The following is a 144,179-nucleotide window of genomic DNA, read 5'->3' as shown; positions in this document are numbered from 1 at the left end:
CAAAAAAGAATTCTATACATATCCTCAACTATACATCTTTCTGAAGCTTCACAGTGAACACTTGCATAAACATCACAGAACATACATATGGATGCCTGGTGTTGATATTTGTCCTCCAATGACATGTGTGTACATCCTCACACATATATACACACAAAGTTATTCATATACATGTTAGTTTGGTATAATAATGAAAGCCTATAATCCAAGCATTAAATATGTGGAGACAAGAGGCTTTGGAGTTCAAGGACTTCCTTGTCTACATAGTGAGTACCAGGGCATCCTGGGCTACATGAGACCATAGCTCAACAACAATAGCAGGAAACCATCTAACCAATATGTCTAACATCCATGAGAAAAGTGTTGACATTTTAGAGTTTATTAAATATTTGTGACAACTGAACCACCAGAATCTGAGTTTGTCATTTTCTGTCACCCAGTTGCACATCAGATCCTATTACACGGAATGATCATTATAATAGATGCCAAAAATTTAAGAAATGGCTTTTATGGTATGTGATTTTCAAGAAAAACACCATTTGTCCTTTTTCATGGCATCACTGTAAGCAGAAAGGCACTGCATTATTATATTATAAATATATTTTTCTTCTTTCATAACTCCTAACCTACATATGGTAGATTCATGGACTCGGTGTCCTGACAGAAGTTGTCTTTGGCTTCATAAAAATTATTTTTATCACCCAAATGTGAAGTCACTGACAGCTAAAGTTGTCTTTTACAGTGCTATGACATTTAATTTGTCTTATTAAAATATTAGCCTGATAACAAAGTGCAAGAGATGTGAACAAGCTCCCTCATGTCCCAGAACATACCGTCCTTGAAGATACAGTAATTAATCAGTAAAGATAATCTTAGATGACCTTTCATGATTAAACTATTTTATTCAGTCTTTACAGAAGAGCAATGTATTGAAAAATCGAAATATGTTACATGCTGACTTTAAATCCTTTCTGCTTTTATTTATTGATTCACATATTTTATTTTATTATTCTGACTTAGAATACATTGTTCATACCTGAATACACTCAAAATGTAACATTGCTATTGAAAAATGTGTCACGATTCTCAAAAATGTCTAATTAATGCAGCATTTATGTTCTAACACAATAAGGAGTGTGTCTATATGTATTTGTGTTTGTACATTTCTGTATGTACTTTTCTGCGTGTACTTTTCTGTGCATATGTTAATGTTTGGAGGGGATGTCTGTGTATATGTAGATATGAGCATGTCCATCTGTGTGTATACATGTACTAATATATGTATGTTTGCATGGTTGTAATTAGTTGAAGATGGGACTAGTGAGACAAAAGAAACATCATCAAATGACTACAGTACTATGGGGCCTGAATACCCTGGTTGTTTTACACTGTGTAATTCAATAATCTGTTCACTTTCATGCCACATTAAAGCGATGACTTCAGTGGTAGAAATGAACTGCTCTGGTGTATAGGAAGTAATTGATTTATGATCCCAATGTCTTCTGCTCCTAATAAAAGGTACAATTCAGCTCTTTTTATGGCTGCCTGACATTTGCTTGGTAAGTTGAAAGTAATTTAAACTACTAAGAAGTATTCATTTCTCTATATATCTTTGAGCACAATAAGAAAAAAAATTGTGTGTTAGAATCATTATGTTTTGTTGTTAATGCACAATATAAGAAGTAGATTACAAAAATACACAGAAAGATTTCAATTCACTGTCTCTCAAAATTGCGATTTCTTTATGGAATCATCCTTTCCTCTCATGAAAGATCCTAAATCTCCTTTCAGGTGCTTCACTGTGAACTGAACTTCCTGAACTCTGCACATTCCTCAGAGCCATACTTTTTTCATTCAGTGCTACAGACTGACCTTGGAACTCTTCACTGCTCAGTAAAAGCTCCACCCCTGAGGTACACACCCTAAGCCTCCATGGCTATTCTGCCTCAATTTTGAGAGATGATGTTGTGAACTCTCTATTTCTTGAGCTGAGAAACCAGCTGATAGTTGCTGCTGAAGGTTGTAAAGACCTGCTTACTATACATACTTCTGAGAACATTATTTCTGGATGGTATTAAACATAAAAAGAAAAAGGGCTAACATTTTATTAGTGAAAATATTAGTATTAGTGTATTATAAATTTCACATACCTTGCTCTCTTCTATGTGAATAGCAACTTTACCTTTCAATTACAGGATATGAGATTTTTATGTCAGACATGACATAGGCAGGGCTTTCAAAGCGAGGAAGCAAAAAGGATGTTAGAAATGACAGTTCATCATTTTCAACTAATGTCTCAAGACACAGGGTCTCAGTCTACTGAGGGCATGACCTTGTCAGGACTGAACTCCATTGGGATCAAAGGTGATCTCCTCTCCTTATAGCAGAAAACCCCAACCAGGCCTAAGAACCACAGGAGAGCCTGGCCTATGTGCACGGACAGGGGAATTACTGCCATCTCATATCCCCTTGACTGTCCACTGACAAAAACATAATAAATCACTGTATTAGAATGTCACACAATCAGCCCTGAGAAGATATATATTACAAAAACAAGAAATAAAATCATGTACAGGTATCTTATACTGTTTTAATTAAGAAATTCATACAATTAAATTATATTTGAGAGGGTTCATTGGTTTAGTTCAAAACACATATTTCTGCATAATATATGAAGAACATATTGGGTATAAAATTGAAAACTACTTTCACGAATAGGAACTAGTAACAATAAGATGAACAGAGACTTCTGCTTGGTGACTTTTGGTTTGTATGACAAAGTTCTAAGTGCCAATTGAACAGCTCTGTATTTCCTTGCCTTTATGTAGACTCATTTAGGAAACCTCCAGTGTTAGATGGCATTTCTTCTATTTGATAAGATGTTTTATTTGCTTTTAGGATTTTTTTGCTAGAGTTTTCTAGGCGGATGGTTTTTGTAGACATAACAAGAAAATACTGCCATAAACATTTGTGGACTAAATTATTAATCTTTGCTTTGCCTTATTTCCTTGTTTTATCATGGGATTAAGTTTTGCAAGTACAGGCTTCTTTTGTAAATTTGTTATTGATTTTTCAGGGAAATAAGTCTACCTTACTTAAAATTTATTCATATAAATATTGAACATATATATACATATATATATGTACAAATATATACACACAATCTTTTCATGTCTTTGGGTGTTCGAGTGTATTCTGCGGTGCTTATGCATGGCACAGCATCATGCAGCAGTCAGAGGACAACTTGAATGAGTGTGTTTTCTTCTTCTATCATGCAGTTTATGGGGTTTGTTGTAAGACTTGGCATCAAATGCCTCTGCCCACTGAGAAATCTTTCACATTCATTCCAAAGCTATATTTATTATTGATATTTATCAAGGGAAATTTATTTCAATTTTTTAAAAATGCCACACACGTATAGTGTCTCTTGGTCACATATGCCCCCAACTTCTTACCTCCAACTACCTCAGATCCCTAAACAATGATATCTCCTAACTTCCTTACAACTTCATGTCTTTAAAAAGAACACAAATGATTAAATCCAACACTGTATCTCATTTTATGCATGTATATAGTGTTATCCACTGGGCCATAGGCAACTTACCTAAAATGACCACAGAACACACAAAAAAGTGATTCTTCTTCCTCCAGCAAACGTTATCTCCCATTTTCTCTTCATCGGTAGATCAGATATTGGGAGTCCCTATACCCCCCATGCTAGAACTTTTAGTTCTATTGACCTTGTGCTGGTCTTATATGGAAATCATAGCTGCTATAAGTTCCTGAATGTAACATCTACGGCACATCCAGAAGCTAATTTTTTACAGAAGTCTTCCCCAGCCTTCAACTCTGAAACACATTCTGGCACCTCTTCCTTTACGTTCCTTGAGCCTCAGGAGAGTTAATATAATTGATCTATCTATGGCTCTTCTCTCACTTGGTTATTCACAGCACTTATAACAGTTGTAGACGTCCGCATTAACCACTAACCTATGAAATGAGGAACATTTTGATCAAGGTTGAGAGGAGTAGAGATCTATGGACAATGAACATAAATGTTTATAAGCAGTTTGGTAACATGACCAATTTAGAAAACCAATATCAATTATGTCTTCACCTATACACTATGACTTCCTTTACCATGGGTTTTGTCAATATTTACAGTACCAAATATGCATTCCTCTTTTGGAGCAGGCCTCAGATCCTGCTATCTATTTTTATCATACTTATAAGACCCAAATAGTGATAATTTCTTCATTTTTGTGTATGATTCACACATTTTTAGTATCTTGTCAACCAAAATATATAATTCCTTTTGTGTGCTAAATTGTTATCTAATATGTCATTGATAATATTCCTTTGAGTATTTTATTGCTCCACAAGCAGTTTTGCTACTACTGCATCAATGAGTACATCTCCCCCAGCAGGTCAGTATTGTAGCAACCAGGGTCAGACCCTGGGAGATATCACTTACGTATTTATTCTTCAGGAAGCCCTCTTAGCCATTTCATAGCCCTCTAGAACTGTGAAAGCTAGCCAGCTGTGAGTGTTTCCTAGTTAGTTCAGGACTGGTTTCTCTATGCCCTACAGCATAAACATGTAGTGTCTTAAGCAACAGAGTCTTACCATTTAATTATAATGAGCAAACAACAGCAATGGCAATCATTTGGGTTGTTTTGAGTGGCTCGGGGCCTCCCTGTCCAATAACTAACAGGGTGGTAATCTGTGCCTGGCACTGAGATTTTTCTTAACACACACCTTTTGGTGAATCATTGTTTGCCCACATGGAACACCTCTTTTTAAGCTCATTAGTTTTTAAATTATGCTTTAATTACTGACAGACTTGTGTGGTTTCATATATCCTTAGTTTTATGAGAATACATTATATGTCTATAGCTATCCCTTTATATATGTCCATAGGCCTTTCATATTACCTGAATCTAATCATTAACTTCATAGTTAGTGGCTAAAATGAAATTAGTTTTAACAAGGAAATATTAGACAACTGCTTTTCACTAAAGAATAACCAAGTATCTTTGGTTGGCAAGATATTCAAAATGTGAGATTAGTACATAAATGAGTGAAGTAGTTATTGGCCTTATAACTGTGACACAAATAAGGCACAGAGGGAACTGTACAGAGATGGACAATTTGTGGGCAGGAGTACAAGACTTGGTGCCCCACAGCATCTAAGAATACCAGACATGGTGTATACATACTATCTCAGCACAAACAAGCTGGACAAGTTGGTAAAGATGTATAAATTGGTCATAAATTGTAGATAAAAGATATGTTCTCAGCACTAAAGAGTAAATTCTTGGAGTGGAGGACAGGATGATAGTACACCTCAGACTGGGTGTCTTATTATATACACATTGATACCTCAGCTCTGGAAGCTGAGACAGGAGGATCAGCCTGCCAGTAGACAGTAGACACCAGATCTGGCCATGGGTGCTGACTACAACCCATTAGTCTGCTTTACCACCACACCCTTAGGTGAAGAAGAAGGAAGGAAAGATTATCTTCCTTATACCCTATATTAAAAAAATCATCAAATAAGGACAGAGCCTTAATCACTTCCCAAAGGCCTCACTTGTAGCTAGAGTTTTCCTGCCTGGCCCACAGTCAGGACAAATCTCTTTCACCTGCCAGTCCCACAGCTGTTCAGACCCGACCAAGTAAACACAGAGACTTATATTGGTTACAAACTGTATGGCCGTGGCAGGCTTCTTGCTAACTGTTCTTACAGCTTAAATTAATCCATTTCCATTAATCTATACCTTGCCACATGGCTCGTGGCTTACCGGTATCTTCCCATGCTGTTTGTCATCGTAGCGGCTGGCAGTGTCTCTCTGACTCAGCCTTCCACTTCCCAGCTTTATTCTCCTCCTTGCCCCGCCTACACTTCCTGCCTAGCCAAGGGCCAATCAGTGTTTTATTGATTAATCAGCAACACATTTGCCATACATCCCACAGCACTCACTTCTAACAAATATCCCATCTGCACTTAAGTTTCAGGATTTGAACTTTGGAGGACACAATCAGGTCACCAATCTCACCATCTTAAAATCAAAGATTTTTTCTGAATTACTTTCCTGCAGTCTTAATAATACACGATATGAAACATTTTTTCTAAGAGTCAAAGCTGAATGAAATAATACCTCATTAAGATATAAGCATTTCGATTTGGATTTATTTTCTGAAGGATTAATCTATATTTTAGCCAGGGAAGCTGTGGTGCACGCCTTTAATCTCAGCACTTGGGAGGCAGAGCTAGGAGGATCTCTGTGAGGTCAAGGCCAGCCTGGTGTACAGAGCAAGATCCAGGACAGGCACCAAAACTGCATGGAGAAACCCTGTCTCGAAAAACCCAATATATATAAATGATCAAGAATACAGACTTGAAGTACTCAAGCCAGTAGTAGTTTAAAGGAGCAGACTCCAAGAGGGAGGAAACATTCTTGATTGTGTGGACTTCACCAAAATGACGCTTTTGGTGTGTGTGTGTGTGTGTGTGTGTGTGTGTATAATGTTATGATGACATAAACAATAAAATTACTAAAATCAGATGTTAATGCATACAACATGTTATCTCCCAAAAGATTTACCCAACTAAATCTAAGTTTGCAGTAGACTGTGTCTATAAGGGAGAGGCATAACATATTCTGACTTCCAGTTCTGTGAGCAAGGAAATTTGACTCCTCTCAGTAGTCTGTGTTAAATCAGCCATAAACAATTATCCCATTTTCAAGGCCTGGAAAATAAATTCTCTTCATTTAGTTGTGGCCTTCTCCGAATACCTCCAGCAACCACCTGTATGTTAATAAATCACATATGCAGATCTGCTATGGTAAAATATATTCTGGCAAAGGAATTTCCAGGACTGAATTTTAATGGGGCTTCTGGTCCTTGCTTCACCAACTCATGAATGAACAACAAATAAAAGACTAAGAAATTATGCTACCCAGTGGCAAAAGAATAAAAAGAGAGAGAGAGAAAGAAGGGTATTTAGCCAAAAAAAAAAATCTACAAAAAGCATTACACAGTACAATGGTTCAGAGTAATCCAGTGTGTATTTCAATCTCTTAAGTTGGTGTTAGAAGAAAAAATATAATCAGCAAAAGAAACTTAGAATGTTTATATTAAAAAATAAAAAAATGAGCACAAAGCATGCCATTGTTATAAAATTTGAAATCTCATTATCAGAATGCTTTAAAGGAATGGAGAAAACCACAACATTTCATGTGATAAAATGTGATGTTCTCCATGTAGCATACATGTACATATCCTTCTTTTCTAAGTCCATTTCCTTTTTTTTTTTTATCATGGATGTGTGTGTGCTGCACAAATTTGTGTGGGTATGTGTGGGTACACATACACAGGTGTGAGTCCACATGTGTGTGCTTACATATGTGCAGGTGAATGTGTGTGTGTGTGTGTGTGTGTAGGCATGGTGTTGATGTCAAGAGTTTTCTCCACTGTACTCTACATCCAGATAGACTCTTAAACGAACTCAGAACTTGCTGAGAATGATGCAGGGATTTCAGGCAGCCAGCTTGGTAGGGAAATCTCCATCCTCTTCCTTCTCTGGCCTACACACACTGCAGGGAAACCTTAACCACTGCATCATCTCCGGAGTCTAACATCACTTTTAATCGCCTCAATCTACCATGGGGCCATGCAGTACAAAGAGAAGTTTTACTTAGTTACATTCTCCCTTCATTAATATCCTGTTGGGTTTAAGTGGAAGAAGATACGTGGCACAGAATCTAATTCTAACTGTTACAGGTGTCACAACAAAGAGTCATATATCTGGGACAAATGAAGTAGATGGTATTAATCTTCAAAACTGTGCCTCCCCCCACAGAATCTAATTCTAAATGTTACAGGTGTCACAACAAAGAGTCATATATCTGGGACAAATGAAGTAGATGGTATTAATCTTCAAAACTGTGCCTCCCCCCGCGGCGGGGGGGGGGGGGCGGGAGGGGGGAGAACAAGGGAATCCATGGCTGATATGTAAAATTAAATTAAATTATAAAATAAATTTAAAAAATATGAAAACATTAAATGTAGGCAATAAGAAAAAAACGGTGCCTCAAATAATCACAAGCACCTGAGATATGATATATATTAATTATTACACATATATCTTCAGTACTTTTTCTTTTTTATTGGTTCTTTGATAATTCTGTATGCTGTACTTTGATAACATTCACCCTTTGCTCAACTCCTTCAGGATCCACATCCCTTTCCCTATCTGCCCAACTTTGTGTTCTCTTTTTTAAAAAAACATAAATTATAGTTAATGCTGCCCATATACACTTAGATGTGGAGAGTGGTCAGCCTACCAGGAGCTATATTCTTAAATAAAACTGACTGTTCCTCTGCCAGAAGCTGTCACCTACTAAGAGATCCTTGTCACTGCCTGGTTTTTGTCTGGTGTGACTTTGCTTATTGCTTCTAACTGCACAAGAAGTTGTCAAAGAATTCAACAAATACTATTCAAAGGAGAATTAGCATTTGACACAAACTGCAAAGGTGAAAAACAAACCCTCAATAACTGGATGCTCTTAAGCTTCTCAAAATACACACACACACACACACACACACACACAAGTATATATACATTGTTATCCTTCTTTATGCTATACAACAATGAAGTATTTGTCTATAGTATTGACAAGTCACAAAAGTAGATTATATATCACAATTAGTGGTAACCATCTCAGTGTTTGTACCTGGTAGCTCCAAATCACTTCCCAGTGCCAAACCTGCATCACTCCCTAGTAATATAAAAACTAAATAAATGAAAGTGATCATGTGCACTGTCTAATCATCTGCCTCTACTCTAGTCCACTAAAGCTTTATGAATACTGGCAAAACCAGCAAGAATGACTGCCCAGCAAATCAGTTAGAAGCAGTCAAGCCATACTTTCTGTAGTCAGCCTTAACCAACAGAAATGGTCCATGTTCTTCACGAGAATGCCTGGCTTTCTATCATACAACCAATGCTTCAGAATTTGATCAAATTTGGCCAAGGAACTTGCCTCAGTCTCTACATTCACCTGACCCTCACCCACAGACTACCACTTAAAGCATCTTGACTATTTACTTATTTATTTGCAGAGAAAGAATTTTCAAAGCTAGAGAATACAGAAAAATGCTTTGCAAATGTTCATGAAATCCAGAAACAGGAATTATTGTGCTATTCAAATAAATTATCTATTTCATTGACAGAGATGTGTTGATTGCAACAGTTTCTAACTTCATTGATAAATAGCTATAATGGTTTAGTAATATATTTTTATACAGTGATTTCAAAATCACTAGCCGAAGTACAGTTCCTTTCATTTCAACCTAACACAAATGATAAAAAAAAAATGTCTCTCAGAATAGAGCTAAGAATGTGGCTCCATGGGCAAGAATATCTGGGCTACAAGCATGAGGACCTGAGTTCAGATCCCAACAGATGAATTAAAAGCCAGATATGACCACTCACATCAATAACTCCCAAATTATGGGGTGTCAGAAGAGCAGAGACAGCAGTATTGCTGTTGCTTCTTAGCTCTTGGCCTAGTTCTAGACTTAGAACCAAGGCCTGTCTTAAAGAAACAAGGTAGAGATTGATGGAAGTCTTCGGCATTCTCCTCTATACTCAGTAATTGTAGAATATAAGTGCACACATACTTGAGCACATTCATGTGCACGTGTGCATATACTCACACACACAAACATACATGCACACATATGCAAATGCATGCACATGCCCCCCACACACACAAACACACACACCATAAAGAAAAATTTCAGAATAAAACAGATAAACATTTATGACTTTAAATTTACATTTAACCATGAGATCACGCTATAAATGAATAACTTGGGCAAAACGTAATAGTGATTTCCTTTTTAAAAACCTACATTTCTAAGGTTACAAGGTGGGTTTGTATGTGAATCTTTTCCCTCAACACTTCTCTTATAATACGCAATAAATCTTCATCTGCCCTTAACCAATCCAGCAAAGGCTCCTGTGTCACTTTCTTCTCGTCCCTTTTTTTCTGCCGCCACTCAAGTGGGAAAGCAGGTTCCTGGAACTTGGAATATCCATGTCTGACCTTTCTCTTCTGTGAGCAGAAGCCAAAGCAAAGCAAGCCCTCCGTAAATGTTAAGGTATTTTTTTAACCTGAAAAAATCCTGTATTTGTATGACTTGATTTTAGCCTATTGACCAACTTTGCATTTCTCATTTCAACACAGTGAGAAAACTAAGTCTTTCTAAACATTTATTCTCTTTGCTCTTCCATGTTCTTCTGTATGCAGACAAAAACTCTCCTCTCTGAAAACTGCCTTGTGGAAGGCAGATGCCTCATATCTGATCCTCCTTCTAGACAATGACTAATGGTCAGAATTACAGAGAATTCAACACCCCACATCCTCCTTTCTTGTGCTGTATGATGATTCCTTTTGTAATAGCATGTCAGGAAACGTGACATTTGCCACTTTCCTAAACTCTAGACATACATAAATAACTATGCTTTCTTGCCATTCCCTTTCCCATTTAATTTAGATCAGTGTATTCAGGGAATCCAGGATTCACCAGCCCTGTTTCTGTTATAACCTAGTCTATTTGTACATGTCAGCAGTTTTAGCCATCTCTTGAGTAACTAATTTCTCTTATGTTCATCTCTGCAACTACAGTTACTCTGCCACAGTTAATGTTGGAAATGTTTGTACAGTGTAATCATTTCTTTTCTGTCATGTCTTCCCATAATACCCCAGCCACTGGTGCTCTCTGGTCAAGTTTGTGTCTCCTGTGCCCCTCAACTCTGGATGGCACAGGGATAGAATGGGTGCTCTTTTTAAAAAGAGCTTCACTTATTTATTGTGACACTTTGAGGGTTTAGCCATGTTGTAGTAAATACCATTCTTTTCATCACTCCTTTCTATGGGCCAACAATAACCCATTCAATCGATGGAGCAGATTTCATTGACTCATTTGTCATGTGATGTATAGTTGAGATGTTTTCACATTTGGCTTGTATTTTAAAAAAAAGCACTGTGGTAAGTTTTTAGGAATAATTTTTACAAAACAAATATTCAATTACCACCTATGGTGTACAGAACTTGATGTGTAAAAGAGGATTGCATGAAAATTCCATTTGCACATGTTTGAATAACTGAATAGTTCATTGTTAGCACCATTGCACATTACCAATACTGTAGAAAAAGGATTTCAGTTCTCAGTTTTGTTGATAATTAGACATGCAATTCTGGTGACACAGTATCCCATTGTGTTTTGGATTTGTTAATTCTTCTAAGATGCCAAATATTCTTAGATGTTCTTTTAGACACTCTGGTGGCTTCCTTGGAAAGATGTCTATTCAAATACCATGTATACTCTTCACTTTTAATAGGAATTGTAGCAGTTCTTTTATCTTTCCCTTTGTTCTTCTCTTATGAAATACATCCCAACCAGTCTCCCTCTTTCTTCTCTTCCCACCCCCACCATGTTTCTTCTTCTCCAGATCCACTGCTCTTTTGTTTCCCTTCAGAAAAGAGCAGTGCTCCTAGTGACATCAACTGAACATGGAATAACAAGATGCAATAAGACTAGACACAAACACATCAAGGCTGTGTGAGGCAAGCCAATAAAAGGAAAAAGGTCCCATGAGCAGACAAAAGAGTCAGAGATACCTCTACTCCTGTTATTAGAATTCCAACAAAAACCGCAAGCTAAATAACCATAGCATGTACAGAGGAACTAGTGCAGACTCATGCAGGCTCCGTGGTTGCCTCTTCAGTCTCTGTGAACTCATATGAGCCCTGCTTAGTTGACTCTGTGAACTGTGTCCTCCTGGTATCCTCAACCCTTCTGACTCCTACAATACTCCTTCTCCCTCTTCTATGGGGGTTCCTTCAGCTTCACCTAATGCTTGACTGTGGGTCTCTGTATCTGCTCCCATAATCTGCTGGAGGAAGCCTCTCTAATGACAATTGGTTTAGGCATGTATCTATGCAACAGTTTGTTGTTTGTTTGTTTGTTTTTTGTTTTTTTGGTTTTTGGTTTTTCGAGACACAGGTTTCTCTCTATGTTGCTTTGTGTCTTTCCTGGATCTCACTCTGTAGACTAGGCTGGCCTTGGACTCACAAAGATCTGCCTGCCTCTGCCTCCCGAGTGCTGGGATTAAAGGCATGCACCACCACCGCCCAGCCTGTTCTTAATTTTTAAAGATTCATTTTATTTATTATTATTTTGTGTGTGTGTGTGTGTGTGTGTGTGTGTGTGTGTTTGTGTGTATGCCTGTGTGTGTAAGAGTATATGCACATGTAAGTGCAGGTGCACGTGCAGGCCAAAAAGAGTATGGGTCCCGGGGAACAGGAGTTCCAGGCAGTTGCTAGCCACATGACTTGGGTGTTATGAATCAAACATGGGTCTTCTGCAAGAGCACTGCATGCTCTTAACTACTGAGCCATCTCTTCAGCCTCCTGAAAGTTCTTTATGGAGTCTAGGTATAAGCCCTTCATTGGATACATACCCAGTTTTTCTTTGATTCCATGGTTTGTCCATTTACTCCTTTGTCTTGATTTTAATTTTAGTTAAGTGTAGTTTTGTATTTTTATTTTTTTACTTTTGTTTAACTTCTTTGTTCTGGTGATTTCTAAAAGGTTTTAAAATTTCATTGCAATAGTTTTGTATTTTTAGTGTTCGCATGTATATCTTTGATACATTTTGAGTTAAGGTTGCTAGAAGGTCTGATATAAAAGTCTAGGCAGTTACCCTATATATTTAAAAATATCACTTTTCCCTGCTGTACGGTAATGATGCCGTTTTCAAAAAATAAAATAACATTAAATATTTTTGCTTATTATTAGCCTTCAGTTATCTCATTCTTCCATGTGTCCATTTTGCTAATATTCACTTAATTTACTAACATTTCTTTCAGTAATCTCTCATACTGTCAGCTGTATTCTCTATAAATATTGATATTGATTTTTATATACAGAAATGGAAATTTGTAAAATAGCCAACATTAAAACTCTTAAAAATAACAAAGCTACATCATGCAGTTATACCACTCCTAGGCATGAAGCCAAAGGACTCTATATCCTATGACAGAGATACTTGTTCATCACTAGCCAATTCACAATAATCAAGACATTAAAACATCCTAGATGTCCATCAGCTGATAAAAGGATAATAAAATGTGATATCATACACAATGGAATATCATTCAGCCATAAACAAAAATGAAAATTTGAAATTTCAGGGAAATGGATGGAAATCTGAAATATTGTTCCCCAATCAAGAAAAACAAACATTACATATTGTCATTCACAAATACACCACAGTGTGGAACGTTTAGATTTGTTAAGTGCTTTTATCATGAAAAGGTACTCACTTCTGTCAGCATTCAGCGACAGTAAGTTTTGTGTGAGATAATAAAGTGAATGTGTTCATTTTAAAAGAAATAAATTTAATATGTTGAATCAATTGTGTGTCCATGGAATGTAGCTTACTCACCCAAAGCATAAGTTGTGATTAAATATTTCTGGATTTGAGTTACTACATTTTTGTTGGTGATACTTACATTCAAAACTGTAAGAAACATTCTTCCCTTTTCCATTCATTCACTTATTGTATATTTGAGTATGTACATGCCAGTATGTCCTTGTAGAGGTCAGAGGACAGTTTTTAGGAATTGGCTTTCTCCTATCATGCAGGCCCCTCAGGTGGAACTCGTATTGTCAAGCTTGGAGGTGCTTTTTCTAGCTGAGGCACTTACTTGGTGCTAAGAAATAGTCATATGTAATTGACTAACATTTGTTTCCTTCTTTTACAATGTTTCATTTTCTTTGCTGAATGTTTTCTTCCATGGCTTGGAATTTCTTCCAATTTTAGCCTCTCTAGAGACTATCTTGTTAAGGTCTTGAATAGATAAATTAGTTTACATATCTGCTTACTTGACTATTCTATATGATCCTTATTTTTTTTTTACTTTACCTTACTTGTTCTGTTTTGTTTTGTTTATTTTTTGTTTTTACATTCCAATCAAAGTTTCCCCTCTCTCTTCTTCTCCCAGTTCCTCCCCTCAACCCCCACCTCATTGATTGCTCCTCCTATGTTTCAGTTCAGATAGAGGCAGGCCTCCCATGAATATCAGCCAGCATGATATATCAAGTTGCAAGGATACTAAGCACCTCCTCTTCTATTAAGACTGGATGAGACAATCCAGTGGGAAAAATGGGTCCCAAGAACAGGCAACAGAGTCAGAGACAGCTCATGCGCTCACTATTAAGAGTCCCACAAGAAGACCAAGCTACACAACTGTAACATATATGCAGAGGGGTTAGGTCAGTTCCCTGAAGATTTTTTCCTTCTTATTTTCAGAAAACTTCAAGCATCCAAACAATTATGTTTCAGTGCACTGAAATTTCTAATTAGAGAAAGTTAGACAATTTTAATCTTTAACACAGATTTTCCAAATTTAAGTGATGGTTTAGAGGGAGGAAAGGGAGGGGGAAATATTGTAATTAAAATACAATTTCAAAATTAAATACAAATTAAAAAAAATACATATTTTCTCATTTGCTTCTTCAAAACACACATGACTGCACTGACCTGTTATGGTCTAATCCAATTAAACAGGATCATAATAAAACTGTTTAATGCAAAAGTTTAACAGATGTCATTAATATTCAAATAGAACATAAACACCAGCTTACAATTTCACACTGTGCTCCCTTCCTCAATAGTGCCCAACATTATTATCTGCAGTGCATTTAACTTATATCCAAACCTGAACCACTGTCTGGACAACACTCTAATTTTAACAGTAGTTTTAATCAACGTTTAATAATGTTATCACTGACATTAAAATAACCAATGATTTAAAATATGTACTTTTTATGTAACTATCTTACAGTAAAATAATTTTATTTTTGGTGCTCATTATTTACCACTGAAAATCAGGCCAGTAGTCTAATCAGTTGGTTCTAAGACTTTTAAAACAAAAAAATACCATGGCTTAAACTATTTCAATACTCATTTATTCTATAAATGTCATTCATATTGACTGGAACTGGATTTATTTTAAATTTGTAATGGAACTCACAAGAAAAATGTGAATGCATTATCTATCGTGTGCCAGTTTGTAGTCAAGAGAAAAAGTCAAAGATCATTTTAACCTCATTCATATATCAGCCAGCACTGAATCTGAGAACATAGTCGATTAACAAAGGTCACACAGATAAGACTTTAACCAAGGTCATCAGACCTCATATATATTTTATATAATTTTGTCAAGAACCCAAACAACTTTAAAAATGGCAGAATAAGGTAAACACTATGAACATTATCAGCAATATTATTGTTGTTCATAAAATAATGAGAACTACAATTCTGTTCATTTAATTGGAGTCAGCCCCCCCAATAAATACTTTTAGAGCTATATTTACCTAGCACCTAGCAGTAAAGATCACATATGAATGGTGGTATTTCTACAATATTATTACCACACAAAATGATCACATTAGGAGGATTTTGTATTGCAGCAATTGCCTGAACTGCTCTTTGGAGAAATGAAAGATTCATTCTAATGTCTTCTCCAAAGTGACTGGAATTCTAATGTGGCAACTTTCAAAACTTAATATTAAGTGTTAAATTAATTATTTGCAGGAATGAAAACTCAAGGAGGATGTGAAATTGTGGAGTAGATGAAAATTAAAAGATAATTTGGGCTCTTGTATAAAATTAGAAACTATCTCTCTGCCACATCTTGAGGTACATTAATATGTACAGGAAATCTCACCTCTTTAGTGGTTCGTGAATGCATCTCTTATATATCATTCTCTGCACTTGTTGTTTGAACGTGAAATGTCTCCCATAGGCTCATGGATTGAAGCAGTCACTGTGCAGCTGATGCTGTTGCTTAAGAAACCTATGGACATTTTGAGAAGTGGGAATTTGCTGGGGGAGGTGAATCACTGTGTGGGTGGGGCTTTAGGTTTTCTATTGGGCATAAGTTGGTGTTCTTACTCTGATTTCCTGGTCTTGGGTACAATGTGACCAGCCAATCTCCTGCTCCTGCTGCCAGGCCTTCCCCATCATGATGGAGCATATCCCTTTGAATTGTCATCCAGCAGAATTCTCCTACCATAAGCTTCCTCCTACCAGGTATTTAATTGTAGCAGTTGAAAAAGTAACTAATTCGGCACCCAAATTAAATCCACATTTAGATGGTTTTGGAACTGCAGAAGTCCCTTTAGAAACGTCTTTGTTCTTAAGTAATTAGAAAAGGATTGTAAAATATTGCCAAAAACTCTGTGGCATAAAACTCCTTTGACTTCTAAGTATATCATAGAATTTTTAAGCTTCATAGACTTACTCAGATTCATGAATATGATCAGCAGAGTAATAGCTTATAAATTATCTATGTGGGGTGTTTATTGTTACAGTTCAGCCTTCTATATCTGTTTCCTACTGAGAATATACAATTTCATTGTATATAAATGTTGCCCTGATACCACTGAAGAGCCTATGCACTGTGGATGCAGCTGTCTATCAACCAATAAAGCACAATATGCTAAAGGATTTTTTTAGGCTCTATTTTCTATTAACTATTCCTTTTGAATGAAACAAATTATCAAGTGTCAGGACACCTGGGGAAAACGTGTGCTCATTCCAGGATGCTCTTGATATCTTTTCCTCTAATGAATTCTCCCAAGCCCACAATAGTTCTGTATTGCTTCCACCAATTCTGTACCAAACTATAGTATCTGTCTTGGTCACTATCCTAGTGCTGTGAAGAGACACCGTAACCAAGACAACTCTTATAAAAGAAAGTGGCTTGCTTACCATTTCAGGGGATTACTACATTATCATCATGGCAAGAGTACAGTGCTGGAACAGAGGATGAGAGCTACATTCTGACCCACAGTCAGACAGGCCTAGAGTCAAAGATGCTTGGCCTAGCCTGGCTTTTGAAACCTCAAAGCCCACTCCCGGGGACATACTTCTGCCACCAAGGCAACATCTACTCTAACAAAATTGTGCTTCCTTATCCTTCTAATCATTTCAAATAGTGCTACTCCTTGGTGACTAAGCATTCAAATAGATGAGCCTATGGAGGCCATTCTCATTCAAACCATCACAGTGTACAAACTAAATCCTTACTAACAGTGATGGACATATAAGCAAAAGTATTCATATGGACACACATTTAAAAGTAATTTACTTGAGAAAGGAGATTTAGTATAAATCTACCCTCTTCATGTGGTAGTGTGAGATATTCAGTGAGTCATAGTTCTCAGAGTTCCCATGAGTTCATTCCATTTTAGTCGGGCCTCAGCTGAAGCAAGATGCCCACTAACAATAAACTTCTGACTTCTGCTTCAAATCCACTCTTCACACTATTCTGTGACTCGTCAATTTTAAAACTTTACTATAAAAATGTTTCATAAAAGGAAATAGTGTATGATTTTCTATTTTACTTAGTTTCTTCAGAGATCATCTATAGTATTATTCATAATAGTTAGAATACTCATCAACTGATAAATGGATTAAAAATGTGGCATATTTATATCATGAAATGTTAATTCAGCAGTAGCGAAGAATGTTAACCTAAACTTATGTACTGCCAGAAGCCAGTCATAAAAGATTACGTACTATACAATACTTCATTTATATGAAATGTCATGGATGTAGAGAGCTGATAATGGGTTGATTATATCAGGGCAGATTTCAAGAATATGGTTAAGAATACAGTACTTCTTTTGAGGATGATGAAAATATTTGACAATTATATGATGATAAGCGCTACTAAAAATATTGAATTATGTACTTTCAAGAGAACTTTATGATAGAAAATTACATTTCAATACTGCTGCTTTTAAACACTTAGTTTTGGCAATAGTATTGAAACCACCCCATTTCCATTAACTGCATCTGCAGCCAAAACGATTGTCTTTCTACTGTGCCTGCACGGAAAGTACACTATTGGTGAGATAGCATAAATGTAAAGGTTTTTTATTTTTGGTTTTTTCAAGACAGGGTTTCTCTGTGTAGCTTTGCACCTTTACTGGAACTCGCTTGGTAGCCCAGGCTGGCCTCGAACTCACAGAGATCCGCCTGCCTCTGCCTCCCGAGTGCTGGGATTAAAGGCGTGCGCCACCACCGCCTGGCAATGTGAAGGCTCTTATACCTGTCCGGTCCCCTCATCTGTGATGAGCCCTGAGCCTTGAAGGGAGGTGGTTTTACACCAACAGTCAATTTAGTTCTAAGCACTGTAGGGTCTTATTTTCTGAATTAATTGTCACAAACTGCACAAAAGAAGCTTTAGGGGTGCCATCTTTGATAGACTGTTGCCGGTGCCACAACAGATGGCTTGTGCACACACTGGTAACACCATGTGGACTTAGTGTGCTTAAAAAGAGCACATACACTTGAAAAGGAAAAGATCTTCATGAGGAAAAAGGGAGGTGTAGGAAGAGAAGGGATGGTGTGAGTTCAGTCAATACACTCACATATGTATGAAAGGCTCCAACAATAAATTTTATATTTGTATTTTTCACTAAATTTTTATCCAATATCTTTTGATAATACAATAAAGTTTTAAAAGCAGGAAAATAATCAAATATCTTAAAAGATAAGTTATTGCCATGAATATTTACAGGTGCTTGGCCAAATACACCTGTCAAATATGAGGTTAAATTAGTAGACTCTAAAGCTAAATTTAGCATTTTAATTGTTATGTTTTTATTTGTATGCATTTTTTTCTTAAGGGATAGAGTAGATCTCTTGAGAAAAGGTAGGTAGATGTGTGAGCAAAAACTAGAATCGCCAGGTACCTTTCATGGATGTTTGTTACCAAGGATACTTTCTATTATCCTGTCCTAAGTCAGGCATTCAAAAAATCAAACAACAAACAGACAAACAAACAAAAAGCCACCTCTGGAGAGTAAAGCTAGGACATTGTGCCTTCTGGATGAGAGGAAATCACTTTACCACTGAAAACATAATATAGCCCTCCATAATTTTGCTTTCTGTTTTGAGGCTGTTTCTCACTGAGTTGCCCAAGCTGGCCTTGAGCCCAGTTGGTAACCTGCTCCAGCCTTGAAATTATAATCATTCCACTTCAGTCTCCTGAGTAACTGAGATTACAGGACGGTGTTGTGAGGCATGCTTAAGCGTTCCTTTTTTGATAAAATACCTTTTGGCAAAAAATCCCTTCATTTTATGACCTTACTCTTTCAGTGATGACTTTGTTCCCTAGGAGACTTCCCCAAGCATTGTCACCTTGATTTCCTTCTGCAAACTGACACTTCATTTTCTATTCACAGACCTAGAAGATTCACTGCAGAATTCATTTTCATTGGAACAAAATACTTTCTATTTTACAAGCTGAATGTGTGACATTCCAGCTGCGTAGTTCTGTGTAGGCAGTAGATATCCACAAGCATTTGTTGATTAAATCTTAGTGTAAATCCATATCAAAAAACTTTACTTTGCACATAGAATGTGATTTTAATTTCTTTAATCCGCACTGTCACTTCAGTTACTCTATAGTAGCTTATTTATAGTGGGAAATTGCCATACTGACTCATTATCACTAAAACCTAAGAAAAGAAAGCATTATTTTCAGTTAAAAGGAGACAAATCTTCCTACCTTTAATTTTTAATCAGAAAGGAAATCCCTTGGGAGCAATAAAAGCACTTCTCTGGTTATGTTCGGCATCATAGTTTCTGAAAGTGAGCACAAGAGCCGAGCTGGATTCATTTTCAAAATGCAAGGAAAAAGAATATATTTTGGCTCAAAGCAAGAAGAGCAATTCAAAACATAATTAGCTGACTGTAATGGGAAGATACATGTCTCGAGAAAACAATGAGCTAAAAGTGAAACCACTACAAATCATTCCATTATAAACACTTGGCAACTGTCTATCTTCTTGTTAGATGACTGAAAACACACTGCTGTTCTCTGGCAGTTCTGAGGAAGAATTTGATAATAATTGGGTTCCTGACCCATGACCATATCCTTCACAGTGAACAGGTGTGTGTGTTACAAATCATGGGGACCTAATGATCAAACCTGGGAGCTTCCTGGTTAGAAAGAGGGAAACATTGAGATCATGGCATTGAGAATTCAGACACATTATCAAAACTGAACATGACCTTTTTGGCAAAAGTAAATGAACAACATACCTAATTAGTATGCCATACTCTGAAGCCTAAGCATGTCCAAATCAATGTAACTTATGGAATATTTTTCTTTCTGGTTGTGTTGCTTTGTTTGAGACAGGGTCCCCCTTCATAGCTCTCCCTGTCCTGGAATTTGCTATGTAGAACAATGTCTTTTTTAAATTCATTTTTAGGAAATCTATGTTGATCATATTTTTCCCATTTCACAACTCCTCTTCCCATTTCACAACTCCTCCTAGATTCTACCCACCCAACTTAATGTTAGAATCTTTTCAAAAGAAAAAAAACAACAACCTCAAACAAATTGAAAAATAACCAATATAACAATCATGTATTTTATAATGAGATTTATAACTTACAAATGGAAAGAAATTTGGTTAATAGTTATTGTCCAATAGGCAAATGGAAAAAGTATAACTGTCTGATTCTTTTCTACTGAGAATAATCTGTAAGTGAACATATAATTTCTTGGGGTCTACAGGCGAAATGGTAAGGAGTAACATACACGAAGATAGGTTAGCACTTAATACATCAACAGTCCTTGCAAAAGTCCAGGATGCACAAAACAATCACATGCACCCCACCTTTATTGCAATGATTTAGGTGATTTGAATGAATGGTTATACCATTGAAGTTGTCTGAGAGATATCTGTCAGAGGGATTTATTTTTCTGCCACCAAGATGGCTCAGCAGATGAAGGTACTGGCCACTAAGCCATATGGCCAGAATGCAATCTCAGAGATCCACAGAGTGAAAAGAGAGAACCAAGCCAACTCCTACACGCTGTCTCTTGACCTTGACAAGAGCATCTTCGGAATGCCTATGTCCCCCATTAAATAAATAAAAATGTAATAAATTGTTTAATGTTATTTATTTTATTCCTCATCAGCTAAGATGCTGTAAGGAGAATTAATAAATACTGCTTGACTCTTTCTTATAACTACATAGAGTTGATGAGTAGGTTTGGCTACTCCAGTGTGATGATGGTGAAATTATCCAGTGTTGAACAAACTTACACAAGTGTAACATAATAATTGGAAAATTTAACTGAATATGATTCATTCCTTTCATGCACACTAGATTTTTGCATGTAGAGATATATGTAATTCACAAAAATGTGTATATATTTAAAGTGTACATGCTTTGACATGTGTATACTTTGGAAGTGATCAGCACATACAATCAAGCTAATTAACATTTCTATCACCTGAAATAGGTACCATTTAAACTTTTATGTGTATAAGCAAATATTATGCTGCCTTATAATTTGCATTTTAATTGAGCTTTAATTAGATGGTTTTGACTCTGAGATACGCTAGCTATAGAAATTTTAGGTTAAGAAAATTATTGGTTTGTTGATGCTATGGTATCCATTTGTTTGTTTGAGAATTTGGCTAAACCTTCCTGCAAATGCTGTCTCATTATAAATCAGATGGAGATTCACTGTGTTCAGTGACACTAGATGGTGAAATCTAAGAAAATGGGAAAATTCACAAAACATCCTTCTGACACTAATTTTTAATTTACAATGAAATAAAACTCTTTAATTAAATGTGTTAAGGTAGGCTCTTATGAGTGTGCTATGCACAGACTTCAGTTTTGTCCTTTTTCTTTTATATTCCATGTGGATATAAATTAAGTCATGAGGATCTGACTTTGTGGAGCTTTACTTTTGTTTTGATGAAGTATCCAGAAAACTACAAAATGTTACATCCAGTTCTCATAGTTTTATTCTTTATTATGAAACTACTTTGGTCATTTTTTGTCTAATTATCCTTTTTATTTCTTTAACTGAAAATATTTTTTATGCAATATATTCTAATCATTGTCTTTCCTCATCTGCCTCCTCCCAGAACATCCTCACTTCCTCACCCACACAACTCCAAGTCTTCTGTCTTCTTTCTCTCTCTATTTAAAAAACAAATGGGTAAAGGATAAGAAACTGTTAGATAGAATGATAGGCCTAGCTGAGAAGAAGAAAAACAGAAACACAGGATAGCTTCAGGAGGCCCTGGGTCAAAATCCAATGACTTCTTCTGCATCTTCAAAAGGGCTTTTTATAACAATGCCAAGGAGCAGGGCAAAGACCTCCCCTTTGCTAGATCAAATCATACTGCACAGCCAAGTGTAGACCCTTCCAAACACTTGGTAACCCTGCCCGTGGTCAAATCATCCCCTTATGCAGCCCTGCTGGGCAAAGCAAGCTCAGTAATTTGGGCTTCTACAAATTCCCCTCCTTAATAATGTAAATCTCAAGTGAGGGTACAGAGCTTAACTCCATGCAGATCTGAATCAGCTTTTCTACTAAGAGCTTGCAAGTAGCTAGAATAATTATATCGGTACACTTGTTCCTTAGGGCTACAACACATCCCAGTAAAGAAGTAGAGGATGACCAAGATAGAATGTCATTTTTGAATGGGTCTAAGATGTCTATAGCAGCCTCAGCTTCACCAAGCCCTTTTTTTTAATTAATAAACTCTTGATGCAACTACATCAAATAAATTAGTAAATTCTTGATGCAACTGCATCAAACCTAAAGACTTCCTTAGCTTCACAAAACCAGCAGCTTACCAATATCAACAAGTTAACATGATTCTAACATATACAATTATAACTTTTACAAACTTACATCCAAAAGCATAAACTTTAATGAACATCCAAAAGCAACTTCTTAATACAACACATAGGGTACATTAACATAAGTTCACATTAATCCACTCAAGGGACAAGAAAATATTTTTTTAAATTAAAGAGATTGAGGAATATTTACTCTCCCCTTTCTTTATAGTTTCTTTTAAGCTTCATCTTGAGCCTAGTTAGAAAAATCTCACACTTCTTCATTTTTACCCAAAACTAGTTCCATCCATTCCTATATAACAGTTCCATAAAGAGTTCCATTTTTCACCCAAACATTTCATGAATCACCACAGTTAATAAAGCATATATGTATACACAAAACAATTTATAAGTAATTACACTTGATAGAGTCTACATGCATGAATAAATTCAAAATTGTCCCACTGTAATTGAACCACTCCTGTTCATCCAATTTCTTAAGTCAAAAAGACAGTTCCATCACCAGTCTTAAAGTTCCACTGAAAGCTTTCTGACACCAGTCTTAGAGTTCCACTGAAAGCTTTCTGATACCAGTCTTAAAGCTCCTCTGAAGGCAACCCTAGTTCAAATAAGAATTGCGGACACTTCCCTCACAGTTACAGCAGCAATTTATGGCAGTCTTTTCCTAAGAATCTTGCCTCAGAGTTAAGGTGACTGCCATAGTAACTGAGCTGCCAAGAGCTCTCCTAAAAAACTCTCTGCACTTATTAATTGTTGTTCTCAGTGTCTGTGCTAATGGTGTTATATTTAGGAAGTGGTCTCCTGTGCCAACGCGTTCAAGATGATTTCCTACTTTTTCTTCTATCAGGTTCAGTGTAACTGGTTTTATATTGAGGTCTTTGATCCACTTGGACTAGAGTTTTGTGCATGGTGATAGATATGGATCTATTTGCAATCTTCTACATGTTGACATCCAGTTATGCCAGCACCATTTGATGAAGATGTATTCTTTTTTTTCCATTGTACAGTTTTGGCTTCTTTGTCAAAACTCAGTGTTCATAGGTGTGTGGGTTAATGTCAGGGTCTTCAATTCCATTCTATTGGTCCACATGTCAATTTTTATGCCAATACCAAACTGTTTTTATTATTGTAGCTCTATAGTAGTGCTTGATGTCAGGGATAGTGATGCCTCCAGAAGTGGTTTTGTTGTACAAGATTCTTTTACCTATCCTGGGTTTTTTGTTTTTCTAAATGAAGTTGAGTATTGTTCTTTCCAGGTCTGTGAAGAGTTGGGATTTTGAAGGGGATTGCATTGAATCTGTAGATTGCTTTTGGTAAGACTGCCATTTTTACTATGTTAATCCTTCCTATCCATGAGCATGGAAGATCTTTCCATTTTCTGAATGAGACCTCCTGAAACTGAGAAGCTTCTGTAAGGCAAAGGACACAGTAAATAAGACAAAATGACAGTCTACAGAATGGGAAAAGATTTTCACCAACCCCACATCTGCCAGAGGGCTGATCTCCAAACTTTATAAAGAACTCAAGAAACTAGACATCAAAATAACAATCAATCCAATTAAAAAATGGGCTATAAAGCTAAACAGAGAATTCTCAAAGGAAGAATTTCAAATGGCCAAAAGACATTTGAGGAATTGCTTAGCATCCTTAGTCATCAGGGAAATGCAAACAAAAACTACTCTGAGATACCATCTTATACCTGTCAGAATGACAAATATCAAAAATACTGAAGACAGCTTATGTTGGAGAGGATGTGGAGCAAGGGAAACACTCCTCCACTGTTGATGGGAGTGCAAACTGGTACACCCACTTTAGAAATCAGTATGGCAGTTTCTCAGAAAATTGGGAATCAATCTACCTCAAGACCCAGCTATACATATACCCAAAGAATACTCAATAATATCACAAGGGCACATGCCCAGCTATGTTCACAGCAGCATTATTTGTAATAGCCAGAACCTGAAAACAACCTAGATGCCCCTCACCTGAAGAATGGATAAAGAAAAAGTGGTACATATACACAATTGAGTACTAATGTACAGCAGAGAAAAACAATGACATCATGAAATTTGCAGGCAAATGGATGGAACTAGAATATCCTGATTGAGGTAACCCAGACTCAGAAGGACAAACACAGTATGTACCCACACATAAGTGGATACTAGACATAAAGCAAGTGTAATCAGGCAACAACCCACAAATCCAGAGAAGCTAACTAACAGGGAAGACCCAAAGAGGGACGCATGGACTACCTTGGGAAGGGGAAATAGATGAGATCTTCATGAGTAAACTGGGGATGATGAGTGGCTAATGGAGGGTAAGGGATAGGGGGATGAAAGCATAAGGAAATTGGATGGTTGAACTGGAACAGGAAGGGAGGGGGAATGCAAGGAAAGAGATACCATGATAGTGAGAGACATCATGGGGATAGAGAAAAACCTGGTGCTAGGGAAGTTGCCAGGAATCACCAAGTATGACCCCAGCCTGGGCTACTAGCAATAGTGGTGAGGCTTCCTGAACTGAACTGGCTTGCCCCAGAGATCAGACTGGTGAATACCCTAACTGTCATCACAGAACTTTTCTCCAATGACTGATGGAAGCAGATGCAGAGATCCACAACCAATCACTAGACAGAGCTCCAGGAGTCCAGTCAAAGAGAGAGAAGAGGGACTCTATGAGCAAGTGCATCAGGATCATGATGGGGAAATATGCAGGGATGACCAAACCAAACTAGAGGGAACTCATGAAAGTTGGATCAGTGACTGTGGAGCCTACATGCTACTGGACTAGGCCCTCTGCACAGCGAGACAATTGTGTAGCTTGATTTGCTTGGGGGGCCCTCTGGCGGTAGGATCAGAATTCATCCCTGGTGCATGAGTGGGCTTTGTGGAGCCCACTACCTGTGATGGGACACCTCATGCAGCCTTGAGGCAGGGGGAGGGCCTTGGACCTGCCTCTACTGAATGTGCCTCCCCATGGGAGGCCTTGCATTCTTGTCGGGGTGGAGGGGATTGGGGGATGGGTTGGAGGGGGAGGCTTGGGGGGTCAGGAGGAGGGAAGAGGGGGATCTTTGATTGGTGTGTAAAATGAATGAAAAAATTTTCTTAATTAAAAAAAAGAAAGAAAAAAATGATGACAGATGTACCATGTATATACATATATATAGATATATCTCATTAAAAGCTAAGATGTCAAATCTAAATAAATAAATAAATAAATAAATAAAATGCTTAAAGGGAAAAAACAAACAAACAAACAAAAACTCTCTGCACAGCCAGCAAACAGAAGCTACACCTTTGGCTGCTGGCTTAGTTGCATTTTGGCTTTTACAATCCCAGTCCTGAGGCCTCAAGGGCTCTCAACTGCCTTGTGCGACTGGAGCTCAAGGGAGGAAATCTAGCTGCTATGAACTATGGTTTCCAAGGGTCCCACTACCCACGCTCAGCACCTCGGGTCTGGGAGAAAACCCAGCCCCAGTTCCTCATGGCCGCTGAACCCCCTGCTCCTTTATCTGCTTTGCTGGGAGTCTTCCTCCATGCACTGACCTGCTTGCACAGCTGAATGCCACTCCCAAGGTAGGTGCACGACTCTGCCTCTGCTTCTGCTCATGCGGCTAATGCAGCCTCTCTCTCCAGGGCAACAGTCTCTCTGCAGAACTTCCACGGCTCACCGCTGCTCAACGTTATCCTCTCTCGTGGCATCTCTGGCTGCCAGGAACTCTCTCTGCTGTCCTCTCCTAGCCCCTACTGCAGCCTGCCATTTGTCTCTCTCACAGTGTGGCATCTCTGCTTGGCTTGTCAAGGTTGAGTGTATCCTCCAGCCATATCTCTCTGGCTGGCTAACTGCATTCCCCCACCACAACTCTTTCACAGAAGAAAACTTCCAGACCCTTGCTGCTTTCACTGGCTCTTGGCATCTGCTGCCTGGGAAGCTATGAGGTCCCACAGGTCTCAGCTGCTGATACCTGGCTGGGGCAGCAGCATGCTTCTGTTTGCTGTTTGTGGTGGGGGCTAAATTCACAGTGGCTGCTAGGTCCTTGATGCTGCTTTGTGCATCCCAGGTCCTATAGCTTGAGTTTCCTGCCTGGCCTACAGTCAGGACAAATCTCTCTCACCTGCCAGTCCCACAGCCGCTCAGACCCGACCAAGTAAACACAGAGACTTATATTGCTTACAAACTGTATGGTTGTGACAGGCTTCTTGCTAACTGTTCTTGCAGCTTAAATTAATCCATTTCCATTAATCTATACCTTGCCACATGGCTCGTGGCTTACCGGCATCTTCACATGCTGTTTGTCATCGTGGCGGCTGGCAGTGTCTCTCTCTCAGCCTTCCACTTCCCAGCTTTATTCTCCTCCTTGTTCTGCCTATACCTCCTGCCTAGCCACTGGCCAATCAGTGATTTATTTATTGACCAATCAGAGTAATTTGACATATAGACTATCCCACAGCAAGGTCCCGCTCAGGAAAATCTGCTCTTACCCTTGGTAAAACCTTCACCATATCCCTAGACCTAAAGCTTCTCCTACCCTAATAAACCTAAGCCTACACTTCTCAAACTAAACTTCATCGAACTTTTTTACAACTTTAGAGAGAAACAGAGACATAGATAGAGACAGAGAAAGATACTTGCGGCAGCCTAACTTGAACTTTGCTTTATATTTACAATTTTACTCCCGAAGATTAAAATACCACCACCCAACCTTAATTCACAACTACACAACTTCTACGGTGCTCCCTACTCTCACTTGTTTCCTCTGCACCCAGTTCCCAAGTTCTGACGCCATCTGTGGGAGGCCAGCTCCTATGAGGAGGAGAGAGGGGTAAGAAAATATTAGATAGAAGGATAGCAAAGAGGAAAAAGACAGAAACACAGAACAGCTTTGGGAGGACCAGGGTCAATACCCAATGGCCTCTTCTGCCTTTCCAAAAGGGCTTTTTTTAAACAATGCCAAGGGGCAGGGCAAAAGACCTTCTCCTTGCTAGATCAAAGCACACCACACAGCCAAATGCAGACCCTTCCAAACACCTAGTAACCACGACCATGGTCAAATCATCCCCTTATGCAGCCCTGCTGGGTAAAGCAAGCTCAGATTCTTGGACTCTGAGTAATTTGAGCCACCACAATACAAATAAGTTTCTGCTTAATTTTTGTGACAAGATAGGGTACCCAGAAATACAATTCAGCTATCAAAGAATTCTTCAGTACTTTGGTAGCAATGTTTCAAAACAGCACTCAATACAGTAACTATAGAGTAAATATTATTATAAATCTTGTATATTTATTTTTAGTATTTCTGAAAGATTATTCTCCAAAGATTTGTTTAATTTTATAATTGTGTGTGTGTGTGTGTGTGTGTGTTACCCTACTGTATGTTGACTTTTAAGGAGTAGAGTTCCTGTGGGTTGTTTAGTTTTCATACAGTTCATGACTACACTACACCTACACTACAATTATAGGTAAAACATTGAGCATTAAAACTAAAATGCCTAGGCATTATCCAACATGCATGTATCTAAGTTTTAAATATGCTGTGGTAGTTTGAATGTAATTGGCACCCATAAGCTCATAGGGACTGTCACTATTAGGAGGTGTGGCTTTGTTGGAGTAGGTATGTCTTGTTAGAGGAATTGTGTCACTCTAGAAGAGGACTTTGAAATCACAGATATTTTAAAGCCAAGCTCAATGTTTCAGTTCACTTTCTGTTGCCTGTGGATCAAGATGCATTGACTCTTGTCTCCTTATCCAGCACTATGTGTGCCTGCATAGCCCACCATGATGCTAATTGACTAAACCTCTGAAATTCTCTGAATGCTGTCTCTTCACAGAAATTGAAATCCTAACTAAGACAGAAGTTGGAACTGGAAGTAGGGGATTGCTATGATAGGCCTGACCACATATTTGCTTAGAGGAAATTGAACTTTGGTCCTTTGGGATAGGAAAACAATGGAATGCTTTAAGCATTGCTTGATGGGCTAACCTAGTGGAAGTATGGAAGAGAATGCTGTTGAGAATGATTTTAACTGGGGAGGGAAGGGAAACTGGCTCAAGAGGTTTCAGAGGAGAAGAATTTTATTATGTTGCCTAGAGATTTTTTTTGTGACATTTTGATGAAGAAAATGGCTACTTTTTGCCCTTGTCAAAAGAGTTTGCCTGAGGCTAAAGTGAGGAGATTTTGATTACTTCCATTGGCAGAGGAAATTTCAAAACTGCCTAGTATAGACTCTGTCTTGTGGTTGGTTACTAGTGGTAACTCTATTGAATTTATAATGAAAAGTAGCAAACTGAGCAAGGAAAAATACTAAATGTACAATTTGAGGAGAAAACAAGCACCAGGAAGAGAAATGGAGCTAAGTCTTGGGTTCAAAGAACTAAACAGATTAAGAAATAAAATAAAGGGAGTGGGACCTCAGGGCAAAATCACACCCAGCAAAGTTTCCAACTTGTAGAAAGAAAGAAAAGCTTAGAGTAAGGTGTGGTGGTGCACAACTTTAATTCCAGCACTCCAGAGGCAGAGGCTGGCAGATCTCTGACTTTGAGGTCAGCCTGGTCTACAGATCAAGTTTCAGGACAGCCAAGCTTAGGCAGTAAAGAAAACCATCAAAACCAGAAAATTCATGAAGATGTAACTGGACAAGGGAGCCATGTTTCAAGCTCTAGCAAGCAGCAAAACTTGGCAACTTTAGCTGCATGGTTCTGGTTTTAATGATAGAAACAGGAGCTATGGAGCCTCCTCTTAAATAGGGAAAACTGCTAAGGCCAAGCATATGTCAGGGGTGCCACTGAATGGAGGCCTACAGAGGTCATAGTGTGAAGTTTTGAAGTTGAAGCCTGGATTTCCTTAGAGACCTCATGATCTTGAAGATGTGAGAGCCACAGGATAACTGCTAATAAGAAATGGAACCAGCTTAAGAAGTATGTTACTGTCTATAAAGATGAAAGGAGTTAGAGATCTGAAGAGCATTTTGACATCAGACACAAAAATGTAGTTTGGTGTTTTCCCATTTGCTTTTTTTGTCTTGCTTTGTTCCAGTATTTCCTCACTATTTTCACTGCCCTATGTTTTGGAATGTTAATTTATATCTTATGCCACTATATGTTGGAAGTATGTGATCTGGTTTTTTATTTTGATTTTATAGGAGATTACACTTAAGAGATTGCATGAACCTCAGAAGACTTTGAACTCTGGACTTTAAAACATTGTTGAGACTGTGATAGACTGTGGGAACTTTTGAAGTTGGGCTAAAGGCATTTTGCATTATTGTATTGTTACAAGCTTATGAAGGACAGGGAGTGTAATGTGATAGTTTGGATATAATTGCCCTCACAAGCTCATAGGAAGTGGCACTGTTAGGAAGTTTGGTTTTGTTGGAGTATGTATGGTCTTGTTGGAGGAATTGCATCACTGTGGAAGTGGGCTTTGAAGTCTCATATATGCTCAAGCCACACCCAGTGTTTTAGTTCACTTCCTGTTGCCTGAAGATCAAGACTTATTAACTCTCAGCTCGTTCTCCAGAACCATGTCTGCCTGCATGCTGCCATATCCTGCCATGATTATAATGGATTAAACCTCTGAAACTGTAAGCCACCTCAATTAAATATTCCTCTTTATAAGAGTTGCCATGGTCATGGTGTCTCTTCATAGTAATTGAACCCCTGACTAAGACAGATGAATATAGTGAAATGTTTACATCTGGTACACATTTCTACAAACTAAAGCTGTATTTAAACAACTTAATCTGAACATCGAGCAGGTTCTATAGTGGCAAGGTCTCTTCTTCCTTGGAAACCAACTTGTTTCTCTGTTGCAATAATTTTATCCTTTCAATATATTGTATAAAAGGAAGGAGTAACTCTATAACTTATAAAATGTGATTTCTTGAAAATAAACATGTGCATACAATGTTTTAAATATTGGCCAACAATCAAATAAAACCTTCTCTTTTCATTGTTTCACATCAATTAATATACTACTTTATTTAGTAAAACCCGAGAATTCCAAAACATTAAGCAATTGAGATTATTTTTAACTTTGTTGGAAATTTTTATTGAAGTATTCAACACCAGATCATTTAGAGAGCACTTTAAAAGTAGAACTTAGCATGACAATTTCCTTTCTGCTGGTGGACTCTCTTCCTCTGAATAGTTCTGAAGCTGCACAGTAGGACAGAAGCACAGAAGGCACATGTTAACACCACCCTACTGCCCCCTAGTGCTAGAACTTTGTAGAGCCCAAAGTAGTTAAGAACCCCACCTGCTGGGTTTGCTGCTCCTGGGTGTTCAACCTGGCTCCATTACTTTACACACATGACGATTGGTAGTGTTGACATGTGCTCAGTCCCATGATATGAATATCAAAGCGTGTGAGGTGTGATCTGTATATCACCAATAGAATACTCAAGTAAACACGAAAGAAAATATACTCTGCTGGTTACAGTTTATTTCCCAAAAGAAATCAGCATCAAACAAACAAACAAAAAAAAATCCACAAAGATTTTGTGTAGAGAGTGATAATCAACCATAAGAATCAGAAAAGCCTAGAATTACACCTGCCACCCAAAACTTCATATGACCAAATTGACAGAGACCTGTGTTAGTTCAGTTCATTTTGAGAAGCACATTCTCAGATAAGATAAGCAACAAAATGGCACTGAAAAAATAATGTCCATTGTGATTGTAATTGGGATTGATATGTGTTAAGTGCTATATAATTATTTCTTTTACAGAAATTCCACTGATGAACATTTAAGTTGATGGCAAAGTTTCTCTACCATAAATGAGTCATCATACTTAATAAATACAAGACATTATGTCCAGTCAGATTACAACTCAGTTAAACAAATTGTTACATAGTGTGTTCCAATGAATACTTTTTATGAAATTACAAGAATATATGTCTGTGCTATTAATACTCTGCTGGTGAAGAATTTATGCTGATAGGTATAGGACCATTATCTTCACAAAGCCACAAATAGATTTTATTCCATTCCACAAGCAGACACTTTTTTTCAAAGTAATTTCTTTCTGTATATATTAAAATACATACTATTATATATAAAATACACAGTAATGTTGTGTCTTAAAGAAACTGACCCTGGTGTGCCTACAGTATTTACCTTGTTTCAAATTCTGTTCTTTTCATACTTTATGAAAAGGATATCCAGAGTTATCTCTCTTATAATCTCAATAGCCTGCAGTGGACTATTTTAAAACATTGACAGGTGCCTATGATTTAACATGATAATTTGCCTACAGATTTTCAAGCACTTAATTTTATGCTGAAAACTAAAGTTCTATCAGAAAGGTTTTGGCTATCATTTGAAATTAAGTCTCCAATTTTAGTTTTGGATCCTGAGAAAGATATTTCATTCTCAATGACCCAGAAGAGCTAATTAGACATATAGTTGGGTGAGAGCCTCTGCAAATGCCTTACTTCTTAAAACCCAGAAATGTTTCATAGAAGGTCACAGGAATTTCTTTCAAATTTTATATAATTAGTTTTCTCAGTGTTAAAAATGAAAGGCTTATCAAAGGTAATGTTGTATTATAGTCCTGTACCCTAAATTAGTGACATCAAGGCACACAGATACTTTCTTTTCTTTTTATCTCTTAAAAAATATTACTTTCATTATTTTTTTAGCTTCAGCACATATATTTAGAATACAATAACATAAAGAAATTCAAAATGAAGATGAAGGAATACAACAACAAAAAGGATCACATAAGTGGATAGCCTGAAATATAAAACACTGAAACTTCTATAAGAAGACATGAGCAGTATCCTACATGGTATGGGTGTATGAAAGAATTTCTTGCATACGACTCCATTTGCCCAAGAATTAAGGTCAACAATTGTCAAATAGGACTTTATGAAACATCTGACAGATATTCAATATCCAGACTATAAAAAAACCTCAAAAATGAATAAGTCAACCAGAGAAAATGATTTATACAAAAAAAAAAAAAAAAGCCAAAGGTGTTGGTTCCCCTACAGCTAGAGTTACAAATGGTTGGGAATTATTTGACATGGGAGATGGAAGAACATCAGGAGTCCTGACCACTAGACCATCCTCCAGCCTCACAGCCAGCTTCTAACAGCTTGTCATCTTGTATTGGTTGCATGACAACTACGTATGATGTGTCATCTTGGTACAGCATCCATGTATTTCCTCAGCTTCTAAACCTCAACCTTGACCTAAACTTACTCTAATAAGGTCTTTTTTAAAAGAAATTTTACCTAATTTTTTTCATTATTTTACATACAGACCGCAGTTCCCCCCACCCTATCCTCATCTCCCCCATCTCCATTTAGAAAGGGGCAGGCCTCCCATGGGCATGAACAAATCCTTGCACATCAAGTTGAGGCAGGACCAAGCTCCTTCCCATGTATCAAGGCTGGGAGGAGTAATCCAGCATGAAGAACAGGTTCCCAAAAGCCAGGTAAGGGAGCCAGAGACAGGACATGGTCTCACTGCTAGGAGTCTCACAGACAGACCAAGTTACACAACTGTCGCACACATGCAGAAGGCCCAGGTAGGTTTCACGCAGGCTCCCTAACTGTTGGTCCAGAGTCCATGGGCTCCTAGGAGTTCAGGTCAGTGGTCTCTGTGGGTTTCACCATCATGACCTTGACCACCCGCCCCCAGCTCATACGATCCCTCCTCCCTTTCTTCAGCAGTAATTCCTGAGCTAAGCCCAGTGCTTGGCTGTGGAACTCTGCATGTGCTTCTATCGGTTACTGGATAAAGGCTCTATGATGACAATTAGGGTAGTCACTAATCTGATTACATCCTCTCCACTATTGCTAGGAGTCTTAGCTGGGGTCATCCTTGTGGATTGCTGGGAGTTTCCCTGGCACTAGGTTTCTCCCTAATCCTGAAATGCGCCCCCATCAAGATGTCTCATTACTCTCCACATCTGTCCTGCCCCAACCTGCCCAACCTGACCCTTCATGTTCCTATGCCCCCATCTGACCCCTCACTAATGCCCCCAGGAGATCTCTTCTATTTCCTCTTCCCAGGGAAATCCATGTGTCCCTCTTTCGGCCCTCTTTGTTATCTACTCTCTCTGGGATTGTGGATTATGGGTTGGTTATCCTGTACTTTATCCCTAATATCCATTATGAGTGAGTACATATCATGTTTGTCTTTCTGGGTCTGGGTTACCTCAATCAGAATGATTTTTTCTAGTTCCATCCATTTGCCTGTAAATTTCATAAGGTCATTGGTTTTTTTTTCTTTTTTTTTTTTTTACAGCTGAGTAATACTCCATTGTGTATATGTACCACATTTTCTTTATCTATTCTTCAGTTGACGGGTATCTAGGTTGTTTCCACATTCTGGCTATTACAAATAATGCTGCTATGAACATAGTTGAGCATGTGTCCTTGTGGTATGATTGAGCATTTCTTAGGTATATTCCCAGGAGTGGTATAGCTGGGTCTTGAGGTAGATTGATTCCCAATTTTCTGAGAAACTGTCATGTAGACAAATTTCTAAACAGTCTTATTAAATAAGAAACACAGAGCCAAATACCGAGTTAAAAGAGATCGGAGCACTAGCAAAGAGCCATGACCACCTTATCTTACCACCTTGTGGCTGTTGCTTCCCCAGAGAGAACTTCATCCTGTGTAACCTGTGTTTTCATTGCCTTTCTGTTCTGCTTTCTCATTGGCTCTAAGCCCAGCCACATGACTTCCTCATTACTGCCTGTCTATACAGACCTCCAGGTCTCTATGGTTGTTACTGGGATTAAAGGCTCTGTCACCACACTTGGCTGTGTCCGTAACCAAAAAGAGACTCTGCCTGCCAGGTGATCAGGATTAAGGGCATGTGCTACCACCACCGGACTTCTGCTTATGGCTCGCTATGTGACCTTGCTATGTGACCTCTGATCTCCAGGCAAAATTTATTAACATACAAATAAAATCACATTTCAGCACAATTAAAATATCACCACACTGCCATAGTGATTTCCAGAGTGGCTATGCAAGTCTGTACTCCCACCAGCAGTGGAAGAATATTCCCCTTACTCTACATTTTCTCCAATATAAGCTGGCATCAGTGTTCTTTTTAATTAAGGAAATTGTTTTATTCATTTTTACACACCAATCACAGATCCCCCTTTCTTTCCTCCTCTCACCCCTCCAGCCCCCCCGCCCCCAAATCACCCCCCATTCCCTCCTTCAACAAAGTAAGGCCTCCCATGGGTAGTTCAGGGCCTGGTACATTCAGTAGAGGCAGATCCAAGCCCCTCCCCCTGCATCAAGGCTGTGCAAGGTGTCCCACTATAGTAGTGGACTCAAAAATAGCCAGCTTATGTACCAGGGATGGATTCTGATCCTACTGCCGGGGGACCCCTTAAGCAGATCAAGCTACAAAACTGCCTTGCTTATGCAGAGGACCTAGTCCAGTCCCTTGGAGACTCCACAGCTGTTGGTGTAAAGTTCATGAGTTTCCACTCGTTAGGTTTGGTTGTCTCTGTAGGTTTCCTCATCATGATCTTGATGCCCCTTGCTTAGTAGCATCGGGCCCTCAAGAGACGTGTGGAGCATGTGGCAGATGCTCTTGTCACGTCTATGTGACAAGTGAACTGAATAAGAGAAGAAACCTATGTGAGTTCAGGTCAGTGGTCTCTGTGGGTTTCACCACCATGACCTTGACCACCTGCCCCTAGCTCATACAATCCCTCCTCCCTTTCTTCAGCAGAATCTCTCTTTGACTGGACTCCTGGTGTTTGCCTGTGGATTTCTGCATCTGCTTCCATCAGTTACTGGATGAAGGCTCTATGATGACACGGGCTAACTAATGGATATGAAAACAGGATCCTTCCTTCTGCTCCATACAAGAGACTAAGATTGTTCTTGTTTTGCTGACAATTTAACTTTCAGAAGTTGCTTTCTATGATTGTGTAAGCTTTTCCTTACTATAATAGCTGAGGCAACCAAGTTTTAAATAGGAATGATGTACTATGATGCATAATTTCACACTTTTTCACCCATAGTCATCAAAGTCACTTTTTGTTGGCTGTGGTAAGGCACTGGTTTATCATGCCCAGAGAATGTGGTAGACAAGTTCAGACTTGGAAGTAAAGGTGGAAGGGAGAGGACAGGATCTCAATATCCCCTAGGAGGACACACCCCAGTGTCTGAGATTCCTCCCAAAAGGCCCATACTATAAATATTACATCACTTTCCAATGACACCAAATGCTGTGCACCAGCTGCTGACACTTAGAATTAGTAGTATTCTGAATGAATCATTGCTGTAGCAATTTGTTAAATGTGTATCATAGACACACACTAGAATGCAAGCATGTATGACCATTCTTTCTTCCTATAAAGATAGCATCATTTTTTCCTTAGCTACAAAATTTGACTTGAGTTGCCAATTACTCCTGATTTTTTAATAACTATAAAGACCATCCAAGGTAAAATTTATTTATGCCCACTTTATGTTCTTCAGATCTTTTTAGTTGTTTTATTTATCCTTTTATCTAGGGAAGTATTACATCTCAGAAGAAAATCAATAGAAACTTATTATTATTTTACATTTGTAATATATTTAAGGCATCAGAAACCATAAGTAAAGTTATGTTAAATCTTGTTTTGCTGAAATGAGTAAATAAATATTGTTTATTTATCAATTATTATGGAATCCCAAAATACCTAAGTATGTGAGCTAACATCATAATATATTTCTGTTGCTTGTATAATCATATTAGTAATGAAAGTTAGAGTTCACTTTCATTTAATCATTGCTCAGAGGGTCTATTAGGCACATAAAGAGGAACATGTTTGATGAGATCTGTAATTATAACAGATAAGCTCATGCTAGTTGGCAAGAAAGAAACAATTCTCATCACTTAAAAAGATAACACAAGAAAAAGATAATTGTCGTCACTTGAAAAGTCCGAGGTACCATTTCAACTATATTTGCTATGTAGGCCAAAGGAAAGTGAAAACATTCTAGCCACCAACATTAAGAATTTTGTAGAAAACATGTTGAAGTTGCATTTTGGTTTCTAATTATATACAAGATGAAATTACATACAAGATGATTCATTGCTAAAAAGTAGCTATAGGTCATTAGAACAGAATTTCATCAGTTACAAGTGGAGAGCATAGTTTTGTGTAGATAAGTGTGACCAGGAACTGCATTTAGAAGTAGACATACGTTGCATTCTTTCAATGAGTGGAAAAGGATAAGAAAATCCAAAATGGACCAGGAGAGAAGCAATTACTATGGCCCAGGCTCCCCAGAGGTTCCATCAAATTACCATGGGAAGGTACAGAATAAAGCCCAATTGTGTCCCGTGTCTTATGTGTTGTTCATTTGGCAAGCTTACATAGAGTGTTATGTTGTCTGATGAGTAACTCAACTGTCCACCTGCTTTATAAGTTTACAAAGGCTTTCCAGGTAGTTACTGATATGTGTCTATGCGTCACCCACTAGGGGTGTGATGGTTGTTGACATGACCAGAGCAGAAGCATTGATGAAGTCTCTTTGTCAAGTACCATGTTCAAGACCATGTTAAGACCTTGTGAATACATCTTCTTGTATTTCTCTGAGGTATTATCCAGGCTTTATTTGTTTCTACCTAGTTTTGCCATCTGTAGAGCGAGCTCAGGGATGTAACATGATCTTACTGCTCATTAATTCTTTTCTCCCTGAAATTCTGTTGTCCTATGCATTTTGTCAATAGACTAGCCAAAATATCTGATAGATGGTTGCAATCTTAAATCTCAGAATATCTCAGTGGAAATGCCTGATCAGCTCTGACAGAAGATTTCATTTTTGTAGGAAGCCTCTGTAGCAGTCATTTTCAATTGGGCTGCACTGTGGATCCATTGGGGTGTTCCCACCATCCAGCTTAGCTAGTCACAGCCCAATAAATTTTATTGTAATTGAATCCTACTGTGGTTATTCCTTAGATTTTTTTTTTTTTACAATTCCATAAAAAGTTGGGGTTTTTGTTTGTTTGTTTGTTTTTGTTTGTTTGTTTGTTTTTCAATACAATTCAGTTCTACATATCAGCCACGGATTCCCTTGTTCTCCCCCCTCCCGCCCCCCTCACCTTCCCCTCAGCCCACCCCCCATTCCCACCTCCTCCAGGGCAAAGCCTCCCCCACGGACTGAGATCAACCTGGTAGACTCAGTCCAGGTAGGTTCAGTCCCCTCCTCCCAGGCCGAGCCAAGCGATCCTGCATAGGCCCCAGGTTTCAAACAGCCAACTCATGCAATGAGCACAGGACCCGGTCCCACTGCCTGGATGTCTCCCAAACAGATCAAGCCAATCAACTGTCTCACCCATTCAGAGGGCCTGATCCAGTTGGGGGCCCCCTCAGCCATTGGTTCATAGTTCATGTGTTTCCATTCCTTTGGCTATTTGTCCCTGTGCTTTATCCAACATTGGTCTCAACAATTCTCACTCATATAAACCCTCCTCATTTTCGCTAATTGGACTCCCAGAGATCCACCCGGGGCCTAGCCATGGATCTCTGGTGATGGATTGGCCAAACACCCTAATTGTCATGGTAGAAACCCCATCCAACTATTCCTTAGATTTTAATGGAAAAAGATTTCATACAGAATAATTTAAAAGATTTACTCAATTTATTTCTCCATTTTCATTCACCAGTCCATTGAAATCCATTCATTCATAATTATTTAAAGTCTACCATGTACTAAAGGCTGAACGGGAAACTGTATTCCATGTGATTAGTAGGGCAAATAGTTCCTTGATTCCTCTATCTTAGAGCCAGTCTAAAAGAGACACATATTTGGCAAGTAAATAAACTAATAGCTATAAACTATAAAGAAATTAAATAGAGCTCAGAGACTATGAAGAATGCTAGAGTGTGTGACAAAAATAAATGAAAGATTTCTAGAAAAATATATAAATCTTGGTATCTTTATAGTAAGTAATGTAAGCCAGACATAGAAAGGGAAGTAATGAGGGGTTTTATCCTCTGCATTCATATGCAGAATACAGGGTGTGTGTGTGTGTGTGTGTGTGTGTGTGTGTGTGTGTGTGTGTCTGTTTCTGTGTGTCTATGTGTAGAAGGTGTAGAAGGTAGGTGTGCAGAGGGTGGTTTGAAGTAACAAAAAGAACATAGGGAGGTTAGTCTGAGGAAAAAGAGAAGGTTCCATCATATGGATATGAGCATACGTGCTTGCATAAAACCGTAACATTATTTTGTTTTGCAGTGAATAAAGAAACATACTATAAAAGGAATTAAGTGGATTTGGGAACATATTACTAAGATTTGGAGGCAAATCCAGTAAAAGATAACAATATCAGTAACTTTACAAAGAAAATGTATTTGAACATCAAGAAATATAAACATACACATTTATTATATATACTAGCTTATCTGTTATATATCTGTTTTATCTACTATATTTATGTGTGTATGCATGTATCACTATCCTGGCTCTGTGTATATATGAAGATACATACTTATATTAATTAGATGTACACATAGTTATAGAGAAAATGCATAACTAAATGTAGATATATATTTTTCCCATCACAGAAACAGTCTACCAGTAAACAGGCACAAGCCATGTATTTCAATGGACACAATCCCTTCTTGCTCAGTCATCTCTCGGTAGCTCTTCTCATGCACATTTTCTCTAACTTGTCTGCAGCAAGAAAATCAAGCTCATTCGGAAATCACTAACATCCATCATTTTTCAGTCATCTCACGGCCACAGGTAGAAAGTATTTAAAATGTGTGTGGCATTCCTTTCCTTTCCCTTCTTTATCAAAAGGACAGCATGCATATGAAATCAGTTTGTTAAATACCAAATCACCATGTATGTATTCTCTACATTTGTGGGAGGTCTATCTAAGGAAGTGTCAAAGATAAAAACAAAGTGACCAGAGTCTCATACTTAAAGAAGTAGACAGAAAACCAATTTCTTAACATTGAAATTAGTTGGTGTTGAGACCCAAGTAACTTGAGACAAGATAGGTCATGGACCTAGGGGAAAACCTATTGTTATTATTCTGCTAAAGCAACATAGCAATAAAATAAGTCATAATGGTATATTGCTATACATCTTTTTGCAGTAGATGATAATTAACAGTTACTCACAATTAAACAGAGAATGGAAAACTCTGGAGCCTTACACAGGACATCTTTATCAAACCTCTCTCCTCAAGGCTCTGGTATCTATGTGGAAAAAGAGATGGAAATATTTTAAGAGCCAGAGATGGTGGATGACTTCAAGGAAACATGGTCATTCAGATATAACAAAACTGAGGGCATGAATAAGACCTGCACAGGTTTAAACCCAATAAACTCCCAACACTGAGAAAAGGAAAGGAGCACAAAGGTCACCCATAGCCAAGAAGCTATTTGCAGTTGATAACTCCTGGGGGAAAAAAAAGGCAGTCTTCTCAAACAGTATGTAAGCTGGGTATACACCACATTCCAGGGCAGGTCAACACAAAATAGACTCCGTATTTTTGTGTTTTCTGTTTTAATTTGATCTTTTTTTTTTTTTAGGTATTATTGGTTTTCCTTCTTCCATTTTTTATATTTTTCTTTTTGATTTTACGTTTTTTGGGGGGAGGTTGTTTTGTTTTGTTTTGTTTTGTTTTTGAGAGAGAAGGAACGCCAGGCTGTGTAGCAAGTGCGGTGGGTGGATCTGAGAGGACTTGCAGAGAAGGGAAAAACAACATGATCAAAATATATTGTGTAAAAAATTATTTTTTTTAAAAAAAGAGCCTGGTGGTGGGAGAGCCGGCCACATTCCACTGCTGATCCACAGCAACAACAGTAACATAGGTGGGAGAGCTGGCCGCACACCTTGTGGCATGGGTACAGGATAGCTGACCCCACCCCTCTCCAACTGTACTCAGAGAGCTGGCTCTTCCCCTTGCCTAAGCAGCATGGGAGAGCTGGCCCTAAGGGCATGAACGAATAGAGCTGGCTCTGCCCCTCACATGCTGCAGCACTCCGAAGAACAGGCTCTGCACATCACCTGGGCAAAGCGGGAGAGCTGGCTCTGGTGACTTCGGGTACAGGATAGTTGGCAGGCTGACCAACTCAGCTATGATCAGGGTCCATATCCAGGACTTTAAGTTGGCACAGCCCAACATCTACCCCATTCATGAACTTCTGGAGCATATGAAAAGGCCACTCCTGCAGAATCAAAGCTGTAGGATCTCCACAACACAGGGAAACAACAGGATATCCAAGAGGTGTCCAAGTGAGGGTGCAGTATTGATAGTGTAAGCAGAAGCAAGAGACCTCAAACCAGACCAATGATTCATTTCAATAAACATTTGCAAATAAAGCTATTTGGGCAAAGGGTATATATACTGTATGACACACCTTGACACACCAATACACTGCAGTTTCCACAACTAGATTCTTTTTTATCATTTACTTTTCAGGGAAAGGTTGCAAGGGTGGAGTAGGGATATGGATGGATGGGGAGATGAATGAGATTGGGGTGCATGATGTGAAATTGTGGAGGGCAGATATGGAGACACAGGATAGCTTCAAGAGGGCTCTGAGTCAATACAACAGACGTGCTAAGTTCATTCATGATGGGCTTTTTATACATCAGCAAAGGGAGGAACAAAAGACCTCCCCCTTCCAAGGTCGAAGTATAAAGCACCAACAAGTGTAGAACCTTCAAAATACCTGGTAACCATGCCTTTAGCCAAATCATCCTATTATGCAGCCCTGCTGGGCAAAGCAAGCTCAGACTTTCTGACCTTGAGTAAGGCCTTACTAGGGAACCTCTGTGGGCCCCCACAGCTAACAAAATAGATTTCAATCCAAAACTAACCAGAAGAGATATGGAAGGACACTACATACTCACCAAAGAAAAAAATCCACCAAGAGGACATTGCAGCTCTTATCATCTATGCCCCAAACACAAGGGCACTCAAATTCATAAAAGAAACACTACTACAGCTTAAATCACACATTGAACCTCACACACTGAGAGTGGAATACTTCAGTACCTCACTCTCATCAACAGACAGGTCATCTAGAACATATTGATAATTAATAAAGGTATTTAGCAATCAGAATGGGAAAGGGGCATAAAGATATGAAAATTTACATGTGAATAATTATAATTAAAATATCCCCTACAAATATTTTCCATTGTCTGCCTCCTTGCCAAATTGATGGCAGTCAATATATATATTACTTTTCCCAAAAGGAATTGTGTGTTTACATTTGGAACTGGCCAGCAGGAAGTTGTTAAGAGGGAACTTCTTGGTTTGTGGACTTGCCTTTTGATCAACAGAACAAGCATTGGCAATGCTAGATTACTCATCCCTTTAGTATTTTGTATTTACATGTTGAAAATGATTCTTATACTTGTGCATTCGTGTCCTGTTTAGCCCTTAGTCTTTATGGATGAGAAATCTGACTACGAGCTTTCATGGGTTTTAATTTTGTTGCAGCATTTTACTGTAACAACAAGTTCATTTTTGGAAGTCTGCAGTGTTTGTGTTGTTTGTACTCTTCACAGTCACTAGCTTGTATCAACCCTACTTTTCTCACAGGAAGTATCCAACCGTAAACAGCCAGTGCTCATTCTTTTAGATGACAGGAAAGTTTATATATTGCAGATTTTGAAGACATTATTTCTTGGTTTTGTTTATAAATATATTTTCTGATTGTATATTTTACATAAAAGATATTCATTGATGTTAATTATGGATCATTCTTTAACATGTAGATTAGGTGAGCCCACTAGATAAAAACAGTGACTAATTGTTAAAACACATCTTTATGTAATCCAACTATATGGAGCATTTGAGGATTCTCATACTTTGGAAGATGGTTATTACATTTTTTTGGCTATTAAGTAAACAAGTATAGATGAGAACGTGAGTTTCTTTCATTTACAGGGCACTAAGAAAGTCTTCCTCTAAATGTCTAATCTGCAAATGGGATGCAGGAGCTGGAAGCAGAGAAACTGCCACTTTTTGTTTGGGTCTTTGTTACATTCTGGATCATCTGTTTTATTTTCAAATCTTTTTAAATTTGAATTTATTTTCATATACAATATATTGGATTATGTTTTCCCTGTCCCAGCTGCTCACAATCCTCTCTAGCTCCCTACTCACTTAATTTTGTTTTGTTGTTTTTTGTTGTTTTTTTGGTTTTTTTGTCTGCTTTATTTTATTTTTCTAATTATTTTTTTCTTTTGTTGAAGAAAATTTTTTCATGCACTCTATTCTGATTACAGTTTCCTTTCCTTCATAATCCTCCCAGTTCATCCCCATCTCCTCTCCCATCCACAACTACACCCTTTCTGTCTCTCCTTACAAAACAAACAGACATCTAAGAAATAATAATAAATAAGATAAAATAAAAACAAATTGGAATAGGACACACACAAAAAGAAGCAAGCAAGCAAGCAAGGATGGAAGGAAGGAGCCAAAGAAAAAATATTGAAGGACAGATGTACATACAGAGACACACATTTGCACACACAGTAATCCCATAAAAACACAAAGCCATAAGTCATAGTATGTGTATAGTATATATTACCAAAGAGCCTGTAAGGTTATAAAAATGCCTTTCACAATATTATGAGGCAAAGACCTTCAAAGATGCTATTTAGTTCATTTGTGTTGAGTATCTGCTTCTTGGCATGGGATCTGCCATTAAGAGTGGTTCATTTCCCCAGTGAGACTGACTGCCTTGGAGAAAACTAATTTTTCATGTTCAGATGGTTATCAATTGGAGCTAGCTTCTGGGTTATGGTGGCACGTGTTCTAGACTTCTCCTCTAGCTTTAGAACTCCATCTTGTGCAGACCAGTGCAGGACCTGCACATGCTGCCTCAGTCTCTGTGAGTTCACATGTGTGCCCCATTCTATGTTTAGAAGGCCTTGTTTCCATGATGTCCTGCATCCACTCTGATTCTGATATTCTTCCTGATATGCTTCCTCCTCCCTAGTATCTCCTGATCCCTGAGGGATGGGGGGATTTTATGGAGGCATCTATCTCATTTAGTGTTAAATGTCTCTCACTCTCTGCATATTATCTGGAAGTAGGACTCTGTATTTGTTCTCATCTGCCACAAGAGGAGCCTTCTCTGATGATGGGTGAGCAGGACACTAATCTATGAGTATAGCAGAATGTTGTTATGAGTCATTTTATTGCTACATTTCTTTAGAATATCAGTAGTATTTAGTTTTCCTCTAGGTCCCTGGCTGATCTAAACTCAAGTTCTTGGCCAACCACGCAGTTGCCAAAATGGGTTCCTTCTCATGAAACTTCTCATCAAACTATATTTTGGTTGGTTCCTCCCCCAAACTTTGTGTAATTATTGCATCAGCAAATCTTACAGGGAGGTCACCACTGTAGACCAAAGGGCTTATAGCTGGGTTGTTGTTTATCTTTCTCCTCTGATAGCATGCAGAGTACTTTCTAGGACTGTGAACATTAGTCTATATGGATGAAGGCTCAAGTTCCCTGTGCTCCGAGCTTTGTAAGTGTTGTCTTCAGCAATAGGGTATAAACATCAGTTTGTACAGAGCAATCAATAGCTTTGGCAACAGCCTGAGTTGTTCGAGGGTTGCTGTGAAACCTTTGACCAACAACTCAATTGGATGAAACTCATTCCTGGTACTGGAATATAGCTGGAAAGCTTCTCTCCTGGTCCCACCAAGCCACCGCAGTCCCACAACTGCTGTGGGATGTATGGCAAATGTGTTGCTAATTAATCAATAAAACACTGATTGGCCGTTGGCTAGGCAGGAAGTATAGGCGGGGCAAGGAGGAGAATAAAGCTGGGAAGTGGAAGGCTGAGTCAGAGAGACACTGCCAGCCGCCATGATCAGAAACAGCTTGTGAAGATGCCGGTAAGCCACGAGCCATGTGGCAAGGTATAGATTAAAGGAAATGGATTAATTTAAGCTATAAGAACAGTTAGCAAGAAGCCTGCCATGGCCATACAGTTTGAAAGCAACATAAGTCTCTGTGTTTACTTGGTAGGGTCTGAGAGGCTGTGGGACTGGCAGGTGAAAGAGATATAGCCTGACTGTGGGCCAGGCAGGAAAACTTAAGCTACAAATGGCACCCAACGTGGGGCAAGAGTTTCCATCTAAAACCTGAGAAAAGATTCTAAAATGGAGCTAAAAACAGTTCCTAACTGTCTCTCTCAAATGAGCTGCAGCTGCCGGTTTGAGCTACTTGTGGTTTCCTGGCCTGTGTGCTTGACCTGCCGTATGGCGGGAATGAGGCCTCTGCAAGTGGCAGATTAAGCTGCATGGTGGATTTAGACTTTGCTAGCACAAAACAAAAAAAAAGAGGTTTCTGGACTACACACTGCTTGGATAAAAGCATAGACCCACGATAGCTCCCAGAGCTGGTGGTAAACATAGCCATGTTGGGAAGCTGAGGTGGGCGGAGCCAGCAGCCACAGCTGCTGCAGTTTAAAGTGATAGATTCACAATAAGACACATTCAGATGTAATAGTTTACAATGTGTGTAAAAATGTACATAGGCTTGGAAGAGAGAGAAAAAGGAATATATACAGTTGTATAAAGAAATACATAGTTTTTAAAAATAAAGTCTTTAAAGAGACAGTAAAGGTAATATAAAAAATAAGCCACGTAAAGATGAATATTACACAGAGAATCTGGATTGTGTTGTCTTTGGGATTTTTAACTGCAGAGAGATATTTGATTGTAAAGGAAGCTGAGTTAAACCAATATGCATATTTTAAAGATATCTTGACTTCAAAATTTGGATATAAGGATATGTTACTTTGGAAAAGAGTCTCTGCTTTTGTTCCCACAGAAAACCAGAGGCTATGGATTTGTTCAAGATTAAGATACATCAGGTTTGACCAGCCAAGACCCCCTGAAGGTCTCCAATGACACCATGGCCCAGATGATCCAACATCCAGAATGGTTTGAAGGCATCTGGCTCAGACGATACAGCCTCATGGACTATTCCATAATTCTAAAATTTTCTTTGTTTCCCCATAAGATACAGCGCCCCCTTCCAGCAGGAAGTAGTAAGAGAAGCTACGCCCAAATTCCCAAATTATATGTAATTTTACTTTGTTAAGGTTAAAACCTTCCTTTTTGAAAAAAAAAAAGGGGGGGGGGACGTGCTGTGGGATGTATGGCAAATGTGTTGCTAATTAATCAATAAAACACTGATTGGCCGTTGGCTAGGCAGGAAGTATAGGCGGGGCAAGGAGGAGAATAAAGCTGGGAAGTGGAAGGCTGAGTCAGAGAGACACTGCCAGCCGCCATGATCAGAAACAGCTTGTGAAGATGCCGGTAAGCCACGAGCCATGTGGCAAGGTATAGATTAAAGGAAATGGATTAATTTAAGCTATAAGAACAGTTAGCAAGAAGCCTGCCACGGCCATACAGTTTGAAAGCAACATAAGTCTCTGTGTTTACTTGGTAGGGTCTGAGAGGCTGTGGGACTGGCAGGTGAAAGAGATATATCCTGACTGTGGGCCAGGCAGGAAAACTTAAGCTACACACAACCCATGTATAAAATAGTACCAGTAAGCCACAAGCCACGTGGCAAAGTATAGATTAATAAAAATGGATTAATTTAAGGTTAAAAAAAAGGTAAATAACAAGAAGCCTGCCATGGCCATACAGTTTGTAAGCAATGTAAGTCTCTGTGTTTACTTGGTTAGGTCTGAACAGCTGCGGGACTGGTGGATGAGAGAGATTTGTCCTGACCATGGGCCAGGCAGGACCAAGAAAACTATAGCTACAATGGAAGCTTCAGTTGGTAACAAGAGATGTCCAGCTGGGTCTCTATCTTCCCCATTATTTGGCAATTTCATTTAGATCATCTTCATATATGTATTTATTTTATGAAACTTCTACTGTATTGTTTTTATATGACCCTTCAAATGGCCCTTATTTTTAGCTGTGCCTCAGATGACCTTTATTTTTATCTTCCCTTTCTTTCCCTGAGCCCTTTCTTGTTTGATCCTCCCATTCCAGTTTCCCTCCCCATCCATCCATCCATCCATCCATCCATCCATCATTCCATCCATCCATCCATCCATCCATCCATCCATCCATCCATCCATAACTATTGTATGTTTTGTTTATCTGTGCTTTCTCATCTTACTTGGAAAACTCTCTTCAGGAATTTCTCACCTCTGTGGTCATATGCATTAGTCATTGTTCTATTGCTGTGGTACCATGACTAAAGCAATTCTTGTAAAGAGAAAACATTTCATTTGTGGCTTGATGACAGTTTCAGAGACTTAGTTCATTATCATCATGTCATACACATGGCAGCAGACAGGCATTGTGCTATACAAGTAGCTGAGAGGTACATCCTGATCCACAAGCACAGAGAAAGAGAGCAGGAAAGGGAGAGGCTGGACCTGGATTGGACTTCTGAAACCTCAATGCCCACTCCCAGCGGCACCCTTCTTCCAACAAAGCCACACCTACTCCAGCAAGGTCATACCTCCTAATCCTTCTAAACTGCCCAAACAGTTCCACTCTCAGGTGACCAAGCATTCAAATATATATGCCTATGGGGACCATTCTCTTTCAAACAACCACACCATACCACCCTGAACATGTCAGATCCCATCAAAGGTATCTCAACCACTTCCCTGGTTTTAACAGTCACTGAAGTCAGTTACTCTGTTAGTTATGCATTATTTCAGCCACTTACGTAACACTGTAACTGTAACAGTACACTCTATTAAAGCACATTCTAAAATAGATATAGAAACACATGGTACTACCATAAATTATAATATATCTACTAACATACCACAACATACATAAATTATCATATTGTATCAGAAGAAGCCTAAGTTGTTGTAGACTGTCAAGATTATCTTGATTACTAGGTCATTTATTAAACTCTTACTGTATTTTCTAGATCACAGAATATACAAAATTTATCAAATCCCGTTTTTCTTCTGAGAAATCATTTCTAGAATTCTTTTGTGACCTTTTTTTCTTTTTTAATTCCATCTTTAAGTCCCCAGCCCCCAGCAACACATTCTTGGCCATAATTCTCTCAGAGGCCTTGCAGGGAGTTTACTACTTGCAGTAAGAGAAACCCTCTAAAATTTTATATTTAGATATAACCTTACTTTTCTTTGATTCTTCCTCTGAGGATAACATCTAAAAATTCATTGATTCCTTCTGAGAATGGTATTAAGGCTGGTCTTTGAAAGCCACCGAGGTTTTGGAGGCATCAGTTCTCCCATTTTTACAAGGAATGTCAGGCATAACCATGTTACTTTAAATTCCTAGTTTATTATGTCTCATCTCTCTCCATACAAATGTGCTTTTGAGTTTCTTTCTTACTCCATTCTTCTATTTCTTCCTACTACACCTACATACAGGGACATAAAATTTTTTCCCGAAGGGAAGGAGGCCAAGAGAACTACAGTTGCAATGTTATATCTCAATGATCAAAATACATGACAGGATAACTTAGGCAAGGAAGGATATATTTTTCTTTATGGATCTGGAACATTTAGTCCACGGCAGCCTGCCTTCCTCTTTGGTTCTATGAAAATACACAGCGTCATGGGTTTAGGAGCATGGAGTAGAGGATATTCACCTCATGGTAGACAAGAAGTACATGGGGCAAGCATCTGGTATAAATTTCAAAGGCAACCCCACAGTGACAAAATTATTCCACCTGGTCCTCAATAGCAATACCAGCTTGGGATCAAGCAATCAGAACAGGATCCTGGGGCTGGCGAACGTTACATAGTCAAGTAGCAGCATGGGCAGATGTCAACACCCCAACAAATACCAGATTGAGTCACCCAAGAGAGCAACACAGGGATGTTTCGCTTTGTCTGTGATAACCCATCACACTTGTGATGACTTGCTAAATCCCTAGTCTCTTTATTCTCAACTAACAGCTTTCACGGTATCTGACATAAAAGGATACTCAAATTTTCTTTCTTTAAAAGAACAGGTGTACACGAGATACTAACAAATACAGTGTTTAAATGTCACTGAGTCTTTTGCCCTTAGATTAATTTCTGGTTGTTTGCCTACACTGTTTTATAACACAGGTGCCTGCTTGCAGAAAGGGCATGTTTCCCTGATCTTGTACCAGGAACTTCTGTGGTTGGATGCTAGGAAGACTTAGGTGTAGGGGGAACAAGGAAAAACTGCCCTGTATTTCCCTACATTGTACAAACCCCTATGTCTCTCCAAGTTAACTAAATCTGGGATTCATGCCTGCTTAACAGGTGCTGTGATTCCAAAGCTCATCTCTACTTTCATTCTCTCATGAGAAGGGTTCCTCTGGCCCATTGTAATTTTATTTTTTTATTAAGAAATTTTTTTATTCATTTTACATACCAATCATAGATCCCCCTCTTCCCTACTCTCGCCCCTCGAGCCTCTCCCTCAACCCATTCCCCCATTTCCTCCTACAAGAAGGTAAGGCCTCCCATGGGGAGTCAGCAGCAGAGCCTGGTACATTCAGTAGAGGCAGGTCCAAGTCCCCCACAACCACCACAAGGCTGTGCGAAGTGTAGCTCAGTAGGAGCACACAAGAGCTCCTGAGTTTGTTAAAAAAAGGGGTAGGAACTGATGTTTTTCTTGATATCATCAGTCTAATGAAAATGAAAGAAGTTGATCTCTGAGAGACTACCTTGTAAAAAAAAGATGCTTTGGGGAGAGAAATAAATGATCAGAAACACAAATCTACAAGACAATATCTATGTACATTAGCTATTATGAATACTACTTCAAAGAACATAGGGGAACACATATTTTCTCAAGTCCCTGATTTCAATTATTTTGCACACACACTGAAGTAGTATTGCTTGATCATATGTTAGTCTTTTTCTACAAATTTGAGGAATAAAATCTTCTATCCAGTTTGCTACAGTGATGGATTCAGGGGTATTTCCCTCCATAGATGCAAGGGTTCCAACTTTCCTCCATCATTATCAACATATGTTCATGATTTGTTTATTTTTTATGAGGTCCATTTTATTAGATGTAGTTCACATCACTGTGGGTTTGAACTGCATTTCTCTAAACACTATTAGTGTGGAGCAGCTATCTAGTACACCTACTGGTTATTTATATAACTATACTTGAGAAATATTGATTAACAGATGACTAAATAAATAAAACATGGCATTTTACAGAATCAAATTCTTATATTATTGTTCTTAAAAAGGAGCAAATCTCTTATTTTAAGACAAAGCAGCTGAGCTGTAATACATGCTTCTAAATGAACAAGTGCTGAGTGAATTAAAGACCAAATGCTGAGTGAATCTTCTTATACTACATATCTCACATTGTGAGATTTTATGGTAAAGCTAATATATATAAAGATATGTATATCTTTATATATATTTATATATATTTATATATAATATATATTTATATATTGTTCTGTTTTATCAATGAAGACTCATTGCTGGGATAAAATCCTGCTAGCTCAGAGAGACAGAGAAAGCACCTAACTGCTTCCTCCTCCACTGTCATCCCAGAAAGAGACCTCTCTCCCACACTGCCCCAAACAAAACTCCTCAAACTCAAGGTCTCTCCCTTCTCCTTCCTGTGCGTATCTTTCCATCCTCCTGATTCCCTCTTTCTCTTTATGGTTTTATCCTATGTTCACTTCCTGTCAACTGGTTGCTTGCTGTGTCTCTTGACCTATGGTTGACTTTATTTAACCCTGTTTACAGTACTCAAGCAGAAAGCTCTTGAATTAAAGGTGTGTGCTAGGGCTAAGCCACACCACAAGTGGAAGTGGGTTTTTCCAGTAAATAACACAATCTCAGGGTTCACAGTGTGACCAAATATCCTGGAGTTGCCAGGAGTTGAAGAGTGGAAGACAGGGGAACTGCTGTTGAAAAAAATAGAAAATTTCAGTTATTGAAAATGAATGTTTTGTGCAGATCTGATATACAACATGTCTATAGTTTGTATGATAACATGCAATTTAAAATAGACTTGGCAGATGGATTTAGTGTTTTGTTCACACCATCATGTGCATTTATTCAATATGACACAGGGCTCTTGTTAAAGTAAACAGAATGTTCAGCACTGTGTGTGTGGTCATTGCATCATGGATGTATGCAGATGTTCCAGCTCACCAAGATGGACAAAGACCAAGCATGCCAAGTATTTGAGCTCCAGTTATATCTTTAAAAAATTTAAACAATTCTTCCTTTATCTTCCCACCACTTTTCTTTCTCAACTTCACATGCTTTGTTTTAGAACTCAGTAAGTCTACTTAGTATTGCCTGAATAAACATAGATGTGGGACCATCTGCTTCAGCATGTGTAGCCTCCTGGAAACACATCCTTGAAGAAAACCGATGGGGTGTGTCAATAGCTCCTCAGCTAGAGGTGGGGCATCATGAGCCCTTTTCCATTCCATGCTGGGATACTGTCTGATTTGAGCTTGCATAGGTCTCCAGTGTGTAGTCACAGCCACTGTGAGTTCATGTATATCAAAGCCCCGACAGGCTTGGAAAATGCTGCTTTGCTGCAGAGGCCCACTACCTCTGCTTTTGCAGCCTTTCAAGCCCTCTTTGGCACTGAGAAAACCACATTACATGCACATGTGAAATTCTCTAACAAGGAACAGAATTTAAACAAAATAGAATGGACTACATAAAAGTAATAAAAGACCAAAAACCAACAAATTTGTGTAGATTTGCAAGTGCTTATATCTAAAAACACCATGCATCTGACATCAAGATGGCATGTTTGTTATTTGCTTATTTGTTTGTTTGTTTCCTTTTAAAAAGCCTTTTTTCTTGATGCAGTGTTGCATATCTTTAATTCTAACACTCAGGAGGCAGAGGAGGAGAATAACAAATTCAGGGAAAGCCTTAGCTACATAATGATACCAGGTCTCAAGCAGGTAAACTGCTTAATGTTTTTTACTTTCAAATAAATCATGTAATATTTATAGATTAATCTGTATGATATCTCAGACTCATATCATAATAACCCTTCAGTGTTGGGAGATGGTTGGTAGTAAGGAGTCACCATTAGTTAATGACCATTTGATTAAATGCATATTAGAAGGTTCATTACTCCCCACATTTGAGAGTGATTTAATTACACACATACTTGCTTTTGAATATGTTGTTTGTTGTTTAATGAAAATCACCAAGGTATGGAATGGATTTCTTTGTTTAAAGGGAAAAGGCCATAATAAAATTGTTGTTCTTGTATTAGTAACCTAAAGAAATATATGGTAATAAATACAGTGGCCTCTGATGATGATAAGGAGAGCTATGTCTATGAGACCAAGAGCACTGAATTCATAGCATGTGTTGGAATATTTGCTTAAACTCATGGTGATAAAAAAAAAAAGCCGGGTGGTGGTGGCATACGCCTTTAAACTCAGGAGTCCCAGCACTTGAGAGGCAGAGCCAGGTGGATCTCTGTGAGTTTGAGGCCAGCCTGGTCTACAGAGCAAGATCCAGGACAGGCACCAAAACTACACAAAAAAAAACCTTTCTCAAAAAAACAAACAAACAAACAAAACTCATAAGGATATGTATCTAGTGAACAAATGCAGATTATACCAATAAAATATAATGATGGCAGAATGACTTTTTAAATAAGCAATGCATTGTCAATTGGCTATTTAAAAGTCCTTAAGTAAACTAACATCAAAAGAAAAGTAATTATGTAAAAGTCATGTTTTCTTCTTTTTGGTGTATATTTATTGTAGGAAAGAGTGGGTCTGTTTTCTTTGATCATATTCGTGCCTCTTTGCTGCCTTTTCTTCTTATTGCCCATGTCCTACTGGTACTCTTCTACTTTACAAATAATTTCACATCTGCTCTAGAGTGTTACATATTTTTTTTTAAATCTACACTCTGCGTATGAGAGAGTCCACAGTGTTTGTCTTAATTTTACTTAGTTTACTTTACGTGATTACCTAGGCACCTGAATGTATAAAAGTCTGTAAATATTCTCTTAATAGTTACTTAAAATGTCTTTAAAGTGATATTGTGTTATTCTTAAATGGATTTACAGAGTTGCAAAAATACATACTACACCTGCTAGAACTGCTCATTTTTTATGGCTGCTTCTGCATTATGCCTGTATACATTTGCACATACAGATAAACAAATATTACAACTGATAATAGGACCGGAAGTAAAACAATGTAAACTTACAAAAAACGCTTACACAAATGACAACTTTTAAAAAGTAAAAGAGTCTGGGGAAAAGCTCAGTGAACACAACACACTGAGCAGGCATGATCACCTGAGTTTGGACCCTCTGGACTCACGTAAGCTAGACACTGTAGTACCTGTCTATAATCCCAAGGCTCCTAAGGCAAGATAAGAGGCAGAGACAAAAGAATGTGTGGAAGCTCACAGGCCAGCTGGCTTGGCACATACAGTTGCAAGTAGGAACCCCTGTCTTTAAAGGTGTTCAAGGCAGGGCACCAATGGTTGTCCTCTAACCTCCACACATGAGCTTTGGCACACATGAGAAGACACACATATGCATATTATACACACACACACACACACACACACACACACACACACACACACACATACACATCATCATCATCATCATCATCAACAAACATATAAAGACAAACACACACAAAATTTAAAAAATAAAGGAATCAACTCCAGCCAGAAAAGCAGGTAAATGCATAGAGCTAGTAAAATTTTGCTGAGTGGGGTATCCCATACCCAGAAAGACAAATATGATCAGTGCCTTTCTTTGACACCATCAGAGAAGCTTCTTACTTCACCAGATAGGAACAAATACAGAGATGCACAGCCAACATTATGCAGAAAATGAAAGACTTCTGAACACTCAGCCATAAACTGGATGTCTCAATCAAATCCCTCCCCTCAGCTCTCAGGGAACCCTGTGGAAGAGGAGGCAGGAACAGTGTAAGAGCCAGAGGGGATGGAGGACACCAAGCCTCCAAATCATAAGGATCAAAGCTCGTACAAACTCACAGAGACTGAGGCTGCATGCACAGGGCCAGCACAACTCTATACCAGGTCCTGTAATGGCCTCCAAGTTTAGTGTTTTTATGGGATTATTGAGTGTGCAAATGAGTGGGTCTTCAGACTCATTTGTTGTGCCTCTGCTGGGCTCTTTCCTTCTGTTGGTTTGTCATGTCCAACTCTGATGTGATAGTCTTTGTTTTATTTATTTATTTTTTTACTATTATCTCTTAGAAGCCTGTTTGTTTTCTAATGAGGGCCAGAAAGGGAGTGGATCTGGATGGGAGGAGAGATGTGGTGACATACTGTGTCCCCCAATAAATTTTATCTGAGGATCAGAGGAAAAACCCAGCACTATAGTAAACATAGAAGTCAGGCAATGGTAGCACATGCCTTTAATCCTATCATTCGGGAGGCAGGGATCTGTCTGAATCTCTGTGAGTTCAAAGCCACAATGGGAAAAAAAGCCAACCATGGTGACACACGCCTTTAATCCCAGCACTAACTATAGCGATCTGGAGGTCTGTCCGGACAGACAGGAAGTGAAAGAGTTGGATAGGAAAAGGGAGTGATGTAGCTGGACAGAGAGCAAATGAGATAGCAGAAAAGAAAGGCATATAGGCATGGGTATACAGGAAGTAGGTCTCTTTGAAGACTGAGGTGTTGGTGAGGTGAGGTTACCTTGCTGTTGATATTGCTCTGTATAAATAAAATGCTGATTGGCAAGTAGCCAGGCTTGAAGTATAGGCAGGACAAGCGGAGAAGAGAATTCTGGGAACAGGAAGGCTGAGTCAGGAGACACCAGCCTGCCATCCAGAGAACAGCATGTAAAGGCAACAGGTAAAGCCACGGAACACGTGGTGACATATAAATTAACAGAAATGGGCTGAGTTTAAGTGTAAGAGCGAGTCAGTGGTAGGCCGAAGCTAATGGCCAAGCAGTTTAATTAATATAAGATTCTGAGTAATTATTTTATAAGTGGTTGCAGGGTCTGGGGCTGGGCAGGACCAGAGAAAACTTCAGTTACACAACCTTGTGGCTTTTCCTATTCCTCTGATTTCTCAGGTGTCCGTCCCTATATCTGGCTCTGGGTTTTTATTTAGTAAGACCATTTAGCAATTCGTCTACAGAGAGAGGACATGGGGGGTACAGAGTTGTGATAAGCATAGAGATATTAATGCAATATATCAATAGTCATTTTAAATTTATATCAAAAGAGACAATTAAGAGAGAGATTATCAGTAAATATAAAATTAAGACCCAACACAAATGTACTTAGCTTAATGACAAAAACATTGGATATAACTTTTGCATAATTATACCTAATGAATTAAAAACCACTCTGTCAGTTCTTGCCATATCCAGCATATAGAAAATTAGTAAGGACATAGCTGAAAGAAACAGGACAGTGGATCTGCTATATCTCATTGTCATTTCAAGAGTGCATACAAAAGCAGACTATCAATTGTTCTGTGGTTCACATGGAACATTTATAAAACCACATTTTAAGACATAAAACATGCAAAAAATAACAGGTTTAAGAACAGAAACTAGGCAGTGACCTCTCAGTAAAAACTGTTATGTTAAAAATAACAAAAAAGCCATGAAATCTCCAAATATTTAGATATTATAAGATAAATCTCCAAGGAAGAATGGACCAGAGAAGCAGTCTCAAGACAGATTATAAACTATACGGAGTGAAAATAGAATTCCTACCTTCTATTTCCATAAATCATCAAATGTAGTGTTGGGAGAAAAAAATTAACATCAAATGTGAAAAGTTGAAAAATTTGTAAGTAACTAAGCTTCCACCTCAGGCAATTGCTGAGATAAAATCCACATAAACAAAAAGCAATTTGGTGAAAATAAATAATAAACATTACCGAAGAGAACTGTGAAATTGAAAATGGTCAATCAGTAAATAAAATCATTATAAACATGCACGAAAACCATCTATGTGCTTGCTAATATGTGCTAATAAAAACCTTTACAATAAACCAACAAAACCAAAAGTGGGTTGTTTACAAATGTACAAGTAAATTTATTATGGCAAAGAAATTTACAGACAGATAAGTGACTGTTCTGTGAGACAAGGAAATATTTAGGAAATGAACACTTTCAATCATATATAACTTCATAAAACTTAAGAATACAAACAATCTGTACATAAATGCTTTTCTTAAAAAGGCTGATACAAAGTCCTGACATTAGACAAATACATAATAAATTTTAAAATGCATGAATACATATATCTTCAAATAAAATCAAAGAAATCAATGAGACTGGTAATAAAAGAGAAGTCAACAAATTAGCAACTACAAATAAAAATTAAAACACTGGTACATTGGCTTAGTCATAACTTTTTTGGATCAAAAATAAATTTAAAGCATTGACAAGAGAAAGCACAGAGCAGAAAATAATTGTAGCATACATCATTGACAAACGGCTCAAAGCCAGGATAATTAAATGCTTCCAGATAATTAGCAAAATAGGCAATCCAGTAGAACAGACAGTGAATGGTAGATTACTACCTAAGTGTCCCTGTAATGAGTAACAACCACAATGACACTTAATAAACTATGTAGGAACTGTCATTACCCTTCTACAAAAGGATAAAGGTACAGATTATGATACAAGTATGAATTTGTCAAAACTATAGGAAAAGAGATTTTGGCCATACTGCTTGCGGTTTGGCATTCCCATTCCTGGAGTCACTTTGAATGACTGTATTTCAGCAAATGCCTCCTAAATTATAACATGATTTTTAAAAACATGTATATGTGCATACACACATGCACAAAATGTGCAAAACTGAAACTTACTGTTGAGTATTAGTAAGAAAAAAATAGTGTCACCTATAGGAAACAATTTAAATCACTTCAAAATCTTTTATGAAGTGTAACTGTAACAAAGGATTGATAATTTATTATTTGTATCAAGTCACACATACTAAGCATATTTTGACAATTAATAATAGCTACTTCCTTTGAAAGAATGAGGACTTGGTGATGAAAGGGGACACAAGAGACTCCAGGAGTACCAAAAGGAATGATTTCATGATCTGCTCTTGGTTATTTGAGAGTTGACTCTGGTGATTTATTTATTTATTTATTTATTTATTTATTTATTTATTTATTTATGTCATTCATTAAAAAAAGATTTTGTGTCCTAATACAATGTATCCTGATTATAGTTTCCCCTCTCTCTACTTCACCCAGTTCCTCCAAACTTCTCCTCTGGCTGTGGGTCTCTGCATCTGTGGTGACATATATCGATATATTGTGCACCCTAATAAAGCTTATCTGAGGATCGGAAGAAAAAGCCAGCCACTATAGTAAACATAGAAGTCAGGCAATGGTAGCACATGCCTTTAATCCTAGCATTTAGGAGGCAGAGATTCATTCACTCAAGGCCACACTGAGAACAAAGCCAGGTGTGGTGATGCATGCCTTTAATCCCAGCACTAACTATCGAGGTCTGGAGGTCTATACAGACAGACAGGAACTGACAGAGCTGGGCAGGAAGAGGAAGTGATGTAGCTGGGCAGAGAGAAGAAGTGAGATGGCAGAACAGAAAGGCATATAGGCGTGGGTATACAGGAAGTAGGTCACTTTGGAAGCTGAGGAGTTGGTGAGGTGAGGTTGGCTGTGGCTTCTCCTATTCCTCTGATCTCTCAGTTTTTTACCCCAATATCTGGCTCTGGGTTTTTTATTAATAAGACCATTTAGCAATTCATCTTACATCTGTTCACACCTGCTGCTATAGTAAACTTCTCTGATGATGACTGGATAGGGAGCTGATTTATGGGTACAGCAGAATATCATTAGAAATCATTTTATTGTTTTTTTTTGACTAGTAGTGTTTGGTTTCACCCTAGGTCTCTGGCTTATCTAGTCTCTGGTTCTTGGTTACCCAAGCCGTGTTGGGTATGGGTTCCTTCTAGTGAAGTGAGCCTTTGGTCAAATCAGGCATTGGCTGACTACTGCTACAAGTTCCATGCCACCGTTGCCCTGGACTATTATTCAGACAGGGCAGACAGTAGGTCGAAGGTTTTGTGGCTGGGCTGGTATACATGTTCTTCTTTTGGTTGTCTACATCGTATTTTCTGATGCTAAAGAGACTAGAACTCCATGTGGAGGGCTCCACATAGGCACCAGCTCCACTTCTCCATGTTAAGTGGGTTGTGTGGGTTTTGTCCTACATACCATGTTTATCTTTCTGGGCTTGGGTTATCTCACTCATGATGATCTTTTCTGGTGATACCCATTTGCCTGCAAATTTTGTAATGCCATTGTTTTAGAAGCTGATCTACTCCATTGTGCAAATGTACCACATTTTCTTTATCCATTCTTCAACTGGGGGACATCTAGGTCATTTCCAGTTTCTGGGTATTATGAACATAGCTGTTACAAACACAGTTGAGCAAGTGTCCTTGTGGTAGGATGAAGCATTCTTTGGGTATATGCCCAGGAGTGGTATAGCTGGGTCTTGAGGTAGACTGACTCCCAATTTTCTGAGAAACTGCCATATTGATTTCCATAGTAGCTGTACAAGTTTGCACTCTTACCAGCATTGGAGGAGTGTTTGCCTTGTTCCACATCCTCTCCAGCATGGGTTTTCACTTGTATTATTGATCTGAGAGGTATAAGACGGAATCTCAAAGTAGATTTGATTTGCATTTTCCAAATGGCTAAAGATGTGGAACATTTCTGTATTTCTAGGCCATATGAGATTCTACTATTGAAAATTATCTTTTAGATCTGTTCCCAATTTTTAAATTAGATTATTTGATTTTTTGATATCTAGTTTCTTGAGTTCTTTGTATATTTTTAATATCAACCCTCTATGCCATTGAGTGGGTTTTGTGGTGACATCTACTACTGGGCATGGGCCTACTTGTGTTATTTGTATACTCAGTGAAACTCCCTTGGAGAAAATTAATTTTTCCTTTATGAGAGGCTAACAACTGGACTTAGCTTCTAGGTTAAGAATGAGGGCTTGCATCCACTTCCCTTCTTAGTCTGGGACACCATCTGGCTTAGACTTGTACATGCTGATACAGTCTCTGTGAGTTCATATGTATATCAGTCCTGTTGTGTCTAGAAGGACTTCTTATTTTCATGTCTTCCATCCCCTCTGGCTCTTGAAATCTTTACATCCCATCTTTTGCATAGTTCCCTGAGCTCTGAGGGGAGGGATTTGCTGGAGACATCCCATTTAAAACTGAATGTTTCAAGATCTCTTACTCTCTACATAATGTCTGGTATCCAGTCTCTATTTGTTCCTACCTGCTACAGGAGGAAACCTCTGATGATTGCTGAGCAAGAACTGATTTATGTATAGCATTAGGAGTTATTTTATTGCTATATTTCTAGCAGATTCATAGTATTTGGTTTTCCCTAGGCCCATGACCTATCTAGCCTCAGGATTTTGACCACCCAAGCAGTGTTGGAGATAGGTCCCATCTCATGGAGTGGGCATTAAATCAAATCAGATCTTGGTTGGTTACTCCCACAAGTTTTCACCACTATTGCACCAATAGATCTTCCAGGCAGGTTGCCATTGTAGAGCACAGGGCTTGAAGGTAGGTTCCTGTTTACAACTATCCTATCCCAGCATGCAGAGTACCTTCCAGTACCATGAACACTAGTCAGCAAGGATGAGGGCTTTAAATAGATAGGCATCATCTTGACTTCCCTATATTCAAAGAGATATGTAGGTGTTGTCATCAAAAGTAGGGTCTTACTGTCCATTTATGGAGAGCAATAGCCTGTGTTGTTTGAGGGATTCCATGGGGCCTCTTTGGCCACCAACTCAGTCAGATATAATCCATTCCTTGCACTTGAGGTTTTATTTGGTGGCAAGAGATATTCATTTTTAAACCATCATTAAAAGTTCAATATTCCAGGTTTTCTGTGTTAGATATACATGTTTATTCTTTCTTCTCCTAGCTTATAATTAAATAATAGAAAAGTTATGAATCAGAATAATGTTTGGACAGTCACTGAGGCATATATAAGGCTAAGTGCACTACTTCAATTGGTGGCTCTGACTGTCACAATGGTCCCATGATTTGAAGGCTATTATGATGTAATTTTGTTCACAGCTAGGACAGCTCAGGCATCCAAACCTTGTTGTCTTCCCAGACTGTGCTAAATATTCTTATGCAAATTTTATCTTATTAATAAGCGGCAAATTTACATGTATACAATGTAACTGCTTTAAAATAAATTTATTGATGATTTACTATCACTGAGAGATGTATATATATATTTTTTTTCATATGCAAATATTCCTGTGGTCACGTGAATATTTATCAGGCAGAAAAGAGCTGAAAATGAAAAATGTTGAATAAGTTCTGCCTCAAACAGCCAAAATGTTTGCCTTATCCTTCCAAAAATATACTTTGTCCATTTTTTGGTTTTTCTTTTTTGCTTTTTTTTTTAAATGCTGAATACCGCTTATTGAAGGAGGGAGGAGGTCTTAAATATAGGCTTACAGCACAATGGGAGAATCCTGGAGGGCAGAAGTTCACTACAGATGTTTTACAATCTTACATCTAAGCTGTTAACGCTCATTGTGCAGGATACATAGACAAGGAACTTCCCTTAAGCATTCAGGAGGGTGAAACCTGGGAGGGAATTAGCATAGGGAAGATATCAAGGTCAATGTCAGCAAGCAAGGCAATAGTTATCCAAAATGGGGGCCAGGGCCCTACATGTCCCCCTTTTACTAATAAATGAGCTTCTGACTTAGGTTGCATGGGACATCAGCAGGTCACCTTACTGGTCATGTAGAATCCTGCCCAGGCCACACAGGTGCTCTGTCTTACGTTGGTGAGTGCCCCCAGACATTACCCGTCTCTGAATACTCATTATTATACAGGCTCAATCGTGTGTGAGCTGCAGAGTTAACTGCTGCCAAAGATCTCAAAGTGGCGCTGGGCTTGCAGTCTGTGTGTTCGACACAGAAAAGATCAACAGAGGTCCTAACCACCCATAGCCAGTAGGCTAAAGGCAACTGAGCCATTCCCTTCCTTAACAAGCCTTACTGCAAATTGGAGTCCTTGTAAGATGGTATCCCAAAAGCAAATGGAACTTGAGTTTATAAATTTTTGTTTTTCAAGACAAGGTTTCTCTGTTTATCTGCCCTGACTGTCTTGGAACTCAGTTTGTAGATCAGAGTGGCCTCACATTCACAGAGATCCACCTGCCTCTGACTCCTAAGTGCTGGGATTAAAGATGTGCACCACCACTGCCTAGCTACTTCGTCTATTTTTCACAAAATGTTCTGTTCAGTGGCAAATAAATTTTCTACTTATGTGCTCAAGAGAGTCAATCTAGATGGGCAAGGGAGGGGACTGTCTGAGATATGACCTTTGCTTACCCCTGCCTTCTTTGAAGATATGCAAAACCACACATGTTATAACATTTTCAGATATTTTCACCTGTGAACCCTAAGTGAAACTGAGCTGTCCTCTAGATGCATTCCTTTCCAAGGACTTTAAGGTGGAAGCTGCTTGTTTGTCAGTGTGCACAGGAGAAGGCCTGGGCACATGTTCTTTATCAGCAACTCTCATAAGAACTGATCAAACATTATTTCAATATACTTCCTTTATGATTAAATTTTGATTATTACTCATCTAGTACATTATGATTGGCTGTCCATCCATAACAATCACATCACAGGGGTTGCTCAGAGGCAATAAACTGACTAGCTTTTTTTTTTAGACACCCTGCAATCTTCCGTATGATTGCTCTCAACTGATTAGCAAGACCATGAACCAATGAGAATATCTACCAGTGTTTGGCAGCCTGGAAACAGTGCACTCTTTTTCGGTTCCTTCTTTGTGGTTTTATTGATGTTGCCACACACTGTTTTTTTCAGACATAGTTCAGTGAAAAATAGTAAAATAAAATAAAACGTGTGTATCTGAAAGATACAAAGGGGAAAAAAGCACTTTCTTAGATGCTAAAGTGGATATGCAGTGTTCACAGTTAATAAAATTACAACTGTAATCTGTGGATCATAGATTGTAGAGCAGCAAACTCTTCCAAGGAAAATGATGAAGCCTATTTCAGTAGTTATAGTCATTTAAATAATCATGGAAACCATAAGCTCCTGTACTTGCTCCCCAGTTGATGAAACTGTTTTGGAAGGATTAGGAGGCGTGGCCTTTTTGAAAGAACTGAACCAATGGAGGTGGGCTTTGGTAGTTCAAAGATTTAAGCCACTCCCATTTAGTTCTTTCAGCCTCATGATTGCATCTCAAGATGTGAGTTCTCAGCTACTGTCCCAGTGCCATGGCTGCTGCCTGCTGCTGTGCTCCGTGTCATGGTGGCCACAGACTCTAACCCTCTGAAACTGGGAGCCCCCAATAAATTCTTTCTCCTATTAGTCGTCTTGGTCTCTTATCACCAGAAACAAAAGGTAACTGAGTCAGCACTGTTGCTCCTGAATCTGAAGATGAAGCAACTTTGGTATACTAACAATGATTTTGCAGATTTTCCTAGCTGTCAATCATAAAACTATCTTGTTGGGACAAAAGAATCAAACAGAAAAAGTGTACAGACACACATAGACTTGTGCTTCAACACAAAATCTGGTCAAACCTGGTTATTATGTGAATCAGAGGATAACCACTAAACAGATGGGACATGGTGAAATAGATAGTTGGCCCTATTTTTTTTTTAATTTCAGTTAAAGTCTTCTTTACCAGAAGAGACAAAGAATTTACATCCTTTAGTGCTTTGATTCCTCATATAATAAGTTCTGTGAAATCAGAATGTGGCAGAGTCCAGAGCATATCAACAATGACACATTGTTAACTTGTTGCTTCCTTTTACTTCACTAGTGACAAAATGTGATATTATACCTTATCATTAATTAGCAGCCACTTGAATTTAATAAAGTGTAGTGTTGATTACTGGAAGAATTGTTTTAAAGTTGTGAGAATATTTTAAAAAATAGAATCTTTAAATTTAGGTACTGTTTAGTGAAGAGCCCCTTAAATAATAAATTAATATATATTATCTTCATGTTTCTTTCACCTTTTCCTTATTTCAAAATTCTACCTTTAGCCAAATGCTGTAGCACATGTCCCATGGCCCTAGCTACTTGGGAGACTTAAGCAGTACAATTATTTGAGGCCAGTACAAAAGTAGCCTAGACAACATAATGCAATGATGATATACAAGACAAAATAGGGGATATGTTTGCATGTCAGTGGAGGGGTGCTTCTGGGACTAGTATGGGGTTGTCTGCTTAATCCATAGTGCCATAAAAACCAGCATTTTCATGTTTAATGATGTTCATGTTTTGTATGTGCATATAAATTAGTTCCCTTTAGTTCTATGTAAAACAGTATGTGACATTTTAATTAATTGTATAATATTTCCATATTCATTATTCACTATCAAATGTCCTTTTAAATCTTGAAAACTTGATACAATGTATACCATTAGACTTTATATTTGATGGATAATGGAATAAATAAAAAACTAGAAAATTCCTTAGAATTTTCTAGACCCTTTTCCATTTCTTTACTTGGAAAAACTATTTTGGAGACATCTGAAGTGAGTGTTAACACTTGTCAGAAGCTACAAATTCCTTGTAAATCAACCTTCTTGGTAATAGGTCTGCCTGCCCACTGTCCAAAAATCATATTGCCTTGTGATGTGTGTGTGTATGTATGTGTGTGTGTGTGTGTGTGTGTGTGTGTGTGTGTGTGTGTGTTGGAGATGGGGGTCTCTATGTTGCTCATCCTGTCCTTAAATTTCTGGACTTTAGAGATACTCCTGCCTGGGTCTCCCAATTCTCCGGGACTATAGACACATGGCACCATGGCTGACTTGATCCATGTTATCTAATCTTAGATGTATCTTCTCTTCATCCTGGAAGCCTCAAGAAATAAGAGTAGAAAAATATCCACCCAGCTATCATGGGTTCCTGGTCAGAAAATATTCAAGCTAAAAGCATATTCAATTTATCTTTAAAATGCTCAATAAAATTTCTACCAGGTATTATAAATGCAGAGAACTCCTTCAAGAATCGGGCAAATTAAACATATCCTTAAATAAATAACAACTCAGAGAATCCATTTCCCAAGACAGATTTTGTAAGCAATGTCAAAGAAAACTTTTCAAGCAGAAGAAAAATGATTCTAGACAGAGATTTGAGTCAACACAGAGAATAAACAGTGCCAAGAAGATAAGTATGTTAGAAAATATAAATACTACTTTCTAAATGTATAGCTTTCTAAGAAAAAAAAACTTTGCCTTAAACACAAGTCTTTCACAATGATCTCATTGGACTCTTGCCTTGTAGAAATAGTCACAGCCTATCGTTGGCATTTGTGCTTATGAATGGAGCAAACCCAAGACCTGGGGATACTTCCTCAACATTTACTTAGGACACAGAGCACAGGAAGACCTGGTAAAATAAGGGAAGATAGAGGTCAGTGATCCAGACTTGTCTGGAATGAAAGGTAACCTCTGACCTAATGAGTAAAGTTGCCCAATACTCTGGGGGAAAGAACAGGGCACTATTGAAATTCACCTAGCTGAATTTTCATTGCCTGTGAGACTTCCTTAATGTTTTCACATTATTAATTACATCTTTGGTTTCAACTCACCTTATGACAGTGTCACTCTGCTCCCAAGTATTGGTAATGTTTTCAAATGGCCACAAAAATCTTCCAACTGAAAAATCATCTTGGTTGAGAACCACTATACTACAGATAAGAATGATGGGAAAATACACTAGTGTATGCCTGTGTGTGTGTGTGTGTGTGTGTGTGTGTGTGTGTGTGTGTGTGTTTTAAGCTTTTGAAAAATGAACTATGAGCTCTGGGAAATCAAATGACATAATCATCAGAAATGGCCATTATGAGCTGTCTTATATTTAACTCACCAACACAACAGTTTCTGTGAACATTTCCTTGTAACCCAGAATGATGTGTTCATGATTAAAATCTAAGTAGGAAAAATATCACCTCAAAAACCACATTGTTGTCTTTTCAGGAACTGAGTGGTTTTTGTGTCCCGTGAGCACCAAGCAAGAAAAGAAGACATTATCACTGCTGCCATAGTTGACTCTCACCATCTGGAGGACATATTGCAACTATAATACAATGGGACAGAGAGGCATAGGGTTAATGATATGTCAGCCTCCTGGGTCTCTCTAACTATCCTCACCCATATTGGTCACAAATGGGCATAAGCAGAGTCTGTGGCTGAGTGGGTATGATGATTAATCCTGACTGTCAACTAAATTGGATCAGGCATCGACTGAAATACAAACATCTGAACACATCTGTGAGAGTATTTCCTGGAAGGATTAAATAAGGGGAAAGCCCCTTCACCAAAGTGGGTAAAACTTTCTGTCAGAATGCCGCTCTTTTCTTGCCCAATGTTGATCCTTACTGATTAATGTATCAGTCTATTTCATTCTTCTCGTTATCTATTGCTTCCATCAGAACCCAGCCTCTCTGGTCTTTATTAACTGAACACCAAAAGCTCTGCAGAAAACCCTCCAGTCTGAGATTCTTAAGCCATCCAGTTTCTGGAGTTGCTGAGCTACCAGGTTCTCAGACTCCCTAGTGTGAAGACAGTATTGTTGGACTAGCCAGGAGTAATTTTGTAAGCCAGTTGAACAAATATCCTTTCTGTAACATAGATTGTTCTCTTTGGTCCTGTTTAAGCACAGGACTCTGAATTAAGTGGTGGGGGACCAGGAACTTGAACTTTTCAGTGATGAGGGTCTGTTCAGACTACAGGATAATTATTTGGGGTCAAGAGAATCCTAGCTGATGCTGAGAGCTATAAAACAGACAGTAAGAGACTACAAGATAGGTCAACACCCAGGTTGACTTCCAGGGGCATCCCACCAATACAGTTCATAGAGGCCCATGTTGTGACTACTTAAAATTCATACTAATATTCCTTATCCAAGAATATCTTTTAAACGTGTGAAACAACAAATGGTGTCACTAATCCTGGAAGCATTAGCTTAAGATCAAGATTTATACTTGGAGTATTATATGCTGTATTGTAATCTGCATAAGTCTCCCATGAACAGATGCTTTCTCCAACTGTGGAAAAGCTGCTCCAGCATTACAAGGAAAGGGAGATTTGCGAAGTTTAGCAGGCAACTTGAAAGGGACACAATGTTGAAATAGCAAGATCTCTTTCACTACAGAGGGATTATTTTTTCCCTCTAGCCACTGTGCGAGCCATTGACAAATATCAATCAAACATTTTTGTTGTTTCTGGCTTTTTTGTGTTGTGTTGTGTTGTGTTGTTGTTGCTCTTTTCGGAAATTATCTTGACTGGAGAAAATAATTTTGTTCAAGGTCACACCAATTTGGAAGAGAAGTTCATGGCAATGGCTGACAGCTGCTTGTATATGAAAGCTTGACCATTTTGTCAAATGGACTAAAGGCTGCTCTGGCTTCAGAGCTCTTGGTAAGGTGAGTCAAAGGCTCCAGGACACAATGCAGTAGAGTACAAATGGTCCTTTGACCTCCATTGGTCCCTTTCACAGATGCTGACCAAAATAATTTCCCAATAAGCCTGTAAACATGAGTCTCCAACTCAGCATTACTCCCTGGAAAACCTGCATGCAACACAAATCCTTTTCCTTGCTTTTGCTGTCACTCACTCTGTTCATGATAACACTCTGCAGTTATTCAAACTTGAAGCCTTCATGCTAGCAGCAGAAGGCCATTTGCTCTTTCTTTTCTTCTGACCGATGCCTGTCCACAAACTAAACTTTATTTCTCGAATGTAATTTGATAAAGACAATATTTCATTCCTTGAAAGATTTATAAATTTATACAAAGCACATTGATCATATTCATCCACCACTTCCTCTCTCCGACTAGTGCCTCCAACCTCTCCTCCCTCCTCTCTTCCTGCCCTGTTTTTTTTTTTTATAATTAATAACCCCCAAATCCAATCAGTTTTACCTTCATATACATGGGTGTTTGGCAACCCACTAGAGCATCAGGAATCTACCAGTGACCATAACACCAAAGATCTCCATCTCTTGGCAACTTTAAACTGTCAATAACTCCTTTAATAGGGGTAGGGCATTTGGGGACTCTGAACCACTTGTGCTGCAATTTAACTGGCTTTATCTTTTGCAGGTCTTGTTCTGGTAATCAGGGCTGGTGTGAATTGATACATGCAACTGCTTTCTCACATCCAGAAGTCTGTTTCACAGCTCTACTCTCCATCTGTTCCTCTTTTTCAAAGACCCAAACCTTGGTGGGAGGAGATTGACAGAGAAGACCCATCCACAGCTTAACATTCAGAGATATTTCCACTTTCAGCATTTATAAGTCTCTGCAAAAAGAAGCATCTTAGACCAAAGCTGAAAACAGTATAATTGTATGGACATAAACATAAATATTAAGAATACAATTTGACAATATATCCACAGCCATGGCTTTTTACCATGTTTCTAGTACCAAACATGAGTTCTTCCTGTGGAGCAGGCCTCATATCCAATCAGAAAGTACTTGGTTACTCCCATAACCTTCATGCCACTGCTGTGCCTGTGGGGATGCCTTATGTGGTCAGTATACTCTCATCCACAGTAAAGCACTGGGTAAAATCACCAATGTATTTTCTCCCCCAACAACCTGCATGTATCTTCTGGCACTATGTAAGGTAGCTAGAAACAAGATAGTTTCTTGGTGAATTTGAGGTTCAGTTTTCTATATCCTCTATCCAAAGTAAATGATTTCTTCTAAAAGAGGGTCTTATCATTTAGTCATGATGGGCAGCAAAGAGGAATGTAAAAGGTCTGTGGTGTCTCCTTTACCAATAATTTGTTGGGAAGTAACCTGTGCCTGGTGCTGAAATTTTCATTTAATAATCCATGTCTCCCAGGAGTAACATTGTCCTCTCATGAGGGGACTTCTCTTCAAATTCATATATGTATTGTATATGATACATACATATATATATATATATATATATATATATATATATATATATATATATATATAGTGCAAACTAGTAGATAATGGATTTAGATAAGCTTTCTTCATATACTATAAATTTAGGCTAGCCTACTATGTATCCTCTGATCTATTCAATCTTTATGACCACTTAACCCTTTAAAGTCAAGTAAGTATCTCTCACTACTTTTATATCATCTGTAATCTGGTGTATTCTCTTACTGAATATTTTCATTACGTTAGAAGATTGTAAGTTTCCACAAAGCATTCAAAAACACCCTTCATTGTTGTAAAATAATAACACTCTGAGCTTCAGGAATGACAGACAGAGGCACCAGGGACAAGTAAATAAATGCCTTCTTTGCTACTTCCTGGTTTCTATGAAGTGACGGCTGTAGTCTGTCTCTCATAGGACTGATTGGGATTAAGTAGTCAAGGTATGTGGACTTCAAGCTACATGAGGTAAAGGATAACTAAAGACAAGTAAACATAAAGCTCTACATGATATCTGTCTAGTTGAAATGCATTTTTGTTATTAAGTCCAGTGTGTCTTCTTCAAAACTGGCTGGTGAACTTGGTATGGAAGAGTCTACAATTGTACTCCAATAATTACTTAAGTAAAAATAGGTTAGTTTCTCATTCATGGTAAACTAAGATAAAAGCATCCAGAAACATTCAAGATTACTAGATTATTTAATGACTTCTAGAACAACAAAATATAAATTGTTGCCTAATTGTAAGAAAATTTTACACTAAATAATTTATGTATACAAATGCACACATGAAGAACAAATAGTTATATCGTAAGAATAATAGTTATCTGTAATAAAATACTAAACAATTTAAAGAAAATAGCTTGTGTAAAGGTAAATATCATTTGATATAGGATTTTAAATATTTCTTTAAACTTCAAGTCTATTTCTACAAACATAAATGACTTTTTTGTTGTATGTAACAGAACAGTGAGACCACTCTTGGGCATATACCCAAGGAATGCTCAATCTTACCACAAAGACATGTGCCCAGCTATGTTCATAGCAGCATTATTCATAATAGCCAGAACCTGGAAATAACCTAGATGTTCCTCAATTGAAGAATGGTTTAAGAAAATGTGCTACATATACACAATGGAGTACCACTCAGCAGAGAAAAACAATGACATCATGAAATTTGCAGGCAAATGGATGGAACTAGAAAATATCATCCTGAGTAAGGTAAGCCAGACTCATAAGGACAAACATGGTATGTACTCACTCATAAGTGGATACTAGATGTAAAGCAAAGGATAACCAGACCACAACCTACAATTCCAGAGAAGCTATCCTACAAGAAAGACCCAAAGAGGGACACATGGATCACCCTGAGAAGGGGAGCTAGATGAGATCTTCATGAGTGAACTGGGGGTGAGGGGTGGGCAATGGAGGGTAGAGGATGTGGGGATGAGAACACAGGGAATGGGATGGTTGAGCTGGAACAGGGATGGAGTGGGAAAGCAATGAGAGAGATACTATGATGTAGGAAGATATCATGGGGATAGAGAGAAACCCAGTGCTAGGGAAAATGCCAGGAATCCCCAAGGATGACCCCAGCTTGGAATTCTAGAAATAATGGAAAGGGTACCTGAACTGAAGTGGTTTGCCCCAGTGATCAGATCAGTGAACTATCATCACAGAGCTTTTCTCCAGTGATTGATGGAGGCAGATGCAGAGATCCACAGCCAAACATCAGGCAGAGCTCCAGGAGTCCAGTCAGAGAGAGAGAAGAGGGATTCTATGAGCAAGTATATCAGGATCATGATGGAGAAACATGCAGAGATGACCAAACCAAACTAGTGGGAACTCATGAAAGTTGGATTAATGTTAATAAATAAAGTTGCCCGGGGTCAGAGCTATTAGCAAGCCATAGGAAAGCAGGGCAGTGGTGGCATACGCTTGTAATCCCAGCACTTGGTAGGCAGAGCTAGGTAAGTCTCTGTGTGTTCAGGGATACAGCCATTATTGGATACACATGCCTTTAATCTCAATACCAATCATGGAAAACCTGGAGGTCTATACAGACAGGCCATGATGAGGCGGTCATGTGGTTGGGTTTACAACCAATGAGAAGGCAGAACAGAAATTCTATATAAGGACTTTAACACAGAAAGTAGCTCTGATTCAGAGAGGTAGGACCATCGCAGGAGGAAGGGTAAGGTTTTAGTTCTTAGCTCTGATCTCTTGGCTTTCTTCTTTGCATTGGTTCTGTGTTTCTTATTTAATAAGAAGGTTGGTTACTTCTACAGATTAATGATTGTGGAGCCTTCATGGAACTGGGCTAGGCCCTTTGCATGGTGAGACAATTGTATAGCTTGATTTGCTTGGGGGGCTGCCTGGCAGTAGAATCAGACTCCATCCCTGGTGCATAAGGGGGCTTTTTGGAGCCCACTACCTATGATGAGATACCTCGTGCAGCCTTGAGACAGGGGGAAGGGCTTGGACTTGCATCTACTGGATGTGCCTCCACATGGGAATCCTTGCCTTCTTGTTTGGGGGGTTCTGCAAGTGAGTTGTGGGGGAGGCTGTGGGAGGTAGGAAGAGGGGGGTCTTTGATTGGTGTGTAAAATGAATGAAAAAAATTTTTAATAAAAAACGTTTTCTAATCACATTTTAATATTCTTCAAGACTTACACAAGCAGTGGTAGTCATGTTTCCACTATAAATCATGGGAAAGAAGTTGTAATATCTGACACATTTGGTGCCAATTGTTATCTAAGACCAATAGCATGGTCTGAGATAATAGTGAGTATGATGAGGATAACATGATGTGAGGATACCCAGGGGAAAAATAACATGGAATTGCTAAGGTCATTGGCCTATCTGTTGAAGGGGTTGAGAAAGATTTGGATAGATGCAGAGAATGAAGAACAGGGTTACTGAACTACAAATGTTTATTACTAAAGTGATAATTTACTATACACTTCAAAACCCTGACATGAAATTATTTCACTCATGTCAATACAACCAGCCCACCTTTGATTTAGCTACTTCACTAAATCAGCCCTCTTTACCTTGATTGATTTCTTCAGGGAGATTTTATTTCCATAGGAAACAGGAGCCTTTGGAAATTCACACTGGTCTTTCACTATGGGAGTGAATAATTCAAGTCACAGCAACCACAACAACAACAAAAAAAAATGAGCAAACAACATGTTTTAGGAACAGATTAGTTAAGTCATAAAATCCAGGCACAAATCCTATCATTGCCAGTTGAAGTGGATCATTATAAAATCAAATAGAGTTTAACTTTACTTTTATCTGAAGAGCAAGTCAAGTGAGCTGCAAGGGTGGAAAAATATTTGAACAGGAGAAGTCGTTAGAACTCAGGAAAAGGAGTATTAATCTCACTTAAGCCTCATTTGTACATTCCCCCATTTAAAGACTGTGAGATAGCTTTGGTAAAGGTGTGTGTTGCCAAGCACGAAGATGCGACTTTAATCCCAGGACCCATGTCCTGGGTGAAAGGAGAAAGCAGACTTCCATAAGTTGTTCTCTTACCCACACGTGTGCTATGGTGCATGTATGTGCACATGCACACATACACACACACATACACGCATGCATACACACACAAAATAAATATATTTTTTTTAAAAATTAAAAGAATACAGAATAATCTCATAACAGTGGATGTAGCATTCTGATATGCACAATGATGTTTAAAACAATAAAGAAGACTAAGCTATGAATATGCTAGTTGAAAAAAATCTAAATGACAGTCATTCTAAACACTGCTTTATAAATTAATGATTTTTATTTAGACATCCAAGTGATACAATTCATGGACAGCCCCTGCCTGAACAGAGTCTATGAGTTAGGGATGTGTCTAGCAGCTGGGTAACAACATTAGAGCTGTCTGGCGGGTAGAATGTGAGTCACCCTGATTTTCATTGAAGATAACACTTCTTTTTATTTGGAAAAAAATGTGCTTGCATGAGTAGTAAAAGTCTTTTTTTATCATATTCAAAATATGATTCTAAGTTGAGGGATAAGGAAAATAGCCTTTGCTATGGTTTGGTTTGAATAGGCATAGTATGGTTAATGTACCATTGAAATAATCTTCCAAGGCACAATGTTAAGGAGGTTCACCCTTAAGACATGTTCTGGTTTGCTTTCTATTGCTCTGATAAACACCAGGACACAAAGCAACTTGGATTTTGTCTGGCTTGCACTTCCAGTTCATAGTCCTTCACTGAGGGAAGTCAGGACAGGAAACTAAAGGCAGGAACTCAAGCAGAGACCATGCTGGAGGGCTGCTTCTGGCCTGCTTCTTCAGGATTGCTTAACTACTTTTTATGCAGCTCAGTTCACCTATCTAAGGGTGCATCACTAATTTTGGACTGGACCCACCTACGTAAATCAGTAATCAAGAAAATGTCCCCACAGACTTATCCACAGTCCAATCTGATGGAAGCAATTCTTCAATTAAAAGTCTCCTTCACCGGTAATGTCAAGTTGACAGCCAAACTAGATGTGTATGTTTGTGCATGTGTGTGCACACACACTTACATGCACATACAAACAAAATAAATATTTAAAAAAATAAAAAGAATACAGAAGTGTCTCATAACAGTACATGCAGCATTCTGATATGCACAATAATGTTTAAATCAATGAGGAAAAGTAAGTCATGAATATGCTAGCTGACAAAAAAGAAAGACAATTAGGTTGTGAGGACCTTGCCCTTATTGGGTAAATGTCACTGTCATGGTGTAAGTTACCTACTCAAAGACTGAGTTTGCGTTGAACCAAATTCCTCTCCATCTTTCCCCATCTTTCTTTATGGTCCTCTCTCTCCCATAGATCAGCAATGGATAGATCTTTGCATACAGATACAGGGTCCTTGACATTAGATTTCTGCCTTACAAAACAATGAGAAATAGATATGTGCTTTGTTTTATTTTAGTAAACTCTTCTCTTTCTGGCATTCTATTATTATATTATTTCACAGCATAGGTTGGTCATCTCTGCCTGATAGTCTAAGCATTTGAATATTTAATTCACAGATAATATATAATGCTCTTGACATTTCATGCTTCACATGGAAGGAGACCAGTGCCTTAGAAATTTTTACACTGATAAAGAATAACACAAAGCAATCAGGTTATGTCAGTGATCTAAGCACCTAGGAAAGGCAGGTTTTCATGAGATACTTTAGGAATTTGTCTTTAAAATAGTAAAGAAAGTAGTTATTTAAATGCACAAAAGGTTTTCTGATAATCTTAATTTTGGAAGTTCATTGCTCAGGTTCATTTTAGTAAATAAGTTAATGAGAAATTAAAGGTCTCCAAATGATTACAGTAATTTTGAATTCTAAAAATGAATTCTAATGTGTAAAAATACTTAAGGATTTGACTAAAATATTAGAAAATAGACCATGTCTTAGTTGGCTTTTCTGTTGCTGTGACAAACACATGACAAAAAGCAACTTGGAGAAGAAAGGATTTGTTTCATATTACGATTTTCAGCTTATAATCCATCATGGGGGCTGTAGGGGAACCAGGGCAAGAACTCAAGCAGAGATCACTAGGGAATGCTGCTTACTGGCTTGTTGCTCATGGATCAATCAGCTTGCAATTTTTTACCACCGAGATGACACTTTCCAGAGCAGGCTAGGCCTACTCACATCAAACTTTAAGCAAGAGAATACCCCACAGACATGCATACAGGAGAATCTGACTGAGGTACTTTCTCCATTGACCACTCCCTTCCCTAATGACTCTAGCATGTATCAAGTTGATTAAAAAAAAAAAGAACAATATACCCCTTGTTAATTTGACACAAAAACAAATCACAATGAAAAGAAAACCTGTCTTTTTATATTGTTTATCCCCAAGATCTCATGTTAAAATCACAATAAAACATAATATAATCTTAATAGTCCCATAATCTTTTAAAGGTTCAAAGTCCCTTTAGAATATTTGAAGTTCCTCATCTGTGGGTTTATGTGAAATCACAAAATCAAAAACACACTATGTTCTTTCTTATTCCAAGAAGGAAGAACCAGGGCACAGTTACAATCACATCAAAACAAAAACAACACAGAGCAAGGTAAATTAAACCTCAACAGTTGTTCCTCACATCTTGTACTCACTAACAATCTGCCGGGATACAAAGGGCTTGGACACCACTTCTCCTCTTGTTCTGCCATCTAAAGCAAGCATAGCTTGTCTCATAGTTTCAGGTTGTTTGCACTCCATACCTGCTGCTGTCCTTGATGGTTTTCTCATGTCTGGCATTTCCAATGTGCTGGGGTATTCACTGAAAATTAGATTGTGCCTTCACCAGTAGCCTCTCCTGGGGTATCTACAGGGACTCCAACTATTCCTCAGATCCCACTCTTCTCTTCAGCTTCTCTTCATGACCCCTTCAAATCCTGGGGTATCTACTATAACTGATACTGTACCTTCATCAATGATTTCCTGGGTTCTCCAAAGAGACTACCTGTGGCAGGGTCCTGTGAGGTTCCCTTTGGGGGAGGCAGCAAGTAGGCATGGAGTCAATGACACAGACTCTGGGAGGATGTTGAAACAACAAGCTAAGTTTATTCAGGAAAAGGCAAGCCTTATATACCCTCCACCATGTCCCAGGGGAAGGTTTGATGAATATACATCTGATGGTGTGACATGGATGCCTCTCATTGGTTCAGGCCATCTCAGATTATGTTTCACCTGTTGTTGCTCAGGCTTTTAGGTAGACCCAGTTGGCTCTCAGGAAGTATGAGCACGCTCTCATTATGGGTTTGGGCTGATTGGCACTCAGGACGGTTAGGGCTGAGTCATCCCACAACTACCATCCTATTACATGGTATCAAGTTGCAGTTTCTCTCTGTGGTGGTTTGAAAAAAAATGGCCCCCAAAGGGAGTGGCACTATTATGAGGTGTGGTTTTGAGTAGGTATGCTATTGTTGGAGGAAGTATGCCAGGTGGAGGCAGGCTTTAAGGTCTCATATATGCTCAAGATACCACCCAGTGGGACAGAGCACTTCCTGTTGCCTGTAAGATGTAGGGTTCTCAGCTACTTCTCCAGAACCATGTCTGCATGTATGCCACCATGTCTGCCTGCATGCCACCATGTCTCACCATGATGATAATGTGCTGAACCTCTTCCAGTCACCACAATCCAATGTTTTTCTTTATAAAAGTTGCTGTGATCATGGTGTCTCTTCACAATAATAGAAACCCTAACTAAGACACTCTCCATAACCCTTTAATCTTATGATCTCCATTGCACCTGAGGCTGTACCAGTGACCTTTCCTGGCCTCTTAAAATGTCAAACCTATTTCCTCTCCATGCTCTTTCTAATCTTGGAATTTTCTTACCACCAAAAACAGCACTGATAGGAAATTCTTCCAATTTACCAAATTCAGCTTCCAGCTTGAGTTACATAGCGGCCCTCTCTGGACCATGGTGTCCATGTGCTAACCCTGAGGAAACACTTCCAAGAATATTTCACCTCAATGATGTTGGTCTCTTTTTAATCATAGATAATTTCTCAGCCATAGATAACCAGCACCAACTGTCCTAAAGAGGCAAAGGTTTCATTTTCAGTGGTACCAATCTCTTCTTAATCACAGGTGATTCTTTGGTCTTAGATAACCATAAACCACATAGTCTTAATTCACAATATCACAGAAATGGCCCTGATAACATCTTTTAGGGACTCTTAAACTCAGTCTAAACTTTAGAAGCTGTGCCTCCATTGTCTGCACTTCCACTAAGTTTTGAGCACTCAATGGCTTTCCCTGCCTAAAGTTCCAAACACTTTCACAAGCCTTCCTGAAACAATATGCTCTGATCTGTCACAGAAATGCCTCACAATTGAGATAGTGCCCCCACACACTTGTCCACAGGCCAATCTGAGAGAGACATTTTCTCACTTGGTTTTCCTTCCTTCCCAGATGAGGCTACCTTTTTCAAGTTAGCAAAAACTGAGCCAGCACATATTCCCTGAGGTAGAGCTACAGAGTCATTCACCAGAGACCTTGGCCTATATATGGGACAGTACATGGTTAACTGGCCATTGTATTCCAAAGTGACATTGTACCTTTTCATAAAAGATGAAAAGTACAGTCTTCGGACACAGTGTTTTATATATTTCAGTTGAATAAATAGATTGGAATTATGCCACTTGCCCTGAACTCATGCACTTTCAAATAAATGATTAGGAATTTATTAGTTCTCCTCTGGTCTGCCCTCAAAACCCATAATTAAAGCCTATGACCTTGAGTATCCTCAATAAATATTTATTAAATGAATAAAATGGGAAAGCACTCCAGTTCTGTACCTCAAATCACACAGCGACACACTTTTAATTCTAGGACAGGTTTACAATAGGAATTCATCATGAAATCATATTATTAAGCACCCAGGTGTGTAGCACACTGTCAGGTGCTGAGTGGAGCATAATGAAATCAGGTAGAAATCAGTTCAGGGCTGCCCTATGATGAAATTTCTAACTTTCAGTAATATTTTCAGATCTAAAATTCTTACAATTTACCAGCTTTGGTCCTTAAAGAAGCAGCCTGTGTAAGTCTGGACTGATAGCACCCAAAACTTTCAAGTAATGATTTGATAGTATCTACTCTGTTAGATGTTCAGCCTGGAGAGTTTCATTTATGACAGAATGCTCTGGTTGAACACATAGACTTAGATGACTTTTGGAAACTGCAGCCTTAGTTTCTTTAATTAAAGTTCCTTCAGTGTGATAACACGGCTCCCACTTCATTGTGTTTGTCCAAACTTTCCGGGTTACAAAGGATATAACCTTATTGGTAAAGAAAAAACACTTAGCCCTGCCAGTAAACAGAATTTCAAAAATGTGGGTAGTGTTTTCTGAGTGTAGTCACACCCTGCCATGATGATTTTAACTCTTATCCAATTAAAAGGTAGAGTCTATCCATCATCCATTTCAAATCTGAGTAGTTATACAAGCAGAGTGTGACATCAAACTACATGATTCTGAGGAGAGCAATAAAGATTAGTATAGTTTGTTCCTAACTTCCACGAGATGGCGGCACTGAAACCTTATCTTCAGATTTTAGAATGCCTAAGGAGCCTGTGGTCAGCTTTCTCAGAAGGATCCTAATGTACCAAAAAAAAAGGCTAAATACCCCAGCCACAGACAGGATGTATCTGGTTGATACAGTACAACATTATATTTCCTGTCATCTTGTATTTGACTGCTGTGTTCTTGTTAAAGTTGTGTGTGGATCATAGTCGGGGCTTTCCTGCTGAGTTGTGGCAAAATTGAAGATTCATAAGCAAAATTGATCATTATTTTTGCTTAAGAATAAGCTGGTATCTTTAACCTTCCATTAATTCTATTGCCAGTGTTGAAGCAGCAATCTACACCCAGGTCACAGAGCACTCTCTCAGTCTCTATTTCTCTTATGTCACTCTCTGTCCTCTATCTCTGTCTCTGTCTCTGTGTGTGTGTGTGTGTGTGTGTGTGTGTGTGTGTGAGAGAGAGAGAGAGAGAGAGAGAGAGAGAGAGAGAGAGAGAGGGAGAGAGCGAGAGAGAGAAAGAGAGAGAGAGAGAGAGAGGGAGAAAGAGGGAGGGAGGGAGGGAGGGAGGGAGGGAGGTTCAGAGCATATACTTTTTTTCAGTTTTTTCATTTTATTGAGTTTAGATAAAACTGAAAATTGATTCTCCTTCTCTCAGAAGTCATTGGTTGCCTACAGTGCTTTATCTAGGGTTCAAACCTTGTAAAAATTTCCCCATCTATGTTTGACATATGAACTGGTGTTTCATCATAAAGGGCTTGTTTAAGGAACCATATTGCATGAATTTCATGGGTTCAGCTTTCCTGTTATGCCCAGAAGACACTATCTCACAGCAGACATCCTGGTCATCTACTTCTAGGGTTGCATTAATTATTACATACATAAAATTGAAAGTCAATATTTGGCATAAAATTTGAAAAACATGTAACTTACAAGTATTGAAAAGCCTTCCTGTAATTGTTATTAATTTAAATATTCCACTTTAAAATTTTACTGAGATTTCACTACTATCTTTAAAATGTTCTAGTTTAAGAATACTATGCAGTTGAAAAGTTTTAATTTGGTGTAAAACTCAAATAGTTTGTATTGTGGTGTTTGGGTAGAATCAAAAAACCAGTATGATCTTAACCATATTTTTTTTCTTCTTCAAACTGCACAGAATTACACAGAAGTTAATGTTATTACAGCTCATTTCCCTCTTCTCTGAAATGAACCAAAAGCTTCAGTGGGATATAATACCAGAAACCTAAACTTATTATGATGGCCATGATTATGATTGAAGGATTGTCATGTATTCTACTTTATCTATATTATAACTTGCTAAAATGTTAAAAAAGTAAATGTAGCAGCAAAAAATAAAGAATACACTCATCTCATATCGGTAAGAAAGGAGGTTTCAAATAACCTGTAAATCCAAAAGGACATCACCTGTCAGCCCAGATTGTGCAATCTCTGAGTAGATGGGGTAAGCATGAGAACCACGGAGTCTCTATAGTGCTCTCTAGGGCTTCCCTCACAGACTCCATTAAATCCCCAGAAGAATCTTCAAGAGACTTCATGGCCCCTACATCAGTGAGAAAATGTTTTTGCCTCCAAAATCTTCTCCATGAGTATAATTAAAGAATATAAAGATTTGAATGAACACAAAATTAGACAAATAACACCTTAGCCTGCTCAGAAATGGTCTTCATGCATCAGAAAGTGCCCGTGTGTCTTGAAACTAATTTACTTATTTTTCAGAAGAAAATAATACAGTGTCACTATAAAAATGCAGTAGATTAGTCTAATGTCTTATGGAAATGCTTTCATTATAAACTTGGCAATAAAAACTAGATGTTTTTAATTAAAACAAAGCCAATGCTTTATCTCTGTGTTTATTTAATTTCTACTCTACAGAGCATCTCATTTTTATTCTGTTTAAATTTGGTTTCTTATTTCACTTACATGAAAATATAAAAATTACAGTAAAAAGTAAAAAGAAGGATGAGTACAAGTGGACCAGTGAGATGGGCAGTTGGGTAAAGGCACTTGTCTCCCAGTCTAATAATATTGGTTCAATACCTGGACTCCACATGGTGGAAGAAGGAACTAAACTCTCATGGTGTCCTCTGACCTCCATACACACTCACCTGTCCCCCCACACCAAATAAATAAATAAATAAATAAATGTAAAGCAAAACAGAAATAAATGTGATGTTTAAAAAGTATATTTTACCACGTTTATTACTATTAAGATATTGGCTTCTTTTTAAATGGTCTAGGTTCTGCACAAAACACCAGGCACTTGGTATGGTCATTGGTATGTGATGGTGGAAACATCTACCCCCAATGCAAAAAAAAAAAATATGTGATCTCTGTGAGTTCGAGGCCAGCCTGGGCTACCAAGTGAGTTCCAGGAAAGGCGCAAAGCTACACCGAGAAACCCTGTCTCGGAAACCCCCCCCCCAAAAAAAAGTGAAAGTGTTATCTCATTACTGCAGTTCCTCCACGTGTCTCATAGTTTATGGTTTCTGATTGATGAATAGCACCAGGGGGTGTGTTCTGCCATTGCATGTGAGCTTGGGAAGTGGAGTGGTGGATAGGAGCTGAGAGCATTACCTGCCACCACCAAGAAGAAAAAGGTGGGGAAACATGTTTCTATTCTTGTACACTAAAATAACCACCATCAGGATTTGACTGACTGCTGAAATGTGGTACCCTGCTGTTAATAGAAGTAGCTAGGTAGATTCCTTCCCTTGAAACACACTAAGCATAAAGAGGAAAATTCTGAAATGAGAAGACAGGGTTGTTGTTTGCTACTGTTCTCAGGTCTATGTAATGCATGGTATTTGTAAAAGCATAATATGAAACATGTAGCCCAGATTCAGAAAGACAAACATGGTATATACTCACTCATAGGAGGATAAATATGACTAGACTGCTACTCACAACTCCAGGGAGGCTACCTAGAAAACAGGACCCCAAGAAAGACACAGGGATTGCCCAATGACAGAGAAATGGATGAGATCTACATGACCGACATGGACATGAGTGGGGGTAATGAAGGACAAGAGTCAAGGGAAAGAGAGCTTGGGGGAGCGGGAGATCCCAGCTGGATCAAGAACAGAGAGGGAGAACAAGGAATAAAAAACCATGATAAATGAAGACTACATGAGAATAGGAAGAAGCAAAGTGCTAGAGAGGCCCACAGAAATCCACAAATATAGGCCCACAATAGACTACTGACAATGGTTGATAGACAGCCTGAACTGACCTACTCTGGTGATAGGATTGCCAAACACCCTAATTGTCATGCTAGAAACCCCATCCAATGACTGAGGGAACCGGATGCAGAGATCCATGGCCAGGCCCCAGGTAGAGCTCCAGGAGGCCAATTGGAGAGAAAGAGGAGGGTTTGTATGAGCGAGAATTGTTGAGACCAATGTTGGATAAAGCACAGGGACAAATAGCCAAATGAATGGAAACACATGAACTATGAATCAATAGCTAAGGAGCCCCCAACTGGATCAGGCTCTCTGGATAAGTGAGACAGTTGATTAGCTTGATCTGTTTCAGAGGCATCCAGGCAGTGGGACTGGGTCCTGAACTCAGTGCATAAGTTGGCTGTTTGAAACCTGGGGCTTATACAGGGACACTTGGCTCAGCCTGGGAGGAAGGGACTGGACCTGCCTGGACTGAATCTACCAGGTTGAACTCAATCATCAGGGGAGTCTTTGCCCTGGAGTAGATGGGAATGGGAGGTGGGCTGGGGGGAAGGTGGGGGCGGGAGGGGGAGAACAAAGGAATCCATTGCTGTGGGATGGTCTGTATGTCAAGTGTGTTGCTGATTGGTCAGTAAATAAATCACTGATTGGCCATTGGCTAGGCAGGAAGTATAGGCGGGACAAGGAAAAGAATTCTGGGAAGTGGAAGGCTGAGAGAGAGACACTGCCAGCCGCCATGAGGACAAGGAAGATGTAAGGTACCAGTAAGCCATGAGCCATGTGGCAAAGTAAAGATTAATAGAAATGGGCTAAATATAAGAGTAAGAGCTAGACAATAACAGGCCTGAGCTAATGGCCAAGCAGTTTAAATAATGTAAGAGTCTGTGTGTTTATTTTATAAGTAGGCTCTGGGACTGGCGGGACTTGGTGGCGGGAGCTGGAGAGAAATTCTCCAGCAACAAATGGCGTCCAACGTGGTGGCAAGAGTTTCCACCTAAAAACTTAGAAAAAAGATTCTAAAACGGACCTAAAAACAGCTTCCTAATTGTCTCTCTCAAATAAGCGGCAGCTGCCGGTTTGAGCTACTGGCGGGTTCCTAGTGTGCACTCTCGACCTGCAGTATGGTAGGAATGAGGCCTCTGCAAGTAGCACATTAAACTGTGTGGTGGATTTAGCCTTTGCTAGTACAAAACAAAAAAAGAGGTTTCTGGGCTACACGCTACTTTGGTAAAAGTGTAGACCCACTATTTATGAGAGTTACGGCTCCCAGAGCTGGCGGAAAGCGGACCACCACCATGTTGGGAAGCTGAAGTGGGCGGAGCCAGCAGCCACTGCCCCATTTCAGGCTTAGAAGGCTGCAGTTTAAAGCAATAGGCTCACGCTAATATAAAAAAATAAGCCACGTAAAGATGGCTACCACACAAAGAATCTGGATTATGTTCTCTTTGATATTCGTAACTGCAGAAAAACATTTGATTGTAAAAGCTGTTGAGTTATGCCAAAATGTATATTTTAAAGGTACCTTGACTTCAAAATTTGGATATAAGGATATGTTGCTTTGGAAAAGAGTCTCTGCTTTTGTTTCCACAGAAAGCCAGAGACTATGGATTTGTTCCAGATTAAGATACATCAGGTTTGACCAGCCCAGACCCCCTGAAAGGTCTCCAGTGACACCATGGCCCAGATGATTCAACATCCAGAATGGTTTCAAGTCAACTGGCTCAGATATACAGCCTCACGGACTACTCCATGATCCTAAAATTTTCTTTCTGTCTCCAGAAGATACAGCGCCCCCCTCCAGCAGGAAGTAGTAAGAGAAGCTACGCCCAAATTCCCAAATATACCAAGCTGGCTTTAGAGATGGAATTGGCTCACTCCCCCTCTAAACCCAGACATATTGCTCAAAAAAAAAAAATGGTTAAGGATTCTTATGTCCCAAATCAGAAGAGCCCTCTGGTGTGGGACAGACAAAAACCAATATTTTTATTTAAAGCAGGTTGATTATAAATACAATCTCTTTCTAAAGAAAAAAAGGGGATAGTTTAGATATGATAGGATGAAAGGGTAGATTAATGAACCTACTTTTAAAGAGTAACAACTTGTTTAAAATGTTTTACATCGCTATAGATTTTAGTTTATTGATACAAGTTTAAACTTAATTTTGTTATACTGTATATATATTTCTATTCTTGTTTGAGGTATTATGTTTATGTAACTCATTTAAAATTGTAATGGATAATTAAAAAATAGATTAATAGTCATCTATGATAATATTTGTAGCCATGTTAGTTAAGTCTTCTAGGTATACATAGATATATTTCAGATAGATAGGTAGTCTTCAAACACTTCAAAGACCTACAGAATATGGCATTTAAAATGTTTTAAAAGTTTAGACTTTTGGGACAGTGAGACATGTCTGCTCCTGACAGCACCAATTTACTTCAGAGAGGAGGATGGGCATCGAAGACACTCCATATGGAGTTTATCTTCACCTTGACAAAAACAGCCATTTGGGCAAGAAACTGTTCTTGCCTGGACTGCTTGATCAACTGGACATGCAGGACCCATAGAAAGGTGACCACTGAACTTTGCTTGACAAAATGGTCCTTCAGGTTCCTGCTTTGCAGAGAAAACTGCCAGACATTCTACAAGACACAGAAAAAAGTGAATAAGAGACTCTAGGCCTGTGGGCTGAAGACAGATGCCCCAACTTTACAAGAAAACTTTGCATGACTGTCCAGGCTCAGCTGTCTCTGTCTACCCTGCAAGACTCCCAAAAGTTGCTTGCATCCTTCTCCCATTTCTCAGGCAGTGTTATATCCTTCTGAGGTCTTTGATGTGGTTAAAGACTAGATACTTACAATTTTCCTTAGTTATAATAAAAGATAAGTTAGATATAAAACCTTAAACTTACAAATAGAAGATAGATATGATCTCTTCTTTAATATTGTAACTATAATTCTTGCTTGATAATTGTTTTGTTATATGTAATTTTACTATGTTAAAGTTAAAACCTTCCTTTTTAAGAAAAGAAAAGGGGAAGTGCTGTGGGATGGTCTGTATGTCAAGTGTGTTGCTGATTGGTCAGTAAATAAATCACTGATTGGCCATTGGCTAGGCAGGAAGTATAGGCGGGACAAGGAAAAGAATTCTGGGAAGTGGAAGGCTGAGAGAGAGACACTGCCAGCCGCCATGAGGACAAGGAAGATGTAAGGTACCAGTAAGCCATGAGCCATGTGGCAAAGTAAAGATTAATAGAAATGGGCTAAATATAAGAGTAAGAGCTAGACAATAACAGGCCTGAGCTAATGGCCAAGCAGTTTAAATAATGTAAGAGTCTGTGTGTTTATTTTATAAGTGGGCTCTGGGACTGGCGGGACTTGGTGGCGGGAGCTGGAGAGAAATTCTCCAGCAACAATCCGTGGCTGATATGTAAAATTAAATTAAATTATAAAATTAAAAAAAAAGAAATAAGCAAACTCAGGCATGAAATCAACAAAATCTAAAAGAGAACAATAAAAAATAATAATATGAAACATGTAAACAAAACTGAACTGAAAAGAGCAGGTGATTCTTGTAGCACAAATTTTAAGAGGTCTTATTAATAATAAAAAAAACCTCAGTGCCAGTTATTAGGGTGAATGCTGAAAGATCAGAGAGACAGAACACAAGCCACAGCTAACCTCACCTCGCCGACTTCTCAGCCGATCCTGTTTCCTCAAACTGGAAGCCTCTGAGTCCTCACCCAAACGGGTCTCAGCTGAACTGCTAGAAGCCTAAAAGCTTAACCAGGCTCTAGTTTCTGGTCCTCATGCCTTATATACCTTTATGCCTCCTGCCATCACTTCCTGGGATGAAAGGCGTGTGTCACTATGCCTGGCTGTTTACAGTGTGGCTTTGAATTCACAGAGATCCAGATGGATCTCTGCCTTCGGAATGCTAGAATTAAAGGTGTTTATGCCACCATTTTCTGACCTCTATATCTAGTGGCTTTTCTGTTTTCTGACCCCAGATAAGTTTATTAGGGTGCATAAAATATTGGGGAACACAGTATCACCACAGAGCCTCTTGTTCAGAACTCATAACTGCTGCCCTTCAAGAGCACATATGTTCTGGTACAAAAACATGTACAATGAGACCAGGACATTTCATGCTGCCCTGCATACAGGCTCTATTCTTTTAAAAAAACTCTGATTTTAGCATTTGCATTATTAATTGATATAAATATTTCTTTGAATGAAAATAACCTTAAAAATACTGTAGACCCTCTGATGCTTTTACTGCCAACCTGGTGCAACAGAAGTTGGTTTGAGACTCTTTAAAACGAGTTCAAGTAAATTTTAGGAGTGTATACTAAGCATGTAGGTTGAGTATAAATAAATCCAACAGCTTACTGTATAGTCTATGGTCATGGTTACCACCATCAAAAAACCACAGGATACATTCACAATCTACAATCTAGAATGGTATTCGCTTTTCTCTGTCTATAATATCTGTGGCTTCTTGATGGTTTTCTTGTTTTTCAAGTAGTTTTCAGTCACAAGTGCTAGCTTTTCCATTATGTCACAGATGCCTCCTTTATCTTCTCATGATTTAAGTGTTATGTTGAGGTTATTCTGCGCTTCTCTTTAGAAATGTTGTTACAATGAGTTTTCTATTCAACAATCAGCAAATAATGCAGATGTGTGATGAGATGGTTTGACCCAAATTCAGGGGAAACTAGGGTCCATGATCTTTTCTCTACATAGTAATAGTTTCTATCAGTGTTATTCTATTCATGATATATTACTTACATAAATAGCATTATGATATGAAGTCCTTAGGACCTCTTTAATTTCAAGGACAATACCATGAATGCAAAATATAAGAATTTATTTCTGCTCCAGTAGGTTTTATAGAAGAGACTTCATTTTGTAATCTACACCTAAAACAGGACCTGCCCTTCCAGTTTCAATAAGACTCAGATATATTCACTAGATTGTTGTTAATGATCTCACAACTAACTTTAAGGCCCAAAAAACCCGCATTCCATTATTTTATTTATTTTTCTAACAAAAAAAATCATGTATATTTTATAATGTCATTGTGGATATACACGCACTGTGAAGTGATTATGGTTGTGAAGCTAATTAATATGTCTTACTCTCACAGTCACTTTCTTTGAATTAGGTAGAAGCACAAGATTCTCTCCATTAATTTCAGTTATACAACAGATGATTATCAACTCTACTTATCAAGCGGTACATTTTATATCTAGAACTATAGCAGTCTACTTAATCATTGTTAACTGTGACCAATGCCTCCTTCATGTCCTCTCTCGCTTGACTGACCACTATATTCCTTTCCTCTTCTATGATTCAGGTTTTCTATGTTCTGTGTGTAAGTGATACAGTGCAACAGTGTGTCTATATTCTGACTTAATTATGTAAAGCAATGTCCTCTTCTTTCCTCCATGTTGTCATAAATATCATAATTCCCTTCTAGTTTTAGGCTGAGCAATCATGCACTGGTGTGTGTGTGTGTGTGTGTGTGTATGTGTACTAATTTCTTTGTCTCTTTATCTGTCAGGAAACACAATGTATTTCTATACTTTGTTTAGTGTGAATAATGGTACAGTTATTCTGAGGGTGACATGCTTTCAGGGTTGTTGTTTCATTTCCTTTCAGTATAAACATACAGTGGGATTTCTGGTTCTTACGTTTCTAGTTTGAAATTTTTAAGGGCCTTCCTTCCAAACGCTGAACCATACAGACTGTGACAATTTTCAGTCCCACTGAAAGAGTATATTGATATCCCTTTATCAACATCCTCATTGATATTTACTACAGTTTGTCATTCACACAGGTGTGAAGTGGTATTTGCCTTCTGGTCCTGATGCATATTGCCTTGGTACTAGTAATGCTAAGCACTTTTTATGTACATGTTGACCATCTGTTTGTCTTCTTAGGGGCAATGGATATTCTGTTACTTTATCCATTTAAAAATACTCAAAATTTTTAATACTAAATTCTTATCACATACACTATTTCCACATAATTTCTCCAAATCTATAGGTTGATGTTTCCATGTTTTTGCTTGCTGAGTTGAAACTCCCATTGATTTTGTAGTCATTCCTTGTGAATTATGGGTTGTGCAAAAAATCACCTAGCAAATGAGTGGTAATGAGTTTTTCATCTTTTTTTTTTCCTTCTAGGAATTTGAGGGCTTCAGTTCTTGGATCTTTAATGTACTTTGAAGTGAATTAAAGTGAATTTAAGTGAGTATAAAATAAGACTCTCATCTCATTCTCATGCTTATGCAAATCCAGTGTTCTATAGCATCCTTTATTGTGTCCAGTTAGCCATTATTTTCTTTTGGCATCTTTGTTAAAAAGTAATTGACCGTGCTTGGGAAGAAGGCTAACCAAAACAAAGGGTGTCTGAGAAAGCCATATGGAAACGTACTACTTTGTAAGCTAATTAACAAATAAAAGTAAAATAGATACGGGAGATGTTATTAAACAAAATTCTCAGTGTTAGATAAGGGATGAGCTATTGGTAATATATACCCTACAGCAATATGGTTCTTGCCCTTTCTGTTGGTTGGCGAACAAATTAGATAAAAACCTTAGTATGAAGACACTATATATCTTTGTTACAAGATATAGATAAATAAAACTGGAAATTTTCTCAGTGTTAGGTAGTTTTTATAGTTCTGGAAGTGCCTATATATGTTTCTGTTAGAGAAAAGTCATTAATTTTCCTACCAGTTCTAAAGCTAAACACCTACAATTCAGAAATTTCCAGGCAAAACACACACAGTAGTGGCATCCACAAGTCTCTAATAGTATTTGAGGCTCATTCTACAGTAAGAAAGCCATGCCTAGTACTGTACGTATAGTCAGAAACCTATGATTGAAGAGGTATTAGGTTCTAGGAGGGAACTCACTACTGTTAAATTGACATGTTGCCAAAATGCCTTCTAAAAATTCATGCTTATGTATGCTCATAGACAAATGTTTAAGATCAGCATTAATCAGAGAAGCCTTTATTTACAGTGAATTGTAGATAATGCAAAGACTTATGGCTACATAAACTACTGAGAATAACTGACAACTGAGTGCTCAGCTATTAACAGGGCATTTATGTCACCTCCAGTAAAGGTCGGGAAGAATAAAGGAAGAGAAGGCAGAAAGAATGTAAGAGAACAAAATAAATGGAATGTAGGATGAAGGACAGCAAAATGTTGTCTTCTGAAGACAGGACACAGTCATTACTATCATGTCCTCACTGCAGCACGTGTTAACTGAACTGGCCCTGCACAAGACTGGTTCTATAGTCAGTGAGTCATGGATTGGGAGAGCTTCACTGAACCATGCCCCAACCTGCTAGACTTTTGGCTGCTGGTGGATTCTAGGTTAGTATACTCACAGATTAGCCCACAAAGTTCCAATGGATATCTCCCAAAGAATGGCCACACAGATGACCCAAGTTTAACTTAGTTAGTCACAAAACAAAAGTCATAAATGTGGGAAAGATATGTGAAGAAAGGAAGAGGGTTTGACAGTGGCAAGAGTGAGGTAAAAAAAAAAGTGGAGTAAGAACAATGAGAATGCATTATGCCCATCTGACATTGTCAATGAACACAATTAATGAAAGACTTTTTAAAGACTATATATTTGTGGGTTATTTCTAAGTTTTCTTTGAGTTTCATTGGTTTGTGTATTTTTTTATGGCTATACCAAATGATTTTGGAAATAAACACAAAATCAAACAGGTGATTGTGATCTATATGAAAGAAACTAACAATGGTTTCTCTTGAATCTAGGTTTAGGTAACTTCTCCATGGCAATCCAACTCTTCTGAGTTTTAAACATTTTGTTATAACCTTTCATATTCTCAATCTACAACAAAAAATGAAAGGTATACTAACAAGTGTAAAATTAGGGTATGGGCTAGAGAGATAGCTCAGTGGTTAAGAGTTCTGGATTTTCCAAATGGTATGAGTTCTTTTCTAACACCCACTTCAGAATGTTTACAACCACCTGTAACTCCAGCTCCAGGGAATCTAATGCCCTCTTCTGGCCTCCAAAGGCACTATACTCACATGCACATATACCCCCATGCACACAAATGATTACAAATAAAATAAAAATATAAAAATAGTTTGTTGACTCTATGAGCCAGCACTTCAGTTTAATCAAACTAGTTATATGGTTCCTTATATTTAAATTGCTTCATCCAAAAATATTCTAACGGAATAAACATTGAGGTTAATATAACAGTTGTTTCCATTAATAACTATCTTTTTAGCTATACTTTATCTTTTATGAAGAATAATATTAGATGCATTTGTTACTTTTGATTACTATGACAAACCACCATGACTAAAAGCAACTAACAGAAGGAAGGGCTTATTTAAGCTACAGCTCCAGATGGATAAGAATCCATCATAGCAGGGAGGCATGACCACAGTTAGGCATGGCAGCTGGGAAAGGGAGCTGAGTGTTCACTCCCCTCCATCTACAATCACAGAAGAAATAGAAAGCCAGATGTGGGAGGAGAGTACAGCAACCAGAATCCATCATCATCATGTGACATATTTCTACCAACAGAGCCATCCCTTCCTAAATCTCACCAAGAGCTCCCCTGACTGCGGACCAAATGATCAAGTATCTGAGCCTATTGAGAATATCCTCATTTGAGTACTTCACTAGATTTATAAAGAAATAAATGATTCAAACTTTGGAATAATTGGTTTTGGAGTTATGTGAGAATATCATCAATGGATAGGATAATGAAAGGACTTTGAATATATATACTTGCTTATTTTTTTAATTTCTATTATACTGTTTTGTTTTGGTACTTTGTTAATTTAAAGTGTTGTGTGTTTTTGTTTGTGGCCGTGGTGGTATGATGGTGGTTGTAAGCATGCCTAACTGATGTTTTATTTGTAAATGATAGAATTTTACAATCTGAAAACCATATTTATGGTGTCTAAGGAAAAAAGTATACATCTATTCATTGATACATTACAAAATAATTTGAAGACTTTAGCTAAATATATTAATTGTAATGTGAACAGAGTTTTTCAAGGATAAAGGGTAATGTTGCAGGCTTGTTCCCACACAGCAAATATGAAGACTTTCTCTTTCCCCACCAGCAAATATTGAGGCACTCAGTTTCATTAGAATTACCAGCAGTTTTTCACAATTTTCCATTGCAGCCTGAAGGGCAGAATTCACTCACTTGGAACCACTATAAATGAGTGGAACAAGACTGTACAAGGAGAAAAGCAACTGAGCTTGCTCTGCTTCCCCTACACTCCTCAGTATGGGAGAATTAACCTTATGCAGGTATTCCAAGACCGCTTTAATTTTTCTATGATACTTTTTCTTACTTTTTCTTTGTAATGCAATAAACAAAAGAACCACTGGCACTTGTCATCTGCATTTGGTTGACTAAGCCTCACTATTATCCCTTCAGGCTAGGGACCACACATTATGATGTATGCATTGCATGACTGAGACATTCAGATGTGTGCTGACTGAATGAACTCAAGGAGCAGAGTAAGAAATGTTTCCTTAATATACTGGAGAAGAACAATTAAGATTCAGTTAATTCCTGAGGGACTGCTTGGCCTTTACCTCATCCGCCAGACTATTATTGGATCAGGTATTTCTGTGGAAGGAAATAGCATACAGAAAATACTGCACACTGAAACTTATTAAGTATATATTATACATTTAGCTGCTTCTTAATCAGTATTTCTAACTGTTATAGAAGTTGCCCATGTGTGAAGGTCTTAAGCAATCAATGAAGGTTAAATATAATTAAGTATCTGTAATATTTTACTGTCTCAGGAGGTAAAGCCATTACTGTGGAGGTGTTTGTATGTGATATTTGGAGCCATGATACATGGGACATGTCAGTTCACTTAAAATGGATCCAACTTAAAAGGAAAAAATGTACAAGGTGAAACATATTCAAAACGAAGATTTTCTTCCCTTAAGATCATAAGTTAGGATCTATTTCCCAAAGGGCAACATCAAAAGGAATTGTCATTGGGAATAACAAGAGTTATTATTTCCTAGTTAAATTAGTGGAAATTTTTCAACTAAGTCAAAAACAAAATACTTTGAAATTCTGAAGTATATGCCAAAGCAATGTGTGAATTATATTTATTTACCTTGGTACAGAAGGCATAAATCAAGAACCTTAGAGAATATCGCACATTGGGAACAGATGGAAAATAAGCTCAAAACTAAAGAGGAGACAATGGCAGAGAAATCTATGACCAAATGAAATGAGGTCGATTGAAGAAGTTTAAGGCAAAGTTACATTGCAAGTATGAGCTGGTGTGGAAGATTTTACTGCGTGAAGTCGAGAAACTCGAGGGACCTTTGATGCAGATAGCACCTGGCTTGGCAAGAGAAGAATTGGGAGTATGGGTAGGGACATGGTGAAAAGTTGAAGTATGCATGCCTCAAACTAGAGAGAAGCATATAATCTGAGTGAGAAACAAATGGTACCCTTTATCTAAGCACAAGCATGTTCATGCATCTGCCAATTATTTGTTGATGCCTGATACAGAAGAAAAAGGAATAGAAGCTTTGTGATCTCACTTGGAGAGAGTTTGTATTCCAGTTTGTGCAGATGGGTATTTACCAGATAATCAAGTCCAGACATAATGAATATCATAGCTATAATATTTTATTTTCAAAATGTGAGTTTTAGGGGTGATATTTCAGAGATTTGTCAAGAAAGTTCTTCTTGTTATGGTTCATTTTGTCAGGAAATGAAATAACTTCTTTGGGATGAATGGGCCCCAAATGTTCTTCTCATAGCTGTTTAGCTGACAGAAGGACACCTGTTATCCTATTTCCTCCTTTTTTGTATTAAGGGATCTATGGGTGCTCAGCTTGAACATTGCATGTATCTGTCAGGGTGTTTATGAAGCCTAGCATAATTTTTAACCAGTAGGATGATTCAGCAAGATTGGCCTCCTTAATTTTAGTGGTGTCCCTCACTTGATAAACTAAATGAAAAAAGAGCTGAATCAGAAGAAATCACACACACACACACACACACACACACAAAAAAAAAAAAAAAAAAAAAAAAAAAAATCTGTGTTATAAACTGGGCCTGCAGTGTTCTACTTTTAATTTATGATTTACAACGTCATCTCCTGGTTTATTCAGTTGAATCACACCTTCAGCACTCTTAGATACCCAACCTGGTGTTTTTTTATATGAAAAAAAAATCAACATCTTCCTCCTTACAGCGACAGACGGACTCATATAATTGTACTGACTGCTGTAACCGCTTTGTTTTGTTCAATGATACAGTGACTAAGGCAACAGCTGCATGAAGGTGGACTGGTTACCTTTCCAGCTGCTGTGATGAAAACAACCCACAGAGGCAACCAAACAGAGGAGTTATGCATTTTAGTTCACAGTTGGATGTGAACTGAATGTGATACAGCAGTTCCCAACCAAAGAGATAAGAAGTAGAGAGAGCCGGGCGGTGGTGGCGCACGCCTTTAATCCCAGCACTCGGGAGGCAGAGCCAGGCAGATCTCTGTGAGTTCGAGGCCAGCTTGGTCTCCAAAACGAGTTCCAGGAAAGGCGCAAAGCTACACAGAGAAACCCTGTCTCGAAAAAAGAAAAAAAAAAAAAAGTAGAGAGAGAAAAACGTCCCAACGTATAACCTGATCTTCATCCTCGATGACCTATTTTCTCCTTGCATGTCCTGCCTCTTTAAAATTTCCATAGCTTCTCAAAAAAAAATTAGTACCACCAGCGAGAGATCAGATTTTAAGATGTGAGCTTGTGAGGGATATATTACATTCAAACCATAATAAATGATGAAGCAAAAGTATTTTTAAAGTATTTTAAATGAGTAGAAAATGTTGGATACTCTAATTCTGTATTACTATCTATTTGAAACCTTTTTTTAATTTTTAAATTGCCATTTATTAATTGGTGTGTGTGTGTGTGTGTGTGTGTGTGTGTGTGTGTGTCTGTGTGTCTGTGTGTGTCTGTGTCTATGTCTGTGTCTGTGTGTGTATAGTGTGTCTGTGTGTCTGTGTGTCTGTGTGTGTCTGTGTCTATGTCTGTGTCTGTGTGTTTATATCTCATAGCATGTGTGTGGAGGTCAAGTGATAATATTCAGAACTGTTTCTCTCCTCTTGGGTGGGTCCAGGGGATCAAACTCCAGCCATCACGGTATCTCATATCTGAAACTATATTTGATTCCTGTTTAAACTGTGCCTTCTGATAGACTGTGTGCATTCTAGTACTTCTAATTTTCTTTCTGGACACAGTATTTCCCATACAGACATTAATTTTATATTTCATGATGAGCTCAAGCGCATTTCATTTTGAACATCTGGCAGTTATTCTAAAATAGATTCAGGTCTTGTAAAAGTACTTTTATTAACCAGAATGAGTATAAACAACATGTCCATAGCTATAATTAACTAGTTTCTCACATGATGCTAACAGTTTAAAGCTAAAAATTTCCCAGAAATTTTCAATAATTTCATATTTATCATTAAGCATATTTTTCTCCAAGAGTCAAGTTGTGCATTATCAAAGAGATACACCTACTCATGTGTGATGTTCATCATTTACACTAGTTCAAAATTATATATGATAAATATAGAGCTAAATGAAACTTTAACTAAATGGTATGTTTATGAACAGCAAGCTTTGTTTCCACTGATAGAACCAGACAGACTCCACGACTACACTAAAAATCACTGCAGAGAGAAGTGTGATTGTTTTCCATGCATTCAATGCTCTGCCAAAATATGATCTTAATTTAAGGAAAGAGGCAATCTTTTTTTCAAGTATAACATCTATATTCCCATTATGATGAACACTTCTATTTTATAGTTATTACATTATTATCATCATCTGGGTTCATTGTATGCTCAGAATCACATAATTTGGCCCTTTGTAAATATAGAATGAGCAGAAGATACTGCTTAATGTTTACTAAAAAGAAAAGAAAATGTATTCTACAAGCCTTTAAATGCGTGTAACTTCCTGGTGATATGAGATGAATATAAGTTTTGTAAAATTGGAATTCTGTAGTAAAATAGAGAAAACAAAACTTCAAACATGTCATAAATATTTTACTTTTCTGGAGGGAAGTAGAGGCGGTTTGTTGCTTACTCTTTTACTGTTTCCACTTCCTGGTGAACTCCTGATGGTAAAGAAAGACCCCATGAAGGGAAAGAAGAGCAAAGAGAGTAATCCTGCATAGGACTTTGTTGTAATTAGGCCCTAATAAAAATCTGAGTGGCATTCCTTAGCACCTTTATAGTAACATGTCTTAATTTTTTTTATACTAAAGGAATTAGTGGTATTCATTACTGAAGTTTTGAGGTACATAATTGCATCTTTTAGAGACAAAATTGAGTTGGGCTTGTGCTAGGCAAAAATATTCATCAACGGTTCTCTATACTTTGTGAATGGGCATTTTAAATATCTTGCTATTACTTTAGGAACAAAAGTTATTGAATAGAATTATTATTTACAACATATTCTGACTGATGAAAAGAAAATGCTGCACAAGTATATTAAGTAAAAATATAAATAGAAATATACTAAAAAATAATTTTTCTTTTCCTGTATGTAAAAACTTCATAGTAATTGGAAATAAATTAAATATAACTATTATTTTATAAATGTGTACATAGAGACATACATAAGCTACTTATCCTTAAAATAATATGCATTTAAACAAATACATTATTGTTCATATTTTATTGAATGTATTTTGAACTGGTACTGTCCATGTCAATGAGGCGTGTGTGATCTGTCTGTATGTAAGCATTGCTTGATCAGTCAAACATGTCTATCTCTTCATATATGCATTCTTCATGACTAGAATGTTTAATGTTTTGAGGAGCATAGAACAGAATCACCATCCCTTACTATGCATTGGCTTCCCAGAGCACAGTCCTCTAACTCTGAAATGAAGCACCCATAGATTATCAATTCCCCACCTCTGTTCTCTCATCAGCTCCTAACCGCCTTTCAGCTCTCAAGGACTGAGATTAAACTCTTTTGTTTTACACAGAAGTGAGTTCATGTGGAGCTTATGTTTCCATGCCTCCCATATTTCATTAACCATCATCTAAAGATCTCCAGTTTCAGTGATGTTGCCACTAAGGAGAGGATTTGTGTGTCTTAATGAGGTACTGTTCCATTTTGTTCCTGTACCGCATTTTCTTTACCTCCTCATCATCTAATGGACACTTGGGTAGTTTTATTTCTAGGTTTGTGGTGCTGCCGTTAAAGCAGGAGCTCAAGTTTGTCTTCACCATTCTGACTCCATCTTCCCTTGGACACATAGCCAGGAAGGAGATTTTCAGATCATAACAAAGTTGGTTTTCTCCAACGAAGTTTGACTGAGCATACAAACCACTCTTAAGGCCAGGCTCCTGCCCAGCGGTAGACAGCCAACACAAAATGAACACAATACCATCTTTGGGTTTGTTTGTTTGTTTGCTGGTTTGTTTGTTTTTTTGTCTCATAAGACTCTGTCAGGGCTTTTTTTTTTTTTTTTTTTTTTTTTTTTTGCTTTACAGGTTTAAACCTTACAGGTTTCTTCTTGTCTTTTATGGGATTTTTTTCTGTGAGTGCATGAATGTGTCTCTGCATCTATATGTGTTTCTTGAGTTTTTCATTGGCTTCTCTTGTTTGTTTTGTCCTATTCTGGTTTGTCTGTTTTTATTTCATCTTATTTAATTTTAATATTATAATTATTTGTTAGATTCCTATTTGTATCTTATAGAGAGAAAGAAAGGATGTGGATTTGGGGAGGATCTGAGAAGAGTTGGGAGAGGGGAAACCATAATTAAGAATACACTGTATTAAAAAAAACCCTATTTTCAAGAAAAATTAATGAATCCCACTTTTCTATAAACTGATGTATTCATTTAGGTTTCCACCAGCGACATCAAGGATTAGCTTTTATCTCCATCCTTACCAGCAGTTATCTTCTGTCTTTTGATAGGATACACTCTTCTTGGTCATATGGTATTCCTTTGTGGTCTGTATTTCTTTAAAGGCTACAGAAAAAGTAGAAGAAAATTTGCAAATTTTCATATAACTTGTGTCTATTTGTGTGTCTTCTTTTAAGAAATAGCTATTTAATTTTTTTCTCTTAGTATAAAATATAATCATATCATTTCGCCTTCTCTTTCCCCTCTCCAGCCCAACCCATCTCCCTCTCTCTCTCTCTCTCTCTCTCTCTCTCTCTCTCTCTCTCTCTCTCTCTGTCTCTCTGTGTTTCTGTCTCTGTCTCTCTCTCTCTCTCTCTCTCTCTCTCTGTGTGTGTGTGTGTGTGTGTGTGTGTGTGTGTGTGTGTGTTTTACTGGGGAAGGGGCCTAGGCCTTACATATGCTAAGTAAATGCTCTATCAATGAGAATTTTTTCCCAGAGTCTCTTATTATGTAGCCTCAGCTGGCCTTAAAACTTAGATCCTCTTGTTTCTGCTTCCTGAGTGCTGGAGATGAAGATACAGAGACAGAGGCTACTCTCAGATCCTTCGTATTTTCATTGGCAATGATGATGAACTATGGAGCTAATACCACATCTGCCTTCAGGTGCTATACATAGTTGCTGCAAAATTTTAAAGAAATATTAGAATGTTCAGACAATACTCATTGAGATAGCTGTTTGTAACATTTACTCTGTATCAGAATGTGCTGGTTTTACCCTGAAACTTCTATTATAATATATTATAATAACCTTCTTATTATAACACTTCATATCTGGGTATGTTTTTATGTTCGTCTGATCATTTTTCAGTCACTATGGATCCATTTAACATATTGCACAGGAACTAAGTAAATACTGTAAAATTTAACATATCATTTTAGACCTGCTAACATCATCTAAATAACATCATATTTCTAGGAACACTATTATACTTAGTATGAGTTTTGTCAACTAAAGTACAATGTCTTAGGCCAAAGTTCTCTAAAGGTGTTGTGGTTCAAATGCAAGCACATTGATCACAACTTTTAAAAACTAGCTCTGTAGCTATCTAAGATACCAGGATAGAACCAGAGCCCTCGGATAGAACCAAACAAGCCCAGCAAAAAAAAAAAAAAAAAAAAAAAAAAAAAAAAAAAAAAAAAAAAAAAGTTAAATGAAATGATTTCTAACGATATTCTCCTGCACTTGTAGATAGGAGCCTGTCATAATCACCATCAGAGAGGCTCCATCCAGCAACTGATGGAATACATGCAGCAACTCACAGCCGAACATTGAGCAGAACTTGGGGAATCCTACAGAAGAAGGGTTGGGGGAAGGATTGTAGGAACCAGAAGGGTCATGGACACCACAAGAAAACCCACAGAATCAACAAACCTGAACTCACAGGGGACCACTGAGAATGAAGGGAAAATCAGGGAGACTGCATGGGTCATCCTAGGCCCTCTGCATACATGTTATGGTTGTGTAGCTTGATGTTTTCATGGGACACCTAACAGTGGGAGCAGGGGCTGTCCATGATTCTTTTTCCTGCTTTTAGACCCTTTCCTCCTACTGGGTAGCCTCATCCAGCCTTAAAACGGGGGAGGGGAGTCTTACTGAAACTTGTTATGCTGTATCTGGTTGATATCCCTGGGAGGCCTGACCTTTTCTAAAGGGAAATGGAAGAGGAGTGGATGGAGATGGGGGAGAGGAAACTGGGAGGGAAGCAGGGAGGGGAAACTGAAATCTCAATGTAATATAAGACAGAATAAATTAATTAAAAAGAAAAGAAAACCTTGTAAGTGGATTTTTATTTATCAGCTGTTTAGTCTAACACTCCCCAACGTTGTGCAGTTGCCTTTCTATGAGAAGTTATTGACATTTATTGGTATTTTCCCTGATCAACCTCTTTCTGGCAACAACTGTCAGAAAGACAGCTGTAACTATCCAGTACAGTCATTTTTACTGTAGTTTTACTTTTTACCTATCCTTTTTTATAGATACAAAAATAGCTACTCACCATCTGCTTCATGCCCGATGTTCCCAGATTTCAGAAGTCACCACTTCACACCATTGCTTAAATTGCTTTTAGAATATTTAATTTACTATTGGAAACCAGGGGTACTCCCTCAGTCTTCAATTTATATCTGCATAGGAAGATCCAAAATTCATTAACTGAATGCTTTTCTAAACATAAAAGCAAAAAAAATCAATTTAACAACTAATATGAACACAAAGTTTACAGGGAGAAACTTGAAAGGTAGTCATTTTAGTAATGAAGAACTATCTGAATTGATTCTAATGATGCTGAAATATTTGGTCTTTGGTCATACATACAAATTACATATACTGATTAACAAATGACTGTTCAATAAGGACCTCAACTTATTATTATCTATCTTCATACATGGATGTATCTCTAAGCTTTGGAAATGTCTTACCTAATTAAAATTTCCTTTTCCCCCCAAAGACTATGAATCATGCCATGACATATTAACAATGGGACTGACAGGGAGTAGGCTATAAGCATGTAGTTTGGACTCAACCTTTAACTGCTGGAGTACTAATTGACATCAACCATTGAATAGTGAGCCATATAGTCCCAATAGAAGAACCCTGTCATCCCAAGGCTCAAAAGAGTTGTTCCTTATCTTTTCTCCACACATTTCCTCCTTCCTTTTTCTAAAAGGCATGATCACTTCCTACAGCCACATGGTGAGAGATCAATGGGAGCATTGGATTTGCAGTGTGCTTTAGTTTGCCCTGTGCAGTTCCTTCTTTGCCTAATTTTAATCTGTTTTCTTTTTCATTGTACACTACAAACATAATCTAACAGCTTTTAAGGAGTTCTTTGCATTCTTCTACAAAATTCCCGCATTGTCAAGTCATTATGAGAATACTCAATCTGTGTAGGATGTCGACATTGAGAGCCACATGGACTAGGATCCCTCTAAATTAAGAGAACTAATTGGGCATTTTAATTCAAAGATATTGACTTTAACACCAACCAACTCAAGAGGAATAGTTATTCATCAGTCTTACTGAAAAGCAGCAGCTCTGGCAGATGCCTCTCATCCAGGTTGCACTGGAGTGCTACACATATCATTGAACTGCTGGCCATCCTAGTTTAATTGAAGCTCAAATCCTTACAACTTCATAGTGAGAGGAAATAGTACATCCCAGAGATGAAGGCTCAGAAACCCAGTGAGACGGGACTCAGGAGCAAAATCCTACCTTCTTCCTGCATCCTATTTTAAAGCTGGTAACTTATCCTACTTCTTGTATTTTATTTGGCTCTGTATATAAAGAAAATGATTTAATCAAGTAACTGGCTTTTTAATCTGATTCGTAAACATTTCTATCTTATGATCACTGGAAGAGTCATTGAAAAGTACACTGGAGAAGCTACAAAATTTCCATCCCAGTGTTGGGGGCAGCATTGCCATCTCTTCCTCTTTTGTATTTTCTACCACTGGCATGGTCATGTAGATAAGAGTTCTTATTTGAACACTGTCCCCAATAGCTCATTTTAGTGTTGAAGGGCTAGGATCGCCTATCTTTAGTTTCTCTCCATCTTTTCCTGACACTGTTTTTTTCCCCCCAGCTAGAGTGAAACAACTCATATTTATCAGTGCCACCAGTCTGAAATTTTAAATTCTCACTAACAATGGGCAAAATTAGTTTTATCAGATTGTTTTATTGTTCAAGAATTTCGTGCTATCAACACTGAAAGCAGGAAATTGTGGACTAAGATCCTTCTAAATTAGCAGAACTGATCGGACATCTCGACTTGAGGAAACTGACTTTAAAACCAAGGAACTAGGAGGGAACAGAACAGAATTTCATAATGCATTTTTATCAAATGCACCCCTTTTTCTCTACTCTCAATTTCCAGCCTACCCTCCACTACTGTTCCTTCTTAACTCCATGTGTTCCGTTCTAAACCCACTTAGCTTGCCTGGGTGTAAGAGGATCTACTTGGGCATGGGTATCCTGTTAAGGGCTATATATCTAAAGAAAACCTGTCTCCCCTTTCCTAAGCAGCTTTCCATTGCCAATAGCTCCTCAACTTGTTTGAGGACTAGAAGAACCTGTCCCCTGTGTGGCAATTGGCTTTGCATACAGGTCTTGTACATGTAGCTCCATTTGCTGTGGGTTCAGATATGCAATCGTGCTGTCATCTCTCACAACTACTGTTTTGGTATGAACATACACTACCTCTAACTCTTAGAATCATTCTACCCCATACCCCCTTCTATAATGATCTCTAAACCTTAGGTGTAGCTGTCCCATTTAGAGCTAAGCACCATACACCCTCTTATTCTCTGCACATTGACCAGCTATAGGTCTCTATGTTAATCACCCTCCATTACAGAATAAAAGCACCTACAGTGAGGGTTGAAAGATGCACTCCTCTGTGGGTGAAAATATAAGAATTTAACAGCAAAGTATTACTCTTTCCATTTATCAGAGTGGCATTATGTTATCCTCTAGGGCCTATGAGCTAGCCAGCCATGAGTTTGAGGAACTGTTAATGACACCAGGCATAATTCAGTCTTCTTATGGCTGTGCCTTAGATCAGGAAGTGACTGGTTACTTCAATAACATTTGTGCACTTACTGCAGCGGTGAGCATATTGTACCAGTCCAGTCATTACTGTAGTTCATAGGATCATAAGTGAGTAAGACTTGATTATTTTTCATGCCTGGTAGCATGCAAACATTTTTGAAGCAGCAATTATAAAAGCTAGCTTCCAGGTTGGTACTAGCTTGATTTTTTTCCCATGTTCTCTCACTTTAGTATGTGGGACATTTAGCAATAGGGTCTCACCATCAAATCCTGGAGGTAACCATGGTGATCTCTTGTCATTGAGTCATCACCTTCAATCCTTTGCTATTTATTTGGCCAGGGGTTCATTCGGAAATATTTTATTGCATGTTAACTGGGGGTTTTGAGTAGGGATCCATATTAGCTTTCCTGACACTATTGTTCTGTCACCAGTCAGGTCCTGTGTCTATTCTCTTTTGGCAAATTAATGCCATCTGTAGTTTCTTTCAAATGGTAAAGAGTTACAAAGTTTTCCCAACTGTAATTTCTACAAGAAAATTGAATATGGTGATACTTTTCTAGAAGAAAACCCTGATTCTGAACAGACACTTGGATAACAGTAACAGAGATTAAAGTGCAGGTTGTCTTCTGTGAAGGGAGAAGCTGTCTCATGCTGGGGAAACTTAACATGTAAAAGAGTGGACCACATTCATAAAAGGCCTAACTATAATCTTTCTTGAATGCTAACCCAAAGGGTTGAACAATTTTTAAACCTTTCCCTTCTGTGTTGCACTGCCCAAAGGAGCTTCAAATTGAACTGGTATTCAATATTTCTTTATTTTATTTTCCTTATATTGTGTCTAATAAGATACTTAACTGCTTTTCCAAAGTGCAAATCAGTGAAACCAGCTCTATGATATCTGACATTTTGAACATTTACACCTCTTTCTTCAAAATGACCCCGAGAGTTTAAAATTGTGCGTTTATAATAAATTTATAAAAATTATGGCCAAATAATAATTTTAAAATTAAGATCGCAAAGAACAACATACTATGAAGCTTAGGAGTCAAGTGACTTCCATGACTGACTACATTCACTGCATGTGAAATGGTTTTCGTATCTTGAAAATATGGCCGCTTTAGCACAACAGATACACTGTAATAAAAACTGGTATGTTTTCCCACCCCACCACTTTACATGCAGATTAAAAAAAAATAACAAGCTAGTGACAGTACAGTAGGAACTTGCTACTGCTGAATTTACCACCCATTGAATGAGTTAGCTAATTGTTACTACTAAATTATATATTAATGAAATTACATATAGAAAGCTGTAAAAACAGAGTAAAGAGACTGAATCTAATTTTTACCTATAAAGTTGTTCAACTACAGGCCTCCAAAATACTGTCTTCTGGACAAAAACACATGTACCCTTACTTGGAAATACCTGTGTTTTCCAGGAGTCCATGATCCCATCCATTTGAAGTTCCTTTATGAATGAATTGTATTTTATCTGTCCTTTTCATCAGATTAACTATGTTTCTCTTCTTGTGTCCTGAACACATCCCTGGCAAAGATACAAAACTCCCTGTATGAGCCAAAAGTCTTCCTCTTCATTTACATTGTTGATTATCTATTAATTCAAATAATTAATTATTGGGTCTCTAATCTCCTGTGCTAGATTATAAAATGTTTGAGTTCATATGTGAATTCCTTATGGAACTTAAAAACTCTGGTAAATAGCAGAGCATCTTGCAAACACTCAAATATTTATTTGTTGAGTAAATGAATAATGCAACAGAACATGAAAAGTGAAGGAGACGGCACTGAGAGCTTCACCAATGCATTAACCATCAAAGAACTGGATGCTTCCAAACGCATATATTTGTCAGCTACAGGATTTTGAAAACATTTGTGAAAACTATTTCTAGTCCATATCATTTAAATAGTTCATTAGTCCAGAGACACTAGGTCAACCTCACCACCAGGTAGGTAGGGCTTTCTCTTCTCTTTCTTTTCTAACAGCTCAACATCCAGCCTGCCTTCATCAGAAACCTGCATCAACCATGAGAGACTTTCTATCTTTTCTCTAAGCTTCCTAAAATCTGCTTGCTTTGATTTGAGTTGACCAAAGGGTAAGTTCTCCAGGTAGCACAGAGCACATGAAGTCAGCCCTTGGTTATAAAACCAAAATTTTCAGTATTATCCCACTCTTTAAATCTGGGAACCTCTCCAGGCACTTACCTGCTATGGCTAAACACAGAAAAAGAACTGCTTCCCTCAGCTCATCTCTACTGTACTTCCTCAGGACTCTTTTCAGATGCCCATAAACCCAAGTAAGAGACCTACTACCCTAAGTCCAGTCCATAATGACCCTCCAGAGTTCCCTGACTTGGGACTCTCATTAGCTACTCCAATAAACTCAGTAAGAGACTAACTCTCCTAAGCTCTGTCCTTTTAGGTGTCTCCCAAATCACTCAGCCTACCATCTTGCCTGGGAAATGGACTGGTAGTTACTAGGAAGGGAATGTGGATAGGAATAGAAGGAAGATGAGAAAGAGTGAGTGGAAAGAGTAATCAGAATACAATATATACATGTGTGAAATTGACGAAGATCAACATTAATAAAGAAAATAATAATTCGTTTAAATATGAACAGTCTAAAGACAGGACACAAAATAATGTAAACTTTTATATACTTTCCTATGTACACACATGAAAGCTTAGGTTTCTATGTAATTTTGTCTTTGTTCATCTATCAATATTTCTAAACACACTATTCAGTACTCTATTTCTTCTCTTTTCATATACTAATAATCTCATAGTTTATCATTTTCTTAATAATTGCACTATAGTCCATTTATATATGACCGACACATCAATGTACATAGAGGATTTATTTTCTACTTTGTTGTTACATAAAATTGCTACAATGCATGATTTTTGTACATAAATCTTTGTACATACATATAATAAAATGGAAGATAAATTCTTTAAATAGGAATTACTAGATACATTGTTTGTTAGTATTTGTTTTTATTACAATCATTAGTTCCTCCTTTGTAGGTACTATGTTAGTTTTTATTACTGAGTCTTAAACTATCACCAACTTGCAAGCTAAAATAAATGTAATGTACTTTCTTACAAGAGTGTAGACATGACTTATCTAAGCTGTCTACAGCATTGCAATCAGGGAGTCACTGAACCTTAGATTCCAGACCCTGTCTGGATGCTCAGCAGAAGAGATTCTTCTTAATATAACTTGAGCTTTTGGCAGAATTGTTTTTGCCTAAGCAAAAGTTCCTCAATATTTTGCAGACTGTTGGCTGAAGGCTACCTCGGATCCCAGAGGCTAACATCAAGTCTTTGAGTGTTAGTCCTAGGACAGGGAGACCCAGTATCACAGAACTCTGCCAGTGATGGAATCCTTCAACCAAAGGAAAGGCATCAATTATATAGTACGGCCCTTCACATCTCTCAAATATGTTCTATAGCCACCTTTGGAATAAAGCTGCAGGCTGCACTATAGAATTATTCTAGGACCTGAATGCCTGAAATAAAAAACAAACAAACATTTGATTGACCTCTGAGTACCAGCCACAGGTGACATGGCCTAGAATTCTATCCAGTATGTTTAAAACCAGACACTCTAGCCCTCAGTCAGGGTTCCATGGTGCCAGTCAGAAAGCTGAGAGGAGACACAGTCTTGTGTTGTTCACATTTCTCTTAAGAAAGTAACATTTACTTTGTTTTTATATATTTAAATAAAATTAGTGACGGGGTGATCACTTAGCAGTTGGGAGTGCTAGCTCCTCTTCCAAGCAACCCCAGTTAGGTTCCCAACACAGGCAGCTCACAGCTACCTGCAGCTCCAAGAAATCTGCTTCCCATTTCTGGCCTCTATCAGCACAAACACACAAAGAACACAGAAACGTAGAACACAGACACACACACACATACACAATTTAAAAACCCTTTAAAAATAAATAGAGCCCTCTTTTCCATCTATGGAAACCTACTTTATTTTGTGCACATCACAAAATCTGCATGTCATTTACATTAATTTGTAGAAATCTCAAAATTATTTAGGTTATCTCCAATGATATTACAAAAATCATTTTTAATTCATCAACTGGTTTTAGATTTTCAAATTTTTCCTTTCTGTTCAGATTTATTTGTTTGTTTGTTTGTTTATTTATTTATTTATTTATTTTTGGTTTCTCCAGACAAGGTTTTTTTATGTAGCCCTGGGTGTCCTGGAACTAGCTCTATAGAGCAGGCTGGCCTCGAACTCACAGAGATCCACTTGCCTCTGCTTCTTGAATGCTGAGATTACAGGCATGTGCCACCACCATCCAGGCCCCATTCAAATTTTTTTTTAAATCTGCCTTTATTCTTGTGTAGCTGAGAAAATTAGATAGTTCGACTTCTAGCTCTCTTACATAATACTAAATTCCAGATAATTTTTTTTTTTTTTGGTTTTTTTGAGACAGGGTTTCTCTGTGTAGCTTTGCACCTTTCCTGGGACTCAGTTGGTAGTCCAGGCTGGCCTCGAACTCACAGAGATCCGCCTGGCTCTGCCTCCCGAGTGCTGGGATTAAAGGCGTGCACCACCACCACCCGGCTCCAGATAAAATTTTTAATTCAAATTAAAGAAATTATTGTGAGCACAACAGAAAGGGGAATTCATAACTTACAATGTACAAGGAGAGTTTCCTAGTTAGAGGTCTGTGTTAAGTGATGTGCCAACTTAACTGCAGTGAACAGTAGTTACGGACCACTGGCAAGGGAGAATCATCACCCAGATCCATCAATATTTGGAATTCATATCTCTGGACAGGACAATTTCAATTACGCTGAGCCCTCTCAGGACAAATAGAATACTTTTTGCTATTCCCAGTCTTCTTGCCCAAGCAGAGGTAAATGAGTAATTCAAAGTCACATGTTGAATAACATTTTTCCTTGGTTTAACTGTTTCTAAATATTCTAACACATCCATATAGTCTAGTAATCTTACTTTTGTTCCTTCTCCCTTGGTATTTACACTCTCTAATGCATTGTGTAAGTCATTTCTTTCATCATCTCTGCCTACCCAATAACATTGAGGTTCCCTGACAGCTAAGATCTTGTTTGCTGAAGTACTCACTGATTCTCCTGCATTGAGCATAGTGTTGGACACATAGCAGAGTGTATGACCAGTTTGATGAACCAAAAATATACACATTTTCACAATAGAACATATAATATAAACGTCTGTTAGGAAACTCAGAGTGAAGAAAACAGAATAAATGTTCTTCAAATAGAAGTCTTTACTTATATAAAGAATTAGGTCAATAAATTTAGAACTTAAAGTTGTAGTAATGCAATAGCCTATGAGCAAAAGGAAGCTGTTTGCCAAGAAAAAGAAAACTGATTTACATTAAAAATATGTAACATAAATGAGTAGCAGCAAAGAACAGGAGTTGCCAATCTGAAATGAACTTGAGCTGACATGATATAAAAATTACTTTGAATTCATTTGACAGGTCTCCAGTGTGTTGTTGGCAGCCAGGGGGTAATTTGTGCATGGAATTGACAGACAGAAAATGATTCATTCACTAGAAAACTTAATTCTTCCATGATTAAAAAATAGATAATCTACCTAAATTCAGTGCTCTTCTTCACTCTGACTCTATTGTCATAGAGAAGTCTCATATGGACTCTTCAAGATAGCCTATTTATGCACTTGTAAGGGATAGTCTTTGGAAACTCAATATTTTTTTAATGAGATGCTTTAACTACATCTTGAGGAAATTAGGTGCCTTGTGATACAATGTGCAAAATGTCCACTATTAATTTTTTTTCCTAATAACTGGACATATTTTGAATTACTTAAGTCTATTATTATCATTTCATTACATATAGCATAGACTCTAAATTAGAAGCACTAGGTTTATTTTAACATTTTTAGTGTATTATTTTTTAATTTATGTTTATCTGTGTGTATCTGCATGAAAATGACATAGGATCCACATAGCTTAAGTTACAGGTGGTCCTGAGCTGTCTGACATGGGTGCTGAAAACTGAACTCGGGTCCTTTGGAAGAGCAACAAAGTCTCTTGGTCTCAAACAGTAAATTTAAACTAAAATGTAAGAGAAGGAGATAGAATACTTAAAATAAGCTTCTCCAGGTGCACAAAGAACTAGGAGAATAGTGTCTTAGAGCATGGTGTTTAGTTGAAAATGCCACTGTTGTAAGGAAGGGTTGGCTAGGTTCATAATATCACCTCAAGGAGGATGAGAAAGCAAGGGGATTTACAACGTTAGTCTACTTCAGTAGAAGGATCACAGTCTCAGTGTTAGTTAGGAACTGCTCAGACTAGGGAACTTTTGTTTGAAATACATGCTACTTTGCCACTGCCAATACAAAATACTTGACCCGAGTTACACAATTAATGATAAAGATTTCTTGTAGGGATTTTTAATTATCCCAACACTTGGAAAACCTGAGAGGAGGGGACTGGACCTGCCTAGACTGAGTCTACCAGGTTGATCTCAGTCCTCTGGGGAGGTTTGGCCCTGGAGGAGGTGGGAATAGGGGGTGGGCTGGGGGGAAGGGGAGGGGGGGCGGGAGGGGGGAGAAAAAGGGAATTTGTGGCTGATATGTAGAACTGAATTGTATTGTAAAATAAAATAAAATAAAATAAAAGAGTAATATTTCTTACAGCAGTTATTGAATGTACAAATGTTAATATTTTTACTTTTGATATCTCAAAACACATAAGGAAGTTCTCATAAAGTCAATGGTGATTATGTCTGCTGGTTTATTGAAGGGAAATGTTTGGGTAACAGATGGGGATTTTTTCATCACTGTTTTAATCTTGCAAAACGTAACTTTTTATAGTTTAATTTTGAATTTTAATTCCATTCTACTTGATACCAAAAATTATCTTTTCAATTCCAGGAAAATTTAGTCAATTCAATTTTTCCCCAACTCATGTGAAAACTGTTGAAATTCATGCTGTTGGAAATGAAAACCCAACCCCACTATCTCTGCCTTGCTCTGCAGCTCTACTGAGCTCCTGCCAATATTTAGCAGCTTCTGTGTCCTCCCCATTGGCCCAGCCTTTCCTATCATGTCTCTTGAGATACTGCACTACAGTTTGCAGGGGGAGAAATTCTCCTCCTGTGAGATGTCCGCATTTACCCTGTGATCACAGCTGTGGAATAGAGGCTCATAATCTGCTGCTCCAATTTCTTCCAGAATCACAAAGGATCTCTTCCCCTAACATACCCCATCAAATTTACTTTGTGGGACTGGTTGATCATCTGAAATTTGTAAATATGTCTACTTCTGCTTGATTTCACTTTCCCCAACGAGTTATAAATCTTCTCATTTGAACCCTCATTCAAAATCCTTCAGTTTTGCATAGTTGTTCAAAGAACACATGTGCTGCAAGTCTCCAAAGCAGAAAGTACTTGGGTACATGTGAAATAGGTGAAATAGTCTTCATTGTTATTTCTTTCCCCCATTTTAAAATTGTATTGTGCAAAGTGTCTAATCATATGCATATGAAATTGTATATGTGTATATAAGCAAAGATATTTATTTGTGTCAATGTGTTAATAGAACGGAGCAATCCCAAATGACACTTGTGTTTCATGTCACCCATACATGTGTTAAGTCACATGCAGAAACACAAGGTCTACTTTTGCAAACTTCAAACCCCTCTCAAGCAAGGAAATACTCTTTCTTTAAGGCTATTGTTTTCCCTGTGAATTTTAATAGCCTATTTTGCAACTCAAAGGCTGAAATTATGTTTTATTGCTATATTTTGTCAAACAGTATAAAATCTTTTTATAAACTGTTTTATCATTAGATAAATTAGATGCTTTAGAAGGTAATTATTGCGGCAGTGTTGTCTATAATGCTGAATTTGGGAAGAAAAATTTTATTATACTTACAATTTTAAAAAACTTTCACCATACTGAGAAGTTTAAAGAATAATAAAAGGAACATTTAGTTAGCTACAAAAGGTAAGATTGTCATTTTTTAGTCTCTTTCTTTTATTTTGCCACAGTTCTGATGTTAAGATGACAATTCTAACAATCTAATGCATTGATCATAATGACATCACTAAATATTTTAAATGCAGTCAAATAAAATCTCTAATGTCACATGATTTGAAATTAATGTTGCTTACTCAATACAGAATTTATACAAAATTTTCTAAGTTTCCACCAAACATTCTCATAATTATTTTGCTTATCCCAAGATGCAAGTATCATCTTTTGTACCTTTTACATCCTTACCACTAGCTGAATCCTTCAATAAATGTACTTTAAAGTAAAAATAATCACTTCTACCACAGTACTAAAATTAAACTACCAATGTATATTAATATTATATTAGTTACTTTTCTATTCACATGATGAAACAGTATGATCAAGGAAACTTATAGAAAAAAGGAAGGAACAAAGGTTATTTGGGCTTACAGTTTCAGAAGGTTAAGAGTCAATGACATCAGAAGAAAGACATCTTAGCAGGAACAGGAAGTAGAGGCTCACTACTAGTTTTTCTTGGTTTCTTCCTTCATGTCTCCAGCCAAGATTTTCAGGGGCTCTCCCCTAGTTAAAAATGATCTTTATTAATTTTGAAGGAATAGCTTTTCATTTCTGTGAAGACAAAGGTGTAACCTCTGCTCCAATGCAACACATTTCCTGACTTCCATTCTGAAGTTCAGATATCTTTAAAATATACATGGATGGATCTAGAAAAAATCATCCTGAGTGAGGTAACCCAGACTCAGAAAGAAAAACATGATATGTACTCACTCATAGCAGGATACTAGATGTGGAACAAGAATGACTGGACTGCTACTCACATCACCAGGGAGGTTACCTGGAAAACAGGATCCCAAGAAAGACACGGGGATTGCCCAATGACAGAGAAATGGAATGAGATCTACATGAACAGCCTGAACATGAGTGGGGGTAGTGAAGGGCGAGGGTCCAGGGAAAGAGAGCTTGGGGGAGCAGGAGATCCCAGCTGAATCAACAACAGAGAGGGAGAACAAAGAATAGGAGACCATGGTAAATGAAGACCACATGAGAATAGGAAGAAGCAAAGTGCTAGAGAGGCCCACAGAAATCCACAAAGATACCCCCACAACAGACTGCTGGCAATGGTCGAGAGACAGCCCGAACTGACCTACTCTGGTGATGGGATGGCCAAACACCCTAATTGTCGTGCTAGAAACCTCATCCAACTACTGAGGGATCTGGATGCAGAGATCCATGACTAGGCCCCGAGTGCATCTCTCGGAGTCTAATTAGCGAGAATGAGGAGGGTTTATATGAGCGAGAATTGTTGAGACCAAGGTTGGATAAAGCACAGAGACAAATAGCCAAACGAACGGAAACACATGAAATATGAACCAATGGCTGAGGGGTCACCAACTGGATCAGGCCCTCTGAGTGGGTGAGACAGTTGATTGTCCTGATCTGTTTGGGGGGCATCCAGGCAGTGGGACCGGGTCCTGTGCTCATTGCATGAGTCAGGTGTTTGAAACCTGGGGCCTATGCAGGGTCGCTTGGCTCGGCCTGGGAGGAGGGGACTGGACCTACCTGGACTGAGTCTACCAGGTTGATCTCAGTCTGTGGGGAAGGCGTTGCCCTGGAGGAGATGGGAATGGGGGGCGGACTGGGGGAAAGGGAAGGGAGGCAGGAGGGGGGAGAACAAGGGAATCCGTGGCTGATATGTAGAACTGAATTGTATTGCAAAATAAAAATTAAAAAAAATATATACAAGATGGTTTAATTTAGTAGTTTTTTTCTACAGTCCAATGTCTATCAACAGCTGTTGTCATGTAATATTACTCTAACTGTGTAAAGATGTGTTACATTTGTTTATGTTGCAGAATATTGCTTTAATATGTAAAGGTGTGTTGCTTTTGTTTATGCTGCATTAGTTTAACTATGTAAAAATGTGTTGCTATTTCACCTTGCCTACCTAAGGCACCTGATTGGTCTAATAAAATGCTGAATGCCCAGTAGCTAGGCAATAAAGGGATAGGCAAGGCTGGTGGACAGAGAGAATAAGTGGGAAGAAGACTGTAGGCTCAAGAGAGAAGGGAATGAGGGAGAAAGAAAGGGAGAGGGAGATGCCCTGGGCTAGCCAGCAGGCAGCCCCCAGCCAGTCAGACATGGAGGAAGTAGAAAAGTAGGTCACAGCATTTTCTGGACATCCCTCCTATCTTCAAACTGTACATTTTATATTTCTTTCAGCCCCAGATTTTCATTTTCACTGTAGACCTGCATAAGCATTGCTACTAACAAATGCACAATAGAGTCAGCTTTAGGCTGTTTTGAAATCTCCTCTGCCAAAAAATTTAATACATTACTTTTTAATTTAGCCTCAGGCAAGTTCTTAACACAAGGGAAGAAAGCAGCTATATTCTTAGCCAAAATATCACAGTAACAGTCTCTATCCCAGTTGCTAACATTACCTCCCATTGCGATGTCTTGATCTGTGTCTCCACAATCTACACAGCACTTAGCACTATTTGTTTTCCAAGCTCTCTTTGCAGCATTCACTTGCTTTCCCAGTCTAAAGTCCAAAAATTTCCATGTTCTTCCAAAAACCACAGTCAGGTATGTAATACCATTAGCCCACCCCCTGGTACTTAATTATCAGTTTTCTATTGCTATGATAAAATACCATGACCAAAGCAATTACAGAAGATAACTTATTTGGGATTACAGTTTCAGAGAGATGGAGTTTATAATAGTTGAGCAAAGGCATGGTGGTGGCTGGAGCTGAAAACTGAGAGCTCACATCTTGAACTGTAAACATCTAACAGAGAAGGTCCACTGAGAATGGCTTGAAGTTTTTGAAACCTCAAACATCTCCCCTAGTGATTTGTCCTCCATCAAGACCACACCTCCGAAACTTCCAAAACAGCTCCACCAATTGGGGAGAAATATCTGAACCTATGGGGGACATTCTCCCAAACCACCACAAGTATACATTAAAACTATAGATAAAAACAGTTTCTGGAAACACAGGTTAAAATTCTTGTTGTACTTAGAATGTATCTCTTTGATACCAAATGGTCAGAATACACCACACTGGTGTTTCACAGTGAGAGTATATTCCTGCAATAAAAAATAATAATATATCCACCTGATGGTATACAGTTGGAATACATTACACTGAGAGTGTGCAATAGCAACATACTCACTATTGGGGTATAGTCGCAACACATCACATTGATGAGTAGAATATTGTACTTAATTTTTTATCATATTTTTCTCTTGTGATGACTACTTTTCTATGTCAGTGTGATTGGGATGAAAACACAGATATCTGGTAAAAATATTATTTCTGGGTGTATTTGTGAAGTTGTTTCAGAAAAGATAGCAATTGAGTCAATAGACTAGATCAAGAAATATGCCAACTACTCTCCACATCAGCTAGTCCATTGAGAGTCTGAAAAGAACATAAAGGCAGAAGAAAAATCAGCATCTCTCTCCCTCTCTTCTCTTTCTATTTCTCTCTCTTTCTCTCCCTTTTTATCTCTACCTCTCTCACTTCCTCTCTCTTTTTAATCTTTCCCTGTCTCTGTCTCTCTCTGTGTCTCTGTCTCCATCTCTCTCTTCCTCTCTCTTTTTCTTTCTCCATATCACTGTTTCTCTCTCTCTCTCTCTCTCTCTCTCTCTCTCTCTCTCTCTCTCTCTCTCTCTTCTTAATCTGGAGGATCTCTTCCTGCTCTTCTTAAGGACATTTGAGAATCTGATTCTTGGGCCTTTACACATAGACTGGGACTGTAGCATTAAGTTCAATTCATCCTTTCTCAGATCTCTGTGACTGAAAATTTCAGGTAACTCATGAACTTCCCATTTCCCACAACCTCATGATCCAATTCCTCATGGAATAATTAAACTCAGTAGGTTACAAACAGAAACTAAATGAAATTAAAGGAAATGAAATAAAAACCTAAGCCTTGTGGGTAGAAAGGTTGTAAAAGCAAGAGGTACTGGATATCTGCAGTGAAATGATGTTTACCAGACCTGACAGGGCCATTGCACACATGAATTCACAGTGACTATAACTGCATATACAAGACCTGCAGTAGATAAAGCCAGACAAACTCCTAGCATTGATGGGAGAGGGACTCTATGTTCATCCTCTAGCTGAGGCACCATTGGTATTTGATGGATGATGAGGAAAGTCAGTTTTGTTCTAGTATGCAGCCACTGAGAGGCTAAGCATGCTCATCTGTCCTACACCCTTGTACACACAAGTAGTGGTAAGTAGACTTGTGGCTTTAAGAAAAAAGGCACATGAAGCTGGAAGCAAAAAGTTGTGGTGGAAGGTTAGGAGAGGAATGGAGGTAGATTTGATTAAAGCCCATGATATTTGCATATAAAATTGTCAAGCAATAAACATTTTTGAAATGCAGTGATATTATGGAGTGCTGCTTCCTTAGTGTTAAATACTGATGGCTACTCATAACTTTTTTTACATAGAAATATATTCACATGATGGAAATTTTAAAAGCAGTTAAAATATGAAGACAAAACAATGTTAGATTATGTTTGTAGAGCATGTGCATACTAAAGTTCTTTTATGGGTTTGTTTAATGCAATGCTTATTAGAGAGTATAAAATCCAATGAAATGTAATTTAGACTTCAACATAGGTAACTAAGATGGTTTGTTACCCCCAAAATAAATATATGAAACTAGGAAGGGAACTGGTTGGAGAAGGAAGTGGGAAGCTAAAAAGACAAGTTAGGGGGTGTGTATGTTCAAAATACATTGTACAAACATACATGTATGAGATGATCAAAGAGTAACGTTTTACAAAAGACAAAAGACAGAATGAAACCATTCCATCTGTCTCTCTGTATATTGCTATTTCTGATTCCTTGAGAAATTCGGAGTGAATTTTATATAGAGCTAAGATGTTGAACACCTGCCTATTCCCTTCCACATGAACTGTCAGGGAGGTTTCTTCTGCCTCTGCATGTAATTTCCCTTTTCCTAAGCATTTGATTTGGCAAATTTCTTCTTGTCAATTCTTTCTATGCACCTTTGAAGTGTAAATCATTTTCAAAGCCTCCTGCCAGCTGTAGCTCTACATTGTCTTTTTCAGAACCTGGAACCCTGCATTTTACATGGAACTGTCGAGGAAGCAGAGGCTCATCTCCCAGGCCCTGTTCAAGGGCAGGACAAACTTCAACTTGCTCTATGTTGTAAAGTTACCTTCTCCAAGAAAGACCTGGATATTTTCTCAACCCCTCAGGCAAGCCATTGTATCCGCAGATCGAAGACCTTCCAAATCCAGCCTTGATGGTGCTGGGTATCAAGAGTTATCTGTATGTTCTCCTCATTTCTGGATATAATACAGACATAAAATAAGTTTCATCTCCTCATCTTTTCGGATTTGCTATATATATAATGGGCAATAGACTTTCATAATTTATATGTATTTAGTTTTATTTTTTATATTTTGCTTATAAATTCAAATTAAATTCAAACCTTCATGAAATGGCAAACTGAGGGGGTTCTGGCCCACAAAACAAGGTTCCCTGCCCATCTTTGCATTTTACTGCTTTCTGACTTATTCTTATATCCATCAGTACTTTTTATCATATGGATAGCTACATAGAGAAAGTAGCAAACTATATCCACTAGAGTATTATCACACTGTACTACTATGCTCAGCAAAACATTATGTATTACAGAAACTCCTTTTCACAAGAGACAAAATACATCCTTATGAGTACACACAATAGTGAACTCAATATGACTAGTGTGTATGTATGCCATTTTTAACACTTATTTAATGACAATGATATGAAAATAAATAATCCATTATACTTTTTATCTCATGTTGTTGGGCCATATCACTTAACATTTATGTTCATATGAAAACTGTCCTATCAAATGACAAACAAACTGACCATGGTGGTTTGAAGTAGTATGACCTATGAACCCCTATAACCCACTATGACCCTCCCCCCATAAGCTCATACACTTGAATGTTTGGTCCCCAGCTAGTGGAACTATGTGGGAAGGATTAGGGAGGTGTGGCCTTTTTGGGCAAGGTGTGTCACTGAGGATGAGCTTTAAAGTTTCAAAAGCCCAGACCAAGCTGACCAAGTCTCTCTCTCTCTCTCTCTCTCTCTCTCTCTCTCTCTCTCTCTCTCTCTCTCTCTCTCTCCCTGCTTCCTGAGGATTAGGATGTACCTCCAAGCTACTGCTGAGCACCAAGCCTATCTGCTTTCTGCTATGACAATCATGGACTAACGTTCTGAAACTGTAAGCAAGCTCCCAAATAAAAGTTTTCTTGGTCATGGTGTCTCTTCACAGCAGTGGAATAGTAACTAAGATACTGACCATGCAATTTCAATAGTACCATCTGGCACAGGTGCAGAGGCAGGTGTCTGAAGAAAGATGCCATCAGAATTATCTTATCTACTCTTTAAAGTTATCTCAGCTAATGAGATAAGCAAAGTTATTTGTGAATAATTTTAGCCTGTATTTATTTACTTATGATAAATAAATTTTTTATTACTTATTTAGTATATTTTATTATTATTTATTACTTTTTTATAAGTAAACATGACCATATTTTCATGCTCATAATTCATGTTTAACATTTTTAATATTTTTCACATCTATTTTTCTACTTATTATTTTGTCTCTCCCCCTTTTTTATTTGACTGAAATGCTAATCACCACCAATGGCCAGATGTTTTTTTTTCCTTAGATTTGTTTATAGAAAAGGCTTTAGGATTAGAAATATAGCTCAGTAGTAAAGGGAAGAATTATCATCAAATTTATGCAGATTTTATTTCTAAAATGGTTTTATTTATGTGTAAATGAGTCTGTTTGACTGTATTTACATTATGTGTATCTAATCACCCACAAGAAATGGCAAAAGAACCCTTAAATTGGAATTTGGTTAGCCACCGAGCATGTGCTACAAACTAAATTAAGGTCCTCTTAAAGTCAGAAACATCTCTACAGCACTTTATCCAGAAAACTTGCACAATAATCTTAGGATTTAGGAGTCTGAGGTGGAAGAATCATACACTTAAGGTCAGTCTTGGCTATAATGAGTTCCAGCCCAACCAGGATTAAAAGTACAACCCATTCTTAGAAAACAATAAATAAATAAATAAATAAATAAATAAAATATTTAAAAATAATTGTAGATTTTCCATAAGCTTTATAAATGCACCTGAATCTACTGATATTTTAGCTACCATCCACAGTCCCATGGCCCTCAGTAAGCAGCCCACCTCTCAGGCCATGATCTGGTAGGTTTCCTGGTCCCACCAGCACCAGTTGCTGCCACTGCCACCAAATACAGTTTTTAATTAAATCTCTATCTTCTTTTTATTAATAAACACTCAGGGGTCGGATGTTGTGGTGAAGACCTGCTAGCTCAGAGAGCCAGAGAAGCAACCGGTTGAACTTCCTTTTTGGCTAGAGATCCAGCACGAGAGCATCAGCCATCCAAAAAAATAAAAAGACTTCAAAACTCCAAGAATCTGCCTACTCCTTCCTGTACACCTTTCTATCTGTCTTCCTGCCTCCTCCATACAGTGTATGACTAATTCCTGTCAACTAGTTGCTGATTCTGCCTACTGATCAAAGATTGATTTTATTAACACAGTCTCAGGATTCACAGTGTGATCAAATATCCTCCAACATTTCTCCCTTTTGTTTAATAAAATGGAAGGTTTTAATTCTAACACAATAAAACTATATGCAAAAAGAACAATTATAAGTTAAGAATTACATTCTCAAAGTTCAGTCTATTTATATTTGGCAAATTTGGAGAAATTATTCTATTATCTATTCTGTCCTGGTGAGTCCAAAGTTTTATACCTAAACCACTGTCTATTATAACTTGCATTATCAACTAAAAATATCCTTTTAGAGCTTAAAACATTTTCTTAGATAAACAATTTAAGCTTTCAGGTCTCTCAATCTTATAAACTTTACATCTCCTTTGTAAGTTTCTTTTCTAAATTTGATAACAAAGAAAATGTGTAAGTATCTAGTCTTCAACCTCATCAGAGACCTGAGAAGGATAAACTATTACCTGAGTAAATAGGAAGTACAGAGCAATCAACTTCCAAAACTATAAAAATGACAGAGACAGCTGCCTGTCTGGACATTCAGATAAGGTTCCTCTGAAACATTGGAGCATACATATTTGGCTTACAGGACATCTGATGAACTTTTCTGTGAAGCAGAAATTTTGAAGGACTGACCTACCTTGTCTTGGCAAAGATAGTCAACTTCCTTTGTGTCACACTTGTACAATTTGGACAGCATACTGTCATCAGTCAAGGCAAGTGCAGTTTTTGCCCAGTGACTGGCTTTGCCACATTGAAAGCAAACTCAGTATGGAGGTTCTTCATTGTCCATTATCTTATCTGAAGTAGATTGGTGCTGTCAGAAGCAGACATATGTCACTCTCATAAAAGCCTTATATTACTAAAACATTTTAAATGCCATATTTGTAGATCTCTGGTGTTTAAAGACCATCTAACTACCTAGAACATATGTTTAACCTTGAAAACATACCCAACATGACTGCAACTTCTATTGTTAGAGATAACCAATTACTAGCCTGCATTTCTTAATTTTCCTAAACATTTTGTAATAATATCTTTCAAGGACTAGAACTTTACATTACTTTTTTAAATGAGCTGCATAAGAACAATACCTTAATCAAGAATAAAAAACATATATATAATGTTATAACAAAAATAACTTTAAATTTGTATCAATATACAAAAATCCATACCAATGTAAAATACTTGAGACTAGTAGTTGATTTTCAGTAGATTCAATAATCTGTCCTTTTATCCTATCATTCCTATATCCTCACCCTTTTTTTACTAGATAGAAGAGAAAGAAGGACAGCAGAAAGAAAAACAAAGAAATGCTTTAATCTAACCTCCTTTGTTTAGTTTCATCCCTGACCATGATTAATAACAACTTGGCTTAGCCCCCCGAATAATGAAAAACATCCATAACCCATCAAAAGACCAAAACACACCCACCCCACCCCTTGTGGGTGTCATGCTCTTAAAATTACTTCTTGCTGGCTGAGGGTGATGGCATCTTTAGGGGACCCTGAGAAAATTGAGATAATGCTGAACTCCTGGGAGAACTACGTTTATCATTTGTTGTCCAGTCTCTGTATGATGTTAAAATGCAGAGCTTGTCTACAGTCCTGGCTGGAGTAGTCTGTAAGGCTGGATCATCTCAGCTACCAGCTTTGAAGTTGTCCTGGGCAGTTTGTAGTCTGATACTGATCTACAGGTGGTATTTTTCAGCTTAATGGCATTACCAAAATGCAGGTGGATTTTCTGTTGCAGGGCTTCATCATTTTTTTGGGGGGGGGCTCAAAGGTTGCTGTTAGGAATGGTCAGAGTTCACTGAAGAAAGTTTAAACATGTTGCATGTCATATATAGCAAATCTCCAAAAGGTTAGAGGACCACAATCTATTAAATACATCCAAGCTATGCAAGCTTAGTTCTTAATTACCTGCATTTGATGAACTATCACCTCTCATTAATGAGGAAGTCTCTCTTGTTTGAATCTAATTTTTATCAATCTTGATGGTATCCATAGCTTCTTTTCTTCTATAGAAGCAAGAGCAATACATCCTCCCCACATAACACATATCCTGGTTTCCATTCTGATATCAATAGATCTTTAAAGTACACAGGCTGATTTAATTCAGAAGCTTTGTCTAATATCCAGTGTCTCTCTGTGCCCATTGCTCCTATTTTACTAGCATTAAAATTTTTAAGTTAATAAATCACTACATAATCTATCTCTGGGGGCTTTATTACTCCTTTTTGTTTATTAAGCATTTCTTACGAAGTGTGATTAGATCATTCTACAACAGCTTGTCCTGGAGGATTGTGTGTTATACCTGTAATATTCTTTATGTCAAAATATACAAAAAAGCATTTCATTTTACTAGAGACATATGCTGGAGCATTGTCTGTCTTAATTTGTAAAGGTATCTCCATAAAGTCCATAACCGCTAATTTGTACACCTACAAATCCCAAACTGTAGGATCTCCACAACACAGTAGAACAACAGTATATCCAAGAGGAGTCCAAGTGAGAGCCCATTATTGCTAGCAGAAGCCAGAGGCCTTGAACCAGAGCAATGACTCATAGCAATGAACACTTGCAAGTAAGGATGAAAGGACTAAAGGGCGAACTGTGAGACTCAACAGATCATACTATAGCTTCCATAATGTGATTCTCCCCTTCATTTTTTAGTTTAGTTTAGTTTAGTTTGTTTGCTTTTCTGTTTTTGTTTTTGTTCTCGCTTTGCTTTTGTTTGTTTTGGTTTGGTTTATTGTTTTATGTGGTTTTTGATTTTCCTTTTAGATTTTGTTTTGCTGGGGGGGGGGGGTAGGTAGCAATGGTGGAAGGCAGATACAAAGGGACAGGGAGACAGGCTGGATTGTGATGCATGATATGATTTGCACAAGGAATCAATAAAGGAAAAAAAAGAAAGACTTTATCTCTGGTAAAACAAAATACAAGATGGGTTGAGTGTTTAGGGCCAGAGGGACTAATGGGAAAATTAAAGTCATATGTGGCTGACATAGCAATAAATTTATGGGGATATGATTTGTTGTAGCAATTGAAAACATAGATGAACATTCCCCCAATCTTAGAAACAAACCATAAAATAAAAAATACTTCTGAGAAAAATGTTTAAAAGTATTATCAAGAACAGTCACATACTGTTCAGGTTGTACATAAGCAGGGCACAACAGCTGCTGGTCTTTCAAATGTAATAGCAACCCTACCTTTAAAATGGTTAACTGACAATCCTATGTGGATAGAACAATGGCCTTTGGCATCAGAAAAATTATAGGTCCTAAAACAGCTGTACAGGAGCAGCTAAATGCTCAACATATTAAAAAATTAACCAGTCCTTATAATTCTTCTATATTTGTCACTAAAAAGAAATCTGGAAAATGAAGAATGGTAACAGATCTGAGAGCTATAAATAATGTGATTCAGCCAATGGGTTCTATACATCCTGGAATTTTCTTGCCTTTTTTATTAGCTAAATATCCTATTATAGTGATTGATTTAAAAGACGCTTTTTTACTAAACCTTTACAAGAACAGGATAGAGAAAAATTTGCCTTCACAGTGCCTATTTTAATAAGTCTTAGCTTGTTAAAAGGTACCATTGGAAAGTTCTTCCACAAGGAATGTTACACAATCCCACCTTGTGTTAATATTTTGATAACCACCATTAGAAATAATCCATAAACAGTGTGCTCTGTCTGTAATTTACCATTTTTTATGGACAATATCTTTTTGGCAGATTCATACCCAGATACCTTAGGAAAAAATGATTGATGAAGTAGTGAAAATTTTTCCTTGTTGGGGCCTATAAATTGCTCCTGGAAAAATAGAAAGAGGAGATTCTATTAATTATTTAGTATATGAGATAGGTTCACGGAAAATTTGACAACAGAAGGTAAATATCAGGAGAGATCAATTACAAACTCAATGATTTTTAAAAATTACTGGGAGATATTAACTGGATATGGCCCACAACTGGATTAACTATTCAATAGCTAAGTGATTTATTTAAAATCATGTATAAGGTGATAAAGGTGTAAATAGTCCAGGAAATTTATCAGCTGAAGCTGGGAGAGAATTGACCCTGGTAGAAAAGAAATTATAAGATATACATGTGGATTGTTTGGATCCATAGCATGAACATTGGCAAAGAGCTTGCAATAATTTCTTGGGACATATTAGCAATATTCCAAAAGCAAGAGACTTCAGTTTATAAAAAGAACTAATTGGATTTTTCCTCACATAATAAAAGGAACACCAATTTCTGGAGCCCCTACACTCTATTCTGGTGCAAATAAATCAGCAAAGGCAAGTCATAAATCAGGAAAAAATAGAAGTGGCTCAAACCCTTATTAAATTAAAAAAAAACAAATTATATGCTATTCTCATAATATTATTAGATTTTTTCTAGAACCTCTGAAGTTACTGACTCTCAACATGTGGAAAGAATTGTTTTACATATTAAAACTCCTGAACTTATTCCAGATGATTCGTAATTAACTTTATTATTTATTCAATTACAACAGGTAATCAGAAATAGAAATCATCCACTGTATATAACACATATCAGATCCCATATGGGTTTACCAGGCCCTCTGGCACAAGGCAATGATGAAATTGATTGGTTATTAATAGAAAATGACCTATAAGCCTCAGAGATTCATAAGAAATACCATGTTAATAACAAAGGATTAAAGAAAAATTTTTCTATCACTTGGCAACAAGCAAAGCAAATTGTAAGGAAATGTCCTACTTGTTTTTTGTATAATCAAACTCCATTACCTCCAGGAAGTAACCCAATATGTACCCAAAGAAATGAAATTTGGCAAATCAGTGTGTTTCATTTTGCAGAGTTTGGAAAATTAAAATACATGCATCATATCATAGGTACATATTCAGGATTTTCTATTTGCTTTGAAAGATCATTGTCCTGGGTCAGACTTGCTATACAGATATGGTGAACATTACAGCATTACAGGAACTGACAGGCTGTACCATACTGGACATGCACACATGATTCAGGTTCTTATTTTGAATTATTGAAAAGCTTTCTGTAACATGAATCTGTCTTATATAGTAGTACAATACTGTCCATGTTTCAGTTTATTTAACTATCAATACTAAAGAATAAACAAGAGTACACACATCCAGATCCAGCTACTTCATAAGACCTTGAACCAATTCTAAGATTTGAGCTTCACCCACTAGCACCACAGGGACTCTCAAGATATTTTTCCATTCTATTGGTCTAATTATTTGAGAGTTGTATCATTAGACACATGAGCCATTCAGTAAGCTCAGCTATGTTAGCCGAATACACTCAGGAAGAAGGATGGCACCACATATGCACTGTACCACTGGCATGGTATGAGACTGAAAGTCATCATTCTCCAAAGCAGCCTACATGTTTATAACATAGCTATTATGGTGGAAGGTTTGGAGTCATGAATTAATGACTGGAATGTAAAACTATTATGGCCATTAAAACTGACCACTTGATGGGATTGAGGAGCACTTAGATTATTAAGGCACACCTGCAAGGGTGTCTATGGGAGTGTTTATAAAGAGGACTGATAAGGAGGAAAGACCAACCCTCAAGGGTGGTGGTAGCTCAACTACCTATCAAGCTCCTCCTAACATCATGAAAAATAAAACCTTGGAAACTGAACAGAATAATCCTTTCTGGACTTGGTCAAGGTAGGAATTTTGTCACAGTGTTCTGAAGTTTGAGCAAGACAGCACTGAACATTACTTCATAATATTATATTAATAGGTATTGGCCCCATTTTAATGAAACATTTAAAAAATGGGAACACATGTGACTAATAATCTACTGTTAGCTGGAATGGCCTTACTGACAAATCTTTCACATACCTAACTCATGCCACTATTTTCTACTTTTCATAATATAAGATACTTGTTAGAACATTTTAAATTTTCTCTACAAAATCTTAGTCAAATACTTTCTAAACCTATAACTAAAGAAAGGCTATTTAGAACATCTAATACAATATCTGTGTATCTAGAAGTGCCAAGTCTTCAAAGACAGGATTTTTGCCTTGCAGTGGAATATTCCTCTTATACACTGTAAAGATTTGTCACTCAAATTGTTTAATAAAATGCTGATCAGCCAGAAGCTAGGCAGGAAATATAGGTGGGGTGAGCAAACTAAGGATGCTGGGATGAAGAAGGGCAGAGTCAGGAGAGTCACAAGGAGAACAGGGAAGCAAAATGGGCATGCCATACTGAGAAAAGGTACCAAGCCATGTGACAAAGCATAGATAAAAAATATGGGTTAAGTGTAAGAGTTAGCTAGTAATAAGCCTGAGCTATGGGTCAAGCATTTGTAGTTAATAATAAGTCTCTGCATTGGTTATTTGGGAACTAACAGATGGGATAGAAACTTCCATATGTATCACCTCTCTTGCCAACAATAATTTCTAATTTCACAGAAATGTCAAAGGGTCATAGACATTACACACTAATGATATTTGGTGAATATTTTAAAGAAATCTCAAGATTATAGATATCTTTTATTTTACATTTTATTGGAACTATTTTGGCCTGATGTGCCACTGTATATAATATTCTCCATCACTTAGTAACTACTTTGGCACTGTGGTGTTCACATTCATAACTGGGAAAGTGTTTGAGACCATTGCTGAACATGTCATGAGACAGAAACTGAAAAAAAAATCAACTTAGATTAGGTAACAACCATGAAATTCATCATCTATGTTAGGTAACATCATTCCTGAAAGTTAAAAGTAAATACAAAATAAATGTGGACATAAAATAGCAGTCTATAAAAATCACATGAATGGTGTGCCACAGAAAGTGCAGCACAGCTTACAAAATATCTGGGTTAGGAATCTAAGAAAGATAATTCTAAAGTGTAGTCTAACATATCATTCATGGGGATGCTGGAGATGTGGGCTCAGAATTCTTCCAGCTAAAATGTACACAAGCAAAATGCAATTCTATGACCCTACTCAGATCACCCAGGGCTGGCATTGGGTTAGAGCTGAAAATGCCACAGGATCACAGCTCCTTTTATGATATTGTCCCCAGAGTGGGGTCATAACAGCTCCAGTCAAGCATGGCCGTGTACTGTGATCTTTGTTGTAAGCATGGATGGGCTTACTTTTGGTGACACAAATCAGTTAGATCTCTCAAAAGCCAAGAAAGCTGATAGTTCCTGAGAAAGATGATTTCAGCCAAGAAATTCATTCTTCCTTCACAGTGAGTCAAAATGTGCTCACAAACAGGAACTCAATTTTGTAATGCCCTTTTGTGGATTGTCGCGTTTAAGAGAGTGGCTTTTGTTACGCTGAACATGTGTTACATGTAGAAAGGAGCTGTGAAAGTATCTTGCTAAGATAAAAGTTTGGAAATTTAATAATAACCTGAAAGTCATATCATAGTATTTATTCCTTGATATTATCAAGTATTAAGATGTTTTTAATCTTCAACCAGATCCAAAGTATCAGTTCAGTGGGCAGATTTCCAAGCTATTTAAATGAAGAAGTTAACTTCACAGTATGTGTCTGTGATTTCATTTTTGGTGGTTTGCCACTTATCTTTCTTCAGATATCTTTGTCACCATAAATCTTTCAAGACACATAAACTCACTTTTCAAAGTATCTCTGTAAGGCAGGAGATATAAGTCATAAGTTGGAAAAGTACTACTTTAGCATGCACAAAGCCCTAGGTTTGACCTCCTGGTCCTAGTCAACTGACTTTGTGGTATATACCTGTAACCCAGCACTGATGATGTGGAGCCAGGGGAATGAGAAATTTCGGAATATTTTCAACATATATAGAATGTTTGTGGCCAGCTGGGTAGATTAGACACTAAGTAAATGAAAAAATCGTGTAATCTGTATGCTTACATACATACAAACATACATACATACATACACATACATACATACATACTTGTGCATGTGCCTGTGTGTCAGTGTGGGCTCCTGTGTGTATGTATCCATCTACAATCTACCTGTCACCTATAATCTACCATCTATTGATCATCATATTCAAATATCTATCTATTTTTTCCTTTTCTTGTCTTCTATAAGAATCGAAGGCTAGAAGTCAGCCTGGTTGACAAGTCTTCACAGTTTATGATTTGCCTTCTGATCATGTTTTATAAGCCTATTTCCCCATCTGTAGTCCTAAATCTCAGTGTTGTACATCAATATTGTTCTCCAGCAGTTCTCAACCTGTGGGCCATGAGCCTTTTGAGGGTTCAAATGACCCCTTCACAGGGGTTGTATATCAGATATCCATTATAATTCTCAACAGTAGCAAAATTACAGTTATGAAGTAGGAATGAAATAAATTTATGGTTAGGGGTTCACCACAACATGAGGAACTGAGCCACAGCATTGGGTATATTGAGAACCACTGATCTACTGGAACATTAAACTGGAAGCAAAGGCCCCTATTCACCACAACAGTCTCAGCAAAAATGTGGGGTGGCCATCCTGGGAACAAGGCCTCTACTTAGATCTCTCAATTGGCATGATTAATTGCATGCTGTAAAGATGCAGTGTCCAGAAATTAGCATGGGAAGGTGGGAAGAATGGAAAACCCATTTTACAAAGGATTCAAAAATCTTGATTCTATAGTTAGGTCACCATATCCAGAAACTTCCTGGCTCTGCAGACTTGAAATTTTTACTTATTATTCTAAAACTCCTTTTTACATTTCTAATCAAAAGAAAACTTAGCTAATCAAACTCATGATTATTCCAGGGATTTAGTGAAGATTGAGCAACATTTAAAAAAAAGAAAAATCTTTGGCACGTAAAATTGATCCTTAACAGAAAATTTACTAATCATAATTCAAATCGAAATGCATTGCCCTCAAATATGTAATCTAAATAAGAAAAAAATCATGAATAAGTATAGCTTCTTTTAATAAGCTGTTGCAGAGTAAATAAGCCTATAGCTAGAGTTTTCCTGCCTGGCCCACAGTCAGGACAAATCTCTATCACCTGCCAGTCCCACAGCCTCAGACCCGACCAAGTAAACACAGAGACTTATATTGGTTACAAACTGTATGGCCGTGGCAGGCTTCTTGCTAACTGTTCTTACAGCTTAAATTAATCCATTTCCATTAATCTATACCTTGCCACATGGCTCGTGGCTTACCGGCATCTTCACATGCTGTTTCTCATCTTGGCGGCTGGCAGTGTCTCTCTGACTCAGCCTTCCACTTCCCAGCTTTATTCTCCTCCTTGTCCCGCCTACACTTCCTGCCTAGCCAATGGCCAATCAGTGTTTTATTTATTGACTAATCAGCAACACATTTGCCATACAGAACATCCCACAGCACTTCCCCCTTTTTTTTTTTTCAAAAAGGAAGGTTTTAACCTTAACAAAGTAAAATTACATATAATTTGGGAATTTGGGCGTAGTTTCTCTTACTACTTCCTGCTGGAGGGGGCGCTGTATCTTATGGGGATACAAAGAAAATTTTAGGATCATGGAGTAGTCCGTGAGGCTGTATCGTCTGAGCCAGTCGCCTTGAAATGGTTCTGGGTGTTGGATCATCTGGGCCATGGTGTCATCGGAGACCTTTCAGTGGGTCTTGGCTGGCCAAACCTGATGTATCTTAATCTGGAACAAATCCACAGCCTCTGGCTTTCTGTGGGAACAAAAGCAAAGTCTCCTTTCCAAAGTAACATATCCTTACATCCAAATTTTGAAGTCAAGGTATCTTTAAAATATACATATTGGTTTAACTCAACATCTTTTACAATCAAATGTTTTTCTGCAGTTAAAAATCCCAAAGACAACACAATCCAGATTCTCTGTGTAATATTCATCTTCACGTGACTTATTTTTTATATTAATTTTACTGTCTCTTTAAAGACTTTATTTTTTAAAACTATGTATTTGTTTATATAACTGTATATATCACCTTTTTTGTCTCTTTCAAGCCTACGTATATTTTACACACATTGTAAACTATTACTTCTGAATCTGTCTTATTGTGAATTTATTGCCTTAAACTGAAGCAGCTGTGGCTGCTGGCTCCACCCACCTCAGCTTCCCAACATGGAGGTAGTACTTTACTGCCGGCTCTGGGAGCTATCATGGGTCTATACTTTTATCCAAGCGGTATGTAGCCCAGAAACCTCTTTTTTTGTTTTGTACTAGCAAAGGCTAAATCCCACCATTCAACTTAATGTGCCACTTGCAGAGGCCTCATTCCCGCCAGTAGCTCAAACCGGCAGCTGCTGCTCATTTGAGAGAGACAATTAGGAACTGTTTTTAGCTCCTTTTTAGAATCTTTTTTCTCAGTTTTTAGGTAAAAACTCTTGCCCCACGTTGGGCGCCACTTGTAGCTAGAGTTTTTCTGCCTGGCCCACAGTCAGGACAAATCTCTATCACCTGCCAGTCCCACAGCCTCAGACCCGACCAAGTAAACACAGAGACTTATATTGGTTACAAACTGTATGGCCGTGGCAGGCTTCTTGCTAACTGTTCTTACAGCTTAAATTAATCCATTTCCATTAATCTATACCTTGCCACATGGCTCGTGGCTTACCAGCATCTTCACATGCTGTTTCTCATCGTGGCGGCTGGCAGTGTCTCTCTGACTCAGCCTTCCACTTCCCAGCTTTATTCTCCTCCTTGTCCCACGTACACTTCCTGCCTAGCCAATGGCCAATCAGTGTTTTATTTATTGACTAATCAGCAACACATTTGCCGTACAGAACATCCCACAGCATAAGCCCATTATCTGGAATCGTATTTCTCAAATTAATAGACTTCTTTATGATATTATCATCTATTCTTGATAACTTTATAAAGAAATGAGATTTTTCATTGCCATGATAGAATACATTTGTTACTTTCATAGCCAGTACTGCACAGACTATGCTGCTGAACTATGCTACTAACTGAACATTTAGCCTACTTGGACCATAGCACAGCTGTAGTCACTTCTTTATGCATCAATGGCAGTGTCTACAAAATCACTTCCTTCAGCAGCTGATTTTGAGTAGAACATACCTTATTCATTATCCTCAGTTCAAGGCCTTTCCTTTAAAATGAATTTATATTTTCATGAGTTAGAAAGGTTTGTAAACAGGACCTTCCCTTCAGAGTATTTTTTTTTTAACTAAAGTGGTAAGTTTTCCCAATGAAGAAAGTAAAGCTCCCCTTTATCAACTACATATGCTTTGGTCCCTGCATACTCCTTGTCCAGAAACTTAAACTTGCTCATGCAACTATCCTTAATGAACTACATTCTTTAAATGTATTATGCCACGTAATTTGCATGGCTCCAGGGATGGATCTGACTGGGGCAGCTAAGGAAAAAAGACAACTCAAATACACACTGACACAGGCAGAAAAAAAAAGCTGGATATGGATGAACACTCTCTGATGAAGAAGCCACAGAACTCCAAGAGCCCAGTGTGTTTGTCATATAAAGTTGAACACAGAGGTGGGTTATTGCAAGCAGCTCAACAAGGAGATGGGGTTATTACATACGGATAAAAAAGGAAGCAGGGTTTTGAGCACCCAGCTGGATCAAACAGACAGGCTTAGCTAATCTTGGAAGGATCATTCTGTGTAAGGAAACAGTCTTTAGACTGTAGAATCCACGAGAAGAAAGCTATAGTGAATGTATTCCCCACAAACTATTAACGTCCGCACACTAATCACAAGGAAAGGTTTTGTTGTTTTCCGGTGGATTAGAGGCTATGGCCCTTGACATGACCAGGCCTGTGTCAAATACAGACATTCACTTTGTATTTCACTCACTCAGGACTTGCTACAATTTTACTTATTCTATCTCACAGTAGAACTGCACAGAACTGAGAATTAGCCAAGCCATAGGCTAAATGCTATGCCATCTTGACATTTTCACAATTAACATAATCTATCCATTACTTTTTTTTTCCATTTAGCCTCATTCATGTTCTCAGTACACATAATGCAGTCAGATTCTTTACCAGAATATAGCATGAATGGCCTGCAGATGAGTCCTTGAAAGAGTTCTTGTTTCCCTCTGAAATATCACCAGTTGGGCATCTTCCATATTAGTAAATCTTTTGTTGTTCTGACAAAGCACCATAATAAAGGCAAGTTAGGAAAGACATAAAGTTTTGTGGCTTCTGGTTCCCTATGAAGAGTGCTTAATGGTGGTAAAGGCATGGCAGCAGGCAGCTGGAGCAGGAATTTGAGAGATTGTATCTTCAACCACAAGCACAACACATAGAGAGGAAACTTGAGGTAGGGCAAAGATATGATCTCTCAAATTCCATCCCCAGTCCCTTCCTTCTTCCAGCAAGAATGCCCCACCACTCCACACAGCACCACCAACTGTGATCAAGCAGTCAAGCATTCCAAATTATGGGAGATGTTTCTCATTCAAACAACTATATCCCTTATCCTTCTTTCTTTTAGTCTTATCTTCTAGCTCCCAGAAGGATGCACCCTACAAGCTCTGTGTAAAGTATTCAAGGAGTTTTCTACCACAGAGTTCCAAACTCATGGAAGTAATGGAGGCAGGAGCTGGGGGCAGCAGGTCACTTAGCATCCAAATCCAGAAAACAGAAATAAATGCTGAAGTTCGGTTTTCTTTCTCTTTTTATTTAACCCAGGATCCCAGCCAAAGAAACGATGCCACATACAATTATGGTGAGCCTTTCCACTGCGATTAACAGAATCCAGATAATCCTTCAGAGACTTATTGCCTAGGCAATTCTAGATCCTGTCAAACTGGCAATCATGATGAAATTTTACAGTACAACCTGAATTTCATTTTACTGAAACTATTCTAGAAAGTTAAGTGAATTCTCTCCAATGGTATGTGTCCTGCTCAAATCCAATATAATTACTTGGCCATTTACATACGTTTCTTTATGGAAAAAAAAGGTTAATATAATTCTTAACACACAATATTAAAGGAAAAAAAATCATCGTATGACACCTGCAGAAGTCAGCAAATATTCACTTTCCAATTCTCTAGCATCATAATTAAAGCACTGGTGTATCTTTTCTTGGGTTATATTTTATGAAATTCAATATTTTCATAATAAAGAAAGTAAAATAACCATTTGTAGTCTCTTTTAACAAAAATAACCCAAACAAAATGTATAATTCAAACTAATATCACATTAAGATTATATTGAGATTTTAAAATTGGACATCTTACAATAAAATAGAGCTTATATGTAATATGAGGAAGGAGTAGACTCAATAAACAATTTCTCTTCATTTATTCTATTCTTTCTTTTCCCTGCCTGAACCCTGTGTATATGTATCAAAGCTGAGTTGGAAAAAGCATTCCTCAGCATATACTGTTAAAGGCCACAATGTATCCTATTGTGAAATGTTCTCCAACTGACAAAAATGAAGTATATTCCAAACATTTACTTTGTTTGAGGTGAAAAATAGCTCGGGTTTCCTAGAACATTTCGTGAAATGTCATTTCTAGAGTGATGTGTCAATTTCTTCAGAGAAAGGGAATCAGATGATAAAAGGAGAAATGCCTTCTCAGTAGTTTTGTTCAGCAAGTAAGAATTATTTTTACAACTTTAGTACAAACAAAACACAAAAGGATAGAGGTGTTGGAAAAGACTGTACAATGACTGCATTGAGTCTGGATGCAGGTAAACAGGAGAAAGAAATGAGTGTGCAAGAATTGTGGCCTGCTCTGCAGACCACACTGGAAGTAAAAACTCGTTAGTCAACATCTAGAAAAAAATTTAAATGTGTTTTCAAAATGACTCTGGAAAAAATGCAACAGTTGAAGTGTGGAATTGTTATCCCTTTCACTTGAAAGTAATACCTAAGTGAAAGGCATACAGTTGAAGATGTACAAAGATTAGATTGTCATAGTGGCCAAATTAACAAGCAAGCACCAATCCAGAGAGACAGCCAGTGGGAATAGGTGATTTTAGGTTTTCTGTTCCCCCTGGTGGTGTTCCATTCCACAGGTGCTGACTACGAAATCTTCAACTTGTTTACTGGTCCTTGTCTAGAAACAGACATGTTCTCACACACAAAGCAAAGCTTTGCTTTATTGCAAAATCACAAACCCAAATGGTTGTGTTATCATAGGGCAGTAGAAAGAAAGAATTCACAAGAGGATGGAAAGCACAAATAACTGAAAAAAAAAAAAAGAGAGAGAGATGCCATGGGCTAGATTGATGGCTCAGTGTTTAAGGGTATACAACGCTCTTGCAGAGTACTGGAGTTTGGTTCCCGGTACCCACAGTTGGTAGCTCACAACCCCCTGAACTATGTGTGCACCTGAACTCACATGCGTAACCCCACCTCCCCCCTACACACACAAATTAAAAGTATTTAGTGTTTAACCTATCAAACAAAATTCATGTCAGTCTAGATATGGAGAAGGCCATTTCTCTGGTCTGATCGTTCTACAGGGCTCTGGTACTTGGTTCAGTCCCCTGCAAAATTATGTTTCAGTTCACTTGATAAACTAACTCACTCCTCCATGCTGTGTATCTTACAGTAGATAACAATAGCAAAAGAATCATCCGCCTTGCTAATAATGCCTGGGACAGGACCTGTCAAGGGTTCTTCAGATCATTTTCTTGACTTCTCTTCTTGCCCCAACTGTTTTCCTAGCTATGCCTTCAGTGGGAATTACAGCAGAACTAACAGTCTCACTTTGTGTATGTTACCTCACTCACACAGCGGGCCCCAAGGATGTGTGCTGTCATCAAAGGGCCGTCTTATGTCCTGGATCTCTGCCATCTATGTATTAAGTTCTATCAGGACTCTTAGATCAACCCTCCTCTGAGGCACTCTGAGGCTGCCACTCTGTTATCACCCCCTTTGTCACCTCCAGGCAGTCAGATTAGTTGTTCCTTAAACTCCCAAAAGAAGGTAGGTTGACCTCCGAGAGGGAGGGAAGAAGGAATGGAGATTAGGAAGAGAGTTAGGGAGAGAGGCCTTGACTAGGTAATAAAGATACTAAATCTCAAGGTGGCTGGCTTCCTCCTCACCTTTTGACATGAGACAACAGCCTCACAGCTTAGAACAAAGCTTGTCAGGTTTTCTTCTCAGGCCAGTAGGGCCTTCCCACCTATTAAGCCATCAAAAAATGTCAAGTCCAGACAAATCAGTGCAGGTTTACCCCAAATTTGTGGAAGTATCAGTCTGTCTGTCTTTGTTCAAACTGACAAACCCTGAAATTGGGAAAGGGAAAACCTCTCAAAGACCGTTAAAGTCTCCATCCCTCCGTGGGAGATCAGGCTTCTACTTCCTGAGCTCCCCCTGACCTCTGCTTTGAGGATGGTTTCTCTGTGTGTGCTTAGTGTGGGTGTGTTTCCTCACCTCTAATAAAAGTCTTTCTTTACTGGAAAAGCATATAATGATAACAACAACAATACAATCTCTTAAAAAAAAAAGACATCAATATTAGAATTCAGTGGATACAAGGTGACACATATTTTATTGTCTTGCTGTGAAGAGACATCATTACAAGGGTGACTCTTAAAAAGGAAAACATTTCATTAGTGCTGGCTTACAGTTTCAGAGGTTTAGTCCATTATCATCATGGCAGGACATGGCAGTGTGCAGGCAGACATGGTGCTGGAGAAGGAACTGAGAGTTCTACTTCTTGATCCTCAGGCTATAAGAAGTCAGTTGTCTCATTAGGCATAGCTTGAGTATAGGATACCTCAAAATCTATCTCTACTCCAAGACCACACTTCATAACAGCTCACTTTGGAAGCCGTTTTCTTTCAAATCACCACAGTTACTGAACTCAAAATTTTAATAGCATAAAATATAAAATAAATGACAAATGATAACAATTTTTTCATATAGAGTTATTTTTTATCTTGTGAGCTTTGTAGAATTATTTAAACAGATTATTAAAATGCACATCAACCACTAGTAGGAAAAAAATAAAACATGAAATACACATTATATGCCAAGTGCATGAAGCAACTGAAGTGTTTTTCCTAAAATGAATATTTTTTATCACTTTAAGAATGTTTCTTCAAGCCGGGCGGTGGTGGCGCACGCCTTTAATCCCAGCACTCGGGAGGCAGAGCCAGGTGGATCTCTGTGAGTTCGAGGCCAGCCTGGACTACCAAGTGAGTTCCAGGAAAGGCGCAAAGCTACACAGAGAAACCCTGTCTCGAAAAACCAAAAAAAAAAAAAAAAAAAAGAATGTTTCTTCACTATTACAATTCTATGATAATTTCAAAACATAGAAACAGATCTTCAGTACCAGATCTCAGTGGAATCTTTTTGAATTTATTGTTGTTAATGATTGCATGACTGTGTCTCTCTGTATGTGTGCGTGTGCGTGTGCGTGTGTGTGTGCGTGTGCGTGTGTGTGTGTTTGCTCCTGTCTTTATGCATGTACATGCGTGTGTAGGGACTAGACATCAGCATTGGGGTCTTCCACTATTGCTCATCACCTTAGTTTCTGATTGGCTCATTGTTTGGATTGAGTGGTTAGGCAGCCAGCCCCCAGCATATTCCTGTTGCACTCCCTCATCACTGAGGTTATGGGCACAAGCCACCACTCAACTTTTATATAGGTCTAGAGATCTAAATTCAGGCCCTTATATATGAACAGCAAACATTTTACCCACTGAATCTATTTTAATACATTTCAAAAAATAATTATGCACATTGTATGACATTTAACTGCAATGAGGGGAAAACTCTATACTCAGCTGAAATTAAGTTTATTACTGTCCATGGACAATGACAATCAAAACAAAATTGACTGTGTAGTATCCAATGTCATAAGAACCCATGAGCAGAAATACTAAACTCAAAAGACATGTGTAGAATACCTGAAGTAGTTCAGAATGCCTCAGAAACCAGTTCTGCATGCTTATACTAAAGTGTTGTTGGTCAATCTCCACTGCCCAGTAGGACACCAGTGCACCGAACTTACTAAAATGATTATTGCATCAAGTAGTGCTGAGCATATAAATCGGCAAAAACTGCCTTATATATCTAAGACAGGACATTGATGGCCTTACAGATTTGTAAATAATTTGTTTGTAAAACATGTTCCTATATGACAACTTCACAACTCTCCAATTAAAAAAATGAATTCATGCATACATCTACACAATAACTTTTTGTTTCCATGAACATTGTTTTCAAACATTGCAAGTGTTATTACAGCCTGATATTCATTGGGAATGAAACAGAACAGGACAATAATAAGCATGAATGGACAACGGATGCAAAGATGAACGCCAGCAACTCCAACAGAAAATATATGGGCTGAGTGAAATCAGATATGAACAAGTATAGGATATATGCATCAAGTAACAGTTAAAGCAAGGCAAATATAAAACTACGAAAGTCAAAAATTTTCTATACCTTGACTTGGTAACATTTAAGCCTCCATGCTTATGTTCACATATGTGCTGAGTAGGTGAATGTTTTATGTCATCTTGACACACATTACGGTCATTTGGGAAGAGGCCTCAATTGAGAGAATGCCTCCATGGTATTTTCCTGTAAGCAAATATTTAATGCGCTTTTTAAATTAGTGATTGTTGTAGGAGAGAGAGTCCAGCCTATTTTTGATGTTCCTACGATATATAAGAAAATAGGATGAGAAAGATATGGAAAGGAAGCCAGCAGCTAATGTCCTTCCATGGGCTCTGCTTCAGGTTCTGCCTTCAGGTTCCTGCCTTGAATTCTTTCCTGACTTCTCTCAGTAAGGGACTATTAACCCTTTCCTGCTCAAATTGCTTTTGACCATGGTGTTTCATCACAGCAATAGAAAATCTAATGAAGACGTATATAGAAATATAATCCATGTTACAAAAGTTCAGAAAAGCATATTAGACATACATATTGACTGAGTGCTACAATGATTCAGTTTAAAATATTTAAATAATTTATTGAAATTGCCACAAGTGGTTTATATTCCACTTGCGTTCAAAAGCTGTTAATAGTATACACTGGCTTAATTAGGTACATAATTCATTGTTCATTTAATGAGTTACATCAGATGGCTTTTCTCAAGCTGCTAGTTAAAGTAAACAAAGTTTCTATTGTTTTATAGTTAATACAGGCAAATATATTTGAGATCTGATCCAAGTGGGTCTTTTGAATACTGCTTGAGGAAATACAGAAAGCCAGAAAAAAAAAGAAATCTCAAAAGTTGTCTGTTTAAAAGTATAACTAACAACAGAAAAAGTGAGATGCCAACTTCAGTCTAGTAATATAAACACACTGTTTTATGTATATTTACTAGTAAAGTGGATTTATAGGTTGCTATGGAAACAGGAGCAGTGTATGAAATACTGCCAATGTGGTTAACTAGATCCTATGGGAAAATTAGCTGTTTTCACCCTTCCCCCAAAATGGCGACTTAGAGGAAGTTGAAACATACCAGTTAAGTTAGAAACCACTCTACTGTATGTCAGTGATTTCTGATTTCTATTAGGTGGGCCACACAGGCCCATAGGAAGAGGCAATGTGAAAAGGTGTGGCCTCGCTGACACAAGTGTGTCCCTGGGGATTAGGCTTTGATGTTTCCTAAGCTCAAGCCAGACCTAGTGGCTGTCTATGTCTTCCTGCTGCCTGCTGATTCAGATGTGGAACTCACAGCTCCTACTCCAATACCATGTCTGACTGTATTCTCCAATGCTTTCCACCATGAAGAGAATAGAGTAAACCTCTGAAACTGTAAGCCAGCCTCAATTAAATGTTTGGCTTTAAAAGAGTTGCCGTGGTCATGGTGTCTTTTCCCAGCAATAAAACCCTAAGACAGAAACAAAGGAAAGTGTCTACATATTTTTCAGGCTGCCTTTTCACTTTGATACAAGGTATGATGTTTCCTTGTCTGCACTCTAATTTCCTGGTAGAAACAGGACTTTCTTCTCTCTCAAGCTGACCTATATAGAGTACAGAAAAAAAAATCTGAAATGTGAAAATGTATCACTCTTATAATGCTATCTCTGAAATATCTTCCTAAGGGAAAGCACTTTCACAGATACATAATACAATACAATTGACAACAGTGAAAAACTGAAAATTACCTAAACATTCAAGAGCTGCTGCTATCTGGTAGGAGCCACAGGATTTCTTTTCAATCAAAGATAGACATATTTGTATTGACAGTAAATTTTGCCTTTGGAAAAATATTTGAAGGATGAAATATACTTAAAATAATTTTTGTGCATATATCACTGAGAATACAGAGTAATAAAGAGCTAATATATACAGATAGAGCTAAAGCAAAAAAAAAAGCATAATATATACAAAGCTGTTTACACATTACACATACAACCGTCAAAGTCTGAGGACTGCAAACACCTCTAAGGGAAAACTGCAGAGTAAAGAGTAAGACATTTCTAAGGTTTTAAAGCAAAACCTGTACAAACTCATTTAAAAGGAAGCTCATTATTCTTCTATCAAAACAGAAATTGCTGAATTAAAGCTTTAAAGATAGGAACAGCTAGACAAGTGTGTAAATCAAACACTTTAGAGGCATAGGTGGGAGACTTTCCACGCATTTGAGCCAAACCTGCTCCTTCTAGTGAGTTCCAGGCCATCCTAGGTTTCATAGTAAGACCATGTCTCAAATAAATAAAGAAATACAATTTAAAAAGCATTTGGCCTCATTATATAAAATAGAACTTGTCAAGAGTTCTCACTTTCTTCTTAACAAAATGCTGCAACTCTGCCAACTTCTCAATTATTTAAAAGAAGGATTTAATTTCCTTGTAATATTATGATTTAGAGTATCTTTGTAAAAAAAAATCATTGCAGAAATAATGAAAAAGTTTACAAACTTCTGCTTCTCAAGTGATTCTACAGTCAATAAATAATCACATGAACATACCAATAAAGAGTAACAATTAGTCTTCACATGGCCACATTAATGGAAACTAACAGTTTTATAATAAATGCTTCTTCCCTATCTCTTAAAAATGTTGAAAATCACTACATAAACCACTTTTTAAAAAATTATGAATTCTGTTTTCTTACATCTGCCTGGGATACCATTCTATTCTGACCACAGTGCCATTTATTGAGAACAATTTCTCTGCATTAAATAAAATAGACAACTCTACTTAGATAACTGTCTCGTGTTATAAAAAATGCCTATGTAAACAGGGAAGGGGGGCTTTGGTTGACGTTATCAGTTGCTCATCTTTCAGCACCTCTTGGATGTCTATACAAAAAAAAAATTCAGACATATATCACAGTCCCTGACCTCAAGGGAACTTGGCCTTGGAGGAACCTGAAAGAGGACCAGCTTTATCAATGACTAAGTCTCAGCAGTTTTCAGGAGCAACGGTAGGAACTCAACTAGTAGTAGGAGAACTAATGGTAATTAAAAGCCAGATCTCTCCTTCAATCTTGTTTCTACTTGCATGAAAATATTCTGCGAAGTTGAGTCAATAACGGTGCACTGTGATCCTAAGGAAGAATTTTTATTTACTATAAATGAGGAAAGAAGGTTTAAATCAAAAGCGACATTAATAACCCCCAAACAAAAGGAGAGACAATCTTAACCAAATGTATATCCGCTTAAAACCCAATAAGCTTCAGAGAAGATTAACCCTGACTATCAACATGATGGGATTTAGAATCAGGAAGGAAACATCTTTGGGCATATTTGTGAGGGGTTATCTACATTAGGTTAATCAAGGTATGAAGACTCACCCTAAGTGTCGGTCTTACCATTTATGTGTAGGAGTATCTACTTGACTAAAAAAATAAAGTGACTGAGGACAAAAATTCATTTCTCTCTGATTCCTGACTACCACTACCGATGAAATGTGACTGGTTGCCTGCTCTACAACCATCCCCAAGATAAACCATATACCTCGGAACTGTCAATCAAAATAAACCTTTCCTTCCTTAAGTTATTTATGTCCATATTGTCTTGTAACAACTAGACAAGTAACTAATACACTTATTTTATTTAGATGTCTGCTTAATGGTAGAGAAGGAACCCACCAACAGAGGAAAGATAAACTGATGTGTGATAGCATAATCTCAGAAAATGTTTATAGAAGTTTCTTTCTACCTTCTGTTTTAATGTAAATTATAACATAATAGAAATAAAATAGAAGAGAATTGACTGGATTAACATTGGCTGAGTATTCTGTAGTCCTATCTTAAAAATTAAACTATATCAAATTATATAAATTCACATGCTTTACATTTTCATGAACAAAAAATGTAATTTTGTCTGTGTGTCGTGCTTGGAAGAGGCCATTTTTACAGGATATCTCAGCAAAGCACAGTGGGGTGTTATTAAATATAGCCTTTCAAACTTTGAATTTTTTTTCTCGAATAGATTTGACTTATTTCTTATTCTATGACTTTAAGTATTTGTTTTGCATTGATACTGAATTACAGACACTAGTGCTTAATTGCATCAACTTTCCAAATTCATCAAGCCCCTTCCAATACTAAATATTCTGAAAAGCTTTTCCACTTCTCCAGTTTGTACCTGAAATTTTGGAAGAGTGAAGAGAACATCTCTTCTGACCTATCATCTAAATTCTTGTTAAGTTTTGAAGGGACAACAGTGAACAGCTATCACAACAGCCATGCCTATGGTATTTTGAAAGAACTAAACCATAATTACAAAGATGTATGTTTTAATTCTCCTAGCTATCTGTGTTCTGCTGAAACCCAGACAGATGGGATAAAGGACATCAGAGTGTGAAACATGAACATAGAATGTAGAAAAGCCCTAGGTACAAAAATGTAAGAATAGCTAACTTCCATTATATTTATGAAACACAGGATTAAAAAAAAATAAGAGGAAATAGATACAAATGGTCCACTGTGCTCTGACTTATCTCAGTGAGTGAAATAAATTGAGAAGAAGGCTAATGGCAAGACAGTCACATCGTCTATGCCGTCTGACTGGGTATGACTATCACAGAGTAGCAGGGAGGAGTGAAGTTTCCTGTGGGTAGGCCATGAAAGAACATGATTAAGCTCCTCAGGACCTGAGATGGTTGAAATCACATACCGATTAATCGAAGCCACGTGTAAGTGTTTCTGAAGGTCCCTACCAGTGTTTCACACATGATCCAGTCAACGTCTAAAGAAAGCAGGTGCCCTCCCCACGCTGAAACATCATCTAATCTTGGAAGGAAGGAATAAAGCAAATGGCAGAAGAGGGAGAGATTCACCCGTCATAACCTTTCTTCATGCTGGCCAAAGATAGATCATGCATCCTGCCTTCAGACTGTAGTTTATACCATCCCCTATCTGGTTCTAAGGTTTTCAAAATTGCTGAAACTGTTATGTGGGTTCCATTGTGTTTGTAGCTTGATAGTGTTGTGTTGGGAACTTTAGGCCTCCTTAACTATTCCCCCTTACCCCTTTCATGTCTCTACCCTCTTCCCTTGAAGCCTCTTTTCACCAACACCATGGCCCCTTACTAGTTTACTGACTTCTATAAGTATGCCAACATCAGCATATTTATACAACGTCTCACAAATGAGTGGAAACACATGACATTTGTAGTTCTGAATCTGTATTACCTCATACAGTTTAGCTGATAATGTCATAATTTTACTTTTCTTTACAACTGACTAATATATGACTGGGTAATGTACCACATTTTCAATATCCATTCAGCAGTTTAGGGACATTATGCTGCACCCATTTTCTGACTACTGTGAATAAAGCATCCATGAATATGGACGAATAAGTATTTATGTATTAGGTATTGTATTCTGTATCAAGTCCTTTGGGACTGTGCCCAGGAGTTGTATAGTTTTTCATACGGTAAATCCATTTCTTTTTAGTTTGTTTGTTTTGTTTTTGAAGAATAACCTTACTGATTTTCACAATTGCTTTTCTAACTTGTGCTCACACTGACAGTGAATAAGTATGCCCCCTTTACCAGCATCCACATCAGTATTGATTGTGATTTGGATTTTTGATCTTAGTAATGCTGACTACAATCAGATGATATCTCAAAATAGCTTTTTTTTGTTTTGTGTTTGTTTGTTTGTTTTTTGAGACAGGGTTTCTCTGTGTAGACCTGGCTGTACTGGAACTCACAGAGATCTGCCTGTGTTCACCACCACCACTTGGCTCAGAGTAGTTTAATTTGAATTTCCATGATAGATGCAAATATTAAATATTAAAATCATTCTTTTGCCTTTTATATTTCTTCTTTTGAGAATTATCTGTTTATCTCCAAGACCCAATTTTTAATTAGGTTATTTGATTTCTTGGTGTTTAGTTTTTGAGGTTTTTGTTTTGTTTTTGTATGATCTAGATACTAACCCTTGTCAAATGTATAATAGCTGTGGTGACTTTGTCCATTGTGTAGGCTGCCTCTTCACTTGAATCATGGTGTCTTTATTGTACAGAATCTTCTTAGTTTCATGTGGCTCCATTTGTCAACTGTTGGTTTTAGTGCCTATGTTACTGGGTTTTGTTAAAGTTCCATTTTGTGCCTCTGAGTTCAAATATATTACCTGATTTCTACCTTGACAGATTGAGGATATCTTGTTGTGTTTTGAGGTCCTTGAAACATTTAGAATTGGGTTATATATAGATTGAAAAAAAAAAGACCAGGTTGTATTCTTCCATGTGTAGGTACCTCTCTAGTTTGCTCAGCACCATTTGTTGAAGATAATATCTTTTCTCCAATGTACACCTTTAGTCACTTTGTGAACAATCATGTGGCTATAGGAGCATAGGCTTTTATATGAGATCTGCAATTCTATTCAACAATGTGGTGTCTCTTTCCATGCTAGTACCAATGCTGTTTTTGTTACTGTAGTATATCTTGAAATCTCAGGTGATGATGCCTCCAGCAGTGCCGTCACTTTTCATGTGTTATACTGACATGAATGCTTTCATAACTAACTTGACCTTTCTTTCCTGTAGGTTTTCATACCCTTTCCTCATTCATGTTTTTAATTTGGGTTATCTCTCTTTTTGTTAATTTGTCTGAAGGTTTTTATTCTTCTTAATCTTTTCAATGAACCAACTCTTTGCTTCATTGTAATATTTTTTTATTCTTTATAATATTTGTTGTTCTTGGGTTTTTTTCCTTTTTAATCCAACAATGAATTTTATTATCTGTTTTGGGAGTTGTGTTCATTCTTGTTTTTCCAAATTCTTTAAGTGAATGAGTCAGTTATTAGTTTAAGAATCACCCTGTTTTTAATGTAGGCACTTTATTCTTAGAACTCTTAGAATTGTCTACATGTGTCCCATAGAGTTTGGTATTTTTTTTCTCTTTATATATATGCATTTTGTTTTTAGAATTATCTTCATTGTGTCCCATAGAGTTTGGTGTGTATGTGTGTGTGTGTGTGTGTTTTCTGTAGGCACTTATTCTTAGAACTAACTTCATTGTGTCTCATAGAATTTTGTGTTTCATGTTTTCGTTTTCATTCAAATCAATAAATTTTTAAATTTCCTTAGAACTACCTTCATTGTGTTCCATAGAATTTGGTGTTTTCTGTTTCCATTTTCATTTTAATCAAGAAATGTTTAAATTTCCTTCTCAACTTAATTCCTTTGATCCTATTCTGCAAGATAATTAGTCTCCATTATTTTGTGCACTCTCTATTGTTTCTAGAGCTGTTGACATCTAGTTTTATTCCATTATTGTCAGAAGGCAGGATACTATTTCAAGTTTCTTTTATTTTCTGAGTCTTGCTTTGTATACTAATATGAGGCTAATTGTCTAGAAAGTTCCATAGACTGCTAAGATTGTGTATTCCTTCATATTTTGGTGAAATATACTGTAAATACCCATTAGGCCTGTTTAATTTATGACAACATTTAATACCAATGTTTCTCTAATTTTTGTACAAAAGAACTATTTATTGATGGCACTGAGGCATTGTAGTCACATATTAATCCTTGATTTTAGATGAAATTGTAATTCATTTGTGAAGGTTTGTGCATCTATGTTTGTTGAATATGTGCTTTAGAATTGTAATGTTCTCTTGATAGATGGCTCCTTTAATTAGTATAAAGTAACCTAGCATATCTCTTTCTGGCTTGTTTTTGTTGGTAGCTTGCTTATCAAATATTAGAATAAATATAGCTGTTTGTTTTTAGTACCATTTGTTTGTGGAATTTTTTCATCTTCCTCCCCTAAGGTGTGAGATATGGTTCTCAAGAAGTGAAAAGATAGAATATGCTTCCTTATCCAACTGCTGATCAATGTGCATTTGTTAGGGAATTGAGATCACAAGCATTGAGTTATTATTGAATGATGTGTATTAATTTCAGGGATTTTCTGGTTTTGTAGTATTTTCTCGAACTCCTTTTGATTAACTGTTTTGGAATCTTTGTCTATTCATTTCCAAGGACCTCTTGGATGTTTTTTTTCCTTCTCTTAAGACTGACATACTCCTCCTAGTAGCTTAGAAAAGTTGGCTTGGGATCATAAATTCCTCTAGTCTGTTTTCATTATGGAAGGCTTTTATTTCTCTTCTAATTTTACTAGACACTTTTGCTGAGTATAATAGTCTGTCATGATAGTTGTAGTTTTTCAGAACATGAAATACATTCTTCCAAGCCTCCTGGTTTTAAAAGTTTCTGTTGACTATCAGGTGTGCACTGATGTGCATGCTTTTACAAATAATTTGATCTTCCTCTCTTGCAGCTTTTAACATCATTTCTTAATTCAGTGTTGTTTTAACTATAAAATGTCATGGGGAGGTTTTTTCTGATACTGTATATTTGGAGTTCTATATGCCTCTTGTCTTTAAGTGAACATCTCTTCCTACATGTTTGATGAATTGTATTTTATAATTTTTATTAAAAATGCTCTCTGTGTCTTTATTATATTATTCTTCTTTTATGCCCATAATTCAAAGATTATGTCTTTTCCTGGTGTCCCACAGCTCTTGCATGTTCTGTTCAGACATTTTTATAAATGTGTTTCTGAATTTTACTGAATGATAAAATTCTGACTTTTTATTTAGCCATGATAATCTTTTCCCAAGTGTTCAATATCAGACATTTCATGGATAATTTTATTTAGATTAATCAGTTTTTCATTGCCAGATTCATTTCAATTTGAAATTTCATTACCAATTCTTTCTTTTTGTTGAATTCTATTTTCAGATCTTAGATTGGCCTCCTTGCTTCACTTTGATTTTGCTTTCTTAGAGTATACTCATGTCTATTTGCATTTCTTGAATATACTTATAATCCTTCTTTCAAATCCTTTGGTAGTTCTCCCAGGTCATTTTCATTTGGCACCATTGTTAGCAATTTGTGGAAGAGTTCCTTTCTTTCTTTTGTATGTTTTACTTTTTAAATTTAAAGCCCTTTATTCTTTCAGGGGTAGCATTTGCAATGTTCTGTAGATTACTAAGTCATAGCTGAGGTATGATTTCCCTTGTTGAGAATAGCGCTTAGAGCCAGAGCCTCTATCTCAAGTCTTTCTGTGAGTCGTAGTGTGATCAAGGTTTCATTTTCCTCTAGCTCAATCTCAAGTCTTCCTTTGAGAGTCAGATATTGTCCTGTGTTAGTTTGGACTCCCTGCTTGTGTCTGTAGATTGTCCATCAAGTTGTGCTACCCTTCACATTTCTGTAGACCTTACCCAGAGACAGATATGGTCCCTAACCTGGGTCCACAGCTTCTGCCTGAGCAGCAACAAGGTAAATAAATTCCTATGAACTTGTGGGCCTAATCCACATTCAAGTCTGCACCCAGATCTCTATCTTCAGCTTCTTCTAACGCCTGAAGATGAAATACTTCCTGTGTAGCTTCTGACCTAACTTGGAATTTGATTGTGTCATCAAAGAATAAAAAGCAGGGTATATTTTTACAACAATTCTAGTAGAAAACCAGGTTTCAACTTGTAAAATTGTGTAACATTGGTGAAAGTCAACTTTATAATACATATTAATGCTTAAAATGTGAATAAATTTGTCTCAGCTTTTTCATGCCAATGACCATATCCTAAGGTGAAAACATACAAGTTATTTGTGTATGAATATGCACATAAATATGTATTAATGTATAATAATTATCACTGCAATGCTGCCATGATATGAAATAACATAAAATATATATTATACATATGTATATGATGAATATTCTACAACTTTAAAATCGATTCATTTAGTGTGTAAATTACCAAGATTATATTTTAATGAAAAGGGGCCATAAGAAATGATTAGTATAAGATTATTATCTTATAACTATGCATATTTATGAAAAGGAAACTCAAATCATATTCATAGTGTTATGTTGACTTGTGAGATTGTATTGATTTTAGACCATTGTGTATAGAATTTAAAAAAAATAATTTGTGATGAGTAAAAATAAATAACAAGAAATAAGTAAAGAATACAAACCCTCAAGAAAGATTGCCTAATAAGTATGAAAATATTAAACCTCAAAAATAGACATAAGATTGCATTCTAAGAAAATATGACACGGAATTTCCCGATGTTTTCCCTTTATGTTTTTAGTACAATAAAACTTAGTATACCAAGTAAAATGGGTGTCACACAGTTCTGTGCTGTTTGTGCTACAGCCATACTCACAACAAATGAAAATTTCAGGTAAAAACTTTGAATTTGCATGTAACCTGATGTAGCAAATCTACTACTAGGCAGTTTTCTCAGCTGTCTATTCACAATGTACAAAACTCAATTATGCAGGTACACTGTAAGACACTGAGCACAATAGTAAAACATTAAAGAAATGAAATAGTAACTAACAAGGGTGAAAGACACCAAGGCAATCTCTGTGTTGTATTTTGATTGCAATATCTGAGACATTGCCCACGGTCCGAGGCATTTGAGTACTTGGTCCCCAGTTAGTGGCGCTGTGAGGATATGTTTAGGTGGTGTGGCCTTGCAGAAGAAAGTATGTCACTGGGAGTGGATGTTGGGAGCTTAAAGACCAATTCCATTTCTAGTTCACATTCTGCTGTATGTTTGCAGCCCATGAGCAATCAGTTTCTGTTCCAGCTGCCATGCCTCTCTGCTGCCTCTGCTCTGCTCTGCCATCACAGCTTCTAACACTGTGAAACTGTTAGTCCAAATACATTCTATCTTCTGTAACTTTCTTTGATCAAGATGCCTTATAATGATATATATTTTATTATAAACACGTATTTTCTTAATATTTAAGTTTTTGCCACATTGAAAAAATTGTTTTCAAAGGATGAGGAGATGATTTGAGAAAAAAAAAAAAAACACTTGCCACTAAAATAGGAAAACTAGGGTTCAAAACACCTGTGCAAAGCACATGCAGTAGAATGAATCTATAAATCTAACATGCCTATGCTGAAGTAGAAAGGGAGACAGGAGAATTCCCCTAAAATTCATGGGCCAGATATTGGCCATACATACACTACACACACACATACACACACACACACACACACACACACACACACACACTGTGTGTGTGTGTGTATAAAACATTGTTATCAACCTTTAAAAATAAAACCTGAAATTAGAGTGAATAAAATTTATAAAATTATGTGTACTCCTTTCTACTTTCTTTGATTCTGTAAAAAATATTATTTGTTAAGTATATCAAAGAAATTAAAATTAGCAAGTGAACGCTGAACACAAATTTTCCACATTTCCAAGAATGCTTCTCTGTTTTCTCTTACTGGACATTTATTTAGACTGAGTGAAGAGAAAACTCTAAACTCCACAATAACATAAGAAATGTTTCTAGTGCTCCTGGCTTTAGCTCAGTACAAGCACCAAAAGAATTTAAATGTGTTTGTAGAATTAATTCACACATAAGTGCTTTCATTAGCTAAGCAAATTGTTTAATTGTCTAATAGTTGTAACATGCAAAATAATGACCTTGAACCTGTTAGTCTAATAAGAGAAAATAAGAATGGTTTAGATATTTACAAGAATTTCAAACATATTGACACAGTGTAGCATTCATTATATATGTAAGAAACTTCACAATTATGAAATATTTCATATTACTTCTCTTAAATCTATAAAACTACTAAACTAACTGTTTTTTTAAAAAGAATTAAAGTATTGATACTCTAGTTTTACATACCTTTGGAATTAAGTTAATTAGCCGAGATTACACAAACATCACTAACATCTTAAATCTTTTTGAAGTTTATTAATTATAATTAATACAGATTGCAAACAAAAATTA

This window comes from Peromyscus eremicus, chromosome 11 (assembly GCF_949786415.1).
Source record: "Peromyscus eremicus chromosome 11, PerEre_H2_v1, whole genome shotgun sequence".
NCBI classification, from domain to species: Eukaryota; Metazoa; Chordata; class Mammalia; order Rodentia; family Cricetidae; genus Peromyscus; species Peromyscus eremicus.
This window is presented reverse-complemented; position numbering follows the sequence as displayed.